At 38.0% G+C, this 144,179-nt stretch overlaps 1 protein-coding gene across 2 annotated transcripts; it reads left to right on the top strand.

The window, feature by feature from the left end:
• Window positions 1–87,548: 87,548 nt before the first annotated feature.
• Window positions 87,549–141,772, top strand: IWS1 (interacts with SUPT6H, CTD assembly factor 1). 2 transcript variants are annotated; one of them, XM_053709941.1, is made up of 15 exons: window positions 87,549–87,699; window positions 92,862–92,971; window positions 96,195–98,541; window positions 100,872–101,064; window positions 119,164–119,221; window positions 119,976–120,079; window positions 120,905–121,055; window positions 121,311–121,393; window positions 121,615–121,744; window positions 122,795–122,912; window positions 123,252–123,363; window positions 138,938–138,994; window positions 139,385–139,496; window positions 139,681–139,842; window positions 141,288–141,315. In XM_053709941.1, exons 1-14 carry the CDS (start codon window positions 87,681–87,683, stop codon window positions 139,807–139,809), a joined length of 3,723 nt encoding a protein of 1,240 aa, XP_053565916.1. In that variant the 5' UTR covers window positions 87,549–87,680; the 3' UTR covers window positions 139,810–139,842; window positions 141,288–141,315. The 2 variants fall into 2 exon arrangements, with proteins under 2 accessions (XP_053565916.1, XP_053565915.1); XM_053709940.1 differs by lacking the exon at window positions 139,681–139,842 and having other exon boundaries at window positions 141,288–141,772.
• Window positions 141,773–144,179: the final 2,407 nt, after the last annotated feature.

Genomic DNA, 144,179 nt, shown 5'->3' with positions numbered 1-144,179 from the left:
AACTTCCAGAGTCCTTAGAAGCCTTAATAAATCTCTGTATCTGTCTCGACGCCAGGTTTCGTGAACGCCAACAAGAAAAGGATAGAACACAGAGGACTGCCACTCGAACTCCTTTTCGTTTAGCTCCTCGTTTTTCTAGTCCAGTCACTCCAGCCTCTCCTACTACTGATCAGGCTGAACCCATGGAAGTAGGAAGTATAAAATTAACTGAGACTGAACGCTTAAGAAGACGGACTCTTGGCTTATGTCTGTACTGTGGCCTTAAAGGACATTTATTAAGGGATTGTCCTACTAGGCCAGTAAAAGCCAGGGCTTAACTCTAGTCCAGGGAACTGAGTTAAGCCAAAATAGTGGTCATTCCCTATACAAGAAACTCTTTGTTCCAGTAACTCTTCTAATTGGACAAAAGAAGATCTATACCCAAGCCCTAATTGATTCCGGTGCTGGAGGTGTGTTCATTGACTCTACATTTGTTTCTACTCATTCTATACCCTTACTAAAGAAGGAGTATTCCATTTCAGTCTCTACGGTCAGTGGAGATCCTTTGGGTTCTGGATACATTCAGTTTTCTACTCAACCCTTAATCCTCACCGTAGGAATACTTCATTCTGAGACAATTTGTTTCGATGTCATTCCCACTCCGCAATTTCCCATTATCTTGGGATTACCCTGGCTCCAGATTCACAATCCCATTTTTTCTTGGACTTTCGGTGAACTCACTTCCTGGGGATCTACATGCCAGACTAAATGTCTTCAAGAGATTACTAAGTTACCACTCACTATTGCTCTCACAGTTGAAACTCCGGAATCCTTACCTATGCATTACCATGACTTTGTGGATGTCTTCTCCAAAAAAGAAGCGGAACGTCTTCCTCCTCATCGCCCTTTTGATTGTCCCATTGACCTCCTTCCTGGGGCTGCCTATCCTCGAGGCAAAACATATCCACTTTCTAAACCAGAAAACATGGCTCTGGAAGAATATATAAAAGACAATCTGGCTAGAGGATTTATTCGACCCTCCTCTTCCCCTGTAGGGGCTGGTTTCTTTTTTGTGGGAAAAAAGGATGGCGGATTAAGACCCTGTATTGATTATCGTGGATTGAATCAGATTACCATCAAGAACAGTTATCCTCTGCCCCTTATTCCTGAACTTTTTACTTATCTTCAGGGAGCCACCATTTTCACCAAACTCGACCTACGTGGTGCATACAACTTGATCCGTATACGCAAAGGAGATGAGTGGAAGACTGCCTTTAACACTCGATTTGGGCATTATGAATATTTGGTCATGCCCTTTGGGCTATGCAATGCTCCGGCGGTTTTCCAGCATTTTGTAAATGAGATCTTTCGTGATTTTTTGAATATTTTTGTTATCATATACCTGGACGACATCTTAATTTTTTCTCAGAACCACCAAGATCATGTGCACCACGTCAAGAAAGTACTTCAACGTCTAAGAGAATTCCATCTGTTTGCTAAACTGGAGAAATGTTCTTTCCATCAAAAAATCATACCCTTTCTGGGTTATGTAATATCGGCATCTGGATTCGAAATGGACCCTACTAAACTTTCTGCCATTTTGGATTGGCCTAGACCTGATTCTTTGAAGGCTTTACAACGTTTCCTAGGCTTCGCCAATTATTACAGAAAGTTCATCAAGAATTTTGCTACTATTACTTCTCCTCTTACTTCTCTCACAAGAAAAGGACAAAACTGTAAAGTATGGCCGTCTGAGGCTATAGAAGCTTTTGAATCTCTCAAAGAAGCTTTTTCCTCAGCTCCTATCCTTCGTCATCCAAATCCTGAGTTTCAATTTATTCTGGAGGTGGATGCTTCCTCTGTTGCTGCTGGAGCGGTTCTGTCTCAACGAATACCAGAGACTGGAAGGATTCATCCTGTTGCTTTTTTCTCTAAAAAATTCACTCCTTCCGAATTTAACTATGACGTAGGGAATAAAGAGTTACTTGCCATCAAGATGGCATTGGATGAATGGAGACATTGGCTGGAAGGTACTTCTTTGCCATTTACTATACTTACTGATCATAAGAACCTTCTGTATCTCCAAACAGCCAAACGACTAAATTCCAGGCAAGCACGCTGGTCCTTATTCTTCTCTCGGTTTCACTATAATTTGTCTTACATACCTGGTTCAAAAAATATTAAAGCAGACGCACTTTCCAGACAATTTCAAGATACCCCAGTTCCTGAGTCTGGTACCATTCTCCAACCTCATGAAGTCATTGCCCAGTTAACAACTTCTTGGTTACAAGAATTACAGTCCGCTCAAGAGCGTCTTCCTTTGTCCTGTAAACCTCCCAATGGTTTACTCTTTGTTCCTGAACGCCTTCGTTCCAAGATTTTATTTTGGGCTCATGATAGTCCCCTTTCTGGACATCCTGGCATCAGTATTACCACTCGAAACCTCAAACAACATGTCTGGTGGCCTACACTCTCTCAAGATGTGAAGGATTACGTCTCAGTATGCACACAATGTGCCATGAACAAAACTCCACGCCAACTTCCTTCAGGATTACTCCAACCATTGCCTATACCTCACCAGCCTTGGACTCATGTATCCATGGACTTTATTACCGATCTTCCCTTGTCCACTGGGAACAATACTATCTGGGTGGTGGTCGACAGGTTCACTAAGACGGCTCATTTTGTACCCTTGCCAGGATTACCATCTGCCAAAAGACTCTCTGAACTTTTTATTCTACATATTGTAAGAATCCATGGATTTCCTCTTGATATTGTTTCAGATAGAGGGGTACAATTCGTTTCTCGATTTTGGAGGTCACTTTGTAAACATTTTGGTACTACTATATCTCTCTCTACTTCTCACCACCCACAATCGAATGGTCAGACTGAAAGAGTAAACCAGTGTCTTGAAACATATCTTAGACATTATGTGGATCATTATCATTCTAACTGGACTTCTTACCTTCCTTTGGCTGAATTGGCCCATAATGCCCGGTACAATTCCTCCCTTCAGACTTCTCCTTTTCATGCAGCTTACGGATATCAGCCTAGGACGTTCCCTTTGCATACTTCCTCCACAGTGAATCCTGCTTCTGATCTTACAGCCCGAAGATTAACTCGACATTGGCAGAAGATACATCGTATTCTTTCTGTAACTTCTAGACGTTACAAGTTCTTTTCGGATCTTCGACGGAAAAAGGCTCCCAAATATCGCCCTGGTGATAAAGTTTGGATTTCCTCTCGATTTCTTCGCCTGAAACAACCTTCTAACAAATTGGGACCACGATATGTGGGTCCTTTCCGAATACTGGGTCAGGTATGTTCCACTGCTTATCGGGTAGCTTTACCCAAGTCTCTCAAAGTCCATCCGGTATTCCATGTTTCTCTTTTAAAACCTGTGATGATTAACAGGTATTCTAAGCCTTTTTCTAAACCTCCACCGTTATTGGTGCATGGACATCCTGAGTTTGAGATCAGCCATATTCTAGATTCCAAATTGCGGGGCAAGAAATTGTATTATCTCATTCATTGGAAGGGTTATCCAGTCACGGAACGTTCTTGGGAACCTGCTCATCAAGTAAATGCTCCAATATTGGTCAAGACCTTCCACAAGACTCATCCTGATAGACCTGGTCCTGTCCCCCGGAGGGGCCCTTGAGGAGGGGGTGCTGTCATGAGCGCTTCCGTTCATCGCCGTGTCGCCGCGGCTCCCGGAACTCCTCTGTGTCTCTGACGTCATGTTGCTTAGCAACATGACGCTTTCTCTCACACCCCTCTGATGACGGTTACGCTCCTGCCCTTTAAATCTCGGCGGGAGATCTGAATCTGGGCCCGTTTGTTTGTTTCCCTGGATTGTGAGTACCATATCAGTTTTATTCTTCTGTGTACCGACTTCTGCCTGCCTGACCAAGCCTCTTGCCTAATCCCTACTTGCTGATATTTGGACATTGACTTCTGCCTGCCTGACCTTGCCTGTAGCTATTACCCTTTTGCTGTCTCTTGGATGCCGACTTCTGCTTGCCTGACCCTGTCTTTTGCCTATACCTTTTGCTGATATTTGGATGCCGACTTCTGCCTGCCTGACCTTGCTTTGGCCTTTACCTTTAAACCTATTCTTTGTTAAACAAGACCTGCTTAAAGGGACATTTTACTTTTACAAGCTGCAAAAGAGAACTTTGCCTTTCTGTTTGTTATACACCTGCTTAAAAGGGACATTTACTTTTACAAGCTGCAAAAGAGAACTTTGCCTTTCTGTTTGTTATAAACCTGCTTTAAGGGACATTATACTTTTACAAGCTGCAAAAGAGAACTTTGCCTTTCTGTTTGTTATACACCTGCTTAAAAGGGACATTTACTTTTACAAGCTGCAAAAGAGAACTTTGCCTTTCTGTTTGTTATAAACCTGCTTAAAGGGACATTATACTTTTACAAGCTGCAAAAGAGAACTTTTCCTTTGTTTTACAAGCCTGCTAAAGAGGACCTTTTTCAGAAGCTTCAAAGTAAGAGCATTTCCTTTTTGTTCTTTGTACTACTTAAAGGGACGTTTTATCCTTTGTGGCTTTCCTGCATTCTGGAACAATATTCATTTTTGTTATCTTCTAATCTGCTTCCTGAGTGGGTCACGTCCTGGATATTTCTCAGTGTGCTAGCGTGTGCTTTCAATTCACGCTAGCAGTTGGGTTACATCCCGGATTGATTCCAGAGCGGCTGACAGGACATTTTACAAAAATGGGAGGTATCAGTCTTTGATAAAGCCAAACTCATGATTGAATCTCTAGACTCTGCAGCTTGTACATTGACTCATGATACTTATTTTGATGCACTTCGATCACTTTATCCGCACGCTATTGACCGCGTGCTACAGCACCACAATCAAGGGCTAACCTCAAATTTCTACGAAGTAACGTCAGTAGCCGTGTCTGTACTCCCTGAACCACTGCTATCTATGCTTAGGTCCCTGTCTCAGTCTTTACCTCCACTTTGCCTCGAACTTTTCTCTGTGTCTAAGTGTTTCTTTTTTCCTGAAATCAATGTGTGTGACGGTGCCAAGCGGCAATTCACGAGGATGAGGAGAGGTCACCGATTCTGCGCGCCTCGAAGAACAAGGATGTCTAATAGTTAATGTGTTTAGAGCCGAGTACATTTGTGGTTACATCAGGAAGCACAACTGTTGGCCACCTGTGACAATGAAGGACACGTGCAACAAGAGCCTCACTCTCTCAAGCCTCAAAGGAAAATGGCCCAAACAAGGGACATGGAAGTACATAGATTTCTCACAAGTCTCGTTAGACTTTATTGGGCATTCCCTTCAATTTGAGCCTGACCTCAGCGATATTGTGACAGATAAGCTATCATTGAAGATAGGAGGAGGTGGACTTACGGGTACAACCGTGAGGCCTACAAGCAAAAATATGACAGGATTAACCATATGGTAGACGATCGAGGACACCAAAGACTCATTCTATCCTTACTCGATGGAGACCTTGACAACATAGAAGAGAAAGTATCAGAATTCGTTAAAGGGGACATCCCCTTTGATGACTTGGTAACTGTACTGGTACCAAAGGAAAAAGAGTTGAAGGTCAAAGGAAGGTACTTTGCAAAGCAGTCATGCCGAGTCAGGCTGTATCAAGTACTGGCAGAGCTGAACCTTAAAAAGTATATAATGCCATATATCCGTACTCATTCCATGACTACCTCAGCAACCCAACTAAGCCATGTTCTTGATAGGGTTTCCCAGCAAATTGGTTGCAAGAATGCCTTTGTAGTGAACTTGGATTTTTTTTTTTTTTTTTTTTTTTATAACAAGCTTTATTGAATGAACAAAGAGTACAGCAAAATACACATGTTTTGTGATCATCCAGTACAAATTATCAATTTTACATCAATCGTTTTATAATAACAGTTTAGTAACAATATGTCTTCCGCTTTTCTCCTCCTTTAATCAATTTGTTCATTGTGTTTATGTAACAGCTTGAAGTTATACAGTGTATTTCACACATAACCGCTTTATTAATAGCTATAATCTGCTCAGATATTAAGTCATATCCAGCATATGTGAAATAGGGAGAAGGAAGAGAAAAGAAGGATCTCAAGGTAAAGAGAGAGAAGAAGGGGGGGGGGGGGAGGAAGAGAAAAAAAAAAAAAAAAAAAAAAAAGGGGGCATTTCTAGGGAAGGGGGAGGGGAAATGGTGCGTGTGCAGTGAGATATCAATTTCAAAAGACAAGGGGGGTGCAGGGGAGGGGGAGGTGTCTCGCAGGATGACCCAGTCTGCGCAAACATAAAGGAGGGAGGAGACCGGGGGAGTGGATCAGTGTATCTCTTTGCGCAATCTATATAAAGGCCGAAGGCCAATAAGGTCGTTTCAATACTGCTTCATCAGCATTCCATGTCCCCATCCTCCCCCAACCCCCTCCAGTGGTGTGCCCACCCAGGAGACACCCTATAAGGTAGATAGAATCAATTTCCATCAAATGAGTATGTTATAAGTCCTTTCCCTCCCATATCAGCTTCATGTATTCATGTGTTTCTAATTTCCCTGTTCTGAGGTAATGGTACCTCTCCAGACCGAGCAGACCTCCCACTCCGTGCTTCCACTCACTCAGACTTGGTACATTCAATGATTTCCAATATTTTGGGATCAAGCCCTTGGCGCAGTTCAACATCAGCAGAAAAAGTTTATTTTTCGCCTCCACAACTATTTTAGGAAGGGAATGATATAACAGATAATGTGGGTTTGGGGGGAGAATGATACAGAGGAGTCTGCCTATCTCCAAAAACACATCTCTCCAAAACTCCTGTATTAGTGGACATGTCCACCAAATATGCAGAATAGATCCCTCCTCTCCGCATCCCCTCCAACAATCCCTGCTCGATTGCGGGTATATCTTGTTTAGTCTCACGGGTGTCAGATACCATCGGCTTAGAAATTTGTAATGCATTTCTTGGAGTCTCATAGAGATCGAGGCTCTTTTGGCTTTATTGAAGATCATATGCCAATCTTTGACAGTGAGCTCAGAGCCCAAATCCGCCCGCCATGCGTCCACATAGGAGGGCAGAGTCCCCTCTCCGCTCATTAGCAGCAACTTATATAAGCGGGAAATCAAGTGTCCCGGTGATTGTGCCATCGTGCAAATAGATTCAAAGGGTGTTTTGTCCCTCGTGAAGGGGGCAGCGCCTCCACGTTTGGTAACATAGTGGCGGAACTGTGCCACTCTAAACCATGAGGAGAACAGCCAGTGGTCCCATTTTTTAAGATTCTCTTGGGTCTGAATCTCTCCCCCATGAAAAGCGTTACTTATAGCTGTTTCTGTCAAGGTGTATATTTGTCTAGGGGACTGCGCCCTAAATGCCAGGCCATTATCCGGATTCTCAAAGACCGGTGTGACTGGGGAATTTGTGGATGAAAAACTTTCGTCTTGTTTGATCAATACATCCCAAATCCTGAAGACGTCCTCCAGCAAAGGATAATGACCGATCATTGGGTTCCGGTTTTGCGCCGAAACCCATGCAAGCGATCCTACATTTCCTCTCTGCAGGATTTCGCGATCTAGTTCAATCCAGGCTCTGTCAGCTCCATTGTGACACCATTGGACCAAACGTTGGATGATTATAGCCTTAAAATATACTTTCAGTAGTGGGACCCCTGCTCCTCCCCCGTCTCTGGGTAGGTACAGTGTTTTTTTCCGAACTCTCGGCCGTATCCCATTCCAAATATATGCTTCAATCTCTGATTGAATCTGATGTATGAAATGCATTGCAGCCATGAGAGGGATTGTCTGCATCACATACAGCACTCTTGGCAGAATATTCATCTTGACTACATGGATTCGGCCCATCCACGTAATGGATTTATTTTTCCATTTAGCCATGTCACTCCCCACTGCATCCCTAATGTGCTTGTAATTTATATCAACAGTGTCTTTTACCGAGGATGTCAAAGAGATTCCAAGGTATTTCAAATGGTGTTCAGCTACTTTAAGTGGACAGCGGGAACATGCCTCCCGAAAGTCCCCTTCAGGAATGGATAAGTTCAAAATCTCGGATTTGGATAGGTTGAGTGAAAAGTTTGAGACTTTCCCATAATCCACAAATTCTGATATCAGTGCAGTTAGTGAGGTTGAGGTATCTGATAGTATAACCAAGATATCATCAGCATACATAGCTAATTTGTGCTCTTTTGGACCAACTTTCAAGCCTGCGATGTTAGGGTTACTGCGTATCTTACATGCCAAGGTCTCAATCACCAGGGCAAACAACAAGGGGGAGAGTGGACACCCCTGTCTAGTTCCATTAGCGATCAGAAAAGGCCTAGAGAATACACCGTTAACTCGCACCTTAGCGCTAGGTGTAGAGTATAAAGAGAAGATCGTGCGTATCAAGCCCTCTCCAAACCCCAGTTTAGCCAAGGTATGGCGCATGAAAAGCCAGCTAACCCGGTCAAAGGCTTTTTCTGCATCCGTGGAAACTAAGGCCAACGGAGCAGAGTTATTGTGCGCATAGGATATCAGTTGGATTACTCTGAGGGTATTGTCCCGGGCCTCCCTACCCGGCACAAATCCCACTTGGTCGGTAGAGATTAGCTGAGGCAAGTGCTTGGAGAGTCGGCAAGCTATGACCTTAGCTAAGATCTTCACATCGGAATTAAGGAGTGAGATCGGCCTATAACTGCTTGGTAAATTTTCGGGTTTTCCAGGCTTATGTATTACTGAAATATACGCTTCAAGCATTGAGCTCGGTAAGTGTGACGTTTCAGATAATTGGTTGAACATCTGGAGCAAGCGAGGCGCCAATTTGGCTGAGAAAGTTTTGTAATAGCGCATACCAAACCCATCTGGCCCAGGGCTTTTACCCCCTGGGAGAAGTTTAATGGCACGCTGAATTTCTGTTAAGGTAAGCGGTGAATCGAGTTGATCCGCCTCAGTTTGGGACAGTCTTGGCATCTCCATCCCTTCCAGATACTCTAGGATCGCTCTTTCCTGATCAGCTTCAGGTTGTCGTCCCAGTTGCTCCTGGTCTGGAGGATGTATGTTATAAAGAGCTTCATAGAAGCTACCAAAGGTATTTGCTATAGCTGGACCATCGCAGTGCCTATTGCCTTCCCGATCCACCATATCGTATACGTATGTCTTCAATCTCTGTCGTGCTATTGCCCGAGCAAGAAGTTTCCCTGCCTTATTGCTCTGTTCGAAATAATATTGCCTAAGCCGAAGTGCTTTCTTCTGATGCTCTGACTGTAAGTAGCTCAGCAGATTAGACCTTTCGCGAGCTAATTCTTTTTGTTTCTCCACATTGGTGGGTTGCTCCTTATGTGCAGCTTCCGCTTGTGCCACCTTCACTAGAAGGGTGTCATAATGTGTTCTATGTTCACGACGTAGGGCCGACATATGTTTAATCAGGACCCCTCTCAAAACGCACTTGTGAGCTTCCCACACTGTAGTGTCAGCTACAGTGCCATCCGCGTTTAAGCGAAAGTATTCCTCAATTGTACTATCCATTTTCTGTCTCAGTTCCCGGTTATCTAATAAAGACTCGTCCAGCCGCCATATATAAGGAGTGACGGGCACTCCAGGCCATTCTATGGTGCATCTCACTGGGGCGTGGTCCGACCATGTGATTTGACCTATATGGCTACTGGTCGTGACGGACAATCCAGCCGAATCTGTGAAGATGTGATCGATTCTTGTGTATTTCCCATGTGGATGGGAGAAAAACGTATAATTTTTGGAAGCAGGATGTAGCGTACGCCATACATCATGGAGAACCAGTTCTCTCATAGTTTTAGCAATATGTTTTACTACCCGGCAGGAGGTGCTGGACAAGCCATCTGATGTGTCTAAGTTTGGGCAAAAGGACACATTGTAATCTCCGCCCATAAAAAGGATCCCCTTTTGGGTTTCTAGAATTTTGGTGGCCAGTTTCTTAAAAAAGATATCCTGCGCTGTATTAGGTGAGTAAAGATTGACAAAAGTAACTGGCTTGCCATGTAGGTTTCCAACTATTATCAAGTACCTGCCATCAGGGTCTCTTAAGATCTGCTCCATCTGGAAGGGAACCCCAGCTCCAAACAAGACACCCACTCCATTTTTTTTGGTGGGTCCGGAGGCAAAATATGCCACTGGGTATCTCTGATTATACCATTTAGGCTCTTTGTGTTTAGAAAAATGCGTCTCCTGGATGTACACAATATCCCCACCCATTCTATGGAGGTCTCTAGTGACAATTGATCTTTTCCCAGGGCTATTGAAGCCATTAACATTGATTGTGACAAGATCAATAGACAGGTCTCTGGGGCCCCGCATCACGCCTGCCATTGTTAAAGGAATATAATCGGGTCAGTTATGTAAGCTAATGGTCGGGGGGGAGGAGGTGGATGGGGGGAAGAGAAAAAAAAAAAAAAAAAAAAAAAAAAAAAGGGGGGGAGGAGGGGGAAGGGGGGAAAAGGTGAAGAGAAGAGTGAAAGTGGTGGAAGAGATAGGACAGTAAAGGAGGGACTGGAACTGAAGAAGCAGGAAATTCAAGGTCTGGGAGAGAGGCCAGTGGCCAGAGGTGTGAGCAGGAAGCCGGAGAGTAGACTCCTAACTCTAAAGAGAGTATAATGGGTAGAAGTAAATTAAAGAAGCAGTAGAGAGAAAACCAAAAGAAAAAGAAAGTATAGAGTCTTACTCTAATACGCAAGAGAGTATAAGTAAAACAAGGGGGGTAGTAACCCTTATACTCTCAGCAGCTGAATTCTAAAATTAGTTATATAATCTGTAGGTAAAAGCAATCAATAAAAGGTTAAACAATTTTCATTAACATTTATCTGGAAACAAAGTGATACATATTTCGTTAAACTATATTATTAATCCACCTATACATCCAAACAAGACATAGATCTGCCAAGGCAATGCAGGCATTTATCAATCCCAGGATACTATGCTAGGCCCACTAGCACATTCCCCTTGCTTCTCTGCGCTCCATTCGTATGTTATATTGCTGTTCCTACTTTACAAGCGTGTTTCTACGTGTGCTTAATGAGGTCACAGTCCAGAGTACCAGGCCCTCAATATGATTTAGTTACACTCATAATAGTAGCTCTGTATCTGCTAATGACTTAGTGTAGTTGGAGTGTTTACGTGTTGTACTCTGGGACAATGTCACTATCAGTGTCTAGTTCCCACATGCTTTATAATGCTAGTGAGGTCTGCTCTGAAAAAACTAAGGTGTTATGAATGGTACGCAGTCAGATAGAGTGCTGCTCTTCCACATAATATATTGCCTAGTAAGCCTTGTGTCTACTATTTATTACCTGAGGGGCTATCATCACGTTCCACTATGCCTCTGCAGCAGCCTGAATGTTATCCTGGGTAGCATGTGTGCCCATTTTAAACAGTAACATCCTAGTTGGGGTAAGTTAAACAGCTTTTAATACATTTTAAAACATAACTGAAATATCATGCATATTCTGTAACAGTAACATTAGCAATATCCGGTATATCGTCATCCCCATAACTGCTGATAATCAGCTAAATGTCCATATACTACCCAATGTGGCATAGATGGTCTCAGCTTGACTAGTGTATGTCTCTTCACATATGTCCATGTCTCCTCACACTAACTTGGGACATGGAGTATATTAACCAAAGTAAATGTCAACATACTTATCTTCAGAGTGGGTGGATTGTAGTCTCCAAAACAGCGGCAATCTTAAGGGCCATCAAGCAAATACTTAGCAATAGTGTACCAGCACACATTGTGCTTACTGAGTGATAGGGCCTTAAAGCGGTCGTCCGCTGGGTAGAATTCCTTCCTCCGCCAGATTGTCCCTTTGCTGGGCAGGATCTGCAGCAGGACCAGGAGGCCTGATCTGTGTGCCCATGGCCTGGTTGAAAGCAGGAAGGTCCGATGGTGTCCGGTACGTAGCTGCGATTCCATCTTTGGAAGCGATTAAGCAGGTTGGGAAACCCCACCTGTATGGGATTCTTTGCTCTCTAAGACAGGATGTAATAAAGCGCATCTCTCTCCGTTTTTGCAGAGTCACAGGGCATAGGTCTGTATATATCTGGATCTCTGCTCCCTCATATGTCAGGGATTGTCTGTTTCTGGAGTGTCGCAGTATGTCTTCCCTGTCTCTATATGAGAGGAGCTTGGCGATGATATCTCTAGGTGGTGCTCGAATGGGCGGTTTAGGCCGCAAAGCTCTGTGGGCTCTTTCTACATGTATATCCTCAGCTCCTGGGTCATTTTTAATGTGTTTAAAAAGCCTTTGTAGATATTGACTGATCTCTGCTGGAGCCACTACCTCTGGAACCCCTCTTATCCTTAGATTGTTCCGCCGACTTCTATTTTCTAGATCTTCTATCCTGTCGGTGAGATTCAGAACAATCATTTCCTGTGACTGCATGCAGCTGGTGTTATGCTGTAGGTCAGAACGTAGTGACTCTTGTGACTCCTCCACGGACGTGACCCTCCTGTCAATAGTGGCAATGTCCTTTTTCAGCTCCCCAAACATGTGTTTCATTTCCAGCATGGCCTCTTTGATATCATTTTTAGATGATAAGTGTCTAATATCGTCTTTTGTAACATAGTCACTTTGTCTAGGCTCTATGCTGTGCTGGGGGACTGAAGCTGGTATCCCTGCAGGTTCTGAAATTTCTCTGTGGGGGCCTTGGGCTGAATCACTTGAGATCAGATAGTTTTCCATGTTTGATGAGAGCAGGCTCTTATGTGGCTTAGGGCCTTTTCTACTTGACATGGCTAGCGTGTCTAGGAGTTATTGTCTACTATAGTCCATATAGATAACAGTCCTTGTGAGACTATACTGTTCTCCCAGATATGACTCTACTATGCTTTAAGCAGGCTCTGTCAGTATTGCAGCTCCGTCTAAGTAGGCCTTGCAGTTTGTGTTGTGTCACTCCTTATAATCACTAAGGTTATCCCCGGCCTCTACTGTAATATGCTGCTATGCTTGTTACACTGGGTTTTCTGCCAATTAACTTATGATGGCTCTACTTCCTTTTTACTACGTGCACCTTGTCACTGTTTGTTCTATATAGTGCCTAGCTCCTGTGTAAATTGTGGCCTTAAGGAGCGTGTGATACAGGACCGCTACTCACCCTTCCCTGCCCCCAGGGCCAGAGGTGTGATCCCGCTGCCGTCACTGGTGCCCTTTTTATTTATGACCGTTGACTCTTTGAAGTACTCAGGCGCCGCTACTGTACTTTTTCAGTGCCTCCGTTGTCTGCCGCGCTCCCGCGCTTAGGCCCCGGCCGCAATGGCTACTGCGTATGAATATGGCAGCTATATCACGGCGCTCCGTACCAGCATCAGACTCCGGGTGACTCCAGGCTTAACTACAGTTGCGTACCAGTCTGAACGCTATGGCGGCCCGCCGCTGCCCCCTGTTGCTACTGAAGGTCCTTCTTCTCACTGATGCCGCTACAGCTGCGTGTCCAGTTCAAAATGAGCACAGCCCAAGTATATAGGTACTCCTCTGTTATATGTGGTCCATTTGAGCTATTTTAGTGCCATTGATTGCTTTCCACTTAATGCTGAGAGTAACTGGGTATCGGAGCGCTCTCAGTGTGCGGCCATCTACAGTCGTGGCCAGACTCCGCCCCAGTGAACTTGGATTTTGAATCGTGGTGTAATGCATTCAGACCTGAACTCCAAGACCCATTATGTCGTGAACTAGACAACATGTTCGCCTCTGGATGCTTCTATCAGGTGGGATCCTGGATGCCTGCAGCTACTCTCTTCATCATACAAGACAGGTACAACCCTCCGAGGCAAAAACAGAATGGCCTCCCGGAGGGGACGGAGAAACATGTCTTCACGGATCCTTAACTATGGGGGAGGGAATGAGGCAGAAGTTATGGACTCTAATAACAGGCTGTTTGGAACTGTTAGTCTTAGAAGAACTTGGTATGAATGGGGACATACTTGGGCAAGGGGACAATCAAACATTAGTTGTAAAAACTCCAACTCACCTCACCAAGGATCAGGCAGTCAAAACACTTCTAGCCGCACTAAAGAGCCGCTCTCTCGACTGTGTACTCATACTCAAACCGGAAGAGTGTTGGGCAAGTGATGTTTGTACAAATACGGAAAGAGACTCTTTATGTTTGGTGTTTCTGTTCCCAATTTCCTAAAGATTTTCTCTCGCCTGACAGATAGCACAGGTTGTGTGTACCCCAATATCTTTTCCCGGCTTTCATGCCTCAGTTCTAGCTGCCTGGCTGCCTCTCAGGCGGATTACACTCCTTGGCCATCATTAATAGCGAGCTTGATCGTGTATGCTATAGAGATAGTCGTACTACTGATTCACAACTTGTTGCTGCTCTTGGTCTGATTGGCCCGCATCTGGGAGGCCTTCCATCCCCAGCGACTCAGCCTTCGGTCATGTTTAGAGGACTAGCAGATCCCCTTACGTTTCAGCTTTCGCTCCTCAGGACAGCCATAACTACAGGTGTATCTCGACAAAAGATACACCAAGTCTGCAAACTGTTTATACCATCAGACCCAAGTGCACTTGCTCTCTGCTCTCTGACCCGTCTTGTTTAAACATTAGACCTCTCAGGCGGCCAGAGGTTGTTCTAAAAAACTGGATCGAGGAGTCAATAGGAGATCTTACTGGGTCCTCCAAAGTCCTAAAGCTGATGCAAATGGATATAACCGGAAAGAGCAATGTCCTTGCTGAGGACCTCTTCTCCATGGATCCCCCTTTCCCCAGGTTGATGAGTTATATCTTTACAAAATCAAATGCCTCATATGGATTGTCGATGATGGACAAGTTTCAAAAATCAAGCATTGTGATAGCCATCAGCCAAGCCATGACAATGAGGTCTTTAACGCAAGCTTCTAGGAACTTTTATGATCAAGTGGTTAACAGCATTCTTATGCTCAACACTGAAGGAATCAATATCCTAGATTACCTAGAGGGCTGTAGTGTGATTGGGGCAGACAGACTAAGGAAAGACACCTGGGGGAAACAACTGGAGGGTGTGACAATGCCCTTCATAGCTGAACAATTCACCATGAAGCAATCAGTTAGCAATGCAGAGATCGGGAGCTCGATCCTTTTTAGCCCAGAGAACTCCCTCTCCCCTCATAGCTGGGTGGAGCGAGGGAGCAAGCCATTGTACATCGGATCAAGGACATTTGTAAAGATCAACAGGGGAGCTATTTCAGGGTTACCCGAAGGGAAGCTTGGGAAAATGGCTGAGGACATAATTGCTACCTGTGATTGGATCAAGCTGAAGGGGAAAGTTGGACACAACTTGGCTTCCCTTTTTGGTACTTAGTTAAGTGAGAAATCAGTCATCCCTCCCGACCTGCCTGTTGTGATTGGGGACACCCTAACACATAGGCTCCCTACTTCTTCAGATGACAGGGCTGGACTTGCATGATCTCTGAATACCATCTCCACGAAGGTCTCCTCTACCACAGACTACATGCTGAACTACGAAAAATCACAAGAAGACTATACACTACACTTCCAAGCGGCATTCATCCATGGGCTCAACTTAATGGCGTCAAAGTTGCACTATGGGTTTCTGGAAGAGAGAACCTATTATTCTCCTTAACACGTGAGCCTCTGTGCCCTGGCATTCCAATGGAGTCTATGCCGTTTGAGGTCATGAACAGGTCATCAGGTTGGTCAGGAGACCCAGCAATCAGTGCATCGTTCAAGTTAGGAGAAGAGGTTTTCTTATCGCTTATGCAAGAAACAAGAAAGTTGGATACAATACTGGACTCTGGTCAATCTCCTAAGCACCTGGAGCGGTTGTCTTTCAGTCACACAGCATCTCTTATCGCAACCATTGTTATTCTTGCAATTTGGCATTGTGCATCAAAGTATAGAGGAAGAGTATAGTCAATTGTAGAGTACATTCATGCAGTCATGTACGTCCAGGCATCTTCGCCAACACTCAGGTGGTTCGTCCATTTTTTGTTCTCTATGCAGGACTCTGAAGAGGTTTTTTGTTTGGCTGGGAGACTCAGGATCATAGATATGGTACCACTTCCGACCATGCCCATTCGGGATTGCTTGGCTGTCAGGACAGTCCTTGCAGGGCTAAAAACAATCAGTCCTGAAGTAACCCAATTAATGAACACATACAAGATAGATGCTATCGAGAGGGCGACAAGCGGCAGCCCTGACCTTGATTCCTTAATCGGCATGTTACGACCTCTAGCCTCAAAATCAGAGTTCCAAGAGAAACCAAAGAGACCTTTTCTTTCATCAGAAGACATGGCTGTCAAAGTCACAATCCAGTGCACGCAATACCATTTAGACATACTAGGCTACAGATAAATATATCTTAGCACATGATTAGAAAGATATGTTTTGATACTTATTTTTTCCTTCGTTGAAGGATAATGAGCAAAGGTTTTTGGAAATGAAAGAGTGAAAAAATATATAAAAAAATGTGAGATGCTAAATAGAGTTTAAGCATATTCTCTGTAGGCCTAAATGATAAATTGAAGTCTGCAAGTTTTTTTGTACAGTTCTTAGTATATTGATACTTGTTGTCCTTTGTTGAAGGACAACAATTAGGGTCTTGAAAATGAGTTGTGAGATGGTAGGATGCGTTTAGACATACTAGGTTATAGATAAATGTCTTTAGCGCATGATTAGAAAGGTATGTATCGAAACTTGTGTCCTTTGTTGAAGCATAAAGAGCAAAAAAGAAAAATGGAAAAATATGTAAAAAATATAAGCAAATTGTGAGGTGCTAAATAGAGTTTAAGCATATTAAGCTATAGATAAGGTTAGCAGGTTGTCCGGTTTTGTGAACGTTATGGTGAGTGAGTGGAAATGTAAAACCTAAATCATTGGAGTACATTGTGGCTGTTCCTTAAGGAATTATATGTGAATGGCTATGTTGTAGTACTCCAATAAGTGATATTTCTATATACATATAAGTTTGGTTTGGAGAAAGGGCAATAAAATATGTTTGTATCAATCTGGTTGATTGACCTGCCCCTTTAAGAAAATAAGAAATAGCACATATTGGCTGGCCAATTGGATACCACCATGTGCTTTATAAGGAGGAGGTCCTATGATTGAAAGGTATGAGTCGACTATACTTCATGATATTCTATGTGTGAACTACTCTCATTTTTTACTACCTGTTATCATTCGTTTGTAACAGTATGAGCAACTCTGCATTAAGTTAACAAAGCTGACACACTGCTGTGCTCCAAATGGTACATCTGTGGTAAAATTGCACAGTTTGTGATTTGCAGGTCTAGAGGTGTTATCCTGCTGATTGGATGCACCTGTGGAGAGACCAGATGCACTGAGCTCAGCGTGGTGAATGCTGTAACTTTCCTTCTGTATGGCAATTTTGGAACAGAATTGACTGCATGACATAGGATGAATGGTACATCTATGGTAAGACCTATGCTATACCCTATGCATGCACGAAAATACAATCTTTGATGTGGATTATTGCTTTTATAGCACGTTATTGGTACATCTTGGTAAGAAAGCATACAAAGTACTAAGTGTGAGGCGTGGCTCACTACCTGTGTGAATATAAAGTGGAGTGGAACTGATAGCTTGCTATATAAAGTTTGATACATCTGTGGTAAGATCACCTGTATACTCTGTATATGCTCACTATGCAATTTGCTGCCTAAGGTACATCTCTTGGTAAGAACGGGTATATAATATCCATTATGAAGATTTCTGCATTTGCAAACAAAATATCCAGTGTGAGGCGTTGTTTATTATCTGTGTGAACACATGGTGTAGCAGAATGGCCTGCTTGGTACATCTATGGTAAGATCAGATATGTATCCCACACACGCCTAAAGTTGCAATCATTTGCTTAAAGTATATCTTTTGATTCAAACGGATACATTGTATTCAGTATGAAGATTGCTTTGTCTTGCTAACAGCACGGCCTGTCCAATCAGGTGATTTTTGGAGGCTGACCCCTCCCATTTCTACATTCATCATAGGGAGGAGGTGAATGAACTTTTGTTAGCATTGCATGAACTTTAAATTTACTTGCTTGCTCATGTATATGTTTCTCTGTCTTGTTCCAAACTGTATACATTTACTCTGTGATCACAGGCTATTATAAATTGGATTTATAAGAGGATAATTTCATCTGTACTGTATCCTGCCGTTTGTTTAAGCAAGGCTATGTATGCCTATGATGCTAGATACAATTCATTTGATATTTTATTACCTGTACTTTGCTATATGCGACCGATATAGAATATACACACATATATATATATCACATATTTATGCAGCTCTGTGGTGTTACTTTACCTCTGCATGTATAAGTGATATACTAGAGCTCTACCTGTTTTGGATTTTATAGCTATCCGATACAGGAAATGGTACTAATTGTGTGATTTAATGATACAGGCTTGTATTATATTGATCTGAGATGTAGTTCTGGTTTTAATTTGTATATAGTGGTGTGGTTGCATGTTTCTGCTCTATTTTTGAGATGGCAGGGCATGTTTGGGCAAACTTCTTTTGTAAATGCTATATGAGTTTAATAAATTGTTGAATTCACCTCATATGTGTGCCGTTTTTATTCCCTTTCTTTTTTTGAGGATTATTGTATTCTCTAATATTTTTCTCTCTCCTTTTTAGTAAGATATAATTTGTTAAGAGGGAGGCACTGTGAGGTTTATAAGTGGTATATACTACTCTCTCATTTATTTTATAATATTTTACCATTGTTGGAGCATTGGCAATTGTCTACACTCCTCAAGGCATACATAGCCAAAGAGAATATCCATGTACTCGTCTGCTCGAAGACAACACCTCCTGAAGTAGTTCTTGACCTATGCCATGTCACAAAGGTGGTGTTCTATACAGAGGGAGACCCAACTATGCTTGAAATTGTGAAGAACATGGATCTGTGCGGAGCTGTCCACCAAAACCTCCTTGTCGAACTCTCCCTATCCACGTTATCTCATGCCACCTACTTCTATGATCATGCAGGCACCTCATCAGACTGTACCCACTACCTTCCTGCACGTGAAGATCATTTTGTGGAGGGACCATGCGACACACTACTCACAATGTGCCTCTATCACAGGGGGGTGCCGGTCGAGCTAGATGGACTGTCCTGTTCACAACACTCAGGGTCAGACTTGTGCCGGTCTGTGTGCCCTATCTTGGACGGGCTCTTTGATGTATTGGTTAATGACTGTACTTTTGCATTACATGTCCTTGCCAACTACCCTTTCGCTGCTAATAGGGCCCGATGAGGACAGTCTGAGTGGACGAGGGAACATTCTATGGCCCCAAAGGTTAAAACCCCTGATCGGGCAAATTCACGCTTATTTGGAACTCATTAGGAGCGCATTGGGTGCCCTTCACGATCCACACATACATATAGTGTCACCAGGGGGGACAGGGGGTTTAGGTTGTCCTTGTCTGGGCCCGGACTGAGGCTGACTGTGACCTCATTTGCATTAGACCTGGTGGTGGGGAGGAGTGACTGCAGTTGGGCTCACTTAGCAGACCTTATTTGATTAGTCATTGCGGTTAGGATCCATTACCTTTATTTAAGAAGAAAAAAAAAATGCATTTGGAAAAGTAAAATGTAAAAATGAAATGCTCTTTAAAATTCTATCTAAATTAGAAAAAAAAATTCTATAAATTGTAAATTCCCTTGAAAAAGTGTAAGAAAAATGAAACAAAGAAAAATAAATGTAAAATTTACTACCAAATAAAAGAAAAAGAAACATTAGCTAGCAGCTATCCATCAGGCATCTCTCCTGATTCAAACATTCTATACATACTGCTGCAGTATATAGTAGTCATGACATGACACATGAAAATTAGATCAAATGCTCATTATTTTAAGGTTGGCATCACAGACCAACTGAACATTTAAGGAATGGTTCTGTTTCCTATTACAGAACTGTTCTTTATGTTGTGGTGGTCTTAATTGAATGTGTGTACAATCAATTGCCCCTATGACAGTGGGCATGCCAGCAAACTTAAAAAAAATACTTTTTAATACCATTTGAGGGAAAATGAATTAAAAAAAAAAAATGCTTCAACACTGCTTTTAAAATATGGGTCAGATGCAGAGAAAAAGAAGCCTGACTGAGGCCCGCAACAATACTGCTGACTGATTGAAATGAACCAGTAGCCAGGAAATAAATGACAGCCATTAACGTAACCATGCATGGAAGAGCATGGGTCCTTCCTGTATTTGGCTCTATATCAGCTGCAACCAAATTATAAAGATTAATCAATGACTGCCTTTTTATTTCATGTCTTCCAAACCAATCCTCAATCGAAATATTCCTGGAACCCTCCTCCTTTCAGGTTCCACATCTACTTTTTGCTCTGCGACTTGTTGTGGGCGATTTCTTGGTCTAGAAACAGCCAACACGGAAAGAAAAAGGACATTTTCAATTTTAAACAAGACTGTAAGCACTAAATTACTCGCTATCTTCCACTAACTCGCAACCTACAAATTGGTGAATGTAGAAACAGTGAATGTTATATGCAACATTTTTTATAAATATGTTAAAATTGCGAATAAATACAGGCATCTATGAAATGTATATAGATTTAAAGGGACATTCAACACTCCATATAACATGAATCTATGTTAAAAAAATAAAACTCAAGATCAAGCTGCAACGTGCCCCCTTTCTCTTACTTCCTTCCTTCACCGTTGAATCGTCTTCGATAACTTCTAAATTAGTGTGCTAATATGGCTTCCTAACTCCCCCCACCGTGACGTATTGAGCTTCTTTTTTAAACGAGCAGCCAATGATATCCCATTCCTCAGACTGCATTTCAAAGCGCGTTCACGGCCCTTAGCACATGCGCGTTAACCTAGGAACCCTAAAAGCGGAACCTTAATAAGCAACTTGGTTTCCGTTCCGTTTAGATTATTAACTGTACTCTATTTCGTTAGATTAGGTAATACCCATAACCGTATAAACACCTTATTTTACAGTGTTATAAATCTTTTTTGGGAAAATCGTTATAATCTTTATTTCGTTAGCACATTAGTGATTGGTATAAATAATAGGGAGACTGTACCGAAATTTTAGTTATATAATCAATTGATCAGGCAGTCATTTTCAAGATCCACATGAATTTTGATGATTATACACACACATTTATTTATACAATTATGTTATGGCTTATTCTGAAATTACTAATAGTGACATTAATACTTTCAATTCGTTTGCATTAATTTTTTTTTTCCTTTATGCCTTATATATATCAATTTATATTCTGCAGTAGTATATACATTCATCAATACTATAAAAACCATTAATAAGCATGGTGATAATTTTATTTTAAATCCTTAAAGACTATTGTTTAATCAACATCAAATGTTGGAAAATAAAAAGATTTAAAAAATTAGAGGAGTATAAAAAATACAATTAAAAAACTAGGAGATATGTTGTTTTTACCCTGTGTTTAATAAAGTTATCTGCACTATTTATTTATAAAATTTATTTATTTATAAAATATTTTACCAGGAAGGATACATTGAGATTTCTCTCGTTTTCAAGTATGTCCTGGGATCACAAAACATTGCATTGATACAATAAGGTACAATAAAATACAAAAACAATAATAAAAATACACATTATATGCAAACATTTAACATAGAGCAGGTATGAAATATTTAATCAACCATGACAGGAGCATTCTGTTTTGAGATATGTATAGAGGGATCTCTTAAAGGATTTTAGGCTTGGGGAAGTTTTTAAAGTGTGAGGGAGGTCATTCCATAATTGTGGCGCTCTGTAGGAAAAGGAGGATCGAGCTGCTTTTTTTTTGTATTGAGGCAAGCTAAATAATGTGCTGGTACTGGATCGGAGGTTATAGGAGGTGGGAATAGCAGGGGAGAGCATTCTGCTCAGGTAGGCCGGGAGCTTCCCAGAAAGGTTCTTAAAGACAAAGCAGGAAAGATGGAGGGTGCGTCTGGATTCCAGCGACAGCCAGTTTAGTTCTTTTAGCATGTCACAATGGTGGGTCCTGTAGTTACATTGTAGCACAAAGCGGCAGAGCGAGTTATATAATGTATTTAGTTTATTAAGGTGAGTTTGCGGAGCAGGTGCATATACTAAACATGCACTAAACATCTTAAAGTCCAAATCTAGATATATATTTATATATATATATATATATATATATATATATATCATCTTTCTCACTTTTTTTTTTTTTTTTAATTTATTTATTTTATTTAATTTTATTTAATTTTTTATTGAGGTAATTTCAAACATACATCATATGAAACATGCTCTTTCAGGTATAGAAAACAAGCACAAAATCAAAACAACCATATAACATTCCAGGGGCTGCTAAACACTGTTAATCTAAAGGTATGCATCTAGAGCAAATTTAGTACAAACACAAAAGTTAGCATATAGATAATTGCGTTCAATTGTCCTATAATATATTACTGTTCCTCGTTAGTCATAGACATTGCTTTTGCAATCACCCTAGTCTTGTATGAAAGACCTTATGTAATTAGTACCTCATATTAATGCAAGGTTTGGGGAAGAGTTAACAAGATCTTCAACATGTACACACATATACAGGGAGTGCAGAATTATTAGGCAAGTTGTATTTTTGAGGATTAATTTTATTATTGAACAACAACCATGTTCTCAATGAACCCAAAAAACTCATTAATATCAAAGCTGAATATTTTTGGAAGTAGTTTTTAGTTTGTTTTTAGGGGGATATCTGTGTGTGCAGATGACTATTACTGTGCATAATTATTAGGCAACTTAACAAAAAACAAATATATACCCATTTCAATTATTTATTTTTACCAGTGAAACCAATATAACATCTCAACATTCACAAATATACATTTCTGACATTCAAAAACAAAACAAAAACAAATCAGTGACCAATATAGCCACCTTTCTTTGCAAGGACACTCAAAAGCCTGCCATCCATGGATTCTGTCAGTGTTTTGATCTGTTCACCATCAACATTGCGTGCAGCAGCAACCACAGCCTCCCAGACACTGTTCAGAGAGGTGTACTGTTTTCCCTCCTTGTAAATCTCACATTTGATGATGGACCACAGGTTCTCAATGGGGTTCAGATCAGGTGAACAAGGAGGCCATGTCATTAGATTTTCTTCTTTTATAACCTTTCTTGCCAGCCACGCTGTGAAGTACTTGGACGCGTGTGATGGAGCATTGTCCTGCATGAAAATCATGTTTTTCTTGAAGGATGCAGACTTCTTCCTGTACCACTGCTTGAAGAAGGTGTCTTCCAGAAACTGGCAGTAGGACTGGGAGTTGAGCTTGACTCCATCCTCAACCCGAAAAGGCCCCACAAGCTCATCTTTGATGATACCAGCCCAAACCAGTACTCCACCTCCACCTTGCTGGCGTCTGAGTCGGACTGGAGCTCTCTGCCCTTTACCAATCCAGCCACGGGCCCATCCATCTGGCCCATCAAGAATCACTCTCATTTCATCAGTCCATAAAACCTTAGAAAAATCAGTCTTGAGATATTTCTTGGCCCAGTCTTGATGTTTCAGCTTGTGTGTCTTGTTCAGTGGTGGTCGTCTTTCAGCCTTTCTTACCTTGGCCATGTCTCTGAGTATTGCACACCTTGTGCTTTTGGGCACTCCAGTGATGTTGCAGCTCTGAAATATGGCCAAACTGGTGGCAAGTGGCATCTTGGCAGCTGCACGCTTGACTTTTCTCAGTTCATGGGCAGTTATTTTGCGCCTTGGTTTTTCCACACGCTTCTTGCGACCCTGTTGACTATGTTGAATGAAACGCTTGATTGTTCGATGATCACGCTTCAGAAGCTTTGCAATTTTAAGAGTGCTGCATCCCTCTGCAAGATATCTCACTATTTTTTACTTTTCTGAGCCTGTCAAGTCCTTCTTTTGACCCATTTTGCCAAAGGAAAGGAAGTTGCCTAATAATTATGCACACCTGATATAGGGTGTTGATGTCATTAGACCACACCCCTTCTCATTACAGAGATGCACATCACCTAATATGCTTAATTGGTAGTAGGCTTTCGAGCCTATACAGCTTGGAGTAAGACAACATGCATAAAGAGGATGATGTGGTCAAAATACTAATTTGCCTAATAATTCTGCACTCCCTGTATGTATGGGTTTTAAGGAATCACAAGAGGGATCTGTGTCCCATGGCTTGACAAATAAACTATATAGGAGGGAATCGGGACCTGCAAGACTCACAAAGACTGATAATTCTCATATAGCTTGCCTAGGAAATATACTAAACTCAGCTGCTATCTTTTTACTCTATACAGGACTCTCTGAATCCTTTAATGTTCTCTAACACTGACATATATATCCTTTTAGGCCTATACTCAAAAGCTTTGAGTGGCTATCACAATTATGGAATAACAATAGAGAAGGCTTTGCAATTATAAAGAATAGTGAGTGTATTATCTAATATATTAAGAACAAAACTATAGCCGCTACATAGCTCAGGATAACATGGTTGTACGCTTCATGAACTGCAAACTATTATAACTAACCTATATATATAGCGGAACAAACATGAGTGTATATTAGTCAGTAACCACATATCCTGTTGAGTACAGTCTAGGGCTAAAAAATAACGAAATATAATGAGTATCACTTCTAATAAAGTAAACTATAAGGTTGGGGGAGCACGTAAGGCCTAATGACTGGCATGGGACTTCTCCAGTACAACAAGCTGGAAAATAATATCCAGAGGGAACAACAAATAATGATCATATCAACATTGCAAGAGTGAAATACAGTGCCAATTTTTTACAGCCAATGCAAAATCATATATTAAGACACAGACTAGTATGTTTTGTAGCTTCAATAAAACTGTACATTTGAACCCCAAAGTCACTGCCCTGTACTCAAATAGGCAGCTAACTATAGTTAAGTGAGTGTCCAACATGTTTTCACATATTCATGCTCCCAAACATCTCTGTCTTCACTAAGAACGTCAGTGGTTAATAGGTTACCATTATGAAGATAGGCACACAAGTCACCAAGTTCAAGAGATGATGCAGTTTCCACATGGGGCAAATGCTCTCACGGCAGTAAAAACATAAACACATATTAAACCTCATAATATATACATACAGTCTTGTAGCCTAAAACATCCAGCACACAAAGTAGAGCCATAGTTCTTCTGTCAGCATAAAGTCATCAGGCCCCTTGTTGCGTGGAGAACTATTTTTTAATCATTAGCGGAATAAGTAAAACTCCACTACGCCAAAACATGTTCCCCACTTGACTTTCAACCTATACCAGTTTTGAAGCAGGAGGGGAAAATGGGGTCAGTGTCCCACTTCGGTGTGTAGTCCCTCCTGCTGGAATACAAGTCTAGCCTCATAGGGGGCACCCCGGCAATCTCCTAGCAGGACGCTCCGTCTCGCAGACCTGGGGGCCATCAGTCTTTGCGGCTACGCCGCATTCAGCGCTCTCTCCAATAAGGGGATTCTCTGCCCCTGGCTCTCTTCGGATCCTTGACATCTCCACCTGCGCCGCACTCTAACTGCTGCAGCTGCTCCACGCGTCCGGCCTCCCTCACCGGAAGACTAGCCTTGGAAGACATCTCAGGAGTATATGGTATGGTCTGATTTGCAGAATCGTCCTCCCGCAGAACAAATATCCCAGCGGGTATGATCTCTATGCTCCCATTTTCCTGGTTTGCCAACAATGGAGCAAATAAGGTCTCAATGTCTCTGAGGAGGTTGTGGAAGTGCTCCTCTACGCTAACGTGCAGGGCCTCCAAAATCATGTCGATCCTCACTGCCATTGTAGTTAAAAATGGTCAGAGTTCCCTCTTTGTGACCATTTTATTTCAGCGATAGTATCTACGTACTTCTTAACCCAGAGATCTGGGGGGGGGGGTATATGCGGAAGCCACTGTCTCACAATTTCACCTCCACGAATTAGTGAAGGCCCAGCTAGCCGAGGTCATGCAGACTCACTTAGAAAACATAGGTCAGGTATGTCAGTATCCGATCCTTAACTCTAGCACATTAGGTAAGCTATTTCACTTCTCAGGAATTGAAATAATATTGGTTTAAAAGCCTATTTCAGTAATATATGAGCCGGAGCTTCATCAAGACACGTCCTGCCGTTCCAAGTATAGGCTCCGCCCCCCATCTTTCTCAAATTTTAATAAATGACTCGTCTACTAACAAATGTTTTGTTTTTTTTGTGTGTATGTGTGTATGTATGTCTGTTTGTGTGCTTGTCCCTGTATATATATCTAAATTAGAAATACAGATGTAAATAAAGATATTTTGTCATTATACTGGTAGACAAAAATAAAATGATGGAAATATTTGCACACCATAAACCAAATCATTGTTGTCATAGTAACTATGTCCTGCCAAGCAAATGAGTATGACAACTTTACTGCAAACCATAATAATCTATTATAAGACTGATCCATAACACAATTTGACAATGTTGGAACGTGCGTGCACAAAATATACAGTACATTTTGGATCAATAGTTTGAAAATTGATTATTATAATAAGCTATCATTTTGAAAATAGGTTTTTGAGCTATTCCAAAAATTTTTATTTTGTTGGAAAATTAATAATATATCAGATCTATATATTATTATGCATACCCCACTCAGTTACTATAAATACATAGAGATTCTATGTCAGAAGTATAAATGCACACTTTTCAAAAGGTTGAATTGAAGTACATGTATAACATTATTAATCAATTCTATATAATTTTATTATTTGTTTTTATGGTAATTATTTCACGTATCATGATGTATGACACAAAAAGTATAGTCATCACATCATATTGTTTATAATTTCTCTCTATCTATATTTTTTCATTTTCGATCTTTTTTTAAATATTTCTCTATATATCGTTGTCAATTTATCTCGCTTTCTCTCTCTTTCTCTTTATCTATCTCTCTATCACTCTCTCTCTATATATATATATTTCTCTCTCTATCTCTCTCTCTATTTCTTCATGTCTCTTTCTCTGTGTCTGTCTTTCTCTCTCTCTCTCTCTCTCTCTCTATATATATATATATATATATATATATATATATATCTTTCTTTCTCTCTGTCTCTATCTTTCAATGTCTCTGTCTCTATCTCTCTCTCTTTCTCTATCTCTCCATGTCTATCTCTCTCTCTCTGTCTCTCTCTCTCTCTCTATGGGCGCCATGTACTAAGGCGTCAATTTTTTCGCACAGACCGTATCGAAATAACCCGCCGGCATTCGCACCATGCGGATGGAACTTCGTTACATGAATGTACTAAAAACCAAGCCGTAAAATTTTGCGTCTATTGTGTGTCGAAGACAATCGGATTATTGATAACTTTGAAGCTTCGTTCGGCGCGAAAGAGCAAAGTTAAGAAGCAGTCTGCGACCTGATTGGTTTAGTTCTTTACCCACGTGACGATCTAGGTGTCATAATCGTCAGACAAGCGGCAACATCTGGCTGCTGACATGTATAAGAATGTGCATTTTCCCAGAAATCTTAGAATATTGTTTATTTACTTTTCGGTATTCACTTTGACAAGATGGCTTGCTCCAGAGATTCTGCTACTTCTATGAAGACTCGCAACCCTAACTTCTCGCATCAACAGAATGTTGTACTTGTTGATCTAGTACTCGAATATTATGGCAATATTTATGGTAGTTGAGTCAAGCAAACCCCTGGCACTCGTAAGAAGATTATTTGGGAGAAAATTAGTGACGCAGTGAGTGCTCAAGGACCCACTAAAAAAGATATCGAGTCCTGCAAAAAAAGGTTCAACGATATCAAGCGTCAAACAAAATCCAAAATTGCCAAAGAAAAGCAATATGCTCGAGGTACTGGAGGCGGACAAACTTATGTCGCAGATTTGACAGACTTTGAAAGAAAAGTTTTACAGAGGCTTGGCACGGAGGTCATTGAGGGCATAACCGATGACTGTGATAGCGATATTCGTGGTAATTATAATTTTTAAATTAATATTTATATTGTTTACTTGTCTGCTCCAAAATTGTTTCCCTTACGTTCATGTTTTATAAAATTGGATTCTGTTAACGGAATCTTGATTGTACAATTTCTGGTTTACTGTTCCTTTAAAATAGATGTATTAATTAGATTACTTCTCTCTGTATCTATTTTTTTAAAGTTCCAGTGAACCAAAAATAAAGCATTCATGATGGAGCATGAAAAACATTTTCAATTATCTAATATACTCCATTTTTTTTTTCTATTGCTTAATGTATTTTAAAAAATAAGGCCTACATGGAACAGTAAAATGAAACCCAAATGATTGATTTTGAAAGGGCATGCAATTTTAACCAGCTGTATTTTTTTATTTTCATTATCTAAATTGTTTTATTTTCTATATATTCTTTGTTGAATAACATATATTGAAATGCTCGGTAGCTGCTATTTCTTCAACAAAGGAGAACTAACAAATGAAGCAAATTAGATAATAGTAGTAAATTGTAATTATTTTTTTTATTGTATTCTCTATTGGAATCATTTGAGAAAGATGTTTTTATTGACCTTTTAATTTGTGTATATTAAAGCAAGATACAAATCCAAGGTAGAAAATGTTATAATTGGAGTACATTTAACTTTTAATTAGCATTGCAAAAATTGTACATAAACTTTTAATTTTATTGATTGTATTAATTTAAATTTGTATTTACTAACTCCTAGGTGGTTCAGTTAGAGAGTCAACCTCTGCATCTGTCCATACCCCATCTACCTCTTCATCAGAGATACCACGTCCTTCAACTTCTCAGCATTTGAACGTGAGACAGCAACAACATGGGCAATATTTACGGTCAACTACCAATACCAGCCACAGCCTATCGTCTGCAGATACTATTCCAGATGTAAGGAGCAGTACACCAGATACAGCTGTTGGAAGAAGCTCTGGTATGTATCTTTAAACCACTTATATAATATACACCTTCAAAATTTTTGGTTATAAATTAGATATTAATGTTTAATTTTCATTTTTACAGCAGATGCTGGACGTCTCTTCAGAGCCATGGTGACCGAATCAGCACCACTTTTCGATGGTAAGTTATTTTTTTAAAGTAAATATAGGATGACAAGACAAATAATTTTGGTACAAACTAAATGTAACTTTTTAAACTTTGATAGTTATTCAAACTGTAATACTGTGAGATTGATGTATTTTATATGCAAACAGTTCTACCATGTAAAATCACAATTATTGATTAGTAAGGAAGGCATTTAATCTTATTGTTAGATTCCAACATGACAGTATAACATGACACTATAAATTTCTCTTGTATAGTCACCCCTATAACCATTAATGTTGGAATAAATTTCGATCTGCATCTTTTTTTTTAGAAATTAATGCTAATTTTTTTTTTTTTTTTTTAGATATCGCTGAGGAGGATGATTCATCAAGAGAGGTGATTCTGAATCTTGTTCCAGTTCAAGCACCAGAGGGTAGATCGCCAGAAAGTGGAAGCCTGACTCCTGACCTAACACAGATGGCACAAGATCAGGATTTGGATATACATGAGCCTGTAATAAACCCCCGTAGTGATGAGGAAAATACAAATTCACCACCTGATCATGGAGTACAAGAACAGGGAATTGAACCATTGGAACAACCACAAGCTATTGTCCAAGAGCAGGCACCTTTGGAAGATGCAGGTCTGAACGAGATGTTAAATCTTGCCAGAGGATATAGAGCAGACAGTAGACAGGTTCAGGAAATTTTGTCTGGACATTTAGAAAGATTCGACACTTATAACCAGCAACGGTTGGAACTGGACCGTGAAATCTTTAACTGGCAAAGAGAAATGGACAGGGAAAGGAACCTACATATAAACAGGGCCTTGACAATAGCTGAAAAAAACATGCGAATGGCTCAAAATACTATGCAAACTTTGTTAGAATTGATTAGAGATAGACATCAGAGCCAAGAGTCGCCAGATACAAAAAGACCACGGTTTAATTAGTGCATAGTTATGGACAATTTTAAAGTTATTATTATTTTTTTGTTGACAAATAATATATTGTTATTGTTATTTGTACATAGTTTTATTAAAGTTTATCCTGTTTTTATTTAATTTTCTTTTTTATTTTTGAAATTTAGTTAAAATCAGTTAAAGGTGGGGAGCGGAGTTAGCCATTGAAGAAGCAGGACACGTTCCGAGGAAGCTCCTGGCATTATTCATTTTAGAATAATTATTATCCTTAAAAACTATCATCAACCTTGAATAACATCAATCTCAAAAGGAATCACAGTAACAGCGGATTCGCACTGTTTACAAGAAACAACCACGAGAGCTCAACCCTATCCAAAATGGCGGCGATCCTACATTTCTTGCAGCAGCTAGAAGTTAAACTAGACTCCCATTTCCTTCAGCTAAAGGAAGAACTAGTTATAGAAAGGAATAGAACAGGGGAGGAATGCGGACTGTACACTAAACAGACTCAGTTTCAAGACAATTTGTCTCCTACCTCCTCCTCCCTCCCACCGCAAGGCATTAAGTCCGGCGTTGGCTTCACCCACTCAAACATGGTAGCTACCCAACCTACTAACCTAGAAAGCACTGTCTGGTCTGAAAGGGACACGCCTGGCCCTGCATCGATTCTGGACTCCAACTTTGGTCGTAGCGAACATCCCACAGTGCAGGAAGACATACTTGACTTTTTCAATTGCGGAAACTATGAGGGGCCCTTCACCATCTTGTCAAGCTGGCCATTAGTAAAGGGGCTAGGACCGCTAATGAGTATCGCTCTGACAGCTAATACCTACATGGCGCAGAACGCACCCACTTCATCGAGGACAGCAGTGGCTGATTTCAACTCTCCCGTATCTTTTACAGTGGCGGCACAGTCACCTATCTCTCCAGTCCTAGGAACAGGCAGGGAGATTTTGATCACTGCACTAACTGCAGGGGAGCTGTACGAGGGATCTTTCAGTCTAATGCGGTCTCGATCTCATTTGAGCCTCCGGTCAGTTGCACGTTCTGTCAGACGCTTCACAGCTTCCAGGAGACCGGCACAGCTACTGAGTATAAAGGGGAGAGTCCCTGGAACTATCCGGATCGTAGCATGCTGTAAGCTAGGCATCGGGTAAACTCTCTGCATCTACCCATTCCTCTCAACATGACTGAGACTCAATTCTCTTTTTTTTTTTTTTTGCAGGTTATTCAATATAGTTTCTAACAGTTAGATATACTTGTTACTTAACTCTCAGGTATATATTTCATGGCCTATTTTGTCACCATATGATGTTATAAATTTTATAAGGCAAGTCTTAAATACTAGTTTGCAGCAATCTGGACAGTATACACAGTTCTGAACACTAAGTTACTTTATTAAGCGGCATGTTGCTGATTTTGTTTATGAGATGCGTCTCCTTTGCTCAGACTGCAAGCTCACAACATCCTTCCTGTTTACATAATTATGCAACCAGTAGTTATTATTTTAATGCCTATATATATATATATATATGATGTTTCTACAGTTGATTAACGGTTTAATGAGGTTCAAGGTACGTTTCAGCTGCAATGGTCTATTATTGTGTGTTGTTGTTATGCTAATTTACTCAAGTTCTCATTTACTTTATTTAACTATATCGGGCTACATTACAGAATACTTTTCTTTATAATATTGTTCTGATAGACATCCCTTTAGTAATCTATAACTTCTATAACGCTATTTCAGGTGATTCTTGTAGGGAACACTCCAGTAGAGTCTACTCACATGATTATTCATGCTCTGCTTTTCAGGAGACTGAAATCACTGAATAATATGTTCACTTTAGTAAGCTTGGTCTATATGGCAGTATCTCATTTATGGTGAATATTTAATTATTGCATGACACCCACCATTGTGCTTTGCTGTACTGTCAGCGGCTGAGACAGTATGGCATTTATAGAGTTTCATACCTTACAGCTAGTACTGCGTTAGAAAAAGAGATGCGCCATTTGAAACCTAAGAGTGATCCCCTATAGTTATAGACGAACAGGCGTTAACCACTTTTATTTTATCACTATCTTATATTGTTATATACATACATTGTTATGTAATTGACCTGCGCTATTTGACAATTCTACTTTTTGCAAGAGACATACTGTATATGGAAGAAACATATACTCCTTTCCACCTATATAGCTGTTTACTTAATGTCTGTACTGATTCTTTTTTGCCTTTTTTTTTTTTTTTTTAAATGGCTTTGTCTGTCCTTATTAGTTAACATCCCACTGGCTAAGTTAGATTTATACCAAGACTTGTGATGATAAGTTGTAATATATTTACGTATGTGACGCAAAAAGCTAAACACCTACGCTAATTCCTAACTTATAGCTTTAATAGTAATCGAGATTAGCCTATTAAACATAAAGCAACTCGTACTTCTTCACTGTTAGGTGAGGGCTCATTTCTATTGGAAGTTGCTGACTAGATGTCTCTCTGTCCTTTGGTGTTTGACGTTTTAATTACAATGTATATTCCTTACCTACAGCCGATTAGAACATGAATAGTAGTCGCATGCCAGTACAAAGGCAAAACATGTTACAAACTACTCTAACTGCTGCTATATATTTAATGCTTAGTTTGACTCATTGGAGAGTTACACTTTTGAGGGTTACACAGCCTCCTAATTACAGGTTCTCTTTTCTAAGATGGCTTCCTAGCTTCAAAGTGACTTGCTTTCAGACATGTGTATTTTTCTCAGGAAGTTACCCTTATTTCTGTATCTACCTTAGTTAAGATTTACGCACAATGTGTATAGAGAATAAGTTTATACTGTAGTATGCATTAAAGCTCTGAGCTCTCTGTATATTCCCATATTTGATATGCTACCTAGCTCCGCCCTCCCCCCCCCATTATAATCTTTACTGTTGAGTATTGTATTTTGAATTTATAATAGCCCAGTCCCCCTCCTTATTGTCTCATTGAGCAGCTCTTGTCTGCTGATATCCCCCCCCCCCCCATATCCAAACCTATAGGCCCAAGAGTGGCCACTCCAAAAGCCAACTTCCTCATTATTGTTTATTTCAGTCTTCAAAGGTCCAAAAGTGACCCCTAATGTCAAAGAGGAACTAACCGTGGATATAAAATATCAGAAAATGAGAAATCATTTTGGTAACTTTAGAGTCTAACTTTTATTAATGTCTTGTCAATTCTTATGTCTGGGTCCTTATCCTATATTTATATAGATTGTTTTATGATACCAAGACCCCACTGCTGGTCGTCATAATTTGTTCTTGACTAAATGTCTTTCTTTATTATATCTAAAGTTACTTGGAAATTGTGTTTATACAAACAAATTGTTATCCCTGCGTGGATATTGATAGTATACATGTTTGTATCTACTTTTCTCAATAAAAAATCTTTATTTGAAAAAAATCAGTTAAAGGTTTAAAATGTATTGTACACACAGACAAATCTAAGTGAAACAATTACATCCAAAATATTAACAAATTTGAATCAAAAAGGCATTATAAAAAAGATATGAGAGTGCTCACGGCCAATACAGTATTGTTTTGGGTTTTAAATAAACTTTTTAACATGCCACTAAAATATGACAATTTTAGTGGCATCAAATTAAAAAAAAAATCAAAACCTTTTTTTATTTAAAATGCAATCATAAGTATTGTAGAGATTCTGCACCTGTGTATTTAAATTCTTTATAGTATCCATTATTTGTTTAATATCCAGACAGAGGATTGAACTTGTGAGACAACTGGTACCCTTGAATCTAGAGAAGGGACAACAAATTGAAAATAAATTAAGGATTATGAGAACATTTTTAAAATAAAAACAGATTATTAATAAGCAGGTAACAAAATTGTATTACCATTTAGGTTAGAGGCGGTATTTTCCATAGATGTACTTGTCTGTGTAGATTTAGAAACCATAGATATGTCCCAGTCGTTATCAATTTCAGAAATATTGGTTGAGTTTTTCTCACTACTTGCATCTGAAATATATATTTAGAAATCGAGTTATATATTTTGGTATTGATTTGACTATAAGCTATAATATAGTAAATCAAAAAATAAATAAACAATTACCTAGTTGGATTGAGGGTGAAGTTAATGACATCCTTTCAGGAGCATTATTTGCTTCATTGTCACTATCTATGAAAGATTAATAAGGAATTCTATATAAAAAATTGTAAGTAGAAAAATGCTAATAATACAAAATATAAGAAAAATACCTTCTGTAGAAGATATTTGTATTATTCTTGTGAACTTTGTTTTCTTCTTTTTCATCACTGTTTTATTGGTTTCTGTAAATAACACAAGCTAATCATGATTACATTTATCAGTTGTATAACTATAGATATGTAAACCATGGTTCTATTGTACCTTGAGGTGTATGAACGACAGTTAGGCGCCTGACACCTCCTTTCTGTGGGAACAATTGTTTGTCAAGCAAAGACAGTGGCAAGGGTGGGGATCTAGCCTCACTTCTAGGTGTCAAATTTAGAATAAGCCTTACATAACGTGGAGGAGGAGGAGCACCACAAATATTTTCTTTCTTCTTATCTGAAATAGAAAAGTTGTACATATGTTTGTTTAAAGTTTCTTAGTTTTAAAAAGTGTTATATAATAAAGTTTTCAATTTTCGTGTGTTATGTTTATAGTGTTTAAATTTGTTTAAAATTGGAATGGACATGAAAGTGATATGGTACACTTATTTGTTCTTTCATGTCTCATATTGATGATGACCTTTGCATAGAATGTATAATTTAAAAGAATAACAAAATTATATACCAGTAAGAAACAGTATGGACATCAAAGTGATCACTAAGGTACACTGAAACCTAATTATAATTTCAGTTCTCATATTGATGATGAACTTTGCATAGAATTTTTAATTTAAAAGAATAACAATATTATATACCAGTAAGAAACAGTATGTAAATGAAAGTGATCACTATGGTACACTGAAACCTAATTATAATTTCAGTTCTCATATTGTTGATGAACTTTGCATAAAATTTATAATTTAAAAGAATAACAATTTTATAAACTTACATGTCCTTAAAAGGCTCCTAATAGATTGGTAATATAGTGGTTCTCGACGTTTAACATCACTGTATCGTCTCAAACATTGACGCCTGGTCCTTTTAATTTTTGATACACGATACATTCTGCGTATCATTTCATAAATAGTTTTGTCCCTTTCATCTTGAATGACCCCCCGGACACCCCCTAAGCGTTTTGGAAAATATCTATCCATTACATACACTAGAATTATCATTTCCCCAGATGTGAAAGGTGCAATTCTCTTCATCCTCACTGGTCCCATAGCAACTTTCTAGATGGGTGTGTCAAATCCCAAAATGTTCTCAATATCGCGTTATTCACTGTCTCTATGCAACATTATTGAATATTTGCTAAATTGTTAGAATTCTTTGGATACAATTATTAAAAAGTTGCATTATTTATTGGCATTCTCAAGTATTGATAAATGTAAATGAAGTTTTATGTATATATTTTAGTGTGTAATATAGTTATCAATAGTGTAGTGTAGGTTTTTTTTGTTATGTAGGACAGTCATATAATTATAGATCTTTATGATTATTTGGTTTATATAGTTATTGTGCAATATGTTGGTTTTAAATAAAAATTAAAGTTTTATTAAAAAACAATATCCAATGTGACCGTTTATTATAATTTCTTAACTTATAAAAATAAAAACAAATTAAAAATCACACAAGTATATGATGAAAAAACAAAGATTTTATTCAGAAAAAGAAAATTTAGTTTTTAATTCAAACGACCAAAAAATAGGAGTCCTGTGATTACAATCTTTTGATGAAATCAATCCTTAACATAGTTCTCTGCGACATAATTTTTGGCATTAATGGCCTGTCTTGTTGGTGCATCATTACAGATGACCTCAGGGAAGTTCTCAAATGATATTTCTTCTTCATTATCAATTTCAATTCCTCTTCTTATTGCAATGTTATGGAGAATGCAGCATACAAGAATAATTTTTGCAACCTTCTCGGTCAAGACAACGAAAGCACATTTTTAACAATCCAAATGCTCTCTCGATGATTCCTCGGGTGGATCTGTGTGCCTCGTTGAATTTCACCTCACATCTTCTTCGAGGACTGTTATAGGGTGTGAATAACCATTCTCTACTGAAATAACCAGCGTCCCCTATGAAGAAAAAAAAAGGATTAACATTTCTAAGATGATAAAGACGATAATTTCACTGAGAATTAACTATGTTTTTTAGTTAAATCTATCATCACAATCCATGACATAAACTACATTTGACAATTATAATAATACTGTAACATAACATCCAAAAAATATAATTACCTAACAGCCATCCTTCAGGCATCTCTCCCTCCTCAAACTTCCGATATAACCCAGACTGACGCAAGATATATACGAATCATGGCAGGATCCAGGGAAGTTGGAACGGACACTGATTATTTTCATGTTATGGTCACACACCATCTGAACATTGAGGGAATGGTACTGTTTTCTGTTCCGGAAAACTTCCTCACGTTCTCGGGATGGTTTGACTGCAACAAGGGTGCAATCGATGGCTCCAAGTACATTGGGCATTCCGGCCATTCTATAAAAATTAGACTTCACAGATTGTCACTCTTCTGGAGTCGATGGAAGGCACACATACCTTGGAAAGACGACCATCAATGCATCAATAACTTTGGTTAGGTGCCTCGAAAAAGCAGACTGGCTGATGCCAATTATAACGCTAGACACAGCTTGGAATGAACCGGTGGCAAAAAAGTGTAAGGCTGCCAACAGTTTTAATAGTCCGAGTATGGCTTGTGAACGCGCTGTAATAGGTTCCAGGTATTCTGCTATTTCATTGTAAAGTTCCATAATAGCTTCTCTGTCCAAACGGAATCTCTGGATAATCTCTTGATCAGAAATGCTTTCCAAACCCATACGTGGAAGGAAAACTCTAGGGACTCTGATTCTTCTACCTCTCCTTCTTTGCAATCCATTGTTGTCAACCGTTGCCTGTATAGCCCTTCTTCCTCGTAATTGAATTAATCGGAAAAGAAACATGTGTAAAAGTGTCTCCATCTTCATTCAGTGATCCAAAAACCAATAATGATACAATAGTAGTCTAGTCCTTTCATTAAGTACTTCTACCTGGCGTCCGGGTAATACCCCCTATAGTTTTCTATTGCATTCGCTACCTAAATGGTCGCAAAGCAAATCACGCGAAGTTACAGTGAAAGTTGGAGCGGACGGATTAGTTGTAACATTCATAATTTCCGATTACAGCAAATTTACGTGCGATCGAACATGTAGTAAGTTGAAAAAGGCTTCGGAACAATCAGTTGCATAAAATTACGATCGCTGATGAAAATAGTGGTTTTTCGACCCGATTGCAGATTGGTACATACGAGAAGCAGATCGTGAGCGAATTTTGACACGGAAATACAGACGGACGGTCACTTCGAAGCTTAGTACATGGCGCCCTATTTCTCCATGTCTCTCTCTCTGTGTCTGTCTTTCTCTCTCTCTATCTCTTTCTTTCTCTATGTCTCTCTCTCTCTATCTTTCAATGTCTCTGTCTCTCTATCTCTCTCTCTCTCTCTTTCTCTCCATGTCTGTCTCTCTCTCTATATTTCTCCATGTCTCTCTCTCTGTGTCTGTCTTTCTATCTATCTCTTTCTTTCTCTCTGTCTCTCTCTATCTATCTTTCAATGTATCTGTCTCTCTCTGTCTCTATCTCTCTCTCTTTCTCTATCTCTCCATGTCTGTCTCTCTCTCTAAAAATCTATATATATATGTGTATATATATATATATATATTAATTTATATACATATATTTATATATATATAAATATATATACATATTTATTTATATATCACCTTCTCTCTCTTTCTCTCTCTCTCTCTCTCTCTCTCTCTCTCTCTCTCTCTCTATATATATATATATATATATTTATATATATATATATTTATAGACACATATATATATATATATATATATAAATATATATACATCTCTCTATCTCTCTTTATCTATATATAGATATATATATAGATATATATATATATATACACATATTTTTATAGATATATATAAACACATATAAACATAGTTATATATATATATATATATATATATATATATATATGTCTCTATATAACTATATATATATATATACAAAATAGAAATGGCTGCAGCACACCAAGTCAAGTTTATACCATTTTTATTACAAACAGTGAAATACAGGCAACGTTTCGGGCTTCTGCCCTTTCTCAAGCTTGAGAAAGATTCAATGTTGTCTTACAGCGCTGAAAGTGTGGACCTATAGCTCCTGTCTGTGATGGGTCCCCAGATACCCACTTGTGGAAAGATATGTCAAATGGTGGTTAGAAAGGAGCGCCAAATAATGGCGAGGTCTGATAAAATTTAAGTGTAAAATATGGTGTTTCGTCTAAAAAATGTATAGCACTATGGCTCAGCTACAATTATGGTGGTTGTGCTGTATAGGTGTATCGGTTTTAAGATCTAGATTTAAAATCTATAAGTGGCACAGTTAGTACAAAAAGTATTTAACCCCTTAGTGACCAGAGCACTTTTCCATTTTCTGTCCGTTTGGGACCAAGGCTATTTTTACATTTTTGCGGTGTTTGTGTTTAGCTGTAATTTTCTTCTTACTCATTTACTGTACCCACACATATTATATACCGTTTTTCTCGCCATTAAATGGACTTTCTAAAGATACCATTATTTTCATCATATCTTATAATTTACTATAAAAAAAATTATAAAATATGAGGAAAAATGGAAAAAAACACACTTTTTCTAACTTTGACCCCCAAAATCTGTTACATATCTAAAACCACCAAAAAACACCCATGCTAAATAGTTTCTAAATTTTGTCCTGAGTTTAGAAATACCCAATGTTTACATGTTCTTTGCTTTTTTTGCAAGTTATAGGGCCATAAATACAAGTAGCACTTTGCTATTTCCAAACCATTTTTTTCCAAAATTAGCGCTAGTTACATTAGAACACTGATATCTTTCAGGAATCCCTGAATATCCCTTGACATGTATATATTTTTTTTTGTAGACATCCCAAAGTATTGATCTAGGCCAATTTTGGTATATTTCATACCACCATTTCACCGCCAAATGCGATCAAATACAAAAAATTGTTCACTTTTTCACAAATTTTTTCACAAACTTTAGGTTTCTCACTGAAATCATTTACAAACAGCTTGTGCAATTATGGCATAAATGGTTGTAAATTCTTCTCTGGGATCCCCTTTGTTCAGAAATAGCACACATATATGGCTTTGGCGTTGCTTTTTGGTAATTAGAAGGCCGCTAAATGCCACTGCGCACCACAAGTTTATCATGCCCAGCAGTTAAGGGGTTAATTAGGGAGCTTTTAGGGAGCTTGTAGGGTTAATTTTAGCTTTAGTGTAGTGTAGTAGACAACCCCAAGTATTGATCTAGGCACATTTTGGTATATTTCATGCCACCATTTCACCGCCAAATGCGATCAAATTAAAAAAAACGTTAAATTTTTCACAATTTTAGGTTTCTCACTGAAATCATTTACAAACAGCTTGTGCAATTATGGCACAAATGGTTGTAAATGCTTGTCTGGGATCCCCTTTGTTCAGAAATAGCAGACATATATGACTTTGGCGTTGCTTTCTGGTAATTAGAAGGCCACTAAATCCTGTTGCGCCTCACACGTGTATTATGGCTAGCAGTGAAAGGGTTAATTAGGGAGTTTGTAGTGAGCTTGCAGGGTTAATTTTAGCTTTAGTGTAGAGATCAGCCTCCCATCTGACACATCCCACCCCCTGATCCCTCCCAAACAGCTCCCTTCCCTCCCCCACCCCACAATTGTCCCCGCCATCTTAAGTACTGGCAGAAAGTCTGCCAGTACTAAAATAAAAGGAAATTTTTTTTAGCATATTTACATATGCTACTGTGTAGGATCCCCCCCTTAGCCCCCAACCTCCCTGATCCCCCCCAAAACCGCTCTCTAACCCTCCCCTCTGCCTTATTGGGGGCCATATTGGGTACTGGCAGCTGTCTGCCAGTACCCAGTTTACAATAAAAAATGCTTTTTTTTTGGGTTTTTTCTGTAGTGTAGCTTCCCCCCCCCCCAACCCCCCACAGACAAACCCCCACCACCTTGCTGATTGTTTAAAATTTTATTTTGTTATATATTTTTTATTTCCCATTTTCTGCAGTGTAGCGGTTCCCACCCGCTCCCTCCCCGTGCACGCGCCCGCCCCCACCCTCCCGTGCGCGCCCCCCAGCCACCCCCGCCCACGATCCCGCCCCCCTTCACATCCACATGGCCATCGATGGCCGCCACCCGCCTCCCGGTCCGGCTCCCACCCACCAACGCAGGTAGCCACCGATCTCCGGTGCAGAGAGGGCCACAGAGTGGCTCTCTCTGCACCGGATGACTTAAAAAGGTTATTGCAGGATGCCTCCATATCGAGGCATCACTGCAATAACCGGAAAGCAGCTGGAAGCGAGCAGGATCGCTTCCAGCTGCTTTCCACACTGAGGACGTGCAGGGTACGTTCTCAGGCATTAACTGCCTTTTTTCTGAGGACGTACCCTGCACGTCCTCAGTCGTTAAGGGGTTAATACATATTAAGCATTTAAAACAAAGGTGTTGTTTAAAAACAAATATACTTTAGCAGAACGGCAAAAAATGATGTATAAAAACACATAAACATATATAAAAAACACTCGTGTTTGGCTTATTAGCTGTATGTATAATGTCTCATGAAGATCGTCTCATATGTAATTGTATTAACATACATCAGGAAGTAATAATAATAAACAGATAAAGTCCAGTGATGCCCTCTAAAAGTTAAAAGATATACAAAAAAGGTTATTCCATGTGTATCCAAAAAAATAATAATAGTGATAAACTGTCCGATTTAGGTGTTGTCCAAAATCGTGATATAAATAAATAATATAAGTCCAACAAATTCAAAAGGTTCTCTGTGAAAAACTTTTCAAAAAACATTTCAAAAAAACATTTAGTGAAGGTAGATAATCTAAAAGTTCAAAAAGTTCTATCCAAAATGGTGACAAAAAATAAATCTGTGAAATTCAATCCAGAATAGTGATGAAAATAAGTCCATAAAAATGATAAATATCCAAAAGGTAAAAAACCAAAAAGTAAAATAATTAGTATGTGCACAAACTAGTGAGAGTGATCCCTTAAAGGGTCTTGTGTGGAGGGGTTATACTTCCATGTAAAAAAAATTGTAGAAAATTGTAGAAAAAGCATGGAGATAAACAATAAAATGATGAATAAAAATAAAATTAGAATAAAAATAATCCTGGGAAGTCTTCAAAACCTGTAAAGAAAGGATAATAACAATAGTATAATACTGTATTATAATTCAATAATCAAGGAATAAATAGCTCACCATAACTCTGTCAACGCGTTTCGGCCCACAAGAGAGGCCTTTATCAAGACTATAGTATGGTGTGGGTGAGCTGGAGACTTTATACCTCTCTCTAACCAATCATATTGCACTGAAATTGCGCCAAAATTTCGCGCCAAAAATGTGATACCGGAAGTATTGAGCCGGAAGTGCTCCTCTGTACATCGAAATGGTTCAAATTCATATTTGTGTTACTTGGATAAGGCTTTTGTTGGAACATTATCTTTGATGTTTTTGATATGCTTTTACATACTTTGTGCCATAATAGTTTTCTTTATAGTTAACAGTTATGATTTACCGGTGGTTTCTGAACCGGAAGTTGCAACGAAATGTGAACATCCGGTGAGGCTATGCCGGATGTTGTGCTTTACCGGTTATGGGTAAACCGGAAGTGGTATTTACCCAATTATAATTAGATCCAGAGGGGTAAAAAAATATAATTGTCTAGTAGAGAGAGACAGTTTTTGCGATTTTGGTATGAAGTATGTTACAGTTTACGGGTTGTTTTTGTACCGGAAGTGGCAAATATAGGTAAAATGATGTAAACATCCGGTGAGGTTATTCCGGATGTGACACTTTGCCGGTCATGGTTAAACCGGAAGTGGTGTCTATCCTGGCATAATTAGATCCAAAGGGACAAAAAATTACAATAATAATTGTCTAGTGGACAGAGCCAGTGTGGAGATCCTGGTACAGAGTATGTATATTGGAAAATATATATACATAAGATATATATATATAAAATACATTATATAATATATAAAAATCTTTAAAGGATTTCTAAAATTTTTTCGTGTGGATTAAAAATCAAAATATATATATATAAAAACTAGAAAAATTTTTTTTCAATGGTTTCTTTGATTGGTTAGAGTGTCTAATATAGGTAGAAAGAGTATATTCGTATCTATCTGTATTCTCTTTGTGTCATATACAATATTGGATACTGGAAGCTTTTATTTTCCATTTTCTATCTAAATGTGCCTGGTTTGACAGTTAATTAGCTGTAGGCGCAATCTAATAGAATTGTATTGGAATCAGATGCGGATATGGAGGAAACTCGTCTTTATCTGAGTGTTTAAATATAATTATGAGATGGATGGATACTTGTATCGATCTAGTTGAATGGTTGTCTTTTGGTAGATTGTGAATTGTGATTTGTTGTGAGGGATACTCTTAATTTCAGTGTCTGCATGTTGATGGAATAGGGACATGTCAGCTCACTACACATTTTAAATTGTGTCTTTATCCTTATGAAGGGTCAGGCTTTGATTATTTTCCAACTTACTATGTCAGATATTTTCCAAATAGAGAGGCTGCTATATCAAGTGTCAAATCTAATCTTGTTGACTGCTACTATATCTCATATACTATTGGTATATTAGGGGGTCGTGTCTTGTTAATGTTGTTGGCATCTGTATGGTCTCTCAGTTTAGATAGTGAGGTGTTTAAAAGTCAGATTCATGTGTGTTTCAGACTTAACAGATGTGAGAGGTCCTCCTTGTTGTTCATACCCTTCGGGTAGAGGCAATCCAGCTCAAAGATCCATCTGGATTCCGCGATCAGGAGCTTCTTTTCATAGTTGCCTCCCCTCCAATTAGGCTTTACTATGTGGATGCCGTAGAAGTTTAAGTCCTTGATGTTTCCTTTGTGTTTCATAGAAAAATGTCTATACAGTGCGGTGTCTGTGCTACCATGTTCAATCTGTAGCAAATGTTCCCGTATTCTGTCTTTTAAGCATCTTGAGGTCTGTCCGACGTATTGGAGTCCACAGTTGCATTGTATTATGTAAATTACCCCCTTACTGCTGCATCTAATCAGATCCTTTATTTCATGTTTGATGCTGGAGTTATGCGGCGAAAAGTTTTTGATTTTCAAGCCTCTCTTACACGCCTTGCAGCTCGGGCATGGGAAAAAACCTTTTATGGGTTTCCCTGATAGATCTTTCATCTGAGTTGTTGTTGGGCGTGGGATGCTAGGAGATAGAATGTTCTTAAGGTTATCTGATTTTCTATAGATAAATTTCGGCCTGTCGATGAGTGTTTCGCCAATTGTGTCGTCATCCTTCAGTAGATGCCAGTGTTTTTCTATTATTTTCTCGATGGTTTTCCTATTCTCGCTGTACTGCGTGATAAAGGCAACATCTATAGAGTTGGTGTTCATGTCTCTCCCAATTTTCTTATCTTTGTACTTGAGAAGTTCCTTACGATCCTTTTGCCTGACCTCTTCTATGTCTTTGTGGAGTTTTTCCTCTTCATATCCTCTCTCCAGGAAGCGTTTTTTCAGTTCTTCCGCCTGGGTTTCCCATAGATTGGGGTCCGAACAGTTCTTTTTCAATCTTAGTAGCTGTCCCTTGGGTATATTCTCCTTCCATTTGGAATGATGGCAACTTTCCCTGTGGACATAGTTGTTACAGTCCACAGGTTTAAAATATGTTGAAGTCTGAAGTTTCCCATTTTCGATGATTATTCTTAGATCGAGGAATGTGATTTCCTTGTCGCTGATCTCATAGGTGAATTTCAGGTTGTTGGTGTTGTTGTTCATAACCCTTATAGTGTGTTCTAAATCTTCTTTAGAGCCTTTCCATATCAGGAGGATGTCGTCAATATATCTGTGGTAGGAGACTAGGTCCGCGCCGGCTGGGCAGGACTCCCAAAATATGTGTTCCCATTTGCCCATGTAGAGGTTCGCATAGCTCGGCGCGAACCTAGTCCCCATGGCAGCTGTCTATAAAATTTCCCATCGTGGTAGAAATAGTTGTGTGTTAGTATATAGCTGATCCCTTCTAGGATGAATGTCTTCTGCAATGCCGGCACTGTGTGGTCCTTCTCAAGAAAGTACTCTACAGCTTCTCGACCTCCTTTGTGTGGTATGCAAGTATATAGGGAGGTGACGTCACAGGTGGCGAGTAAGTAGTTCTCTTTCCATTCTGTGTTCTCCAGAATATTCAGAATCTGTGTTGAGTCTCTCACATACGATGGTAGTTGTGTCACATATTTCTGTAACTTCTTATCTAAATATTCAGACAGATTGCTGGTTAGAGACCCTATGCCGGATATGATGGGTCTTCCCGGAGGGTTGTGGAGAGTCTTGTGGATTTTCGGGAGGTAGTAGAAGACGGGAGTGATGGGATGCTCCACGCTTATGTATCTGAATTCTTTGTGGTTCAGTATTTTGTTGTTGTGTGCCTCTCCTAGAATCCTGTCCAGTTCCTTCTTGAAACCACCTGCGGGGTTATTCCTCATAATTTCGTAGGTCTCGGTGTCCGACAGAATTCGTCTGCATTCTGTGTAGTAGTCTTCTTTATCCAGGACTACTATGCCGCCCCCCTTATCGGCGGGTTTGATCACTAAGTTTCTGTTCTTTTCCAGTGCTCTGATAGTTAGCATCTGGTTCTTAGACAAATTATGTTTGTGTTTCAATAGTTGGTTCTGACTGATTTTCTTCAAGTCGTTACACACCATCGTCTCAAAGGTTTCGATGGCGTTGCCCTTGCTGGATGTAGGGTAAAAAGATGAATTGGGCTTTAAGTCAGTGTGTTGGTATAGATCTGTAAGTCTATTGTCATATTCGAGAGGTGACTTCATAAAATGCCGTTTCAGTGTTAGCTTTCTTGTGAACTGTTTAATGTTGACAAATGTGTCAAATTTGTTGAGGCCCTTGGATGGGGCAAAGGAGAGGCCATACCTTAAAATAGAGTTTTCTTTGTCCGTTAGAGTAATAGAGCTGAGGTTATATATTCCCTTGGTATTAACTTCATTCTCTGGACTGTTTTTATGTTCTCTCTCAGTTTTGCCATTTATTCTCCTTCCGCCCCTCTTTCCTCTGTGCTTATTCTTTTTTCCATAGGGTGTTGGAATTCGTCTGTGTTGGAATTTTTCCTCTTTAGGGAGGTTCTTTCTAGTTCTTTGGTTGTCAATTGGTGATTCACTAAAAAATGACTGGAATTGGAGGCTGCTGGAAGGTCATTGGAGTTGGCGCTAGAGATTATGTTAGTGGATGTAGGATTTGGCTGTCTTTGGTCGATTTGTCTGTTTACCCGGTTTTCTTTGTTGTCATTGGGTCTCGACCTGTTGGTGTTGGGTGTATTTCTATACCCTTGATGTTCCATTCGGAGGTTGTGTTCCATCCTATTGTGATAGGAATTGTGGGAATAGTCGGTGTAGTTAGGCTGAAATTGATGGTCGTTGAATCTGTTCGGTGTGTGCATTTGCTCCTCATACCCAAAGTTACGTTGTCTCCTATAATTTTGTTGATCATAGTCCCTTCTGTGGTATGGTCTATCATAGTTTCTCCATCTTGGATATTGGTTTCTTCTATATGTGAATTTCTCATTGAAATTCCATCCTGGTGAGTTGAGACCTTCCTTAAAATGGTGTTGTCTCTGGGAGTGATGGTAATCCGATTCTTTATTGAGAAAGAGATCCTCTTTTCGGTTATTCCTATGATTCATTACTCCATTTGGACGATAGTGGTGTCCCCATTGACCCTCATTGCCATATGCTTGGTTGCGTCTTTCCGGGTAACCACCATTTGTCAAGCTTGAGAAAGGGCAGAAGCCCGAAACGTCGCCTGTATTTCACTGCTTGTAATAAAAATGGTATAAACTTGACTTGGTGTGCTGCAGCCATTTCTATTTTGTATTCTAATACCTGTCAAGGTGAGACAGAGGCTGCTTGCACCCTTAGCTGAAGGTGAATTGGTGCTGGACTTTACCTTGTTTATCTATATATATATATATATATGTTGCTCAATGTGCATAGAGTGATATGGCTGCACCTCACTGTCGAGGCCCACAATAGTCATCAACGTACTTCTGGGGTTTTGCTGTTTCTCTTGTTCAGAGAGGGATTGCCTGGTATTTCATGGCTGGACTGTACTGTGAAGTCAGGATCAGACTGATATGCTACCGGAAAGTTGTTCTCTGTGAAAGGGAAATGTTGAGCAAAAAGAGGCTGCTTCTTTGGTACTAACTACCCATTCCCCTGTTTTACATAAATAACATAGTTATAACAATACACAATTTAAATTTGTGACTAGCTTTTATCTAAGCATCAGCAGACTGCCCCCTTATTTCAGCTCTTTTAACATACTTGTATTTTAGCCAATCAGTGATCAATCATCTGTCACTTCACATGCTTTAGCTTAATGTTATGTATATTAAACACAATAACTAATGCCATCCAGTGTTCAAAAATAATTCTGAGTAGAGGCAGTCTTCAAGGTCTAAGAAATTAGCATCACAATCTCCTAGTTTTAGATTTAATATTAAAATTTCCAATGTAACTAAGAAAAATTTATGATCAAAGTAAATCTAATCTAATCTAAAATCTAAACAGATCCGAGGAGACCAATAGCCCAAGAAAATATAGTTCAGGTTACAAATGCTACTGTAGAAAGCGAGGAAACCCAATCACAAAACAATAGGCTTGGTAATACTGATTGGTGTAGGTGCGGTAATTGTCAGCCGATGCCAACTGTGGTTGAAAGCTTGTGTTGCCACGAAATTCAAAGAATTTTGATTAATCGGTCACCGGAATCTCCATGCATTGCTTTGAAACAGTATGTGACCGTTGAACTTTCAAACCGTGAGATTTTAAAAGAATTCTATGCTTATGGTGTTAGATTTTGTAATGGTGGAAGCAATAGACAGTTAGAAATGAGAGAAAGGTATTAATTTTTTTTTGTTTTTCACACGGACTGATATTATTTTAATGTTTAATAGTACTGATTTAATATTAACAATCTTTAATATTTTTTTAATAGTGACTATCGTAGAGTGGCTTATAGGCGATTTGTAAATATGGTCCACGGATACCTGGGACCAAGAGTAAGAACAGCTATTCCTTCGTGTGTTGTTAAAACAATAAGACAACATTTTCCGGAACCGGACAATCTTTATATAGGTTTTCGATATGCAGATGAGGAGGGTCCAGCATCAGAAATAATTTGGGAATGAATAAAGAGTCTATACACATGTTTAGTATTTCAAAATTGTATTCAATTATTAATATATAAATATATATATATAATATATATATATATAGTTATTTATTATCAAACCATAAAATATTTTTCAATTGAAATATAATGTTTTCCATTGTTCATCCATGTTATAAATAAACGTATTCTTGTTCATTAATGTCTTTTTTGTAATTATATTTAGTAAACAATTCTAATGTAAACAAAATACAATTAAATATTTCTCTAACAAACATTGATAACTTTTAATAAACATATTTTAAATATTTTAAAACTAAGCGTATATAAGGATTTCAGTTTAACTTGTTTTTAGAAAACGTGATCTTTTATTTTCCAATAACGATTCTTTGCTTGGTGTGGCTTGCTAGCGATGTTATCAGGCAAAGAATCATTTTTGGATTCCCATGTGTTGTCCAAGTCACCATTATATAAGTAAAGTACATCGACTAACATTGGAAATATGTGATCCATGTTCATGGATTCATAAATTGGCTTCATCTGCCATTCCTTTTTACTTTTAGTAAAAACTGATTTGAACTTCAAATCACCTAAGCGACCACTTGTTTGAGTTTCTCTCCTTATGCGTTCTTGGATTCTTGTAGTGTTGTTGTTATGTGCCAGTGCAGCAAGTTTGGTCCTAGCTTCCATTGCATCCATAGAGAAATGCACTCTTTTTAGCCAATATTTTAATACAAGGCCGTGAAACACTTCTATTGATCCAGTATGACAGAATTGAGATAGACTTTTGAAATCCTTATCCATCCTTGGATCACATATTATTTGTTGCAAATTTTCAAAAGCCTTGCTTTTTGGATCTAACCATGCTCTTTCACGTTCAGCATCTTCATTCAATTCTTCATGTCCACAAACATTAATAGAACTTCCATCATTCCAAGAGTGTATATTAGATATGTGATACAATGAGGATTGCCAAATTTTTCGCATTATATCAGCATTGCCATTACACTTTAAGCTGGAGGTCCAAAGGTGATTAATTAAAGAAGGGATCCATGTTGCAATCGACTTACAATTTTTTTTTCGGCTTAAGGAAATTAATTTCTTACGAATACTCTTGCCGTAGTGCCAAATGTCAAATTGATGTTTTATTAAGGGGTATTGCTCTCTAAAAAATTTTTGTATGCTTACATGCCTGTCAGTTGCAATTTGTAGTACCATTAACTGTTGTATTGCAATGTTGTTCATAGCTCTACGAAAGGCCTTGGACTCCATCGCTACTGATGAAGATGCCTCTGTGACTTGTACTATGTTAAAATCTATTATTTTTTTTGACTCGTCTTCAATCATCGTATAAGTACAATACTTTGCACAATATCCAGGGCTATCACATTGCCCATCACCACACAATGTGATAGCCCTGTCCCTAATGTTGTTGATGTTTTTTTCCCTGTCTTGAACCCAATGTAGTCCAAAAGTAGCCCTTGGCTATTCGAAATTTTTTCTTAGGCACTTTATTGGACTCTTACTTATAGAATTCACTTTCAGACAGTCATTTATTACCTAGATGATTTACTACTTATTAAAATTGCTACTCAGGCCCCTGCTGATCTCTAGAAGCTTTTGTTCGTTTTTTTCTGATCTCAATGTTCCGGTAGCAGCCAATAAAGTTGAGGGACCGGCTACAATATTCACTTTTCTAGGTATTAGGTTAGATTCCCAGTCTATGCAGGCTAGTTTGCCATCTGATAAATTAGTCAGGAATAAAGTTCATATTCATGAGTTTATGGTCTCTCAAGTTTGTACCAGGAAACAGCTTCAATTACTGCTTGGTATGCTGAATTTTGCTATGAGAAATACTCCTCAAAGCAGGTCTTTCATTTCTAGGATCTTGGCTCTTTTGCCTTCAGCTTTTGACTCTGATTCCTGTGTCAAACTTGATACTGCCGAATATCTGATTTACATATTTGGGACAAGTTCTTCCTGTGTTGGAATAGCATATCCATGTTCATTCCGGCAGTTTCGGAATCTTCTCCTCATGTAGTCACGGATGCTGCAGCTTGATATGCTGCTATTTTTGGCACTCATTAGCTGGTAGGGCCTTGGCCAGATGATATTCTGTTAATATCCAGGTTTTCTCAGACTTCCTTGCTTTTGAAATCTATCCCACAGTTGCTGCTGCTCAGGTTTGGAGTCATCAATGGACAGGTCACAGCATAGTTTACAGATAATCAGGCCACCTCTGACATTATTTATAAGGGTAGGTCCAGTTCCTTGCTTATAATGTATTTTCTATGTATGCTCATTTGGTTGTCCCTTTAGTACAATTTTCACATTCACTGTAAATTCATTAATGGTGTTGATAACATTTGTCATCTAATACTATGAAGACATATAATACTGCTTGAAATACATGCAAGTTGTTCCAGTCTTCATATCCTAATTGAGACTACAGTAATATTCAATATATATTGGCTTTGATGGCCTACTGCCACTCACAGTTAAATCTCTCTCATAATACAGTTAAATTGTTTTTGGCAGGTATTCAACATTTCTTAGCTTTGTTGTACCCGGATAGACCCTCTTTATTCTATCAAAGCTATTTTAAAAGGTATTCAGAAGTGTAGCACCCCTGTTATGGCTGTTAGGCTTCCAATTAATGGAGATATTTTTCGTGACCTGTCTGGTCCTGTTGTTCAAATACCCTTTTGGTCTGTTACCCAGCCTGTCACTTAAAGTTGCCATTTATTTGGCCTTTTATGGTTTCTTAAGACCAGGTGAATTCACGTATACTGGTAACAAGTTCTGTACGCTCCACATTAAACAGAAAGACGTCCTGGCCATTATTGTTTGCATCTGGATGCATGTAAGACGTATCAAACAGGGGCCAGTGTTGATGTTAAATATTTCAAGAATAACTCATAGTGTCCAGTAGCTGTTTTGGACCAGCTCATGTGTCAGCTGTCAGATAGGCCCAGTGATGGCCTACTCTTACCTTTTCCTTATGCTCCCCATACATATACACAGTTTGTTAAACATTGCCCCATTCTTTTAGTGAATTTAGGTCTTAATCCTATATCTTTTTCTGGCCATTTCTTAGGAGCGGCATCTGCAGCATTTCGACATGGGGTTCTTGCTCATGTCATTAAGAAAATATGGAGGTAAAATTAATCTTGTTTTTCTACATTTATTCCTGCTCCACATGTTGAAATATCTCAAGTCTTTTCTTTTTCGGCTGAATAATTTTTTTTCTAAACCTACTTTTTCTTTTTGCCCCCTTTTAGTCACACAGACCATGTGATCACAGCACACCTCATGTCACTTTCTCTTCTCCTTATTATTGTTCCTTGTTACATTACAGTAGGGCTCTGAGTACAAGTAGGAAGGCTAGATATTAGCTAGCCTGAATTTATAGTAAAAGTAAAGGTTGTTGGATTTGCTTGAGTGAGATTGGGGGTGTGTGCTGCCCGGTTACGGCAGTCAGGGAGTTTTTAGCTCTCCGTAGTAGTATTGATGGTAGTCCACTATTGGTTCATGAAGATGGTTCTTCTCTATCTCGTTATCAGTTTGAATCAGTGATGAAAAAAGCTTTAGAAGCGATTGGTGTGGATAGCAAGGATTTTGGTTGCCATTCTTTTAGAATTGGGGCTGCAACAGAAGCAAGCATTTCGGGTTTGAATGTTGGTGCGGTGAAAAAGATTGGGAGGTGGAGATCTGATTGTTTTAGTTTATATGTTAGGCCAGATTTAGTTTGATAGTTGTATAGTTTTTTAGATAGTCTTTTGTTTTAGCAGGTCCCCTTCACTGTTGGATCGTGGGACACTCTTATATTTATTGGGCAAGAAAAATGGCATCAGCCAAAGACTCAGGAATTCAACTTAGCTGTTCTGCTGATGAAGTTTTAATTAAATGGTTTGGTATTAGGGGCATGAAATGGGATTAGTTATTAGGTCAGGTTATCAGTTGGGCTAGGCTTTTTCATCCCCCTGACATTTTAATTGTTCATGCGGGGGGTAACGATCTTGGATTTATGGCTCAAAAGTGTCTGATTGATATTATAAAAAGGGATATCATTAGGTTAAGAGAATTATTTCCTAACATCATGATAGTTTGGTCCGACATTAAATGCAGGCTGTGTTGGACATCAGCTTGGGATTTAAAAAGGTTGGATTCTTCTAGAAAAAAGGTCAATCGGACTATCACTAGTCTTGTTGCAAAAATGGGGGGTTTTGGTATTAGACATGTGGAATTTGAAGGAGAATCCGGGAGATGCTTCTTTTTAAAAGATGGTGTGCACCTTAATGAAATTGGACTACACCTTTTTAATTTTAATATGAGTGAAGGGGTGAAAAATGCCTTAGCCCTGTGGGTTGGTGCTCGAAAGGGTTTCGAGCAGTGGCGGGGTGCTAGTCGCAAAGTTTAAATAATTATTCTGGGTACCTCCTCATGTATGGGGAGAGGTTATGGATGTGGGCGTGCCTGGCGGAGCGCCAGTGGAAGGCACATTATGTTAATTAGGGCAAGCACCTTTAAGTGTTATTGTTGTTTTTAATAAAGTTTTAATTCAATCAATTTAAATAATAAATGCGGTCTGCAGCCTTTTTCCCCCATGTTTTGTGTCTGTGTCTTTTATTTATTATAAATATTGCCTAGAAGTGTGGTCAATCGGGCCCTGGATGAATGCCTATGTGAGAAGTGGCCAATGACCTCACTCTAGGCATAGGGGCGTGGTTCCGTGAGCCGTTGCTGACTCGTTGGTTTGCAGAGCAGGAGTGAAGACCTGTGAAGAAAGCGCCCTCCCTCCCCTTTTGGTAAGTGGTTGTCGCAGCTGTTGCGGGATGCTAGCCGCAAAGTTTAAATAATTATTCTGGGTACCTCCTCATGTATGGGGAGAGGTTATGGATGTGTGCGAGCCTGGCGGAGCGCCACTGGAAGGCACGTTATGTTAATTAGGGCAAGCACCTTTAAGTGTTATTGTTGTTTTTAATAAAGTTTTAATTCAATCAATTTAAATAATAAATGCGGGCTGCGGCCCTTTTCCCCCATGTTTTGTCTGTGTCTTTTATTTATTATAAATATTGCCTAGATGTGTGGTCAAGAGGTTTAGTGACTACCTAATATATATATATATTGTGTTATTTTTCAAACTCTTTACTTTGTGTTGTGTGCACATTCCTTAATTTACCTGGATGTATAATGTTTGCCTTATTCAGAGAGTTTATAAAATGTACTTCTTGATTTGGTATTTTATAGGAGTATAATTCAGTTTAGAGTAGTGATAACCAATTTTCTTTATAAATTAGTATATCAATCAGTACTGACACACATCTAATACATAATTATTACATACATAAGTTATTTAATTTCTAGACAGAATTGTGTATTCAAGAACAGGCAGAATTGCAGTCTCTTGTTTTTTTTTATATTACACAAGTAATGCTTCTGTCATTAGTGTTCACTGCATCTATTTGTTAGACTCAATCTACTTGTCCTATGGACTTAAGTGGTAGCCCAACCTACTTGTCCCTCTTGAAAATCTAGTTGTCCTGACGTACACAATAATTTCAACAAAATAGTATTTTATGTACTTTATTGACAACAGCCTAGAGACAGGAACAATATTACATTTTTTTTGTTAAGAACAAATAAAAGATTTACAGACAAAAAGAGCAGTCATACATCAACATTATACATTGTCATTATAACAACAAACATCGCTCAAAAGGCCTCTTTTTTATATATATAAATAGAATAAAGGAAAAAAATGAATTAAAGGAAACCTCAGAACCTGTGCTTATTAACGATGCATAGTAAAATATCAAGATGCAGAGAAAAGTACCATTTGTGTAACCAAGATACATATCCTTAAAAATTACATAACCAAAAATGTATATATACTGTATACATGGTGAGCCTCTCTCTTGCAGGATAAATCTAAGTTCAATGGAGGCAATATAAAAGCTTGTCTATAGAGAGATGGTACCAGTAATAAGTATAAACTGTGGACATGATGTGCCTCTCTCTTGTAAGATAAATGTAAGTTCAACAGAGGCAAGAATAACAAAAAAATGGTCAGAAACTAAATGTGTATATTATACAGGCGCTACTCTTAAAGGGACAGTTCACTGTAAAATAGTTTTTCCCTGAAAGTGTTCCCAATAACTTGTTATACAAGCTTCAGCATATAAAATGTATGAGAAATTGCTAATTTATGCGTCTATTTGCAAATTAAATATCTGGATTTACTATTTGAAACCACAGCCCATCGAAATAGGCTAAGCTTGCAGAGCGATCAGCTCTCATTATCTCTTAACTCAAATGTTTCCCTTTCTTATCTCTGTCTCTATACAATATTTAGAAAGAACAATTGAACTTTTAGTATAGGTAGGGATACTTCAGGATAAATCAGATATTTCAAAAGCCGATATAAAGGCTAATGAGCTATTTGTAAACAATTTAATACAAGCAAGCAAGTAAATGTATCATTGGGAACAAATTAAAGGAGATACAAGTTTTTAGGAAAATTGTCCCTTTAAGTAAGAAAACATGAGAGGGCTTTAAAATTATATAAGCATTCTACTGGGGTAAACTAATGTTAATTTAGGGTTTGGCTTTTAAATACTTCTCATTTTGATAATATAGCAGAGTTAAAGGAACAGTAAATACAGTAGATTTGCATAATCCAAAATTGCATTATAATAAAGACAATGCAATAGCACTTGCAAAGTGTAAATATAAAGACTGTGCACATTTTGTTAAAGGGACATAAAACAAGTTGGGATAGAGACAATATATACCAGTAATATGTACTTTAATTACTTTACCTGCAAATTTAAATTTCTTAATTGTAAAGCTCTAACTCACCGCACACGTTTCCTTCTATAGCTGTATCTATATCTACCTTTGCTTTTGGTAGAATGCAGACTTTAAAGGGACACTCAGGTTAAATTAAATTTTCATGATTCAGATAAAGTATGTAATTTTAAACAACTTTCCAATTTACTTCCATTAAAAAAAAATGTGCACAGTCTTTTATATTTACAATTTTTGAGTTACCAGATCCTACTGAGCATGTGCAAGAATTTACAGACTTTACGTATATGCATTTGTGATTGGCTGATTGCTATCACATGGTACAAGGGGAGTGGAAATATACATAACTTTGAAATTTGTTATAAAAAAATCTACTACTCATTTGAAGTTCAAACTAAGTGCTATTGCATTGTCTTGTTATCTTGCATTTGTTGGTTATGCAAATCTAATGTGTTGACTGGTCCTTTAACACTAGAAGCAAATAAGCAGCTGTGAAATTGAATGCCTGTGTTTCTGATGCTATACACTGATAAGGTGGGGGGGGGATCAGACTACTCCAGACTGCATGGCTATGTAACTAATTTTGCTTATTTTTTAAATTGATTTTGAAATACTTGCCAGCAATTTTTAAACATTCTTTTTACTTGATTAACTCTTTTAGGATATGCACAGATCTCAATATGTTTTATGGTACTTTAATGGAAAAAATTGGAAATGTTTTAAAATTACATGCTCTATCTGAATCATGAAAGTTTAATTTTGACTGTTGAGTGCCCCTTTAATGTTCTTTACCAAAACTGTCACTTTAATCCTCTTTAACTTATTGTATATAACTAGACACAGTGCTTAGCAGGAATCAATATTGTAATATTTATACCCAGTCTTGTAAATTAAACATATGAATAACTGAGCGCAATGAAGCTTTAAACTTGTCTGCGCCAGTTAGCCAGATGATTTGTGTAACTTCAAATAGGCATTAAGCCATGAAATGCATACAACTGATATATCCAGTTACACCTTTGTAAGGAGGAAAGTCAGGCCAAAAATTGCTAGTTGTCAAAAGAAAAGGGAGATTTGGCGCTGCTTTAACACAGGGCCACCATACTGGTCTATCTCGAGAATGCACTTGTGTGGCATATGTGGAAAAGCCTTTCTATCAAAAAATGTCCACATTTCTAAAATTTTAATGATTATTTATTAAATTCTTGAAACTTCTTAATTTTGGCTTCAAGAAAAGCAAGTTGGGTGCCTATATTAGATACCGTTTAGTTGACTGTGCCAAGCCAGTCTGCGTCGCATTATGGGTGGGATGAGAGTCCTCTTTAAATATATTTCATTTCAAACCATTATCAGCAGGTTGTGGCTGTAACTCTGGATTTAATTGATAATCATTTCTCTTAGCAATCCACTCTTTGTTACAAGTTCCTTCTATGTCTAACATTGTTGTTATACTGCTAGCCCCCTCCCTTCAGTGACTACACATTCCTTTAGTGGTGACAAGACTGATGTCTTTCATACTGCAAATTGCTGTGGGGCTGCATATGCATGCACATTTCCCTCCCATCACCTGGAAGATGTAGGTCAATAAATAAAGGCAGCACCACAATGTTAACATATCAATAATTTAAAGTTATGATCAAAAAGATAATAGTAGTGCAAGTAATACGTTTACACTGGACAGATCTTCAAAGATCTTACAATAAATAAAAATAAATAAATAGAATTTTAAATGATAAATTAAATCATCTCAGAGTACGAATCATTAGGGCTGTTATGCCCACTCACATGCTTTGTTCCAGCAGATGTAAGACAATAATGAATAGCTCTTCTTGAGTCATAATCCTCAAATTCAGGACCCTCTATTTTGACAAGCATTAAGTCATGCAGTATGTCCTGTTTAAACCTTGTTCTTAGTGGGTTTTTGACATTGTTAATGGCTGAAAACACTCTTTCTGTCTCAGCTGTTGTGATACTGATCACGAACATTTACCCCTACAATTTTTAATATATTACTCAGGTTAACTTACTTTGTTGATAATATTGTGTAGTATGCAGACAACACCGTTATGTTATTTTTAAAAATTTTCATGTGTGTTTTAAGTCCGCAAAACTCTTGGAGAATAGCCAGCTTTTCTTCAGCAGAGAAAAGAATATCAAAATAATTTAACATTTCCTCAAGCTCAGCTGTTATATATGAATATAGTTCCTTAAGAAAAAGAGAGTAAAAGACCCTCTGACTGGATACACTAATAGCACTCAAGAGTCCTTAGGAAATAGTGTAACGTGTAATAATAGTGTAACGTGTAATAATAGTGTTTCCTCTCTAATAAAAAAACATCTCATTTAAAACTTAACCTTTATTAAAGGGTACAAAAATATAAAACCTGGGACACAATAAAAACACACTCTGTATAACCTAGAAGTAACAAGTAGCGTCTCAGATACAATTAGGCCACCTGAAAGAGGGAATCAGAGTTCCCAATGTAAGCAAGGAAGCACCAGAGGTGACTATAATAGAGTAGTGGTATAAGTAACAGCACAATTGAGCTGGTTTATAAACACCAGTTGATTCTAGAGTTTACTACGTATGGGTATCTAGATAAAATGGTTAGTATACAGCTCTATTGCAGGAATAACTCCATAGGCAAAGCACTGGAAAAAGACAATATAATAGACAATATAATACACAGTGTTATCATTTGCAAGTTAATGCCCTGCAACAGTTACAGAAATTGTAGTCAGGGACTAGTGAAAATTAGAAACTGTTTACCAGATAAGAAATGTTTCTTAAATGTTGAGTCGTATATAAACTATGTAACAATTCTTGCTATAATAGTGCTAAAAATATAAATATATATGGAGTAAACGGTTGTCATGATTCTGTGGTACCCTGGGAATGCACTGGTAGATTATCACTAAGTGTGACTAAGTAAATAGTTACAGCGTTTTTCTTATCAATCTACCCATGTAGGGCACTATTTCAATAACAAGCTCAGAAGATACAGTTTAATTCAGAGTATATTATCAGTTTTCTTGAGCCCTGCAGTTAATAGGGCATATGTTTCTGATGTGCTTACAAAGGCAGATTAACCAAGTACATTTAAACTTTATTAAACGTAGTTGCAGCAAAATCGCTGTTTAGCTATTAATAGTTACTCCTCATGAAACACTAAAGCAGATCGCTTGAGTTTAAGGTGGATTATATAATATTGTGAGAGATAACTATTTTCGCTATTAAGTTGCTAATAGTGTTCTTTTTATCGATCTACTGTACCCACGTAGGGCACTATTATAATAACAAGCTCAGAAAATGCAATTTAATGCAGAGTATATTGTTTAATTTCCTGCAGTGAATAGAGTGTATGGTTCTTATGTGCTAACAAAGGCAGTTTAACCAAGTGCATTTGAACTTATAGTGCTGTGTTACTGCATGATCGCTGTTGCCTTTCATAAAGCACTATAGCAAATTCCTTGCATGTAAGTTGGATTAAACAATATTGTAAGAGATAAACTCCCAAGGGAGTTACTGTTGTCTTTCTATCATCTCAAACCAGTCTGCCCATTCTTTTCTGATCTCTGACATCAACAAGGCATTTTCGTCCACACAACTGCCGCTCACTGGATATTTTCTCTTTTTCATTCCATTGTATGTAAACCTTAGAGATGGTTGTGTGTGAAAATCCCAGCAGATCACCAGTTTTTGAAATACTCAAACCAGCCCGTCTGGCACCAACAACCATGCCACGTTCAAAGTCACTTAAATCCCTTTTCTTCTCCATTCTGATGCTCGGTTTGAACTTCAGCAAGTCGTCTTCACCACGTCTAAATGCATTAAGTTGCTGCCCATGTAATTGGCTGATTAGCAATTTGTGTTACAAAGCAATTGAACAGGTGTACCTAATAAAGTGGCTGGTGAGTGTAATTATGAATATATACAGGATTTTATATTATTTTCCATATTGTATTAGATTTTATTAAACATTATGTTTTTATTGAGCAGGGAACCGTAAAGGGAATGTCTACTTGAAAATTGAAAATTGTTATTATTTAAAAAGATAGATAATCCTTTTATTACCCATTCCCCAGTTTTGCATAACTAACACAGTTATATTAATACACTTTTTACCTCTGTGATTACCTTGTATCTAAGCCTCTGCAGATTGGCCCTTTATTTCAGTTCTTTTGACAGACTTGCATTTTAGCCAATCAGTGCTCTCTCATAAATTAGTCCACGTGAGTGAGCGCAATGTTATCTATATGGCACACATGAACTAGCACTATTTGACTGTGAAGAACAGTCAAAATGCATTAAGATAAGAGGTGGCCTTCAACGGCTTAGAAATCAGTTTATGAGCCTACCTAGGTTTAGCTTTCAACAAAGAATTCCAAAAAAACAAAGTAAATGTAATGATTAAAGTAAATTGGAAAGGTTTTAAAATTGCATGCCCTAACTGAATCATGAAAGTGTAATTTTGACTTGACTGTACCTTTAATTACAGTACAGTATCAGTATATAGCAGGGTTATAATACAATTTAATAATTATTTTTTAAAATAGCCCCCCATTTAAAATGTATATACAAAAAAATTAAAATCAATATAAATTCCTAAATTCTTTATATTAGTTAAAGTTATAAACACATTGAAATATATTTATAGAAACCAGATTCTGAATCAGATAATACACACTTAAACTGTTATATTCTATACAAAGATCATAAAAATATACCTTTACAATTTACCTTATTCACAATAACCACATTAAAATACTACAATAAAATACCAGAATCTTCTGTTTACCAATAATTCTAGTTCAGTGCCCAATATGGATTACCAACTTGCTATACTTAATTAATAACTACCAAGGATTTAATCACAATAACCAGTTTATGTACAGCTCTGAAAGAGTTCACTATAATGACTGACTTACAAATCTGGAGTGCAAAACCCTGTCTAGCAAATAAATTATTTAGCGCTGAATAGGACTAGTTAAAACTACACAGGACTATGAACATAAGCTTAAAATACTAATTATGCTCTTTTAAAATTACCCGCTGCAGTCTAACTATAGCCTTAGAATGCCCTTGAATTAAATATTATATATATATACATATATATATATATATTTATTTATTTATCAATCTTGTATACTTTACCCAAATAAACAAATTAATGTTTCAGTTTTCTCTGATAAATCCAATTTCATCTCATAAATTAAAAGAGGTAATTTTGCAAGATGGATAAAAGCTAGGCCCAGACTTGCTTTATGGAGACTGGATTTCAAGGCAACAGTTTGTCAGTCAAAATTCAGCAGCAAAGCCAACCTTTTTTTTCTCTTGCATGGGGTTATATCACCTGATATATCCCACCCCTTTTTATTGTAATAATTGGTGAAATTGGGATGATAGGCCCTTCTATGCTTGTCCCTGATCCGCCCTTAATGGAGCTGACCATTGATTGGTTGTTTGGATTTGCATGTTTTAAACAGTCAATTCATTTGGCTGTCATATCAGTTTTAATCCACTAGGGGGTAGCAGATAACCAGAAATGCAGTTTCATTTTTAATACTGCTAACAGTAAATTATATCATTTAATGGTATACTTAATATACTCCCTATGTATTGTATTAATACACTTATCTGGTTAGCATATATATCCAATTTAATATTATTGAAAATGTACAATTTGAGATTAAACACTAGTATATTATCAATTCTATGTTAAAATAGAAAATATTTACATAGACTTCCAATACATTCTACTTATAATATTTTGAGTGATGTATTCAAAGTTTTATAAATATTTAGTGCATAACCATATGATATGACTTAGGTCACCCCATGCAGACAATCCCGTATCAGCATTTATTAGCCCCATCTGGATCCCCATTTTGTCCCTTAGATGTCTGGAAGATAGAAAAACAAAAATATGTTATATATTTTAAAATGGGATTATTACAATTGTTATTTAATCTATTACAAATCTGAAATGCATTTCTCAGATCCATGGGCTTATACATTTTTACACAGTATTGAAAATTATACAAAAAATTAATTTCAGTTACAATACAATATGTGTTTATACTTAGCTCAGTACAGATGTGTATCTAACACAGCAGGGGTAACCAACTCTTGCTATTCTCCATTTGAGACGTATGTCTGAGCTTAGTGTATTCAAACACAGCAGGGGTAATCAACTTTTGTGTATATTTAAGCCTCAAAGGGATTTTTCAACAAACAAACCATGTCTGTTTATCTCCACATGATAACCTCTTATTTCAGACAGGAAATCAAACTTGAAACACAGCCATATAGTGAACATCCCTTTGAAATAAATTGCATTTACTAATTGAATCCAAACAAAATGTTTTCCCCTTTGTCCTCACTTGTCTTGCCCAGCCAAAATCATTTTCAAATCAATCAGAGAGAACTGTAATTTATAGTAAATAAAACTGATACAATCAGTTTCATATATAATGAACCCTGTGGTATTATGTGTATATATATATATATATTATTTAATAACACAGATATCCTGACATAAATCCGGCTTCCAATTTTCAATGGATGTAGGACACATGTATTAGAATTGGCTTAAAATCAGTGGTACTTGGTGAGTGTACTGACAGTTTGCATCATAGACAGTCTTCTATGAAGAGAGTCCGTTATTTTTTAGCCCTTATGTTCATTAGCTAGGCATCTTTAAACGACAATATGTCTAATGTATTTGAAGATATGATAATTCATTCTCCCTCTATGACTTGTAGTTGGGATCTAGGATGGCATTCTCGCAACTCATTAATATGGACCCATTTATCCATAAAAGTATAGTTTTTAGGGATCCTAATTAGATATTTTGTCAGTATTGACAAAAGGACCCTTCCATGATGGAAGAAATTTCCTCTCCTTAACCTGATCTCTTCCAAAATTATAAAGATAAACTTTATAATTAATTTCATATTCCTTTTTGGATGTTTTGAGATCATAATAGGTTTTAGTGGCAGTTGCAGCCTTCTTTAAGTTCCTTTGAGCAAATGCAAAGGCATATTGAAGGTGCTTCCTTAAGATCTTCACATATCGAGGTGTATTGGCGGCATTTATCAAGTTCTGGTCTGATATACGGTATGTTGAGGTAGAACCATTCTTCTACCAGTCATCAATTCAAAAGGTGACATCTTAGTATCTAGAGTTGCTCTTCATGCCATTAGGACTAGAGGTAATTTTACATACCAGTCTTTACCCGTTTCATTTACAAACTTTTTGATGATTTTCACAATGGACTGGTTGTAACGCTCTACACCACCACTTGAGGCAGCTCTGTATGCAATATGGAGCTTTCTTTTAACCCCTAATATTTTCCACATTTTGGTCATCACTTCGCTAGTGAAATGGGTTCCCTGATCGGATTTGATTCTCTGCGATAAGCCAAATCTGGAAAACACGTGGTTGATGAGCAATGCTGCGCATGTTTCAGCACTATTGTTAGGTGCACTGATGCATTCTACCCATTTAGTGAACAGGCATGTCACTGTCAACATGTATTTGTTACCTCTTGATGACCTTGTTACTGGACCAATAAAATCAATTTGTATATCTGACCATGGCATTACCATCCCCTTTTCTGCAATGGCGCTCTATGCGTTGGAACAGTGGGTTGGAACTGTGGACAGATTAAACAACCTTGACAGGTTTGAACATCCTTCAACATATGCGGCCAAAAGGCGTAGTCGCGTAATATTTCATACATTAATTTGGCACCACGATGAACAGATGCGGCATCTTGAAGCATTAGACCTCTGAACCTTGTAGGTACCACCCATTGCTGGATGCCAATTGTGGAGGTTCTAATTAACAAACTATCCTGTAACTTGAATTGTGATCTGGACTTCATTGAGATTCAAAGATCTTCCTTGCTAATACCGTCCTCTTTTGAGATGGGGTTGCTTTCAGGATCTTCTATGTGTTTATAGAAGATGCCTACAATGAGGTCTTCCTTTTGACTAGTAATCAGATCGTAACTAGTAGAATCCTGACTCCATTATGCCAGGTTAGGATCACTCTGTTGTTTGGCCTGGTTTCTGGTAATGGCTTCTACCTGAATTGCACCCATTAAAGGGACAGTCTAGTCCAAAAAAAAACTTTCATGATTCAGATAGGGCATGTAATTTTAAACAATTTTCCAATATACTTTTATCACCAATTTTTCTTTGTTCTCTTGGTATTCTTAGTTGAAAGCTTAACCTAGGAGGTTCATATGCTAATTTCTTAGATCTTGAAGGCGCCTCTTAAGAATGCATTTTAACAGGTTTTTCACCACTAGAGGATGTTAGTTCATGTTCTTCATAGAGATAACACTGCTCGTGCACGTGAAGTTACCTGGGAGCCATCACTGATTGGCTAAACTGCAAGTCTGTCAAAAGAACTGAAATAGAGGGGCAGTCTGCAGAGGCTTAGATACAAGATAATCACAGAGGTAAGAAATATATAAATATAACTGTGTTGGTTATGCAAAACTAGAGAATGGGTAAACAAGGGATTATCTATCTTTTAAAACAATAACAATTCTGGTGTAGACTGTCCCTTTAAGTGGTCGAAATTAAGGAGTTCTCCAGTTATGGCTACTTGTTTGGCTAATGAATCCGCAAGATCATTGCCTTCCTTATCAGGACATAGAACCCTGGAATAACCCTTGGTCTTTTTCCAGTGTATGGTTAAATCATTGGACACCACTAGATTATCAATCTCGCAGAATAACTTGCCATGTTTGACTGGTTTGTTGTTACTTTTCTGCATGCCATTTCCTTTCCAAGTTGGCAGGTATTCAACAAAACTGTCACGCACATAATTTGAGTCAGTAATGATCACAAATTCATGAATATCTTGTTCAATAGCCATTTCAATGGTTTTCAGAACAGCAGTAAGTTCTGCTACTTGACTGGATCTTGGTCCAATGTTGAAACCTACAGAAATATTTGGGAATCCATTTGCCCAGGTTATACCAATGCCGGCGACTAATCTGCGCTTATTATCAATAGTGGCATGGTAAGAACAACCATCAACATACACCCAAGGTAATGTTTGACCATGGTCCTTGTATATTTTATACAGGGTAAGCAATTGTTCCTCTAGGAAATCATCTTCTAATAACTCTTTCCCATGATCCTTAGCAGTATAGTCGTCGGGCTCTGCAAGCCCCTGTGCAACTGGATTCTTTTTATTCTGCTTGTAGCGAATTTCTAAAGGCCAGCCTTGTAAGGAAAGAGTCCAAGCTGTTAAGCGGCTATAAGACAAATTTCCATCTCTTATTCTACAATAATTTTCTCACCCTGTATATAGCTGCAGAAATTTTGTAGAGCCCATACAGTAGATAAGAGGGCTTTTTCGCAATCAATGAATTTTATTTCCACTGGGGATAGAGTTTTGCTCGCATAAGCAATGACTTTGCTTAAATTATCATGCTTTTGGTATAAAACAGCACTCATGCTTATATCTGTGTAACCTGTCTCTAAGTAGAAAGGTTTTCCCCCTTCAGGGTACGCTAAGCAAGTTTTCTCCTTGATGGCTGTCTCACGCCAGTGCCATTTCACATCCTTCTTTACAAGAAGTAGCAGTAGTTTAGCTAAATCTCCCAGGAGTGATCTTAATTCCTTTAAGTTAGCTTACACCTTTTTCTTCTGAGGATTTAGCCCTTCAGAAGTAATGTCATGTCCCAAGAAGTTCACACGAGAGCGGTACCATTGAGCTTTTTGTAGGGATAATTTGACACCTGTCCTTTTAAGTTGGCTGAGGACGTGTTTAAGCTCTGTGATGTGTTTTTCAAAGTCTGTGCTTTTGATTAAAACATCATCAACATATGATAAGGTCCCCCGTTCCAGTGCATCAGTCATAGCCTTATGCATGAATACAGCAAATTCATGTCCTGAATTTGTGTGTCCAAACGGGAGTCTTTCGAATGCATACTGGACCTTTTGGAACGAGAATGCAAGCTTATACTGGTCCTCTTCATGTACCTTTATGGTCCAATATCCCTGTGCACAATCAATGGCAGTGAATATTTTAGATCCCTGCATCTGTGCACTTACTTGTTTAGATGTCTTAAGTCAGCACACAAACGCCATTGTCCATTGGGCTTAAGAACACCTAGAATAGGATTGTTATAAGAGCTATGCACCTGTCTGATAACTCTTTCTTCCAAGTTCCTTATGATTTCTTCAAGAGAATCATATGAGGCTAAAGGAAGTCTGTATTGTTTAAGAAAGACAGGTGGTGCATTGGATTCTGTTTGGATTCTTGCAATGTGCAAGTCTGTAGTCCCACAGTCATAAGATTCTTTAGCAAAAATATCCTTGTACTCCATCAGCAGTTCTCATAGCTGTCAGCATTCATCATCCCTGGAACAGCGATTAGCTAAAGATATTTGCTGTTCGACTATTTGCTGAAATCCTGGAAAGATTTCAGGCTATCCTATTTCATAGGGTTCTTCCAATCTAGAGGTGAGATCCCCTTGATTATAATTTACATTGCCCCCATGACTCTGGGTATTGGGGTATTCTTGATCTTTGATCAGCTGATCAAATACTAGAGAGGCTTCTTCAATTTTACAGATGCCTTCCTCTGAGCTTAAGGGATAAATAGACTGAAGTGTAAATAATCCCTTTGGCATAGATGCAAAGGATTGTTCTATTAATTGTTTTTCAGTTAAGTATCCTTCAGGTATTAGTCCAATTACATTATTCTGGAATCCCAAAGAAGAACCCAGATTTTGCATTCTATGGGAGAGGCATATTAGTGTTTCAGAAGCTTTTAATTTCTGACCTCTTTTTATCTGTAAGGATAAGAGGAATTTATCAGCCCCAGCAGGGATTACAACATCGTTAGACACAGCATATGGCATTTGCTGGTTCGATTTTAGGGCGGCATTTTCATCCTGAAATACTTCAGGGTCCCCCTTTAACCTGCTCCAGAGGCAAAGGGTAATTAAATATATTTGTATGGAATATCTATGTAAGAGATCATTTTTAAGATTGGATATCAGAGCGCCAAACAACGTAGGCAGGGTCTATGGGCAGATAGTCAAATACCAAAGGTAACAATGGGTTGAAATAATATGATTTAATACATAAGATAAAAAAGTTGGTACATTTAAAATTATACAACAATTAGTCATGGATCCATGTTACACTTTAAAATATATATTGAAACAATAGGAACAATTTAAAAATGCTTGTAGAACAATAAATAACAAAAAAAAAAAAATCAACAAATAATGTCTATCGCTTAAAACTTAAATTCTAATCTGTGAATGCTAGGAGCGCTTATGCACACTCTATTTATAAAAACAATGGGTTACAATGCACAGGTGGATAGATTCCAGGTTGCTTGAAACCGGTGGATGTGAAATGTAAGTGGCTCCAAATTGGGGTTTTGCCTATGTGTTTCGGTTTCGGTCTCCACTGACCTTTCTCAAGACTGGTGATGAGTCTTGAGAAAGGTCAGTGGAGACCGAAACCGGTTGACTGGTAAGGAGTATTTTAATTGTGATCACATTAAGAAGCCATCTGCACTATTGTTTGCCTTTCCTTTTTTGGCAGGTAAGGGACAACATTGCAAGTTGGAATTATTTGTTAACTACTGCCCAAGAAGATTTCTACATAATCAGCAGTTGGGATCCATATTGAGACAGACTATAGCAAGATTCTTATTATCCAATTTGAATATTTATTTGAACTTTTAAGCATTTTATGTTATATCATCCGTTTTTTAACCCACTGTTGTTATATGGTCTCTTTTAATTAACATCTTGAGGCTCTTTGAGCAAGTCCCTTATATCTAGCTCAGCAACTCTGAGCCCTTTAGATTTGTATTTTAGGGTATCAATTTAGAGCCTGTGTTCAATTTTAATCCAATCACAAAGTTTTGCCACTATTCAGTGTTTATAACAGATATTTGTTCACATCACATCACAATTTGCAAGCAGAAACACATTTGAACACACGTTAAAGTTGTGCTGTTGTTTTTTTGTTTTTTTTTGGTTCTATTTATGCTTTATGTTTGCATTAGTTGATTTGTCAAAAATTCACTTGTATATCGTTTTATTTTGAATTCATTGTTTATTTTGAAAATAAGGTTCAGACACCCCTGCAATATTTTTCTCACATTTTTTCACTTGTTAGGATTTACACCCTTTTTGGATAAACACATAGGCACAACCTCAGGTCTTATATTTTGAATTCAGGTTCTAGACATTCCTGTAACATTTTTTGGCCACCTGTTAGGAGTTACACAATTTTGGATAAACACATAGGCAAAACCCCAATTTGGAGCCACTTACATTTCACATCCACCGGTTTCAAGCAACCTGGAATCTATCCACCTGTGCATTGTAACCCATTGTTTTTATAAATAGAGTGTGCATAAGCGCTCCTAGCATTCACATATTAGAATTTAAGTTTTAAGCGATAGACATTATTTGTTAGATTTTTTTTTTTTTTTTTTTGTTATTTATTGTTCTACAAGCATTTTTAAATTGTTCCTATTGTTTCAATATATATTTTAAAGTTTAACATGGATCCATGACAAATTGTTGTATAATTTTAAATGTACCAACTTTTTTATCTTATGTATTAAATCATATTATTTCAACCCATTGTTACCTTTGTTATTTGACTATCTGCCCATAGACCCTGCCTACGTTGTTTGGCGCTCTGATATCCAATCTTAAAATTGAATCCACCCTTGGCAACTAGGTGCCAATTTATTAGAGCTGGAGGTCTGTTGCGTTATAGTTGGCGCTTAGTTATCACCTTTCCACATATGTAAGAGATCATTGCCAATGTATATTTGATTATGGGGAGTATTTAAAACTAAAAGCAGGTGCTTTGCTGATTTATTACCTATAGAGATAGATAATGAACATTTATCTCTGACATAGCTTTCAGACTTGTCATCCAGGCCATGGAGTGTGGCCTCCCCCTTTAAGGATTTTATGATCCCCCTTGTAGAGAGATATGGTTAATACATCGCCGTCTAAGGAAATATTTGCTATCTTTCCAGGCAAAATTTTAAAAATATTACCATCAGAGAAGGAGTCTGATCATCTATTTGTAGGGTAGTGATTTCAGGTATGGAGTCATTCCTGAAATGAATCTCCACAGCATCTGGCTTCTCTACCACCACGAGACAGTTATGTTGGGTGCGAGATATACCGGACTGCTCATAATTAATAGACCTTACTTTTGACCAAATTACATTATTTATGCAATCAATTATGGTGCTTAATCGCTTCAGGAGATCACTACCAATAAATAAACGATCAGTTGGCAGATCCACTATAATGACAGGGTGCCTTACAACCCTGTCCCCCAGCCTTAGTTTTAACCATGCCGTACCGTAGACTCTGAGAGTGTCACCCCCAACACCTATTAGTGAACCATCAAATTCTTTTATTTTAGGGTTGTGGGGTGTTAGCTCATTTAGCTGTGTGTAGTACCTGTGGGATAAAATAGTTGCCTGAGATCCAGTATCAATTAATCCCATGATAGGGTTGGAGACTCAATCCAGGAGCTCAGCTAATACATAATATCTCCCTGCAGTTTCTACCATTTCACACATAAAATTGGCATGATTACACATATGTGGGCTTCGCCACGAGTTACCTGAAACCGCCATGTTACCTGATGCAGAAGAACTCTCATTCTTCCTGGTCCCCTCCTCTATAATAGGGCTGGCCGGGTTTCTGTGTACTGCATCTGTGGAAATAGGGTTAAGAGAATACTGCAAAGGAAGAGATTTGTTAGAGCTTCCAGGCTGAGGTTGCTCATCATCACAGCTAAATCGTCCGTTTCCGGTCTGTAGGGAGAGAACATGATTAGTACCATTATTGACATTTATCATTTTATTTGGTATATCTCTCCCTTCTCTTTCAGGTAATACTGCAGTATTTATAACTGTGCCTGTGGCCCACTGCTAAAAAAGAATTATTAGGGTGCTGAGCCGTCAAAGCTTGGCTCATATTAGTAAATAGTGTACATAATTGATTTATTTGCATACTGAGTTGGCCCACTTGAACGGACAAGCCTTTTACCCATGGACCGATTTTTTGATGTCCCAGGGTACTGATTCCTGGATCCTTGGGATCCCTCAGAATCATAGCTATTATTTCTATTTTGACGTGGTTGTCTTTGGGGTTCAACTTGTTCAATGTTAGTGTCTTGGGGAGCACTATTTACTTGGGGTGTCTGGTTACCATGAGAGTATTTTCCCCTTTTTCACCATGTGGGATTTCATCTCTTTGAGGATAACTATTTGTTTGGGTATGCCCCCCCCCCATTTTGAGTATATTCTTTCTGCACCTCAGCCCGTGATGGGGGAGGGGTAAAGTTAAAACTTCGTGAGGAAGGCCTGTTTTCACGGACCACTTCTGCATAAGTTTTCTTGTTAGACTCCAAATGGAGGGGGCTAGGTGACACCCTAGTTTCTGCCACAATTTTGGGGCTGTGGTTCCCTTTTAACCCCCTGTTCAGCGGACTGCTGAATAGAGTATAACTTTGTACTCTCTTTGATCATTTAGTCCAATGAACAGTGCTCATCAAAATCTCTAGCTAAGTTAAGTTTGTTGTGTGCGGGCAATGCTCCTAAAATAAATTCACAAACTCTGAGCTTTCAAATATGGGGTAATCTTCGGCCACACTGTACACACTTTTTAGTACAGAAAAAATTTAATTGTGCTTTGTTTCGCGCCACATTTCAAACCGAATACAGCTATTTTGCAGTGGTTTTAGTGTGATATTACCCAAATTCTTTTCTGCACTGATTTTTTTGTTTCACTACAGGAATGAACATTCATATCCTTTAGTGAAGCAAAGAATTTGTGATGTTTACCTTCAAATACCCAGGGCAGAAATTAAATTTTTGACTGCTCACTAGTAACATTCATTATGGATAAAGCATTTTCATAAGTCACTAAGTGGTCAATTATAGAATTTGTTCCCTTGTTGGAAAACTTAGGTACTGCAACACTTAAAAATGTAATTATTTTAGGGGTGTCATATATCTTATTATATATATCTTGGGCTTTACTAGGGACCTTATTTTTGGGACTGGAGCATTCCTTATCTGCCCATTTACTATGGGGAGAACCCTTACTCATATTAGCATTATGGGGGCTATTTGGGTAGCAAGCTCCACCCTCTGACTCACTATAATCACTGTCCTCCCCCTCTTCTGAGGTCTAGCAGTTCCCTGAATTTATAACATGAGGTGAGTGTCTATTTGGGAAGTGTATTTCTGACCCAATAGGGGTCCTTTGTTTAATTTCTTCCCTAAATTTCTGCAGTTTATTTCTGATCAATTCTGTAAAGGATTTAAAATTATCTGCATTATCCTCATTGCTAATAGAGTGGTTTTCATTATGACAATATGGCCTTTTTAAACCACTTAACTCTCTTTGGCTTTGTGCGAGTTGTTTATTTAAATCTTGTATTTGACCTAATAATTTTTGGTTATGCTTATCTAAGGCGGTTATGTCTTGTTTAAATGTAACAATTTAATTTTTGGCTATATTTAAATTCTCTTCGCATCTGCATGATGAGCGAATATTATCTTCTAGCCCCAGTATTTGCAATTCCTTTTCTATAAAGAGGAGGGACATTTTGTCAATAATGCATATTAGAAGGGGCCAAGATTTTAGTATTAACTCATCTCGCTTGTTAGAAATTTTGCATTTATTAATTTTGAATAATTCTTGGAACAATTCACTTTTTTCATTCCACTTTCCATCATCAATAGCCTTAATTGCAAGTATATCCATATAATCATTTAAATCACCCGCAATATTACACATCTTTTTAATGTGGCCTATAACGTCTTAATAACGTCTTATCTTAAGGATATCGCCCGGAGTGAGGGGTAATTTTGGGGAACATATTTCAACACTATGTATAGATTAATTTGATTCACTTTTAGTAACAGACATTATTATATTGGCTTAGTATTTGGTTAAAAATAAACGCTAATAAAAATTTTACCAACGAGAAAAAAAATAATAATCTTAAAATGTAAAAAATATTTTTTTTCCGAGATAATAATAATAATTTCTATTTACTACAAAATATATTATATCAATGTGATAAATGTAATAATATCTACAGTAGCGCCTCCAAATAATATGTCAGTATATAGCAGGGTTTTAATACAATTTATTTACTAATTATCCTTTAAAATAACCCCCCAATTAAAACGTATATACAAAACAATAAAAATTAATATAAATGCCTAAATTCTTTATATCAGTTAAAGTTATAAACACATTGAATTATATTTATAGAAACCAGATTATGAATCAGATGATACCCACTTAAACTGTTACAATATTCTATACAAAGATCATAAAAATATACCTTTACAATTTACCTTATTTACAATAACCGCATTAAAATACTACAATACAATACCAGAATCTTCTGTTTACCAATAACTCTAGTTCAGTGCCCAATATGGATTACCAACTTACTATGCTTAATTAATAAATACCAGGGATTTAATCACAATAACCAGTTTATGTACAGTTCTGAAAGAGTTCACTATAATGACTGACATAAATCTGGAGTGCAAAACCCTGTCTAGCAAATAAATTATTTAGCGCTGAATAGGACTAGTTAAAACTACACAGGACTATGAACATAAGCTTAAAATACTAATTATGCTCTTTTAAAATTACCCGCTGCAGTCTAACTATAGCCTTAGAATGTTATATACCTCGTCTAGCTCTGTGCATATTGTGTAGCTGGTACCTGTGAGGTTGGTACTTATGCTGATTCAGATGGATTACACCTAATATACAGTACATAATACTAGTCTAATACACAGCACATCCCACCGAACTTCCGAATTTACAAATCAAATCCGAACCGAATATATCCAAATTTATTAAAATCCGAATGAATCTGAAACTAATACATTTCGAATGTATCCGAATCGATCCGAAAATGAAATTCGAAAAAATCCAAATCGTTCCGAAACAAATTTTTCTGCCGCGCACAAGTCTATAGAGAACCACTAATTCCAAAACTTCAAAAATATCCACTCCTAAAATGGAAAACCTAACAATGGTGCAACATTACACATAACTAATTTTGCTACCACCCAAACTTTGACTATCTACTTGCACCACCTCTACAATACTTATACCCATATGACAAAGAAATACTTTTCCTCTTCAGTGTTTCCCATTTTCCCAAAATTGTTTAACACTACCGTTATCCTGCTTATGGTAATCTCTGATAGCATACACTAAGATATGAATCACCCTACTTCAATTATATATTATGAATCTAAAACATAGTTTTCATTTATTACTTAACCATACAAAATGTTCCTGTACACACTTGTACAAGTTATTCTATTGCTATACCATACACATGTATTCAAAGCATTATAAAGTATCCTTTTTTTAAGAACAAAAAAATGGGGGTGCGGAGTTGGCTGCCTAAGTGAATGGCCAAATAGTAGTGTGAGCTCCGCATTTCCTGTTTGTTAGCTGAGCTTTATCGCATTCCTACGGGTGTTATTTGTAATAAAACAGGGCACTTCAATCTACCCTACCACTAATGGATCAAAATGCCATGCAGACCGATCAGACAGTCTTTCTATCGCAAACGCTGCAAGCTACTGGATGGCACTGACATGCTTCAACTTGTGGCGCAGCAGTGACAACATGACACCGATGTACTACATCAGATAAAATTATACCCATACTCAGACCTACTACATTCTATCCAGATGGCTTATAACCTCTTCGAGTGCACATACAATGGGGCTCTGCTTAAGTGAGGAGTATAACAAATACAGAACTACCTAATACCCCGGGCACTCCCTCCACATTCAGCAGGCTTGAACCTTGTGTCAAAACATCAATACAGGTACTTCTCTAACTTCTGTTGGTCTTCTGAATGATCACAGAGCTTACACTAAATAGACACAGGAAAACAAAATAAAAGGGACTTTCCATTTCTGCACTCTCAGCAGTAATCATTCTAAAAAAAATTCAATGAGCAATGACAATTATAAGGTATCTTTATTTTAATGCAAGAACACACTTTGACTCCATGTATTTGCTTGTTTAATATCTTGTGTCATTGGCATTTCCTATTTACATATGTCACCATAGCCTGGATAAGCTCTATGATGAAATATCCATATGTAACATAGAAACATAGATATTGATGGCAGATAAGAGCCATAGGCCCAGTAAATCTGTCCGATATTACCTAAAAGTATAAACTTATCTAGTTCGTAGGATAGCCTTATGCTTGTCCCAAGCATTTTTAAAGTCTGCCACAGTATTTATCATGTAGCTTTTATTACATAACTTTCTCCAGGTCTCAGGTGGATTTTTTCAATACAAGCCATCTTGCATAACTAGTAGCTAACCTCATGCGTACTTGAAGCTTCTTATTTCCTACATTAAGCCACCAATCAGCAAGTGCTACCCAAACAAAAAAAGCTTACATTCCTGCTTTTTCAAAAAAAGATACAAAGAGAAAGAAGAAAAATTGATAATCGGAGTAAATTAGAAAGTTGCTTAAAATTGCATGCTCTACCTGAATCATGAATGAAAAAATGGTTTTCATACTCCTTTAAGTATGTTGACGATGGTAATGATCTACCAACGTCAATGCTAGACGAGATTTTTACCATTATCCCGAAACCGAGGAAATCGCATACATACATCCAACTTCCGCCCAATATCGCCCAATATCGCTTCTAAATGTAGATCTAAAAATATTTGCGAAGGTTTTGGTAAAAAGACAACTCTTTGCTCCCTATCATTGATCCAGATCGGGTGGGCTTTGTACCCCGGAGGGAGGCTTGTGACAACACAATCAAAGTACTTTAGTTGATTCAATATGCACTATGTCGACTGATGCAGAGAAGGCCTTTGACAGGCTGGACTCGAAATTTCTTAAACTAACCCTTTATTTGGCATCGCTGATAAATTCATAAACAGAATCTTCTCACTATACAACTCTCCTTCCGCTAAAATAAAGGTGAATGGAGACCTTTCACAATCATTCCCCATTATAAATGGTACCAGACAAGGGTGTCCGCTATCACCACTTCTATTCGTACTCTCAATGAAAATACTAGCCACACAAATGTGCTCCCAACAAACCATAGAGGAATTACCAGTTGACAATTCACAATATAAATTAGCCCTATTCGCAGATGACTTACTAGTGATTCTCACCACCCCTTGACAATTTATGTCCGTGGTGCAACTCCTCCTTCAATTACGCCATTAATGCTGGGAAATCTGAACTTTGGCCCTTAAATCTCTCCTCTCTTGAACTCACCAATTGTTCTAGGGAATTCCCTTACCATCTTAAAGGGACAGTCTGTAATATCACACAGTCTGCTCCAGATTTTTTTGGTTTAAAAGGATAGATAATACCTTTATTACCCATTCCCTAGTTTTGTGTAACCAACATGGTTAAATTAATACAGTATATACTTTTTACCTCTGTGATTACCTTGTATCTAACCCTTTGCAGACTTCCCTCTTATTTCAGTTCTTTTGACATACTTGCATTTTAGTCAATCAGTGCCCTCTCATAAGTAACCCCATGGACGTGAGCACAATATTATCTATATTGCACACATGAACTAAGGCCCTCTAGCTGTGAAAACTGTCAAATGCATTAAGATAAGAGGTGGCCTTCAAGGGCTTAGAAATTAGCTTATAAACCACCTAGGTTTAGCTTTCAACTAAGAATACCAAGAGAACAAATCAAATTTGATGATTGAAGTAAATTGGAAAGCTGTTTAGAATAGCATGCTCTATCTGAATCATGAAAGTTTAATTTCGACTAATATTTACTCTCTTGTAACTTTACTTTCTTGTATCACCTTGAAGATTTTTAAATGTTATCACCTGGAGCATTTTCCATACTCAGAATGTTAACCAAATATTCAATATTATATTTTCCTTGTCTTCAATCTACTTAATTCAGATTGTATGTATATGCTTATTATTTCAATAAAGAAAAATTTATATTTAAAAAAAACACAAAAGTTATAAAAATGGACCATAATTTGCTATTGTATACCCTAAAACACTTTTTATTAACTTCAACAGCAAGTTTGTATTGGGTATCTTCACTCTCCTCCCCCTTAACTGTTTTATAGCTGACTTCAGTGTTGCTTGTATCTTTTGTTGAGTGGCAAATTTATCATATACACTTATAATTTTCAGACTTAAAATTTAACAAGTTGACAAAACAAATGGTAATGGTATTTTTTTTACCAATTTCATCCTAAACTTTATTTAGGTCTGTTTACAAATCCTTAATTTTACTTAAAGTCAAAACTATACCTAAATTGATTGCATGAAATTCCAAACTCCTCTCCATTTTTACCATGAACTTTGCTCAGTTCTCTTGCCATTGTGTGTCAAAGAGTAATCCCAGGTGAGCTCAGAAGTGTACACGTGCCCCAAGCCATCTGGCAACAGTGTTTGCAACATATCTATTTTATGTTGCCTTCCTGTTTTCTATAAGTACTGTGTGTTAAGTGTCGCTACTTACTGGAATCTTTCCATTACCTTTCTTTAAATAGGAGATCGGTTAGAGACATGTAACTGCCTCAGGGAGGAGTAAAGGTAATTTAAACTGAAAATCCCTACCCAACTGCAGTCTTTGAAAAAGCATTGTAGATGCCACAAAAAGCATGAGCTGTGTCTCTCAAGAGATTGTTTTCCACTTGTAATCTGTTATGTTTTAAATGTTGCAAAACATTTATTTTAAATTCTAAGTAGACGTTCCTCCAAATTTTGCTTAGCCATATGGTTGCAATTTGTGGCACTATTTTGCTTACTCAACTTACATTGACGGCAACTCTTAGTATCATTTTTTTGTGCTAAATGTAGTTTTCTTGTATATATCCAGGGGTCAAGTCCTACAAAAAAGTGTGGAAACTCACCAAGACCTCCATCCTCCCTCACAATTAATATTGTTTCATATATAAATATATATATATATATATAAATATAGGCATCAAACAGTTAGTACTCCAGGTATCCAATGCAAATGCAAATTGCCCAGGGTGCTCGTTAGGTAGTCATATAAGCAGCAAAGATTGAACGGCACTCACTGGGTCTTAATGTAGCATATTTTAATAATATATAACGTTTCGGGGTCTCCCCCTTTCTCAAATAAACAAAAACACCAATAGTGAACAAACTTACCCCTCCTTATATACAAACATGGAACAGTGTGTGAGCTCGGAGCTGCCAACAGTGTCCGGAAGTGACTCCTCCCCCTGTGTGGTTGCGTTACGTAACTTCCGTAGCCATGGCAACCAGAGGCAAGGAATTATTCAGAGAAAAAACTGAACTTAATGAAAACAGAGATCTTAGAAAACAGGGATCCTTTGATCCCCAGAGCAACAATGCCTCAATCAAAACCTTCAATCGTTTGATGACACAAAAATCAACTGAGGTAACATCTTACAATATACCCTACAGAAACAATCTGTCTAAAGGTGAAAGTGCAGCACTAAAATCCATACAAGAAGACAACAGTATTGTTTTACGTGAAGCCGATAAAGGGGGTGCTGTGGTTCTACTTAATTATAGAGACTATAGAGAGGAGGTGATGCGCCAACTTGGAGATCTGACTACATACAAAAGATTACAAGGGGACCCAATGTTACAATTCAAGAGACAGGTGGATAAATTAACCAGTGACCTACTTACAAGCAATTGTATTGATGAAAAACTATGGGAATACATGGTAACGGATTTTCCTAGAACACCTTTACTGTACATGCTTCCCAAGGTACATAAAAGCCTGGAGAAACCACCTGGACGACCCATAGTCTCTGCTATTAATTCAGTTCTACAACCCATAGCAACCTATCTGGATAATATCTTGCAACCTTTGGTACGCAACACGGCATCATTCCTTCTAGACTCTACTAGCATGATACATCTCCTACTCCAACAACCAGAGGTAGATGAAGACCTTATATTGGTTACCCTGGACATCACATCTTTATATAGTGATCCCCCATGATGAAGGGATAATGGCGGTGATAAACCATCTACAGGAACATCCATACATAGGACCAAATATTGATGCCTTGACTGAGCTTCTTAAAGTCTGCCTGGAATTAAATTATTTCCGTTTCGAAAGAGACTTTTACCTCCAAATTGCAGGAACAGCCATGGGGTCCAACGTGGCCCCATGTTATGCAAATTTATTTATGGCAGAGTTGGAAACAAAGAAAACAAACCTCTTTAAGGACGCAAGAATAACCTTATTTCGTAGATACATAGATGATCTGTTTTTTCCATGGCACGGATCAGAGGTGGACTTGCTAAATTGGACCGAGGAACTGAATAAGGTCTACCCTACTGTCAAATTCAAACTAACATACAACAAAAACACAGTGGACTTCTTGGATCTACGGATCTACAAGCATGAAGGAAAAATCTGTACAACACTTTATTCTAAAAGTACAGATAAGAACTCGGTACTCCATGCGACTAGCTGCCACCCACCGAGCCTAAAGAAAGCACTGCCAATATCACAGTTCAAAAGAACTATAAGAAATAATACAGATCCACAACTCAGAACCAAACAATTGATGCAAATGGAAGAAAAATTTAGACTGAGGGGCTATCAAAAAGGTCTATTAAAAGAATGCAAAGACAAAGTTTCTCATCTGACACAACAAGAGGCCCTAAAACCAAAAGAATACACCAGAGAAGATGAAAAAATTACCTTTACTACCACATACCACATTCACATTGGGCAAAAATGACTTTATACAAGAACTAAGAATGAATTGGTCATTACTAACATCAGATAAAGATCTACCATTCCAGACTATGGATCCTCCAAGAGTGGGATATCGGAAAGCACATTCCCTAAGAGACAAACTGATAAAAACAGATCCCAGGAGTTGCTATACAAAAGATACCTGGCTGCGGAATAAACCAGGTTGCTTTAGATGTTTAGGCTGCACTACCTGTAACGGTTTGACAACAGGCAGCACATTTAACCATCCTTATAGAACAAAGAAATTCCCTATTAAATTCAGAGTAACTTGCACTACCAAATATATCATCTATCTTTTGCATTGCATTTGTGGCCTCTTCTACGTCGGGAAGACGGTAGATGATCTCAGAACCAGAATGGCCAATCACCGGTCTGCAATTAAAAAAGCCATAGAAGCTAGAGATTCGGACTAGCCTGTTGCAAGACACTTTGCCATCAAAGATTTGAAATATATCATAATTGACCATATACCACCACTGACACGGGGAGGAGATAGAGCCAAATTATTGCTCCAACGGGAATCAAGATGGATCCATACCTTGGGCACGATGACCCCTCAAGGACTGAATATTAATTTGGATTGGCACTGTTTCTTGTGAACCACCATGAATCTATTTATGCCACTGTGGAGCCCTGTGATGTATGTCTTAGGACAACTGTGCTTCTCTCCTTTGAACAGGAATTTCTCCTTGGGTTAATTTCTTCTTGTATCAATTTTTTCTTGGATAATTTTTTCTTGGGTCATTTTTCATTGGACTAATTCTTTTAATTTTTTCTTGGATTAATCTTTCTTGGATTAATTTTTTCCTGGATTTTTTCTTGGATCAATTTTTCTTGGATCTATTTTTTGGATACATTTTTTTAGATTATTTTTTTTAGATTAATTTTCTGGGATTAATTTTTTTCCTAATTTTTTCCAGATTTTTCTTGGATTAATTTTTGGATCATAATTGTTGGATCAAAATTTTGTCTTGGATTAATAACTACTTACAAGATCTGTCCATGATCTACTTTTGTATGATTAATACAATTTTTGGTAAATTCCTTTTTCTGTTATTATTTGCCGTAGTTCCAGCATTTCTTGATAAAAGGTCTTAGAATAGATAATCCAATTTTTCCTAATTTAGCAGATGCACTCAATACTTTTTACAAACTAGCATATTAGTATGATCTTTAACCAATATGATCTATAAGTTTTTGAATGAATTTTCCTATTTTACATATATTTCCGATAATGTGAATGTGCCCTTATCTACTAATATTGCTATCTGCTATTAGCTGTTTTTGTTTTATTAGCCTTTAATACTGGTTATGAGCAATATCCCGTGTATTAGGTGCAAGTTATGCCTTTTTGATAATTTACTGAGTGAGCCTTTGCAAAATGGTCTGATTATTGTACTTACACTTGCGGTATACACTGCACTATATTTCTTATAGCATTTAAGTCAGTTTCAGAGTCTGCATAAATGTACTGTATCATGTACCCTGTTGCTATGCCACAATGTTTTTATTCACTTGAGGACGCTGCTGAACACGCGTCTGGTTGCCATGGGTACGGAAGTTACATAGCGCAACCACAAAGGGGGAGGAGTCACTTCCGGACACTGTTGGCAGCGCCGCGCTCACTCACTGTTCCATGTTTTTATATGAGGAGGGGTAAGTTTGTTCACTATTGGTGTTTTTGTTTATTTGAGAAAGGAGGAGACCCCGAAACGTTATATGTTATTAAAATATGCTACATTAAGACCCATTGAGTGCCGTTCAATCTTTGCTGCTTATATATATATATATACACACACTGTATTTATATGTATATAATGTATAGTCTTTGGTTAATGAAAGCAAATTAAATCCAATGAAGCGTTGAATGGTAGCACAGAGTCTCACCCACTTAAGGTGCAATAGTTCTATTTCTGCTGAGGGGAGCTAAATAACCCCAGAGCAAGCCACACAGAAATGTAAGCACCATGTAATAAAAGATAATAAAGATAATATTCATAACAGGGGTGATAACACAGCAGGACTGCTGACATTTAGTGTATTGTAGGAAGTGTTACTGTCCATTACTAGAGGATCTCACTATCCCTCTAACCAGACTGTGGTCCAGCTCCTCCCACCAACAGCAGCAGTGTTTATTGAAGTGTTTCTGTTCTCTGTCCAGAGGGAACTTAGTTCCTCCTGCAAAAATAGTGCAGGAACTCCGTTCCCATGCGTTCCCGCCCGACTTGACCCCTGTATATATCTATATACAAATACCACTGTCTGGCTCCGAAATATTCCTACTGGTTTCTAAATTTTCAACAGATTTGTCTACCACTGTAACAGTCTAAAATAAAAGAGAATGCATAGAGTCTACTTGTTTTTATTTTAGTTTTATTTTCATTTTTAATTTCCAGGCATTCCTCTGGAAATGATACTAGTATATGCAGAACATACTGGACTCATTTTATTTTGAGACAAAGTATTTTACTTTATAAACACTAATCTTTATTTTTTTTATTTAGCTGTGTTAAGTAAACCGAGTATCTATTACTTTTTTTCAGAAAGAATACGATAATGCTAAAAAGCAGCACAAAACTTTTTTTTTAAGTATGTCTCCAAATAATTTTATTTCATGCAATGAAAACTTTTGCATTTTAATTATACCCAGGTGTGGTTTTCTATTTGGGCTGTAATGAATCATGTAAAATTATGTATTTTTCTTAAATACATCGTCTCACAATAACACTACATTTGGTTCTAGAAACCACATGTATTACTAACGCTTGTGCTTATAAAATTATGACATTAAATGTTTACATTGGGTAAACTGCAAGGCCAAGACATTTGTACTAGGACCTATCTGATCATAGGGTGTCTTTTGTCATCCTTCTGATGCTGATTTCCTGTTGTGTTAAGACCAACAATTCATCACTCACTAGTTTCAAAATTGCTATCAGTCCCCATTGAAATCCATCCTGGATTAATCTAGGAGAGACACTAAATTTCCATTAATACCACTCATCTGATGACATCAATCAGTCCTTCGACTGGCTTTGAAATATACCGTTAATCCACATGGCTCATAAAAACACCATATGCTCCTACATATCTGATCATACCAATAATCACCAACTCCTTTCTTCATTACTCCCCAATTTATTTATATGACGTTTCTCACATTGCAATTATATTCAGTTTATTTCCAAATCTCACCAGCTCTATAAAAGCACGTTCAGCAATGCATAATTATTAATTTCTCTGTTTTCTTCTCAGCAACCCTACATTTTCTCTCAACTATTCCTAATGTAATCCCTTTTGTATGTAAGCACACATATGCAGCATACATCTACAGAATTAATGGACAAAAAGGCTATATTTCAGTACAGAAACTTTAACTCAACTTGTAGCTTTTATATTTATAGCTTCAAAATTATTGTCTACAATCATATGCCTATTGTCATAATGCTGCAACATATGTTGGCATTTTATAAATAGACCACTTGATCCACACTAATGGATTTAAGCCAATATAAACCTTGAGGATTTTTTCCTATTTCCATTCAAGATGAATTCAATGTATTTCTAATAATACATATAACTGATTTAAAAGCAGACTACTCAAGCAAACTATGAGACTTGAGAGTTTCCTCATTACTGCATAGGCTATAAAATGTTTCAAAACGCTGGTTAAGTTTCTTAGACTGAAACTAACACCCATTCCTCCCACCAAAACCTATTCAGATTTTATATAGCTCAATAATTTATTTAGTGGCACACTTAATAAAAATGTAAAAAAGCTATTTTTAGCTATACTTTAAATGTAAAAATATCTGTTATCAAAAACTTGATAACTGCATGAAGATACAATATTATATCAAGCCAATATGATCAGAAATATAGAAATGAGAAGATCCGCTCTTATAAAAAGGTACTTTATTAACAAATCCATTTAGATAAAAGGCATCAATAGGAAGGATCACTCAAAAACAGGGATGCGTGAAAGAACAGTCTAACGTGTTTCAGCTTTCCCTGCCGTAATCATAGACAATATGATCAGAGACCAGTTTTTTTTTTCTATAGCATATCATTTACTCCCAAGCCCAGCTATGGGCATTAAAAATGGTAAAGGGACATAATACCCATAGACATAATAAACATGAACATCTCTATCTAAAAAAGGGAACAAAGCAAATTTGATGATAAAAGTAAATTAGTAAGTTGCTTAAAATGACATGCCCTTTCTGAATCATGAAAGTTTCATTTGGACTTTACTATCCCTTTATAACGGAGAAGGGAAATAGCATCACTGTGCCTTGCAAGTCACGGGACTGAAGAAATTTTGAGGTAAACGATCTTCCTTTTTAACATGTGATGTGCAGGTGATATTTCCTAGCCAGCTTTTTACAACTATGCTGCATTACTTTCAAGTGCTTCACATTTGGGTATCATGTTTAAGAAGTCAGTCTAGATCACTTTCTTATTTTTGTAATAGGTTTTTCAATGGTCAATAAATATGCATTCTGTCTCAATGCTACCTTTAAATACAACACTTCTTCATAGCACTCATATGGTTATAGCTAATATTTATACATGGGTTATCATTTGAGAATGTTTTAAACACACAATTGTGATAAAACATGTACTGATACACAGATTAAATTATCTTTACAATTAGGATCCTATCAGGAATTTCCTACCCTACATCATTACTTGTGTTTCAAGTCCCCCAAAGGCTCCTTTATTTCCAGGAACCCAAAGGTTTTTTTATAGTCTGCCACACAGATATCTTCATCATGGTCATTATTCAAAGAGTGGAACACACTTTTGTTCAGCATTTCTTTTAAGAAAAATATATTTTTTAAATAAAAATATATCGGGAGTGTGGCAAGCTCTGAAGCTGAACGGTCGCATGCTAGCATAGCTCTGGCTATATATTACCTTTAACCATATATTTGACCGTTCAGCTCAATTCACAGAAATAGTGTGACTAAAGACCCAAGGAACAAGAATAAGAAACCCAAAGATTAGGAGACATATGCAGGTAGAGAGATTCCACATATTTTGTGGTGCTCTGTACCGGGACTTCCGAGGAGCGGCCATCTTCCACCTCATGTAAAGGCCTAACAGCAGATAAGCCAGCAACCACAAACTTTCCTATGCAAGGAGCTGATGGGCTTGTAAGGAGTCTGGAGATATGATAGCCATAAAATGGAATTTTTGAACCCCACCTCACTAGATACACTAGACTGCCTACTGTATAACCATCTTTCGAGGTGAGCATGGTGGTGGCGTGGGAAGGAACTAAGAGTGTAGAAATACAGTACAATATACTCACAGCTCCAGAATGCGCCCTAGCCCTAAAGGATGGACCGATGGAATGGGAGACATTTGAAACAAAATAACCACAGCCTGAGTGGGACTTAGTTGCTGTGTGGGAATCGGATCACAATCCAGACCAGTGGAGATGGGCGATTACAGGCGACACAATCGCATCTGACAAGCAACATGGGCATTCCAGGACAACTGAGGTGAGCTCTGATATTATGATATTATAAGCTCTCCCACATCCACGTATCCTTTTACTGACTCACAACCAACTTACACGGAATGTGCGAACTTTCTGGATTAACGGAGCTATAAGCCTCAGCACTTGATCCACAGATCGCTGTGGTGAAGTCTTGGGGGAAAATGAAGGAGCCTATGGTGATTCAGAAAACAGCCCTAGTTCCACCCTACCGCGGGAGAGACCCACAGAGTCCTTTTATTATCTTGCTGACCTGCACTTCTTTTCTGAGAGTTGGGGTGGGCTAACATCTCTTGTGCCGCATGGCTAACCTACTCAACATCCTGGATACTGTCCCTCAGCGGTGTGCAATATTGTTGAATATTCCTTACTATGGCTTATAATCAATGGCCTTTATTTCATAGCAGGCACTAGAATATATGAAAGCTACTAACTTGATGTATTTGACTACCTTAACATATATCCACCCCTGCTAAAGAGCTGACGATCTAGAGATCTGATGTCTATAAACTTCCATCAATTAGCAGAATAGTTAGTTATAAACAGTTAATAGATAGTTAATGTAATAGTTTTTATAATTCTTTAAATTTTCTGCTGCTAAAGTAAATAATACTTATGCCACAATTGTAGGAATTAAGCACCCAAAGTCGAGGGAGATTAATACATATATAGTTCATTGTAACCTATTGCTGAGGTCATGTATATACAACCATGTCAGGAGACTACACTGATCCATTTTGAGACAAAGCTTACTTTCATGTGACTTATTTCCATTATGGGACTTTTGAGACCACAGATTGACCTTTCTAGTTCTCATATGTATACTCTGAACCATAACTGTCCTCAAATATGTGAGCCTTGCAGTCAGGCTTTAAGGCCTATCATGTGGTTAATTCTACACCCTTGGTCGTTACATTATATATATTTGACCATAGTCCCTTACTACATATGCTACTACAGTACTCTTTAATGTATTATAGCAGCAGGCTAGAGAGTTTCTTGGAAGCTTCTGTATACTGGAATATGCTCATATAGGTCACTCCAAATGTTTATTGTAAAGGTTGGTCCTGTTTATTGTTACTAAAGTTAGCTGTACAAGTTTTAGTTTTTTAGTCCAATGCTTTAAATAAATCTGGGAATACTAACACTATCTGGGAGGGTAATATGATTACTAATTATTAGCTGTACAGTAAAGTCCATATGTTTCATAACGGTGCCTATATTACAAAACTGCAAACTTTCCTAATGTCTATGCTAGCCTCCCCTAAAATTCCATGTACCCTCTTTTCTCGTATGAGAATAATGACACTGCAGACCTGGTAAAATTTGTAATATTATTATAATAAGATAGGTTTATCTCTGTTGAAATGTGTATAGTTCTCAGTTCTGTTTACCTTGGAGTCTTACCTTACAAATGTAGGTCCTTAGCTCCAGATATAACGCATATAGCCTACAGTACATAACAGTCTTTTGGCATATTATTATCAGATGCTAGTACCAAACTACAAGTGTACTTTACCCTAATGAGGATATCTATAGATACAGGAGTCCTTATGCTATACCACCTAATATTTTGTTATCCCATTTATGTAACTCAAAGCTGGTCCTGCTGTTAGCGGCCGAGACAGCAGGACGAGCCTTATAATGTAAGGTTAATTACTCACTTGTGCATGGTGTTCAACACTTATGACCCTAGTATCAAACAATTTGAGACCCACATTCTAGATTCCTAGGTATATACCTCTATATTGATACTAGGGCAATACATACGATTTGAGTTACACTAGTAAGATATTATCTCCTCCATGGCTATTCTTGACCAATGTACCAAAATGTAGTTTGCTATCTTCTTATATTCAAAATGCATACAAAATCCAGCAGTAAAAGCTGTTAAGTCCATTCTTGATGAACAAGTAACGTAGATTAGACCCAACCCTGCATATTTTTATATTAATCTTAGAGCTGTTTACTTGACATTTAGCTCTAAAAATATAATTGTCCACCTGGACCGTAAGCCTCATTTCCATACATCCACCACAGTCCTAAATTTAAGTTGATATGAGTCACTAGTTAGTTTTTTTATATATAGTTTTCTATATGCGAGCATCTGGGCATACGAAGAGGGATGTAGCATATTAGATATAAGATCTTCGTACAAGTTATATTTTAGTCAATATGTGATTCATATAGACTCCTATTTCCTTTATGTTTGTTATTATCTTGAGCCTAGAAAGTATATATCTCCACTCCTTATTTCTACCGTATTAGCTAGCTATAAAACTAGGATAGTCCTAACTATCAGTTGACCCCACAATGTAAATTGTAACTTAAGGCATTGAATCACACGAGTCACAAGTCTTTTCCATTACTGATGGCTCCCCTCCCCCCCATGGTTTAACTGTTAAGCTGAGTTACACAGATTCCATATTCATCCCCCTAAATTCTTTATATGCATGCTTAACCATATAAGTTTTTGATATACCCTCCCTTATTTTCTAAACTAAAATGAGGCACCAATTCCATTATTAAACAGAGATATTACAGAAGCAACCAACTATATCTTGTTTCTAAGGGACTAAATAACCTATAACACATATGTCCAACCTAAGTATCATATAACGTTAGTCCCAATATAGTATTAAAATTCTGCTTCTATTATTTTGAATTTCCCCTTTTTCCATTAATATAGAAACTACTATCCCCCCGATAGTTTTGCTCCAAATTTCCTTGGTCCAAGACTGGCCATCAATTCAATGGGGAAATAGCTAACCATAAATGTAAAAGAGGTTGAAAACTGACAATATAGGTTACTTATTCATATCTAAATGTACTTAAACCTAAGAAAGTGTAATCTTTTTTCTTTCCTATAAGAAACATGTATTGTTGATCTTTTTTACCATTGTGACACTTAAGCTTCAAAAACTGTACCATGACCCCATTGTAACCTTGCTTATGTTTATATTTATTTTTTTATATTTTATATAGCCTCAATAAAAATATAAATAAATATATATCAATACTACAGTGTAAACAAAGGCAAAAAAAAACACCTCAAGTATTAACTAGTAAGGTAAATAATCCTCAAAAATACTTGGTTTAACCTAGATGATAACTATCAGCTGTTGCCAATAGCTGTATACATCATTCCACTGGAAAGGAGATTAATAAAACTACTGTGTTTTAACTGTCAGGGGATAAAAAAAAAAGTTGATTATGAGATTTTTTTAGAATACCAGTAAACAAATATGCAATTCTATTATCCTACCTATGAGGAGTCCCCCGTCCCATTTTTAAATTGCTGAAATCTGCTGATATATTTTATATAAGGATACAAATATTCATGTGTGCAGTCACATCAGTGTTCTCCCCAGATCCTTTTTAATGGGCATACCACCTGGCTGATTTTACAGACTACCCGATCAAAATTGGGGCCATTAAGCTAATATTAAAATGTTTCAATGTTTATTGCACAAATCATCATTAAATGAAAGTATGTTAAATTATGCAATTAAAGGATCACAAAACTTTGAATTTGTATCCGTAATTACATTATCAGATTTAATTTAGGAAGGTTTATATATCATAACTAACCTACTTATACACAAAAACAAAGTTTATAAATCTAATATAATTATATTTTATTTTTCTATTCTGACGAACCTGAAGCCAAACCCCCTATTATGGGCTGTCCACTAACAAAACTATTCTCAAATCAAAATTTGTTTTTGCGCATATCATTAGAAGCCGATGTAGTCATCATGGGCACGCCCACTTCGTTACTGACATGCCGATGTCGTCGTCATGCGCACACGCACTTCATTACTGACATTCGCGCATGCGCATATTATACCGGTGATACCAGAAGATTCAGAGCTTCTGTTGTTTAGACGTATTCGATGACGAGGTCATACAATCGCGCATGCGCGTTGCGGCGTAATTCCGACATTTTGATAACTCAGGTTATCATGGATGATTGGCGCATATAAACGAAGATTCGAGCGGTGGGTTTGGAATTCAATAAATTCTTAGAGCAGAATATCTCGATAACGGTAAAAGTATGAAACACAATTGATACATATTGATTTAGCGATTCAAGATAACTTTATAGCAACATTTAGTGTCCCTTTAATTTGTGCTTTGGATAGCAAAAATTTTATATTATTAAAGTGAAGGTAAAGTCAAACGCTTTAGTACAAACAATTACAGATATGAAGGAAAATAAATATAAGTTTCATTCATTCACTGCCCCCATCCAGCTACGTTATACTGCCACCAGGCTAGCAAAATTTTCTGTGGTAAATATGCATGTACAAATATTCACTTATAAGCTTTAAAAAAATGCTCCTCTTCAGCTAAACATTTAGCTAAATTTATGCGTGCAAATATATTTTATCCATTATTATTGCATCATAGTTTTCTACTAAAATTTAGCATCTATTTTTCTACGTAAATATATTTGCTAATACGAATTACATTACAAAGGTAACTGCAGTAGTCATATTGCCGTGATGTGATCTACTGAATATAGATCTATTAAAACTAGTATGGGGGGGCCGCACAGCTTCCAAATGAAAAAAAGGCCTCTATGCAACAATGCAGTCATAACGTACCACCTCGTAGTTTAAATTTTGTTTGTAAGCCTAGAAACATAAATAGATCTAATCATCTTTAAACTGATAAACCAAATAACAACATACTATACTTTTAAAAAAAAATGGTAAACGTTAGCTAAACCTGCATTCGGGAACCCAAAGGGGGGAAAAGGTATCTCAAAATTGTTTTTGTATTAAGCCCTATTATATTTGTTTTCTTATAAACACTATAAATGCCTGAATATGAGTAACTGTGAATATATTTATATTTAAAAAAAAGTATGGCATTATCCCAAAACAGTCTGACTCTGCACGCACTTCTATTCCAATCTCATTACAATTGTACTCGAAACGCCCCTACAGTTTATTCTATCACGTGATCGCTTTCTCGCCCACGCGTTAACTCTGCCCCTTCCCCTACACGTCATCTTCCACTTCCTACTATCTCTGAAATCACGTGATCATGATCACGTGGGCATCTTGAGTCCGCCTATTCGCAAATTCTTTCATTCTATTGCGCTTGCGTGACTTGTTCCTTGCGGCCTAGTAGTTTTTATATGAGACATCTGTAAGCATTTGGATTTGAGCATACGGTTATCACTTACGGAAACGTAAAATAAAAACAAAGCCATGGAGATGGACTACTCAGGTGTGTAATAGCAATATAATAGAGTCGTTGTGGCAAATAGGAAGCGATCATTTAGAGTAAGAGGCATCCATATTGGGTTTTTTTAATCACTGTAGTGTTTACTGATGCCAAGCAAAGAATGTTCTGTTCTCTACTGAAATCACAATAGTTCGTGTGTGTGATTTATCATTCAGTGTTGTAATGTATTTATAACATTTATTGTTGGTTTTTCTTGTCAGTATGATTTATCTTGTCATTTTAGTAAAATAGTACACTTGGCTTATTGATAGTATAGGGACAGTCTACTTGAACATTTTTGTTTAAAAAAAATATATAATACCTTTTTATTACCCATTCCCCAATATTCCATAACCAACAGTTATATTAATTTACTTTTAACTTTGTGACTACCGTGTTTCTAAGCCTCTGCTGGCTTCCCTCTTATTTCAGTTATTTTGACAGACTTGCATTTTAGCCAATCAGTGCCGACTCATAAATAACTCCAAGGGAGTGAACACAATGTTATCTATATGAGACACATGAACTAGCGCTGTCTAGCTGTGAAAAACTGTCAACATACACTGAGATCAGAGGTGGCCTTCAAGGGCTTAAAAAATAGCATATGAGCCTGCCTAGGTTTAGTTATCAACAAAGAATACCAAGAGAACAAAGCAAATCTGATGATAAAAGTAAATTGGAAAGTTGTTTAAAATTGCATGCCCTATCTGAAACTTGAAAGTTTAATTTTGACTTGACTGTTCCTTTTAAACATTTTTTTCTAAAACCACAACTACCCTTTAAACATGCATGTTATATTATCAAGGACAGAGTTACATGTCAATTTGTCAAAAAGAAAATGTTTTACCCTTATTTTATGGGTGTTAAACTCTGCATTCCATCTCCCCGTAAAATATTTCAACAAGGTAAATGACAGGGCACTGAAAAGTGCTTGTTCCGCTGCCTTTAAAGAGGCTGGAGTGTCTCCATCATTCTTAAAGTGAAGGTCAATGTCGATGAATTAGTGCCAGGTTCTTAATAATCCTATTAAAAACAAGGGCACTTTAATTTAATTTATCAAAATTGATATTTCACTAGTTTTCTTCAAAAACTTACCTTTTAATCCTGATGGCCTCTGCAGCGCTTCCTCCGCCCGTCACAAGCCCTCTTCGCGGGTCCAAAATGACGAATCCAGCTTCCTCCAATTGTGGCGTTGCCTCAGGTCATGATTCCCCCGGGGGGGGGGGGGGGGGCGTGATTGGAGGAAGCAGGATTCGTCATTTCTGACGTATGAAGAGGCTTCCGACAGCTGGGGGAATCGCTGGAGCGGCTGTCAGGATTAAAAGGTACATTTTTGAAGAAAACAAGTGAAATGTCAATTTTGATCCCCTTGTTTTTAATAGGATTATTAAAAACCTGGCACTAATTCAACGAAATTGACCTTCACTTTAAAGGGACAGGAAACCCCAACATTTTCTTTTATGATTTAGATAGAACATACAATTTTAATAAACTTTCCATTTTACTCCTATTATCAAATTTGCTTCATTATCTTGTTATCCTTTGCTGAAGGAACATCTTTGCACTAGATGCAGCTAGCTGAACACATCTAGTTAGCCAATCACAAGAGCCAAATGTGTGTAGGCACCAATCGGCAGCTAGTTCTCACTAGTGTAGGATATGTGTGTATTGTTTTTCAACAAGGGATACCAAGAGAACAGAGCAGATTTGAAAATAGAAGTGAATTTAAAGGGACACTGAACCCAATTTTTTTCTTTCATAATTCAGATTGATCATGCAATTTTAAGCAACTTTCTAATTTACTCCTATTATCAATTTTTCTTTGTTCTCTTTATTTATTTGAAAAGCAATAATGTAAGTTTAGAAGCTGGCCCATTTTTTGTTCACAACTTGGGTTGTCCTTGCTGATTGGACAGCACCAATAAACAAGTGCTGTCCAAAGCTGAACCAAAAATTGGCTGGCTTCTTAACTTAGATGCCTTCTTTTTCAAATAAAGATAGCAAGAGAACTAAGAAAAAATGATAATAGGAGTATATTAGAAAGTTGCTTAAAATTGCATGCTATATCTGAATTATGAAAGAAAAAATTTGGGTTTAGTATCCCTTTAAGTGTCTTAAATTTACATGTTGTATCTGAATCATACAAGTTGAATTTTGAGTTTCCTATCCCTTTAAGGGCCAGAGCATGCACTTTTAAGACTAGTGACACTTTTTTCCTCTGTGTTTTAACCCCCACAAAGGTGCTAAACACGCAGGGTCAGATTTATCTAAAGTTCCGACTACAGGCTCGTATGAGCAAACTTGCAGCCGAGAGGTAAGAAGAAGCAGTTATCAGACCGCTGCTTTGTAACCCTCTTCCCCAACTGCTATTTGGCATATTTCAATTCACCCCCAGAATTTTCCAACCATGGAGATTGAGCAGGTGGAGGCATTGCACACTAGCCATGTGCAGTGATAAATTCTGGGATACTATGCCGGGCAAAGATGTACGCTCCTGTCTGCCGGTCTTGATAAATCTGGCCCATAGTAGTACTGCTCGCGACCCGCAGTGCAATGCTCTTCCTGAATAGAAACTGCCACATAGCAGTGCTAGGCACACAACCCAGCTGTGTAATTAGCAGAGCACTGCTGTCCCAGAGTGGTACTTCTACTATGTATTAAATACATAGAGATGCAGGGTGGCTAGTCTTAAAATGCATGCTCTAACAAATTAGAGCATGTATTTTTTTGTCTGTATTGGCCGTTTAAAGAGTCGTGAAAGTTAAAATTAAACTTTGAGCATGTCATTTTAAGAAACTCTTAATTATCAAACTTATTCTGTTCTCTTGGTATTATTTGTTAAAAACGTATGTATATATGTGCTGCTGCAGGCTTGAACTAACCTGAACCTAGCTGGTGATTGGTGGGTACGCATGTCTCTTGTCATTGGTTTGCCAGATGTGTTCAGCTTGTTAAAGTTGTGCTTTGCTGATCTAAAGCAGATTTTAACTACTTGTTTAATCCATTTGCCGGGTTAAACACACAGCATTTTCTTTTTGCACTTCTATGTCCCTTCAAGTATGGTTACATTTGCCTAGCAAAACAAGTATTGGCGCACATCCAAACACTTAAGTCCACATATTTATATATGCTGCAAAAAATATTTTTCCTTGCTAAATATACTTAAAATTGTTAAATTAAAATTGGGATCATTGTCACACAATATTAACATATATTTATGCTGCAAAAAATTTTTTGCCTGTTAAATTTGCTTTTACATTTTTAAATAAAGTTGGGATCTTAGTCACACAATATGGCCATATTCTGCTAAGCCAGTCACCACTTACAAGGTGTCCCAAAATAGACTGGTCCTAACACTAATCAGTTTAGCTTTGCTGGGCTGAGTCATTCGATTCTAATATTCAAATATATATATATATATATATATATATATATATATATATATACATACATACATACATACATACCACATTCACATTGTCTGGAACACACCTGGGCAGGGTGGTGAGCTTTAACCAAAGGTATTTGGTCAGCTCCCTATTTAAGAAATACAACAACAAGGGGGTTTGGTTAAGCACTCCAAAAAACATTTGCGTAAGCCACAGTGTTTTTTGTTAGCTCAAACCACAAGCTTATTTATATCTGAGCCTAAGTGGGAACAGCAAATGAGAACATAAACAGGGTTTTCAAGGGGTGTATCCCATAACTGCTCTTTTTTGCAAAGTACCATTGTAATCCATGTAACTAAATGAGTGTACATGGTTTTAAAACCTTTCATTTCTGTGTTATATGCTAAGAGTTTGAGGTCCTTTTTAACCTTGTTATTTTTCATTATATATAGATAGGTGACAGTTAGAACTACACTGCCATTCTATGCCATAGTTCCCTGGTTTTATTATCTGCATACAGTAATGCAGTACCAGTACTTTATTTTGTTTTCTTTGCAAATTGCATTTTTATGAAGATCTACACTCATTAGTTCATTTGTTTTGTAAATTAAAGGTTTTAGTTGTGCTTAAAGGGACAGTGCACTGTAAAAACATTTTTATTAATGCATTTTCAATTACTTTTTATACCAGCAGCAGAGTATAGAATGTATGAGAAATTGCATTTTCAGGTTTATTTGTGTATATGAAGTAGATGGTTTTGTGCTTTTAAACCACAGCCTATTACAGTGGTTTGAGTTTCAGTTAAAGGGACAGTCTACACCAGAATTTTTATTGTTTAAAAAGATAGATAATCCCTTTATTACCCATTCCCTAGTTTTGCATAACTAACACAGTTATATAAATTCACTTTTTACCTCTGTGATTACCCTGTATCTAAGCCTCTGCAAACTGCCCCCTTATTTCAGTTCTTTTGACAGACATCCATTTTAGCCTATCGGAGCTGGCTTACTGGAATTCCACGTGCATGAGCATAGTGTTATCTATATGACACACATGAACTAACACTCTCTAGTGGCAACAAACTGTCAAAATGCCCTGAGAGAAGAGGCGGCCTTCAAGGGCTTTGAAATTAGCATATGAACCTCATAGGTTTAGCTTTCAACTAAGAATACCAAGAGATCAAAGTAAAATTGGTGATAAAAGTAAATTGGAAAATTGTTTAAAATTACATTCTCTATCTGAATCATGAAAGTTTATTTTGGACTAGACTGTCCCTTTAATATCATATCCCATTATGTTATCACTTTGTGTACACACACTCGTTTCCTTATCTTATATTTATCTGGAAAACCAAAGCTCAATACTTAGAGCGAAAAATGGAAAATTATCGTTTTATTACTTAACTATCCTACACCCCACTGGCAGTGTAATTTCTTTTGCTAGTTGTGTTTACTCAGGCTATTCAATAGCTGAGACTCCAGTATACAAACTTTTACTATAGGTGGGGATACCACAGGTTAAATCAGCTTTTTCAAATGCCAAAATAGGGGTAAAGGAGCTACTTGTAAATAATTTAATACACTCCAGTAGGTAAAATGGATCATTGAGAACAATTTTTAAGGGGGAGAACATTTTTGGGTGAACTGTCCCTTTAACAGTGCATTGACTTACTGCACTCAGTCTATTTTATTTGAACCCCCTTTCCCCCCCCCCCCCCACACACACACACATAATTCATGATCCCATTATAAGTTCTTGTTTTATTTATTTTATCAGATGATGGTGGTGCAACTCCAGTACAAGATGAGCGGGACTCTGGATCTGATGATGAAGGAAATGCGTTGCAGCATGGATTGGTGAAAGGAAGCCCAGGACACCGATATAAGGTATTTATATATGTTTAAAGGGACTGTGAAGTCACGATTCAGATAGAACATGCCCTTTTAAACAACTTTCTATTTACTTATCTAATTTGCTTCATTATTTTAGTTTCCTTTATTGAAAAAGGATAACTAGGTAGGCTCAGAAGCAGCTAAGCACTACTGGGTGCTAGCTGCTGATTGGTGGCTGCATATATATGCCGGTTGTCACTGGCTAACCTGACGTGTTCAGCTAACTCCCAGTAGTGCATTGATGCTCCTTCAACAAGGGATACCACGAGAATGGCACAAACTTGATAGAAGTACTTTAAAAAGCTGTTTAAAATTGTATCCTCTCTCTTCTGAATCATTAAAGGGACACTGAACCCAATTTTTTTTATTTCATTATTCAGATAGAGCATGACATTTTTAAGCAACTTTCTAATTTTCTCCTATTATCAGTTTTTCTTTGTTCTCTTGCTATCTTTATTTTAAAAGCATGAATATAAATCTTAGCAGTCAGCCCATTTTAGGTTCAGCACCATGGATAACGCTTATTGGAGGCTTACATTTACCCACCAATAAGCAAGCATAACCCAGGTTCTCAACCAAAAATGGGCCGGCTCCTATGCATCACATTCCTGCTTTTTAAATAAAGAAAGCAAGAGAACGAATAAAAATTGATAATAGGAGTAAATTAGAAAGTTGCTTAAAATTGCATGTTCTATATGAATCATGAAAGAAAAAAATTGGGTTTATTGTCCCTTTTAAATAAACCATTTTGTTGTTCATGTCCCTTTAAAGAGATTAAGACAAACAATATATGCCTGTGATTTATTTATTTTTACTTTTAAAATTTACGAATTTTTAATGCCACCTTCAGTCGGTGTTAGTCTGCTTGGAGAACTGGTTATATAGAAGATCATTGCTGGGTTCCTGCAATAGCTTGCTGCCTAAGCACCTAGCAAAGGCATGTTCGCTATGTGTGGTATTCTCCCTTTACACAATAAAAAGCCTATCCTCCTTTTTGTTCCCTTCTTGTAGTTGTAGCCAATATAACAATAAAAATAATGTAGGTAAAGTATTTAGTGTAAATAAGGTCCAATTACATGCTTATAACATACTTTATTAAATGGTATCCTTTGTTGAAAAGCATACCTAGGTAGCCTCAGGAGATGTGAGATGGCTGCTGATTGGTGGCTGCACATATACGCCTCTTATGATTGGCTTACCAATGTGTTCAGCTAGCTCCCAGTAGTGAATTGCTGCTCCTTCAAGAAAAGAAACTTGATAATAGAAGTAAATTGGCAAGTCATTTACACACAGCATATGCTGTATCTAAATCATTAAAAAAGCATTTTGCATTGCATGTCCCTTTTTAAAGACAGTAGTCTTTGTTGTAAGTTTTTGTTTTTATACTTCAGAGGCTTATCACTATCTAGCAACAGGGCTATGGGAGTCTTCATCAGCCAGTGAGCAGTTTGTCTCTAGGGACAGACATACACAAATGTATTTTTTTGTAAAAAAAAAATAAATGTTATGCTTGTGAGGTGTTTCACTGTTCACTGTAAAACAGTGGGCAATCTGCTTATCCAACAGTGAGCAATCAGTCCTTAAAGGGACACTAAACCCACATTTTTTCTTTAATGATTCGGATAGAGCATGCAATTTTAAGCAACTTTCTAATTTACATCTGTTATCAATTTTTCTTCGTTCTCTTGATATCTTTATTTGAAAAAGAAGGCATCTAAGCTAAGGAGCCAGCAAATTTGTGGTTCAGAACCATGGACAGCATTTGTTTATTGGTGCTGTCCAATCAGCAAGGACAACCCAGGTTGTTCACCAAAAATGGGCCGGCATCTAAACTTAAATTCTTGCTGTTCAAATAAACATACCAAGTGAATGAAGAAAATTTGATAATAGGAGTACATTAGAAAGTTGCTTAAAATTGCATGCTGTATCTGAATCACAAAAGAAAAAAAATGGGTACAGTGTCCCTTTAAAGGGATAGGAAAGTCAAAATGAAACTTCCAAGATTGAGATAGAGCATGCAATTTTAAGACACTTTTAAATTCACTTCAATTTTCATTTGTGCTTTGTTCTCTTTGTATCCCTTGTTGAAAAATAATACGCACACACCCCACACTAGTGGCAGCTAGCTGCTGATTGGTGCCTGCACACATTTGTCTCTTGTGATTGGCTAACTAGATGTGTTCAGCTAGCTTACATTAGAGCAATGCTGTTCTTTCAGCACAGGATGACTAGATAATTAAGCAAATTTGGAAGTTGGAAAGTTATTTTAAAATTGTATGTTCTATTCAAATCATAAATTAAAATGTTGGTGTTTCCTGTCCCTTTAAGATACAGTTGCATTTCCTGTTAGCTTTAAAATACAATATGAAAAGGGTATTTCATGTGTAAAGGGGCATTAAACACATTCTGGCTTTGTGTAAATAGTTGTTCTTGTGCTGCAAATTGCCTAACCCAGCTATTTGACTTGCAGCATTTTGAAGACTTAAGTTACAGAGTGAGCTAATTTCAATCTCACTGGAGAAAACAAAAAGCAAAACTTGTTACACAACAGCAAAAGGAGTTCATAAATGGTACTATTTCATAAGCATGAAATACTTTGAGTTTTTTTTTGTCCCATTAGTTATAAAAAATAACTTTGCAATTGCAAGATTTTTTTAGTATCTTGCAATAAATTATATCTATAAAGTGTAATTATATTTTTAATACATTAACACCACTAGTGGCATTCACACAATGCAAAAATAACAGAACAAAATGGTGTTCTGCCATGGGAGGCCTGAGGTGCGCGGCAACTGCTGCAGACAATTAAAGGAACTTTCAGCATGAAGTATTTTATACTTCATGACTGAAAGTCCCCTTTATTTGTAGCACTGGTAAATCCTAGCGTTTCATAAACGGTAGGATTTACCATCACTTTAACACAGGAACAGGAGGAGGAGGGACTTTGACTGCACAGTAACTAATTTTCTTGTTGGAATTGTTCAATCATGATTCTTCTAGATTCTGTTTGATTTTTTTTTTGTATGTGTTTTGTTTCTATTTTTAAAATCATAATATCTGTTAATTGTAAAAATGCCTTTTGAAAACACAATTTTGTAAGAAGTTATTATTAATGTGGTAATTCAATATTTTTTACTCACAAAGTTGGGATTCATTTTTCATATTTGGTTACTAATAATTCTAAAACTATGATTTTGTATTGTTTGTTTTTGTTCAGAATGGAGCAAACAGTGGATCTGATGTGCCTAATGATTCAGATGATGAACACAGAGCTCACAACTCTAGTGATGTGGAGAATGATAGATTTAATCATAATGCTAGTGAATCTGAGACGGAAGAAACTCATCCAGTTGCTTCTGATTCAGAAGATGAACCCATCAAAAAAGGAAGTGATTCTGAAGATGATATCCCCCGAAAACAGGCAGCAAGTGACTCTGAAGATGATGTTCAAGCTAGGCAATCAGCTAGTGACTCTGATGAAGATGTACCTAGAAAGCAGCAAGTTAATAACTCAGAAGATGAGTCTATTAAACATGCAGCCAGCGACTCAGAAGATGAAGCACCAACCAAGCATGCAGCCAGCGACTCAGAAGATGAAGCGCCAGCCAAGCGTGCAGCCAGCGACTCAGAAGATGAAGCGCCAGCCAAGCGTGCAGCCAGCGACTCAGAAGATGAAGCACCGACCAAGCACGCAGCCAGCGACTCAGAAGATGAAGCACCGACCAAGCACGCAGCCAGCGACTCAGAAGATGAAGCACCGACGAAGCACGCAGCCAGCGACTCAGAAGATGAAGCTCCGACCAAGCACGCAGCCAGCGACTCAGAAGATGAAGCGCCGGCCAATCACGCAGCCAGCGACTCAGAAGATGAAGCGCCAGCCAAGCGAGTAGCTAGCGACTCAGAAGATGAAGCGCCAGCCAAGGGAGTAGCTAGCGACTCAGAAGATGAAGCGCCAGCCAAGCGAGTAGCTAGCGACTCAGAAGATGAAGCGCCAGCCAAGCGAGTAGCCAGTGACTCAGAAGATGAAGCGCCAGCCAGGCGAGTAGCTAGCGACTCAGAAGATGAAGCGCCAGCCAAGCGAGTAGCCAGCGACTCAGAAGATGAAGCGCCAGCCAGGCGAGTAGCCAGCGACTCAGAAGATGAAGCGCCAGCCAGGCGAGTAGCCAGCGACTCAGAAGATGAAGCGCCAGCCAAGCAAGTAGCCAGCGACTCAGAAGATGAAGCACCAGCCAAGCAAATAGCCAGCGACTCAGAAGATGAAGCCCCAGCTAAGCGTGTATCCAGCGACTCAGAAGATGAAGCGCCAGCTAAGCCAGTAGCCAGCGACTCAGAAGATGAAGCACCAGCAAAGCCAGTAGCCAGCGACTCAGAAGATGAAGCGCCAGCCAAGCAAGCGGCCAGCGACTCAGAGGATGAAGCGCCAGCAAAAAATAAGACCGACTCTGAAGAGGAAACTCCTGCCAATCGATCAGTAGCTGACTCGGATGATGACACACCCACTAAACGTGTGGTTAGTGATTCTGAAGATGAGACTCCTAAGCGCAGAGCTCCAAAAAAACATGCAGCTAGTGACTCTGAGGATGAAGTTCCTCCAGAGAAGGAAGCTTCCAAAAAACCTGGAATAAGTGACTCTGAAGATAAGGCTCCTCCAAAGAAGAGAGCTCAAAAAAAACGTAGAGGCTCTGAAGATGATAAAGGTCCTTCCAAGAAAGGAGCTTCCAAAAAACGTGTGGTAAGTGACTCTGACTCCGAAGAAGAGACTCGACCAAAGAGGAAGCCTAGAAAAAAACGTGCAGCCAGTGACACTGATAACAAAGCTCCTCCAAAGAGAAAAGCTTCAAAAAAACATGGTGCAAGTGACTCTGAAGATGAGGCTCCTCAACGAGCAATGTCCAAAAAAACAGTAGCAAGTGAGTCTGAAGATGAGGCTCCTCAACGAGCAAAGTCCAAAAAAACAGTAGCAAGTGAGTCTGAAGATGAGGCTCCTCAACGAGCAAAGTCCAAAAAAACAGTAGCAAGTGAGTCTGAAGATGAAGCTCCTCAACAAGCAAAGTCCAAAAAAACAGTAGCAAGTGAGTCTGAAGATGAGGCTCCTCAACGAGCAAAGTCCAAAAAAACAGTAGCAAGTGAGTCTGAAGATGAGGCTCCTCAACGAGCAAAGTCCAAAAAAACAGTAGCAAGTGAGTCTGAAGATGAAGCTCCTCAACAAGCAAAGTCCAAAAAAACAGTAGCAAGTGACTCTGAAGATGAAGCTCCATCTAAACCTGTGGCCAGTGACTCCGAGGATGAAACACCAGCAAATGACGCAGCAAATAACTCTGAGGATGAATTTCCCAGAATGACTAGAAAACTTGTGTCTTCTGATGAAAGTGATGATGAAGACAAGAGAAAATCTAATATGAAGAAAAGAAAGAAACCTTCACGACACAGTTCAGATAGTGAAGATAGTGGGCATGAAGACAGCAAAAAACAGAAAGCTTCAGAAAGTGATGGAGAGAAAGTGGTAAAGAGGAAAGCAACTATCTTGTCTGATAGTGAAGAAGAGGATGCAGCCGACAAACCAGGTATTGCTCATTTAAAGAGATACCGAAACCCACCATTTTTCTTTTGTGATTCAGAGAAGCATGTCATTTTAAACCACTTTCTAATTTACTTCTTTTAGCAATTTTCTTTGTTCTTTTGGCATCTTTTGCTGAAAAGCAGGGGTGTAAGCCCAGGAGCTTGCCCATTTCTGGAGCACTATATGGTAGCAGTTTTTCACGATTGTTATCCATTTGCAAGAGCACAAGATGGCAGAACTATTTCCTGCTATGTAGTGCTCCACATGCCTACCTAGATATATCTTCAACACAAAATATCATGGGAACAAAGCAAATTTGATAACAGAATAAAAATGGAACCTTTTTTTTTATTTAAATTGTACGTTGTCTGAATCACTATAGAAAATGTTTGGGTTTCATATCCTTTTAAGTAATATACTATAGCACTTTTGCTAAAAATGTAGGTAATTGTGTAGCAGGGCTGCTAGAATGTTATAATAATGCCAAGATACATGCTCATAAGATCATCTGTGTAAGGGACATTAAAGATTTTAAAATTTATAAAAGTTGTTTTTTCCTTTTTGAAAATGTCTGTCTGTTTCTGTGCTGTTACCTTTTTTTATGTTTGTTTTTATACTTCAGAGGTATGTAACGACCTTTCAACAGGGCTATGGGAGTCTTCATCAGCCAGTGAGAAGTTTGCTCTAGGGATAGACATGCACTGTCTGTCAGTTTTAAAGGGACGTTAAACACCAAATAAATGCTAACTGTGTTCTGCACTTTCACTTCTAACAGGAACTGAAAAGTTCACAATTTCAGAATGGAATTACAGGAAAATGGGACAAAATAAATAGTGAACGTATAGTGCCGAGTTTGAGAGAGATAGTGAGCAAAAAAGAAAATGTTTGTATTATATGCTTGTGAGCTGTGTCACTGTCCACCAATAAATCAGTTTGAGACCTGCCTATTCACCAGTGACCAATCAATCCTTAAAAGTACATGAAACCCCAACATTTTCTTTCATGCTTCGGATAAAGCTCACCATTTTAAACAACTTTCTAATTTACTTTTATTATCTAATTTGCTTAGTTCTCTTGGCATTCTTTGTTGAAAAGCATACTTAGGTAGGCGCTGGAGCTGTGAGCCAACTGCTGATTTGTGGCTGGCTGCACATATATTTATATTTGTATCCACCAATTAGCAAGTGCTACCCAGCTACTGAACCAAAAATGGACCAGTCCCTAAACTTTACATTCCTGCTTTTCAAATAAAGATAGCAAGAGAACGAAGAAAAATTGACAATTTGAAAGTTGCTTAAAAGTGCTTGCTCTATCTGAATTGTGAAAGGAAAAAAATGTTGGTTTCATAGCCCTTTAAGAAACACAAATGCACTACTGAGAGCTAACTGAACCGCCAATCACAAGAGACAATTGTGTGCAGGCACCAATCACCAGCTAGCTCCTACTAATGCAAGAGATGTACGTATTCTTTTTCAACGATAAATACGAAGATAACAAAGTAAATTTCAATATAGAAGTTAATTTAAAGTGAAGGTCAATTCTGATGAATCGGTGCCCGATTTTCAATAATCCTATTTAAGACAAGGGCACTTTAATTAATCAAAATCGACATTTCACTCGTTATATTCAAATACTTACTACAGCCTCTGCAGCGCTTCCTCCGCCCGTCGCAAGCCCTCTTCGTGGGTCCAAAATGAAGAATCCGGCATCCTCCAATCACAGCGTTGCCTCAGGCCAAGATTCCCCGGGGTAGAAACAGTGATTGGAGAAAGCCGGATTCGTCATTTCTGACGTATGAAGAAGCTTCCGACTGCCAGGGAAATCGCTGGAGCAGCTGTAAAGATTAAAAGGTAAGTATTTGAAGAAAACGAGGGAAATGTCAATTTTGATTAATTAAAGTGCCCTTGTTTTTAATAGGATTATTAAAAAACGGGCACCAATTCATCAGAATTGACCTTCACTTTAAGTGTCTTAAAATAGCGTGCACTATCTGAATCATGCAAGTTTAATTTTGACTTTCCTATCCCTTTAAGCAATTTATCCACAAAGTTTAGACTTGAGTTCATGTTTTTTAAATCAAGGAAAGAAGACGTGCTTTAAGCATTTTTTTATATTTTTATTTAAATAACAATCAGAATTATAACTCTTCTACTTAATATTTTTATTTTATTATTTATAAGGAGTGTCCATAATTGCAGCAATTACAACACATCTGGTAACTGACACATTAATGTACTGATTGATGTTTGACCTTGCTTAATAAAAATCCTTTTACCTGACTGGTGACTAAGTGATATTTTTCTAACCTATCTCATCTTGACCTTGTTCACCCAGTCACCAAAAAGAGTCGAATCCGCTCAGGTGGGGAAGAGTCTGATAGTGAAGCAGAATCTATAAAACTCCAGCAGAAGAGGAAATCTATGTCTTCTGACAGTGAAGAGGAAGAAGGGTCAAAGGAAAAGGAAGAATCGAAGGAAAGTGGGGACAAAATTTTTGCAAGTGACAGTGACTCTGGAAATGAGGAAGAGTAAGTAAGAATTTGCAGTCTGTCTCGTTCTGTGACCAATCAGAAATCAAATGTTTATTAGTTCCTGCACTAACCTAAGCAATTCACTTTCAGCTTTAATTGTGTCCTAATCAAGTTTCTTCAGTTCCTGCTTTTATTCTATGCAGCGGATTAGCACCTTTTCTATTAATTAGTGAAATGTGGAAAAATGTAGAAAGTGGTAAAACTGCAGAGGCCTTTTTTAGTAAATTTTTGCAGTTTTGTACCGTGTTACAAACTGGGATTTTAAACCTAAATTATTTCTTTTATGATAATGTACCCACAGTGCTGAACCTAAAATGGGTCAGATCCTAAGCTTTACATTCCTGCTTTTTAAATAAAGATAGCAAAAGAACGAAGAAACATTACCTAGGTATCTCTTCAGCACAGAATACCATGGGAATTAAGCAAATGTGATAATAGAAGTATATTGGAAACTTTTTTTAAATGGGATTCTCTGTCTGTTTTAAAGGGACATGGTTGCATGACCCAGATATTTTGATAACAGGAGTTATCTCCACCCCCAATCTCTCTATAACTGTTGACAACTCCATCAATACCCCTACCCCACATGCCCAATGTCTTGGAGTCACACTTGACTCAGATCTTTCTTACACTCCTCACATTCAGTCCTTGGCTAAATCCTGCCGCTTCTACCTTTTTAAAAACACCTCTAAAATTAGACATGTCCTTACACAAGACACAACTAAGATAATTTTTTTTTTTTTTTTTTACTTTTTATTGAGGTTAAAGGCAAAGTACATCGTAATTTAAGCATGTCAAATCATATATAGAAACAATTAGAGGGAATCACAACATTCATTTCGTTGAGAATACAAAATCGTGTCTAGAGCCTCGCCATAAAAAATAGAAAAAGAAAAATAACTCCAGACATATAAAAACTATACTTAACCTCATATTTTCTAGTTTTTTTTTTCCTAACTGTAAATATGCTAAACATATGTATAAGCTTATTATGTAGCGTGGAAAATACGCTATACCTGAATTAGTGAAATAAAAGGACATCGTATCTCTTATCCTGCTACAGGTATTATATGATCATTCCTGTTACATTAATGAAGTAATGTTTTGTTCTATTTTGTTGCGTATAAAGAAAAGAGGACTTGTCGTTACATGCAGTCTAGGTATATATATATATATATATATATATATATATATATATATATATATATATATATATATATATATACCTGTATACATTTGAAGAAGGGGGAAGAGAGAAGGAAAAAAAAAAAAAAAAACAATCATAATATAATATCCTACCCCTCTCCTTCTCCCAACCTCCTACCAGATATCCAGTAGAACTATTTCCGAGTTTCTAAATGGGAAGATCAGTTGATCTATTTCGTTAGGAGGAAATATTTTAATAAATTTTGACCACTTGTTAAAAAAAAGTGTTATTTCTTGATCTGAGTTTAAATCTGTTACTAACTGCTCGATTACGTATTGTTTTTTGAGATAATTTTTGACTTCCGAGATTGTTGGGGGGGAAATTATTTTTCCATTTTTTAAGAATTAAGTTTCTAGCCGCTAATATGGCTAAATTAATTATCTTGAGTTCTTTTAAGGGTAGCTTCTCCTGCATTAGAAAAAGTATAATGTTTAAGGAAAATATAAAGGGAGATACCTTAAGTGTTCTTAGTAGCCAATGTTGCAGTTTCAACCAAAATTGCTGTATTTTGGGACATGCCCATATCATGTGGATTAAATTTGCGGCTAAGTAATTGCATTTTGGGCAGCTGTTAAATTTTTTGTTATGCCATCTAAATCCTTTTTCTGGAGTATAATATGTATGATATATCAATTTAATGTGTGATTCTCTCCACGTTTCTGCTAATGTTGTACTAAATAATATTGATAGGCAGCGTGGTATTTGCAGGCTCTGAATCGTGTTATCTAAGGTAAGGGAGGTCCATTTCTGAGCTATATGTTCAAGATTAGCCTCCCCCTTATCTGATGTCAGGAGTGAGTACCATGTAGATATGGAGAGATGGCCTGCCTTGACCACAATTGGCCAGTTATCTAATGTTTTCCATGTCCATTTCCACAAAAAATTTCTTACTAACTGTTGAGTATAGTGTCTGGCTTGCAGATATGCAAAAAAGTCCTTATTATTTAACTCAAATTCTTGTTTTAGTTCCTCAAAGGATTTGATATTTTTTGCTGCTACATTGATAAATTGTGATACCAGATAGAGACCCTTACTACGCCAGTTCCTAAAAATGGGGGATTGTATACCTTCCTGAAATTCCGGGTTTCCTAAAAAAAAATTGAAATTTAGGAATCGATATATCCAATTCAACCCGTTTGCCAATTTTTTTCCAAGCTTGAATTATTATATATATGGATTTAAATAACTTTACCTGCTTAGGAATTACGTTGTAAGGTAGATGTATCAGTGCTATAGGTAAAAAAGGGTGGATCATATTATGTTCTAGCTTATTATCTGTAAAGTGATCCATCTCTGTAATCCATCCCACTGCGATTCGGGCAAGAAAAACTAAATTATATGCTTGTAAATCTGGAAATGCCAAACCTGCATATTGTTTGTGGAGTGATAATTTGGAAAGAGATATTCTTGGTTTTTTAGATTGCCATAAAAAATGTCTAGCTGCCATGTTAAATTTTTTGATATCGCATGATCTCAAGAGAATGGGCAGATTTTGTAATAGAGCATTTTCGGCAGAAGTACCATCTTAAAAAGTGCGACACGTCCTGATATGGACAGGGGCAAGTTTTGCCAGTTCCTCATGTGTGTAATGATCTGAAGAAGCATTGGGGTAATGTTTAAGGAATACCATTCCCTAGGATCTACAGAAATCTTGATCCCGAGATATCTAAATGAATCTGTCACTGTTTTAAAAGGGGTTTCTGTTAAGGAATGTTCTGTTTTCCTTAACCAAAGTAATTCGGATTTAAGTTTATTGACCTTATACCCAGAGACTTTACCAAATGCCTCAATTATTTTGATGAGCTTTGGGATATTTGAGGAAGTATTTGAAATATATAGTAAAAGATCATCTGCGTACAATGCCAATTTCGTTACATTCCCTTGGATTTTTATACCCTCAAGTTGTTGCCTTATTTTAATGGCTAGCGGTTCGATTGCTATATTAAAAAGCAGAGGTGATTGGGGGCACCCCTGCCGGGTGCCTCTGTTTAATTTAATTATATCTGATTTTAATGCCATTGACAATTAACCTAGTGGATGAATGGAGGCATAATTTATTGGTTAGACTTAAGAAATTCCCCTTGAACCCAAATTGTTGCATGGAATCTAGTAGGTAGTTATGGTTAACACTATCAAATGCTTTTTCGGCATCAATGGCCAGCACTGCTGCATCAGGGTAATCTTTTAATGCACTACTATCAGTGTTTTTGAAATAATCAATGGTCAAAAGTAATTGTCTGATTTTTGCTGCTGAACTACGGTTAGAAAGAAACCCTGCTTGATCCTTATGTATAATTTCAGCTAGCCCTTCTTGGAGTCTTTTTGCTAGGATGGAGGTGAATAATTTATAGTCGGTATTTAAGAGGGCGATTGGTCTATACGATTCTTTTTTATTTTTATCTTTACCTGGTTTAAGAATGAGTATTGTCTGTGACGCCACAAAATTAGGGGGAATCTGAGTGTTCTCCTTATAAAAATTGTTAAATAATTTTGTTAAGTGTGGGAGAAAAGTTGATGCTAAATTTTTATAGATTTCATTTGGGAGGAAATCTGAGCCTGGAGCTTTATCTAGTTTTAAAGCGTGTATAGCTTGATTTACTTCTGATTCCAAAATAGGGGAGTTAATTTTGAGATTAAATTCTGGGCTAATCTTTAATAGAGTCATACCTTCCCAAAAATTTTCCTGATATTCTATCCCCATATTGGAAGAGGAATAAATTGCTTTATAGTATTTATAGAAAGACTCAGAGATTTCTTCGGGATGAGTAGTTAATTTCTCATAGGCTAATATGGATTCAATTACCGTTGAGCTTTTAGAGTTTTTTATTAATTTTGCTAGTAGCTTACCCAACTTGTTACCAAATTTATATAGCTGTGCTCTGTATTTTAATTCTGATTGTGTTGTATGCGAGATTAGAAACGTGTCACGTTCCTTCTTTGTTTCAATGTATCTTTTCCAATTATCATTTGTGGAGGAATTTAAATATCTATTGTATGCATTTGTTACCGCTGCTGTAATTTCCCTCTCTTTTAACTTAATCTTCTTTTTAAATCTAGCAGTGTAAGCAATTATCTCCCCTCTTAATATTGCTTTTGCGGCTTCCCATACTATCGAGAAATTATCAATTGAGTCTGTGTTAAAGTGAATGTAAAGTGCGCATCCTGACTAACGTTACCCTTAATGTCTATGAAAAATAAATAGTAGTTTCATTCATCGTATTTCAATTTTTTGGTTATATAGCTTTTATTTTTATTTTTTACCTTGTCTCTAGTTATTTGGATCCTCCACCCGGCACGCGCGCCTACTTATTCTCAGTTTGATTGATGTCCTAATAACCAATCAAGTCTCTAACCACAGGGGGACCCACCCCCTTACACTGACGTAACTACTCCTTTCTGCGCCTGCGTTCTTATGTTCACTGACGTTTTACTTTTACAAGCGTGCACATTTCGCGCATGCGCAGTAGTTTTATTTTACGGAGCCCTGTCATTTCTGAATTACTGTACCGCTCGGTAAGTAAATCAGTAACAGGGCTCCGTATTCTATAATGTCAGCTTATTTTGCAAACCGATATTGCTTAAATTCATATTTCTTCACATCATACCTTAAAAGTTTAGTTTCAAGATACACTTACAATCAATGTGTATTTTATTTTTAAATGGTGTTATAACGGGCTGGGGTAGCAGATCGTTTCCTTCACTTCTCAACGATAGTATTCATTGAATGTATTGATTCAATGAATACTATGGTTGATTGACAGCATTTCACGCATGCGCAATTGGAAATGAAAATGGGAGCGCGCATTGACGAGATGTAAACAGCGGGTGGGACCGCTGTATACGTGAGATGGCTCAAAACAAGGAAGTGAACTGTGGGAGGAGCAGGTACAGTGAATCGTCGATATTTCGAGTAAGAAATAAACAACATATTACAAATTTTTGGAAAAATGTATAGTGGCGGTTAGGTTAATATCATGATTGCCTACAGGAATATGTGTTCAAAACAAGGAAAATTGACAATCACTTTAAATTGAAAATACTCCTCTAGCTTAGATTTAAGTCAGTTTCTAAAATTCAAGTTCTTTATTTAAATATTTTGGATATACAAAACCTCTTGCTTGTGCTTGATTATTTATACTTAGAGTATCTAACTGTATAGGGGCATGATCGGAGATACAGATTTCGGATACTGAGGCTTTCACTCCAGATTTATATAAACTATCATTTATTAAAAATAGGTCAATCCTAGATAATGATTTGAAGGCTTTAGAGTAACAAGTATATCCTCTAGTATCCAGATTCTGTGATCTCCAAATGTCTCTGAGTGCAAGATTAGAAAAAATAGACTTAAATATTTTAGTTTCTAGATTATCTTTTTTTTGTTTTTTTGTAATGTGTGCCTCGTCTTAACCTATCCAGTGGATATTGAGGTGCCATATTGAAATCACCTGCCAAGATTAGATGTCCTTCTGTCACCTGCAAAATTTTGGTTTGAAGAATGTCCCAAAAATTAGTATCAATTACATTTGGTGCGTATACATTACAAATGGTGTATATCATATTAGCAATTTTTAATTTAAGGATTATATATATCTACTTTCTGGATCTTTAATAGATAGCATTACCTCATATTTTAACTCTTTCCCTAGCAAAATGGCCACCCCATTATTTCTCTTTACAGATGGGGTAAAGAATACTTCTGCTACCCATGAAGATTTTAACTTAAAGGGACAGTACACTGTAAAATTGTTTTTCCATAAATGTATTTTCAATGACTTGTTATACCAACTGCAGAGTATAAAATATTTGAGAAATTGCATTTTCGGGTTTATTTGTGTATCTGAAGTAGCTGGTTTTGTGCTTTGAAACCACAGCCTATTACAATGGGTTGAGCTTCAGGTAATATCAGATCTCATTATGTTATCACTTTTATGTACACAGACTTGCTTCCTTATCTTATATTTGTCTGGAACACCAAAGCTCAATACATAGAGAGAACAATGGAAAATTATCATTTTATTACTTAACTATCATACCCCCACTCAGGGTGTAATCTCTTCTGCTGGCTGTGTTTACTTAGGCTTGTCAATAGCATATACGCCAGTATCAAAACTTTCAGTATAGGTTGGGAAACCACAAGCTAAATTAGCTATTTCAAATGCTGAAATATGAGTAAAGGAGCTACTTACCAATTTAATACACTCTAGCAGGTAAAAAAGGATCATTGGGAATAATTTAAAGGGGAGAAAGTTTTTTGGTGAACTGTCCCTTTAATAGACTCTACAGTGTTTAAATGAGTTTCTTGTAGGAGGGCGATTGTTGTGTTAAATTTTTTAAGGTGTGTCAATATTGTTTTGCGTTTTATAGGGAAAGTTATGCCTCCTACGTTCCAGGAGGTGAACCTAATAGAGTTTTTCATGTTATTTTGATTAATTTATAAAAAGAAAAAAAGAAGAAATGGGGGTGGGAGGAGTGGGGGGGAGAAAAAACAAAAAACAAAAAAAAAACCATAATTAAAAAAATAATTTATAATAGTCTGCTTCCCTAGTTTAAAAGTTTGGAAATCCCTATAGCTTATTGTTTTGCCAGCCATTTTTGTTAGTTCAGCAAGGCCATTAAGTTGTCATGTTAACTTGTTATTATTTAATTCCATGCTCCGCAAGTTTCCTCTCTGCTTCTGAGGCTGAATCAAAGAGGAAAGTGCGGCCCCCAAGCAACAATTTAAGCTTGGCTGGATATATGACGGTGGCCTTCCATCCTGCATTAATCATTTTCCCACACACTGGGGAGAGTTCCCTTCGTTTTCTGGACGTTTCAGCAGAGAAATCCTGGAAGAGCAAGACCTTAACATCGTTATGAAATATTGGTTGATTTTTACGATAAAATTGTAAATACAATTCTTTATCTTGATAATTAAGAAATCTTGCAATGATTGGTCTTGGTCTAACAGGATCCCCCATGCTGTCTCCTAGTCTCCCCAGTCTGTGTACTCTCAATAATAATTGGTGCTTGAGGTGAGGGAATCTTTAATAATTGTGGTAAAGTGTGTGTCATTAACTTCCTGAGATCTTCGGGTTGGTTGGATTCTGGGATTCCAATAATTCTTAAATTGTTTCGTCTAGATCTGTTTTCCAATTCATCTAGTTTATTTTGAATTTTAATTAAATCATTTTGAGTACTCTCTAGCTTTGGTAAGGCTATATTTGTCACATCCTCCAGGTCTGAAATCCTCTGTTCAGCTTCTTGGAGTCTATTAGAGAATTGCCTTACTTCCGTTGTTAAGGTTATTATATCTTGCTTAATTTCTGATTTTAATGATTCAAATTTAGGTGTAATTGCCTCTAAAATACTAGAAACTAGAAGTTGTGTTTCTTGAGCTGTTTTAGGGCTTTGAGTGGTTGTACTATTACTTTCAGAATGACTTTCTGCTAAAGTTTCAGTGGAATTTTTTATTTCTACGTTCCCTGTGTTTGGTTGCCATATCTGGTTTGATTTTGTTTGTGACAGAAGGTGAAGTGATGAATTTATCCATGTACGTAGTGATAAGGGAAAAAAAAAAAAAAAAAAAGAGTGAGTTATTTAATTCAATTGTGAGGATGGAAGAGAGTGTTTAGGGTGATAGTGATAGACCAAGAGAGGAATGAGGGAGAGAAGAAAAAGAGAAAAAAAAAAGGAAAAAAAACAGGGGAAAAAAATTTTATGCACTAAAAACTGTGATTTTATTTTCTTATGTGCTTAGGACCAGAGTATGGCTCTTAATAAGTTTCAATTAAGGATAATCTCTAATTGTTCTGATATCGGGTGTATGCTTTGTCAGGGAGTTCCACTATGTTAAGTTTGACTCATTAACCTCAAACTCCTTCGCGGTGTACAGAGATAAGCAGTACCTTTTATCTAGATACTAATATTTAAATATAGAACAACTTCTAATTCAACCAACTCTTCTAACCTGATTAGATATGTCAGTTAAACTTCTAATTTTCAGTGATTCCTACTAGGAACATTCAAACAATAACAACTCTTAAGTTTAGGTCTTTCCTGCATTAGAATATTCCCTTAATGGTCTCAGTGATTAATATATAGAAATACAGTTAAGTTTGTGAGTTTATAGACATGAACTATTTAACATTTAACAACATTTAGATAGTCCATGCTGATTCAATCAATTCAATTTTAACCTCTGATCTAAATTTTCAAGATCTAAGATTCTAACAACTTTCTAGAGATAGTTAATACATTTCCAATTAAAAAGTCCTCTTAGTTACTTAATGGTGGCAAGTAACAGGTAATGCTATGAATACACAATAATTATCGTTACTTTAAACAGAACAAACAAAACAAAATAGTTCTCTAACTAGACTGATTTAGACAGGTTCTTTCCCGTTAGTTAACTATGAGGGGTGTCAGTCCAAGGATCCCCTTTTATGTGTCTCTGCAATTATTAACCCCTATCTGGTGGCTAAGGTTAGCTCCAACAATGTCCAGCACTCACCCCACCAGCGACTCTGTTCCGGTAGGATGCCTCTGCAGCCCCTCTGTTTCCTGGATTAACACAGACTGCCACGGGCTGACAATAACATTTATGTCTTTAACTTCTGCCTTTTATCGAGCGGTGCAGGGTGAGATTGTGCTGGTATATTTATCTGTGTGGGGGCGTTAGATCCAGGCCCGCTCCAATTGCCCGGAGTCTCCGATACCTTCACTTTGTAGTTTCTTGAGGATTTGGCCCCTTGGAGACTCTGTTGCGCTGCAACGTTGCCTCCCCCTCGCAGCACCGGTGGGGGGGAGGAGATGTAGAGACAGCCGTGGATACTGATCCTCCGTCAATCCGCTCCTGCTGCCGGTCCCACACTATTCACCTCCAAGCACTTGTCTCAGTCAAGGGGTCCTCCGGTTACTTTCAGGATACTTGTTCCCTGCTAGAGATCCGGTGAGATTGTTTATTTAGACCAGTTAGTTCTCTGACCTTATCTCAGTGTACTTAATAACGGGTGTATGCTTGTATGATTTCACAGCTGACTTCCTTTCCACATATTTATTCATGCGGTTTTTAGAGATGAGCTTTATCTGCTTTCAGGTTTTGTTAAGCATATATTGTATTTATCGGCTTGCAGGTCCTCTTGGTGTTTGGCTATCTACCCCCCTCACGCTGCATCGGAGGGAGGGGGGACTGCCGACGTTGTTATATCTTTCTCTCAGATGTTTGTACAGGTTGCTCTTTGTACAGAGCCGATCCTGGAGATTTTAAAGCGCTGTGTGGTTCCTCCGGGCTTAAGAAAGACCAAGCCGGCTGCAAAGTCTTTTTCCTCTGTCAGTAAGGAATCCAGCGCGAGAACTCCGCCAATGGATTAACTGCAGGGGATAGAAGCGTGCACACCTTGCACACCTTGCGCACCTGAACCTGAGTGCAAGCTCCTCCTCCGGAACCACCCACAACTAAGATTTTAATCCACTCTCTCATCCTTTCCCGCCTCGATTACTGCAACTCTGTCCTCTCTGGTCTCCCCAGCTGCCGCCTAGCTCCTTTACAATCCATAATGAATGCCTCTGCCAGACTCATCTTCCTTACACGTTGCTCTTCTGCTACCCCTCTCTGCCAATCCCTTCACTGGCTTTCTCTTGCCTCCAGGATTAAACACAAGATTCTCACTCTGACATACAAAGCCCTCAACTGCACTGCTCCACCCTATATCTCAGACCTTGTCTCCAGATACTCTCCCTCCCGTCTTTCGCTCTGCTCATGACCACCTACTCTCCTCCTCTCTTGTTACCTCCTCACACTCCCGCTTACAGGACTTCTCCAGACTGGCCCCCATCTTGTGGAACTCTCTACCTTGCTCCACAAGACTCTCCCCTAGTTTTGAAAACTTCAAGCACTCCCCAAAGACTCTAATGTTCAGGGATGCATACAACCTACACTAACCTTTCTTTATACAGTTTCCTCCCCTTGAACCCACTTAGCATGTAAGCCTAAGAGCCATGCTGTTTGTAGATCACCTTCTTTAGAGCTGACTACAACAGTGCGACTCTTGGCAGGGCCCTCTACCCGTCTGATCCCTATAAATGTTTCCTTGTATTCCACCTATGTTTATAGCGCTGCAAGATCTGTTGGCGCTTTACAAATAACCAATAAAAATAATTAGAAACTTTTTACAACAAATTGTATGTTCTGACTTAATTCTAATATTTGTTTTATTTCACTAAAACAATAACATTTATTTTTAGTGCTTGTCCCTCCCTCCTCACACTTAGGTCCTTTTGCAGATCTATTCCACTCCAAACAGTCTTTTTATTCATTGAGCTTCTTGAAATTTAGTATGGGTTAATTCTGGGTACATCGATTTGCATTGGAGCAATGGCATTAATGGGACAGTAAAGTCAAAATTTTAAACTTTCATGATTCAGAAATAATATGCAATTTTCCAATTCACTTATCTAATTTGCTTCATTCTCTTGGTATCCATTATTGAAAAGCATACATAGGTAGGCCCAGAATCAATACACTACTGTGAGCCTGATGCTCGTCACTGTCTCACCCAATGTATTTAGCTAGGCCCCATAGATTTTTTTTTTTTTTTTCCTTTTTTAAAAAGCATTTTATTAAAGAAAAATCCTTTTTAAATTAAATTAAAAATCTGATATCTTAATTTCTCCAACATAGGTGTGTCTGGTCCACGGCGTCATCCTTACTTGTGGGATATTATCCTCCCCAACAGGAAATGGCAAAGAGCCCAGCAAAGCTGGTCACATGATCCCTCCTAGGCTCCGCCTTCCCCAGTCATTCTCTTTGCCGTTGCACAGGCAACATCTCCACGGAGATGGTTAAGAGTTTTTTGGTGTTAAATGTAGTTTTTATTCTTCAATCAAGAGTTTGTTATTTTAAAATAGTGCTGGTATGTACTATTTACTCTGAAACAGAAAAAAGGATGAAGATTTCTGTTTGTAAGAGGAAGATGATTTTAGCAACCGTTACTAAAATCGATGGCTGTTTCCACACAGGACTGTTGAGATGAAATAACTTCAGTTGGGGGAAACAGTGTGCAGACTTTGCTGCTTGAAGTATGACACATTTCTAACAAGACTTGGTAATGCTGGAAGCTGTCATTTTCCCTATGGGATCCGGTAAGCCATTTTTATTAATAAGAATAAAGGGCTTCACAAGGGCTTTAAAGACTGGTAGACATTTTTCTGGGCTAAAACGATTAATTTATAAGCATTTTTAATAGTTTATAGCTTTGAGGAGTTATTTTATTCTTGGGAATTATGTTAAAAAAACGGCAGGCACTGTATTGGACACCTTTTTCACTGGGGGCCTTCTCTAATCATAGGCAGAGCCTCATTTTCGCGCCACTAATGCGCAGTTGTTTTTGGGAAGCAAGGCATCCAGATGCATGTGTGAGGAGCTCAGATACACAGAAAAAGCTTACTGAATGCGTCATTTGGTATCGTATTCCCCTCTGGGCTTGGTTGGGTCTCAGCAAAGCAGATACCAGGGACTGTATAGGGGTTAAATATAAAAACGGCTCCGGTTCCGTTATTTTAAGAGTTAAAGCTTTCAAATTTGGTGTGCAATACTTTTAAGGCTTTAAGACACTGTGGTGAAATTTTGGTGAATTTTGAACGATTCCTTAATACTTTTTCACATATTCAGTAATAAAGTGTGTTCAGTTTAAAATTTAAAGTGACAGTAACGGTTTTATTTTAAAACGTTTTTTGTACTTTGTTATCAAGTTTATGCCTGTTTAACATGTCTGAACTATCAGACTATGTTCTGTATGTGAGGAAGCCAAGGTTCCTTCTCATTTAAATAGATGTGATGTATGTGACAAACAATTTAGAGAAAATGATGCCCAAGATGATTCCTCAAGTGAGGGGAGTAAGCATGGTACTGCATCATCCCCTCCTTCGTCTACGCCAGTCTTGCCCACACAGGAGGCCCCTAGTACATCTAGTGCGCCAATACTCCTTACTATGCAACAATTAACGGCTGTAATGGATAATTCTATCAAAAACATTTTAGCCAAAATGCCCACTTATCAGCGAAAGCGTGACTGCTCTGTTTTAGAAAATACTGAAGAGCATGAGGACGCTGATGATAATGGTTCTGACATGCCCCTACACCAGTCTGAAGGGGCCAGGGAGGTTTTGTCTGAGGGAGAAATTTCAGATTCAGGGAAAATTTCTCAACAAGCTGAACCTGATGTTATTACATTCAAATTTAAATTGGAACATCTCCGCGCTCTGCTTAAGGAGGTGTTGTCTACTCTGGATGATTGTGACAATTTGGTCATTCCAGAGAAATTATGTAAGATGGACAAGTTCCTAGAGGTCCCGGTGCCCCCCGAAGCTTTTCCTATACCCAAGCGGGTGGCGGACATTGTAAACAAAGAATGGGAAAGGCCCGGCATACCTTTTGTCCCTCCCCCTATATTTAAGAAATTGTTTCCTATGGTCGACCCCAGAAAGGACTTATGGCAGACAGTCCCCAAGGTCGAGGGGGCGGTTTCTACTCTAAACAAACGCACTACTATCCCTATAGAAGATAGTTGTGCTTTCAAAGATCCTATGGATAAAAAATTAGAGGGTTTGCTTAAAAAGATGTTTGTTCAGCAAGGTTACCTTCTACAACCAATTTCATGCATTGTTCCTGTCACTACAGCAGCGTGTTTCTGGTTCGATGAACTAGAAAAGTCGCTCGATAAAGAATCTTCTTATGAGGAGATTATGGACAGAGTTCACGCTCTTAAATTGGCTAACTCTTTTACTTTAGACGCCACTTTGCAATTAGCTAGATTAGCGGCGAAAAATTCAGGGTTTGCTATTGTGGCGCGCAGAGCGCTTTGGCTAAAGTCTTGGTCAGCGGATGCGTCCTCCAAGAACAAATTGCTTAACATACCTTTCAAGGGGAAAACGCTGTTTGGCCCTGACTTGAAAGAGATTATTTCAGATATCACTGGGGGAAAGGGCCACGCCCTTCCTCAGGATAGGTCTTTTAAGGCTAAAAATAAACCAAATTTTCGTCCCTTTCGCAGAAACAGACCAGCCTCAAGTTCTACATCCTCTAAGCAAGAGGGTAATACTTCTCAAACCAAGCCAGCCTGGAGGCCAATGCAAGGCTGGAACAAAGGTAAGCAGGCCAAGAAACCTGCCACTGCTACCAAGACAGCATGAGATGTTGGCCCCCGATCCGGGACCGGATCTGGTGGGGGGCAGACTTTCTCTCTTCGCTCAGGCTTGGGCAAGAGATGTTCTGGATCCTTGGGCGCTAGAAATAGTCTCCCAAGGTTATCTTCTGGAATTCAAGGAGCTACCCCCAAGGGGAAGGTTCCACAGGTCTCAATTGTCTTCAGACCACATAAAAAGACAGGCATTCTTACATTGTGTAGAAGACCTGTTAAAAATGGGAGTGATTCATCCTGTTCCATTAGGAGAACAAGGGATGGGATTCTACTCCAATCTGTTCATAGTTCCCAAAAAAGAGGGAACATTCAGACCAATCTTAGATCTCAAAATCCTAAACAAATTTCTCAGGGTTCCATCGTTCAAAATGGAAACCATTCGGACAATTCTTCCTACCATCCAGGAAGGTCAATTCATGACCACGGTGGATTTAAAGGATGCGTATCTACATATTCCTATCCACAAGGAACATCATCGGTTCCTAAGGTTCGCCTTTCTGGACAAGCATTACCAGTTTGTGGCACTTCCATTCGGATTAGCCACTGCTCCAAGAATTTTCACAAAGGTACTAGGGTCCCTTCTAGCGGTGCTAAGACCAAGGGGCATTGCAGTAGTACCTTACTTGGACGACATACTGATTCAAGCGTCGTCTCTGCCACAAGCAAAGGCTCATACGGACATTGTCCTGGCCTTTCTCAGATCTCACGGGTGGAAAGTGAACGTAGAAAAAAGTTCTCTATCCCCGTCAACAAGAGTTCCCTTCTTGGGAACAATAATAGACTCCTTAGAAATGAGGATTTTTCTGACAGAGGCCAGAAAATCAAAACTTCTAAGCTCTTGTCAAGTACTTCATTCTGTTCTTCTTCCTTCCATAGCGCAGTGCATGGAAGTAATAGGTTTGATGGTCGCGGCAATGGACATAGTTCCTTTTGCGCGAATTCATCTAAGACCATTACAACTGTGCATGCTCAGTCAGTGGAATGGGGATTATACAGACTTGTCTCCGACGATACAAGTAGATCAGAGGACCAGAGATTCACTCCGTTGGTGGCTGACCCTGGACAACCTGTCACAAGGGATGCGCTTCCGCAGACCAGAGTGGGTCATTGTCACGACCGACGCCAGTCTGGTGGGCTGGGGCGCGGTCTGGGAACCCCTGAAAGCTCAGGGTCTTTGGTCTCGGGAAGAATCTCTTCTCCCGATAAATATTCTGGAACTGAGAGCGATATTCAATGCTCTCAAGGCTTGGCCTCAGCTAGCAAAGGCCAAATTCATAAGGTTTCAATCAGACAACATGACGACTGTTGCGTATATCAACCATCAGGGGGGAACAAGGAGTTCCCTGGCGATGGAAGAAGTGACCAAAATAATTCAATGGGCGGAGACTCACTCCTGCCACATGTCTGCAATCCACATCCCAGGAGTGGAAAATTGGGAAGCGGATTTTGAGTCGTCAGACATTTCATCCGGGGGAGTGGGAACTCCATCCGGTAATCTTTGCCCAAATAATTCAATTGTGGGGCATTCCAGACATGGATCTGATGGCGTCTCGTCAGAACTTCAAGGTTCCTTGCTACGGGTCCAGATCCAGGGATCCCAAGGCGACTCTAGTGGATGCACTAGTAGCACCTTGGACCTTCAACCTAGCTTATGTGTTCCCACCGTTTCCTCTCATTCCCAGGCTGGTAGCCAGGATCAAACAGGAGAGGGTATCGGTGATCTTGATAGCTGCTGCGTGGCCACGCAGGACTTGGTATGCAGATCTGGTGAATATGTCATCGGCTCCACCATGGAAGCTACCTTTGAGACAGGACCTTCTTGTTCAAGGTCCGTTCGAACATCCGAATCTGGCCTCACTCCAACTGACTGCTTGGAGATTGAACGCTTGATTTTATCAAAGCGAGGGTTCTCAGATTCTGTCATTAATACTCTTGTTCAGGCTAGAAAGCCTGTAACTAGAAGAATCTACCATAAAATATGGAAAAAATATATCTGTTGGTGTGAATCTAAAGGATTCCCATGGAACAAGATAAAAATTCCTAAGATTCTATCCTTTCTTCAAGAAGGTTTGGAGAAAGGATTATCTGCAAGTTCTTTGAAGGGACAGATTTCTGCTTTATCTGTTTTACTTCACAAAAAGCTGGCGGCTGTGCCAGATGTTCAAGCTTTTGTTCAGGCTCTGGTTAGAATCAAGCCTGTTTACAAACCTTTGACTCCTCCTTGGAGTCTCAATTTAGTTCTTTCAGTTCTTCAGGGGGTTCCGTTTGAACCCCTACATTCCGTTGATATCAAGTTATTATCTTGGAAAGTTTTGTTTTTGGTTGCAATTTCTTCTGCTAGAAGAGTTTCAGAGTTATCTGCTCTGCAGTGTTCTCCTCCTTATCTGGTGTTCCATGCAGATAAGGTGGTTTTGCGTACTAAACCTGGTTTTCTTCCGAAAGTTGTTTCTAACAAAAATATTAACCAGGAGATAGTCGTGCCTTCTTTGTGTCCGAATCCAGTTTCAAAGAAGGAACGTTTGTTACACAATTTGGATGTAGTTTGTGCTCTAAAATTCTATTTAGAGGCTACAAAGGATTTCAGACAAACTTCTTCCTTGTTTGTTGTTTATTCTGGTAAAAGGAGAGGTCAAAAAGCAACTTCTACCTCTCTCTCTTTTTGGCTTAAAAGCATCATCCGATTGGCTTATGAGACTGCCGGACGGCAGCCTCCTGAAAGAATCACAGCTCACTCCACTAGGGCCGTGGCTTCCACATGGGCCTTCAAGAACGAGGCTTCTGTTGAGCAGATATGTAAGGCAGCGACTTGGTCTTCACTGCACACTTTTGCCAAATTTTACAAATTTGATACTTTTGCTTCTTCTGAGGCTATTTTTGGGAGAAAGGTTTTGCAAGCTGTGGTGCCTTCCATCTAGGTGACCTGATTTGCTCCCTCCCATCATCCGTGTCCTAAAGCTTTGGTATTGGTTCCCACAAGTAAGGATGACGCCGTGGACCGGACACACCTATGTTGGAGAAAACAGAATTTATGCTTACCTGATAAATTACTTTCTCCAACGGTGTGTCCGGTCCACGGCCCGCCCTGGTTTTTTAATCAGGTCTGATGAATTATTTTCTCTAACTACAGTCACCACGGTATCATATGATTTCTCCTATGCATATTCCTCCTTTACGTCGGTCGAATGACTGGGGAAGGCGGAGCCTAGGAGGGATCATGTGACCAGCTTTGCTGGGCTCTTTGCCATTTCCTGTTGGGGAGGAGAATATCCCACATGTAAGGATGACGCAGTGGACCGGACACACCGTTGGAGAAAGTAATTTATCAGGTAAGCATAAATTCTGTTTTTTTTTTACAAAAATTTTTTTCAAACCCTTTTACGGCACTGGTCGTTAAGCCCTTAAGGACCAGCGTTGTACCCTGTACGACGCTGTTGTCCTGGGCCTCTCTCTACTCTCGCTACTTTTAGAATAGTGGGGGAGTGCAGAGATAGACTTTCAGAGGTACAGATGCAGACTGTGTCCCCCTCGGCATCAGGCAGCGGTGTTGCCGATCATTGGTGACGTGGGAGGATTAGGAGAGAGGTAGGTGGGTGGGCGGCCCATCGCTGGAGGGGGCGGGAACAGGTGGAACCGCTACACTACAACAAAACTAAATGCCGTGAGCGGTTGGTTTGGGGAAGAGGGGAGGAGGGAGAAGGGAATCCTAGAGTGGAGGGTAGGAGGGTAGGGAAACTATCTTAGAGGGGGAGGGGGGTACATGAGGGAGGGGGATGGAGTTTGGCAGTTACACAACAGAAATAAGTGGGGGGGTTTTGTTACAATAAATAATAGAAAACTGGGTACTGGCAGACAGCTGTCAAATACCTTAGCTGGCAGAAATAAGAAGGGGGAGGGTTAGAGAGCATTTTTGGGAAGGATCAGGGAGGTGGGAAGGTAAGAGGGTAATCCTACACTAAGGAAAATAATATTTAAAAAAAAAAAGCGTAAAACTGCATACTGGCAGACTGTCTGCCAGTACTTAAGATTGGGGTGACGAGGGAGGGAAGAGAGCTGTTTGAGAGGGATCGGGGTGGGAAGTGTCGGGTGGGAGGGCAATCTCTACACTAAAGCTAAAATTAACCTTACAAGCTACAAGTGTGGTGCGCAGCAGAAATTAGTGACCTTCTAATTACCAAAAAGCAATGGCAAAGCCATATGTCTGAGCAAAGGGGATCCCAGAGAAGCTTTTACAACCATTTGTGCCATGATTGCACAAACTGTTTGTAAATCATTTCAGTGAGAGACCTAAAGTTTGTGAAAAAGTTAAGTTTTCTTTATTTGATCGCATTTGGCAGTGAAATGGTGGTATGAAATATACCAAATTGGGCCTAGATCAATTCTTTGGGTTGTCTACTAAAAAATATTATATATATATATATATATATATATATATATATATATATATATATATATATATATATATATAAATAATGCCCAGTCCTTAAGGGGTTAAATGTTCATTTTTATCCACCCTACACATAACTAAATATTTTATATTCAAATTTCTGTGTTTACTTTCCCTTTTAAACCACACTGTTTAAACAGTAATTTAGCAGTATCCATAATTGTTCTATATAGATCACCTGAAGCATTAGTAACGCAAATAATGTATCCTATAATTTTTGGCAGTGTCTTGTAGCTATGAGGTGTTTTTTTTGTTTTTTCTTGCAGAACTTTAATTGCAGATATTTTTGGGGAGTCGGGAGATGAGGAAGAGGAGGAGTTTACGGTAATAACTTTTGATGTCTACTTTTAATATTGATCATGCTGGCGATAAATTCTGGCTTTTTTTTTTTTTCATTTTCATATTTGGCATTTGAATTATAGTGGTTAATTTGCAGTGATGTCGCCTATAAAATTTTGACAATAGCTTCAGGAAAGAAGCAATGGTTATTTTCTCAATTTTATTGAACTTTGTTAAAGGGACAGTCAACTAAAAAATGTTGTTGTTTAAAAAGATAGATAATCCCTTTATTACCCATTCCCCAGTTTAGCATAGCCAACAGTTATATTAATATACTTTTTACCTCTGATTACCTTGTATCTAAGCCTCTTTTGACAGCCCCCTGATCACATTTTATCTATTGACTTGCATTTTAGCTTTGTTGTGCATAACCCATGGGTGTGAGCACAATTTTATCTATATGGCCCACATGAACTACCAGTCTCCTGTTGTGAAAAGCAAATAAAAAAACGTGATAAAAGGCTATCTTTATTGGCTTAGAAACAGGCAGACATTTAGTGGTTTAAATGTTATAAAGTATATTAATATATCAATATTGGTTGTGCAAAGCTGGGGAATGGGTAGTAAAGGCGTTATCTATCTTTTTAAACAATTACAATTTTAGTGTTGTCCCTTTAATATTCTGGTAACTAATGTACACTGTCAGCCCTAATTTTGGATTACTCTGGTGGCAAATATGGAAAGCCTTCATAGTTTAAAGTATTCTTCCTTATTTTCTTTTCTTATTTTTTTCTTTTAGGGTTTTAATCAAGAAGACTTGGAGGGTGAGAAGGCAGTAGCTAACAAGCAAGCAGCAGCTGTTGAGGATTCTGGCTCTGATGATGATGTGAGATCTAGCAAAGTGTAAGCTGCATCTCTTTTATATTTGGAAAGTTGGTATAAAGGATGTCTATTTGTGCAGAGGACCCTTTTGTCAAAAAAGTGGTTACTCTTTCTATGTTCTTTAATAGAAAACAATATGTACATTAAACAAGATCACAAAGTTTGGGGTAGCCCCTTTCCACAATACATAAAGGATTTATTCAAAATATTTCCAATGAGCCAGCACAGATTGGCTAAAATGCAAGTTTGTCAAAAGTACTAAAATAAGGGGGCAGTCTGCAGAGGCTTAGATGCAAGGTATTCACAGAGGTAAAAAGTGTATTGATATAACAGTGTTTATTAAAAAAAATGGGGAATGGGAAATAAAGGGATTATCTAACAATAAAAAGTCTGGAGTAGACTGTCCCTTTTAAGATTTAAGTCAACATTTCAAATGTTTGATATTGGTATATAGGGTGTGTGTGTCAGGGAGTAAAATGTGTGGAAGCTCGGATAATGTGGTCCAACTAAGATATTTGTTTCTTCCACTTGACATTTTTGGATGTTTTTAGCTATTTGGGAGATTTGCTTCGAGGTACTAATGGATTTTGTTAGGTGGGGATATAAGTGTTATAGCTGGATGGGAGGTTTAATCCTACAACTTTTTATATAGATGTGTTGAAGTAAATTTTATATATATTTTTTAATTTTTTAGCTTAAATTGATTGTTTTTAAAAAATTTTATTTATAATATAAAACCTGACTTCATATTTTGCCAATTTAATAATTTAAAGGTCATAAAAGCATAGTGTGCAATTTTTAATTATTATTTCACCCCCCCATAACTAAACTTCCTTTCTGCATCAGCAATGATTTTAGATCAGATTTTGATCTGATGATGGAGAGAAAGAAAAGTATGAGTGGAAAACGAAGGCGAAACAGAGATGGTGGCACTTTTATTAGTGACGCTGATGATGTGGTGAGCGCCATGATCTTGAAAATGACTGAGGCGGCAGAGGTAAGTGGATGCTGTGTATTTCCTATTGTAAAGGGCAGCTTACTTAGGACTGTGTCATTTATGTGAAAATCCCTCATCCAATTGAGTGTCAAATAGATTTCTCCGTAGTAAGATTACTTTTGTTATTTTCAAAACGTTTACTAAACAGTTGCCCTTTTCACTAAAAAGAATATACAGTTCTGTCAATTTCATTACCGATTAACACTTATTTAGAAAAAATGTTTAACTTTCATCTTTACTCTCTTTATCTTTTAGGAAGACCGTAATCTCAACTCTACCAAGAAACCTGCATTAAAGAAGTTAACTCTCCTCCCCACTGTGGTGATGCACCTTAAAAAGTAAGTACTCCAAATTGACTTATTATTTTCTACATTTACTTTATTCTATATTTAGGCAGTTTTGGTGCACATGAATGTCTTTAGACTACTACACTAATATGTCCTTGTAATCACTATATGGGAGATACAGGGAAAGCTAATTTCACCAGCAGTTTTCAGGGGTTTTTTTGTTTTGGTTTTTTCTTTTAATGATTTCAATATGTTGGATTTTCTCTCAACAGGCAGGACCTAAAAGAGACCTTTATTGATAGCGGGGTTATGTCTGCAATTAAAGAATGGCTTACACCTCTCCCTGATAGAAGCCTACCAGCCTTAAAAATTAGAGAAGAGCTGCTTAAAATACTTCAAGAGGTGAGGTCATGTGACGACAAAGATACCTTTTAAAGGGAGTGTTCCTTTTGTGTCTGACAGAGCATGCAATTTAAAAAAAAGTTTCCACTTAATTTCTTTATCAAATGTTCTTCATTTTTTTTAATATACATTGTTGAAGTGATAGATAGGTAGGTAGTGGGCGGATGTCTGGAGCACTCCATGGCAGGAAAAGTGCCGCCATCTAGTTCTTGTTCAAATGTATAATATTCTTTCAAAACTGTGATCTAGTGCTGCAGACACGTACATGCTCCTGAGCTTACTTCACTGCTTTTAATAAAGAATACCAATAGAAAATTTGATAATATAATTAAATTATGTTTTTGTTTTTTTGCATGCTCTATCTGAATCATTAAATTAAAAAAAAATGTAGCTTTCATGTCCCTTTTAAGGGCCATTCATAGTTGAAAAATGTTACACACATAGTAGAAATACTGCTCAGGACCCACATAGTACTGAGAGAAAACTGTCACAGAGCCAATCAGCAGTAGTAATCACATGACCCAGTTGTGTAACTAGCGATGCTGGCTCACTGGCAGTTTCCTCTCCAGACCAGCAGTGATTTGCAGGTCCCAAGAGGGACTCTTTGTGGAGGTTAAACACATAGAGGAGCAGGTTTGCCAAATGACATGATCTAACAAATTAGTGTGTACTTTTTTGACTATAATGGTCCTTACACTACTTTTCAATGTTAGAGATGTTAAACACTAAATACATTATAAAAGCATAGATGTCCCCCCCGCCCTTTAGTCATGGGTGCTGCCAGGTTGAAATCTATCTCTCACTACATTCCAGTGCTGATGTCTTTGCACATGTGCAGCAATTCTCCTTCAGATCCCTGTAGTGTTACCCAAGTTCCATAATGGAAGCACCCATGATAATAGGGAGGTTCATAAAATGTGTTTAGTGTCCCTTTTTTAAAGCATCATCTCTGTATCTGCACATCTTCTAATATGCTGTTTAGTAGTTGTGTGTGTTAAGTTTAATGCAACTTATTTTGTTTGTATTTAAAGTCATTTAATTAAATTTTAGCTGCCAAGTGTGAGTCAGGAAACTCTGAAGCACAGTGGTATTGGTAGAGCAGTTATGTACCTCTACAAGCATCCTAAGGAGTCAAGACCGAACAAGGACATAGCTGGCAAGCTGATCAGTATGTATTACTCACATACTTGACATTTAAATCCTTTACATTAATAGCATTGTATCCCGTCTGCATGTGTTTTTATAAATACACTACTGTGCATGTAGGGCTTGTTACTAGAAGCATTTTTTGCTAATGGAAGTATATTGCAAAAAATATTCCATTTAAATTTGAAATGCACAGTTCAATTTTGACCTTTTCTATCCCTTTAAATAGTTTAAAGAGTGACTTAGTTTAAACAATATCTGTACCAAATAATGGATAAAGTCTTTGCAACTGTATTATTTTCAAAACTTCAGGAGAGTGTGGAAAAGCCTGTCTTTTTTTTTTTTTTCTTTTTTTCTATAGATGAGTGGTCACGACCTATCTTCGGCTTAAGTTCCAACTATAAGGGAATGACAAGGGAGGAGAGAGAACAGAGAGATATTGAGCAGATGCCTCAGCGTAGAAAGATGAGCAGGTAAAATAGTTTTGCTGCTTGTATTTAAAAATACATCTTTCTTTCTAATGACACGATGAGTCCACGGATCATCTAATTACTAATGGGATATATCACTCCTGCCCAGCAGGAGGCAGCAAAGAGCACCACAGCAAAGCTGTTAAATATCACCTCCCTTCCCTCCCACCCCAGTCATTTTCTTTGCCTATGTTAGAGCAAGGAAGGGGTAAAGTTAGGTGTTAGTAAAAGATTCTTCAATCAAGATTTTATTATTTTTGAAGTGGTGCAAGATTGTGCTGCTTCGTTCTAGGGTGTAGCTGTAGTCCATATCAGTCTCTTCAGTAGAGCAGTGGTGGCTTTAGAGCAATGGGAACTTGTGGGACATAATTCTCACTGCGCCTCCCATGTAGTGCTGCCCTACTACTGAATGCTTGAGTAAGATTACTCAGTCTTTTTTCTCTTTTTCCACAGGTCCATGGGAGGGAGAGGACCTCTCAAACCTAGTGAGCTGCCTTGTTGCCTGGAGAAAAATTGGGCATTTATTTATTAATTTATTGGGACAGAGTTTCCTCTATAGGTTTGGGGGAACAATTCCATAAGGCAGTTTAATTATAGCAGGCACTCATACTTGTGTGATTTCACTTCTCCCGGCGGTTTGCTTGTAAGAGATCTTTACCGACCGGGAGATTATTTAAGGCTCATTCTCTGTGCGGTGTTCTCTGCTCCCGCCGGTTTGCCTGTAAGACCTTTTTTACCGACCGGGAGATTATTGTTTAAGACGCCCACGATGGGTGGGACTGGCTGAGGCGGCAACTACTGTTGCACGCCTTTTTTACGTTGCGCTTCCGGATTGGAACTGTGCCTACGCAGTAGCTAGTGTTCAGACACAGAAACGATCACTAGAAGCTTCAGCCTGCTCCGGACTGTTGTTTTTACTGTGAGACGAGTCCGGATTGTTATACTAAAAAAGGGGAATTCCTCCGGTGCAGCAGGGCAGGTATGTCATCTGTAGAACTTTTGTATCATTATCTGTTTGCCTTGCTGCAAAAGTAAAAAACGTAATGTTTTAAAATTTAAAGAGACAGTAACGTTTTTCTCTGTTTACATTTTATTAAAGAATTTCAGTTTTTTATTTGATAATTTGATCCATTGTGAGTCAGAATGGACCAAGAGGCCCTGCAAAATGTCATTTGTTCATTATGTTTTGATGCCAATGTGGAACCACCAATCCCTCTGTTCCTCATGTATTGAGAGAACTTTAAATTACAAAGAGAGACTTTTTTCTGAGCCAACATTTTCTAAGGCGGATGCTGTTCAGGAGTCTAATGATAATGTTCAGTATATGCCGCAGCTTTCTCCTCAAGCGTCCCAACTTTTACCGCCCACACATGCAGTGCCCTGCGCTTCCTTTTCAACTCCTGGAGTTACGCTGCAAGACATCGCTTCTCTCATGTCCTCTGCAGTTTCTGATGCGTTGTGGGCTTTTCCCATGTTGCAGGGAAAGCGCAAGAGGAAAAATAAACATTCAGTAACCGAGGTTACTGACGCAGTTGTTGCTATTTCGAATGCCCCCTCACAGAAGCCTGAGGAGGAGGATACTTCGGTAGCATCTGAGGGTGAAATCTCAGATTCTGACAGTGTAATTCCTCCTGCTGATACTGAAGTTGTATCGTTCAGGTTTAAGCTAGAACACCTCCGTCTGTTACTCAAGGAGGTTTTAGCTACATTGGACGACAGCGACACCATGGTCGTAGTTAATCCTAAGAAATCCAGTAAGCTAAACAAATATTTTGATGTACCTTCCTTGGTGGAGATTTTTCCTGTACTAGATCGAGCTACTGAGATCATTGCTAAGGAATGGGAGAGACCGGGTATCCCTTTTTCTTTATTACCTATATTTAAAAAGATGTTTCCCATAGCGGACTCTATCAAGGAGTCTTGGCAAACAGTACCCAAGCTGGAAGGGGCAATTTCCACTCTGGCCAATAAAACTACCATCCCCATAAAGGATAGTTGTGCCTTTAAGGATCCTATGGACAAAAAATTAGAGGGGTTGCTCAAGAAGATGTATGTACACCAGGGTTTACAATGGCAACCTGCAGTGTGCATTGCTACCGTCACTAGTGCAGCGGCATATTGGTTTGATGCGTTGTCTGATGCTATTAGGACAGACACTCCCCTTGATGAGATCCAGGATAGGATAAAAGCCCTTAAGTTGGCTAATTCATTTATTACTGATGATTCCCTACAGGTTATCAAACTGGGAGCAAAGATTTCAGGTTTTGCTGTACTAGCCCGCAGAGCTTTATGCTTAAAACCTTGGTCTGCGGATGTGTCATCTAAGTCTAAACTTTTAGCGATTCCTTACAAGGGAAAGACCTTGTTTGGACCGGGTTTGACGGAAATAATCTCTGATATTACGGGAGGAAAGGGTAATTTTCTCCCTCAGGGTAAGAGAAACAAACAAAAAGGAACGTTAGAGTAATTTTCGTTCCTTTCGAAATTTCAAGGGAAATTCTTCAGCTTCCTCTTCTAAGCAGGAGCAGTCCAAACCTTCCTGGAGACCCAATCAGTCTTTGAACAAGGGAAAACAATCCAAAAAGCCTACTATGGAATTAAAATCAGCATGAAGGGACTTCCCCCGATCCGCTACCGGATCTCGTGGGGGGGCAGGCTTTCCTTCTTCACTCAGGCTTGGGTTCGAGATGTTCAGGATCCCTGGGTAGTGGACATAGTGTCCAAGGGATACAAACTAGAGTTCAAGAATTTTCCTCCCAGGGGCAGGTTTCTGCTTTCAATATTATCTGTAGACCAGCCAAAAAGAGAGGTGTTCTTACACTGTATACGGGACCTCTCCGACCTGGGAGTGATAGTTCCTGTTCCAATGCAGGAACAGGGTCTGGGGTTTTATTCCAATCTGTTCATAGTTCCCAAAAAGGAGGGAACCTTCAGACCAATTTTAGATCTCAAGAGTCCAAACAAATTCCTCAGAGTACCATCCTTCAAGATGGAAACTATTCGTTCCATTCTTCCTTTGGTCCAAGAGGGTCAGTTTATGACAACGGTGGATTTAAAGAACACATACCTGCATCTTCCCATTCACAGGGATCATCACAAGTTTCTAAGGTTTGCATTTCTAGACAAACACTTCCAATTCGTGGCTCTTCCTTTTGGCCTTGCCACAGCTCCCAGAATTTTCTCACAGGTCTGGGATCCCTGTTGGCAGTGCTCCGATTACAGGGCATTGCAGTGGCGCCCTATCTGGACGACATCCTGGTCCAGGCGCCATCCTTTCAACAAGCAAGATCCCACACGGAAATGTTATCTTTCCTGCGATCTCACGGATGGAAGGTAAATTTGGAAAAGAGCTCCTTAGTTCCAAATACAAGGGTAACTTTCTTGGGAACCATAATAGATTCCCTATCAATGAAAATCTTTTTGACAGATGCCAGGAAATCAAAGATTTTTGATTCTTGTCTAGCGCTTCAGTCCTCTCCTCGGCCACCAGTGGCTCAGTGCATGGAGGTAATTGGTCTGATGGTAGCAGCTATGGACATCATACCGTTCGCCCGGTTCCACCTCAGACCTCTGCAGTTAAACATGCTCAGTCAATGGAACAGAGATTATACGGATCTGTCTCCGCGAATACAGCTGGAAGGAGACAAGAGATTCTCTTCTTTGGTGGTTGTCTCTGGATCATCTCTCCCAGGGAACCTGCTTTCGCAGACCTTCTTGGGTGATTGTAACAACAGACACCAGCCTTCTGGGATGGGGAGCAATCTGGGGCTCTAAAGGCTCAGGGACCTTGGACTCAGTCTGAGTCTGTTCTGCCCATAAACATTCTGGAGCTGAGAGCAATGCTCTTCTGGCCTGGCCCCAGTTGGCCTCGGCCCAGTTCATCAGGTTTCAGTCGGACAACATAACTTCAGTGGCTTACATCAACCATCAGGGAGGAACGCGGAGTTCCTTAGCCATGTCAGAGGTAGCCAAGATAATTCAGTGGGCGGAGACACACAATTGCTGTCTGTCGGCGATCCACATCCCAGGGGCGGACAACTGGGAGGCGGACTTCCTGAGCAGGCATACCTTTCACCCGGGGGAGTGGGAACTCCATCTGGAAGTGTTTTCCATCCTGATTCTCAAATGGGGTCAGCCGAAATTGGATCTCATTGCATCTCGGCAGAATGCCAAGCTTCTGAGCTTATGGGTCAAGGGACCCTCGGGCTGTACTGATAGACGCTTAAAGCAAACAAATTGAATACAGCACCCACTATTCACAAAAGCACGGAGAAGGCTTACCAAGCCTATATATATCCAAGTAAAAGAGTAGTCTCCATCTGTGATGAAAAGTTGACCTTTATTTTACATACAAGAACCAGTGAAGCAACGTTTCGGGCTAACAATAAGCCCTTTCTCAAGCCTGACATTTAGTGACTAAAACGGTGTTTAAATAGCCATAATGGCGCCTAGTGATTGCATTAATTGCATTAGTATCGCCATCTAGTGGTAAAAAATACAAATTGCCTATATACAAAAACCTATCTAACAATTTGTTGCAATTTATGTGCTACAGAATTAACAATGTATATACTAGAAAATACAATGCCTAGCAATTCCATATAAATGATTAAGATGTGACATCATAAGACTTCAAACATAATATAAATTTAACAAAAAAATATTTTATATTCTACAAAAATGTGTGCCATTCATAAATATTCATTATGTTACAAATTTAATCTACAAAGATTCCATCCATAAAAACACAATCAATACATTTATTAAAAATTAGTATGTGTAAGAAAATCCTAAATGAAAATTCCCACATACACTAATATGTCAAAATAATAAAACAACTTATTGAACATTCAGAATATTAATGGGTTAATTTCCAATGCATACATAATGCCAATGCATTAATAGATGTCAAAATGATATATAACCCATAGAGAAATAAATAAAAGAACACAAGAAGCAAAAACAAACTTAAACACATAGGTAAAGTAGATCAAAGGAGCCCTATATAAATTGTCAAATTCCAAGTTTTTAACTTTAAATCTTAAATTTTAAAAGTTGTCCAATTGCATTCTCTATGTTAAATTTAATTTAACATGGAATGAACAATCTATTAATTTTTTGGACACGTATCTATAAAGGTGAACATGGCTTGAAGGCTGATATTTATTCTAAACCTACAGATAAAAATAACACTTTGTTATTTAACACCTTCTACCTTTAAAGCTATACCGAAAAGTCAATTGATGCGAGTAGACCGTATTATCTGATTCTGATTTAAAAATGACACGATTGGAACAAATGGCAGAGAAATTTATACGGAGGGGTTATCCTGTTGATCTTGTATAGAAGGAGAAACAAAACATTATTTCAAGATCTGAAAGTCCTATGCCTAACACAGTAAAGGGAGAAAGAAACACAAAAAAGATAGCTTTATTTTACAAAAATGCCACCTAGATATTAAAGCATTCTCTGAGTTACCTATGCCACCTTACAAAAGAAGTCCTAAAATAAAAGATCAGTTAGTAAGAGCAGATGTTGGTAGTAGCAAATGTACTCGGAGAACTATTACTGGGAAGCGACGTACAGGATGTTTCCCTTGTCTTTCGTGTATCAATTGCAATTCAATGATTAAGGGAGATAGAGGTTTTTTTTTTATCCCTACACGGGTAAATACATAATTAAGGAATATTTGACTTGTAGATCAGAGTTTATTATTTATGCCATTAAGTGTCCATGTTCTTTACTATACATTGGACAATCGACCAGAGAGGCAAGAGAGAGGATCTCTGAACACAAGTCAAATATCAGGTGTGGTAAGGATGCTCCGGTTTCTTCACATTTTTTGCAGGCTGGGCATAATATTAGCCAGCTTCGTTTTCAAATCATTGAGCAAATTCGTATGCCTAGAAGAGGTGGAGATAGGGAGGCTCTTTTAAATAAAAGAGAGGCCTTTTGGATTAACAAATTAAATACTCTGTGGCCTAAAGGACTTAATAGAGAATGCAAATAGACAACTTTTAAAATTTAAGATTTAAATTTAAAAACTTGGAATTTGACCATTTATATAGGGCTCCTTTGATCTACTTTACCTATGTGTTTTTGCTTCTTGTGTTCTTTTTTTTTATTCCTCTATGGGTTATATATAATTTTTGACATCTATTAATGCATTAGCATTATGTATGCATTGGAAATTAACCCATTAATATTCTGAATGTTCAATAAGTTGTTTTATTATTTTGACATATTAGTGTATGTGGGAATTTTCTTTTAGGATTTTCTTACACATACTAATTTTTAATAAATGTATTGATTGTGTTTTTATGGATGGAATCTTTGTAGATGAAATTTGTAACATAATGAATATTTATGAATGGCACAAATTTTTGTAGAATATAAAATATTTTTTTGTTAAATTTGTATTTATATTATGTTTGAAGTCTTATGATGTCACATCTTAATCATTTATATGGAATTGCTAGGTACTGTGTTTTCTAGTATATACATTGTTAATTCTGTAGCACATAAATTGCAACAAATTGTTATATAGGTTTTTGTATTTTTTACCACTAGATGGCGATACTAATGCAATTAACGCAATCACTTGGCGCCATTATGGCTATTTAAACACTGTTTTAGTCACTAAATGTCAGGCTTGAGAAAGGGCTTATTGTTAGCCCGAAACGTTGCTTCACTGGTTCTTGTATGTAAAATAAAGGTCAACTTTTAATCACAGCTGGAGACTACTCTTTTACTTGTACTGATAGACGCCCTGGCGGTACCTTGGACCTTCAGTTTTGCATACCTATTTCTCCATTCGCTCTTCTACCTCGGGTCATTGTTCGAATCAAGCAGGAGAGGGCGTCAGTGATCCTCATTGCACTGGTGTGGCCTCGCAGAATTTGGTATGCAGACCTGGTGGACATGTCATCTCTTCCACCTTGGAGACTTCGTTGAGGAAGGACCTTCTACTTCAAGGGCTCTTCCTTCATCCAAATCTAGTTTCTCTGAAGCTGACTGCTTGGAGATTGAATGCTTAATTTTATCCAAGCAGGGATTTTCAGAATCGGTCATAGAGACCATGATCCAGGCTCGTAAACCTGTGACTAGAAAGATTTACCACAAGATATGGTGTAAATATCTATATTTGTGTGAATCCAAGGGCTACTCTTGGAATAGAGTTAGGATTCCTAGAATTCTGTCCTTTCTTCAAGAAGGTTTGGAGAAGGGATTATCTGCAAGTTCCCTAAGGGGTCAAATATCTGCCTTGTCTATTTTGTTACATAAACGTCTGGCGGACGTACCAGACGTGCAATCGTTTTCAGGCCTTGGTCAGGATCAGGCCTGTGTTCAAACTAGTTACTCCTCCCTGGAGTCTTAATTTAGTTCTTCAGGTTCTTCAAGGGGCTCCGTTTGAGCCTATGCATTCCTTAGATATTAAGTTGTTATCTTGGAAAGTTTTGTTTCTTGTTGCTATTTCATTTGCTCGTAGAGTGTCAGAGCTCTCGACATTACAGTATGAGTCTCTTTACCTTATTTTTCATTCAGATAAGGTCGTTTTACTTACAAAGTTAGGGTTTCTACCTAAAGTAGTTTCTGACCAGAACATTAATCAGAAGATTGTTGTTCCTTCCTTGTGCAGAAGGAAAGGCCACTAAAAACTTACTTACAGGTGACTAAGGATTTTCGTCAGTCTTTTGCTTTGTTTGTGGTTTTCTCGGGAAAACGTAAGGGACAGAAAGCTACGGCTACTTCTCTTTCTTTATGGCTGAAGAGTATCGTACGTTTTGCCTATCAAACTGCTGGACAGCAGCCTCCAGAGAGAGTTACGGCTCATTCCACGAGGGCTGTTTCTTCCTTATGGGCATTCAAAAATGAAGCTTCTGTGGAACAGATTTGCAAGGCTGCAACTTGGTCCTCTCTTCACACGTTTTCGAAATTCTATAAATTTGACACTTTTGCCTCGGCTGAGGCTGCTTTTGGGAGAAAGGTTCTTCAAGCAGTGGTGCCTTCCGTTTAGGTTCCCTGTCTTATCCCTCCCTTATCATCTGTGTAATCTAGCTTGGGTATTGAATCCCATTAGTAATTAGATGATCCGTGGACTCATCGTGTCATTAGAAATAAAACAAAATTTATGCTTACCTGATAAATTTCTTTCTTTCTTGACACAATGAATCTACGGCCCGCCCTGTTCTTTTAGACAGGGTGTTGGTATGTTATAAACGTCAGACACCTCTGCACCTTGTTGCTTCCTTTATCTCCTTTACTTCAGTCGAATGACTGGGGTAGGAGGGAAGGGAGGTGATATTTAACAGCTTTGCTGGGGTGCTCTTTGCCGCCTCCTGCTGGGCAGGAGTGATTAATCCCATTAGTAACTAGATGATCCGTGGACTCATCGTGTCAAGAAAGAAAGAAATTTATCAGGTAAGCATAAATTTAGTTTTTGCCCTTTGGCGCATACAAGTTTTTGAAATTTCTATGATCTTTTTCACTAAACTTCTTTTCTTTCATGTAATTAGCAAGAGTCCATGAGCTAGTGACGTATGGGATATACATTCCTACCAGGAGGGGCAAAGTTTCCCAAACCTCAAAATGCCTATAAATACACCCCTCACCACACCCACAATTCAGTTTTACAAACTTTGCCTCCGATGGAGGTGGTGAAGTAAGTTTGTGCTAGATTCTACGTTGATATGCGCTCCGCAGCAAGTTGGAGCCCGGTTTTCCTCTCAGCGTGCAGTGAATGTCAGAGGGATGTGAGAAGAGTATTGCCTATTAGAATGCAGTGATCTCCTTCTACGGGGTCTATTTCATAGGTTCTCTGTTATCGGTCGTAGAGATTCATCTCTTACCTCCCTTTTCAGATCGACGATATACTCTTATATATACCATTACCTCTGCTGATTCTCGTTTCAGTACTGGTTTGGCTATCTGCTATATGTAGATGAGTGTCCTGGGGTAAGTAAGTCTTATTTTCTGTGACACTCCAAGCTATGGTTGGGCACTTTGTTTATAAAGTTCTAAATATATGTATTCAAACATTTATTTGCCTTGACTCAGAATGTTCAACTTTCCTTATTTTCAGACAGTCAGTTTCATATTTGGGATAATGCATTTTTTGATTTATTCATTTTTTCTTACCTTCAAAAATTTGACTCTTCCCGGTGGGCTATTAGGCTCGCGGGGGCTGAAAATGCCTCTTTTTATTACGTCATTTTTGGCGCGGACTTTTTTGGCGCAAAATTCTATTTCCGTTTCCGGCGTCATACGTGTCGCCGGAAGTTACGTCATTTTTTGACGTTATTTCGCGCCAAAAAATGTCGGCGTTCCGGATATGGCGTCATTTTGGCGCCAAAAGCATTTAGGCGCCAAATAATATGGGCGTCGCTTTAGTCTCCTCAATTATTTAAGTCTCATTTTTTATTGCTTCTGGTTGCTAGAGGCTTGTTCTTGGCATTTTTTCCCATTCCTGAAACTGTCATTTAAGGAATTTGATCAATTTTGCTTTATATATGTTGTTTTTTCTCTTACATATTGCAAGATGTCTCACGTTGCATCTGAGTCAGAAGATACTACAGGAAAATCGCTGTCAAGTACTGAATCTACCAAAGCTAAGTGCATCTGCTGTAAACTTTTGGTAGCCATTTCTCCAGCTGTTGTTTGTATTGATTGTCATGACAAACTTGTTAAAGCAGATAATATTTCCTTTAGTAAAGTACCATTGCCTGTTGCAGTTCCTTCAACATCTAAGGTGCAGAATGTTCCTGATAATATAAGAGATTTTGTTTCTGAATCCATAAAGAAGGCTATGTCTGTTATTTCTCCTTCTAGTAAACGTAAAAAATCTTTTAAAACTTCTCTCCCTACAGATGAATTTTTAAATGAACATCATCATTCTGATGACTCCTCTGGTTCAGAGGATTCTGTCTCTGAGGTTGATGCTGATAAATCTTCATATTTATTTAAAATGGAATTTATTTGTTCTTTACTTAAAGAAGTACTAATTGCTTTAGAAATAGAGGATTCTGGTCCTCCTGATACTAATTCTAAACGTTTGGATAAGGTATTTAAAGCTCCTGTGGTTATTCCAGAAGTTTTTCCTGTTCCTAATGCTATTTCTGCAGTAATTTCCAAAGAATGGGATAAATTAGGTAATTCATTTACTCCTTCTAAACGTTTTAAAGGGACAGTATACTGTAAAATAGTTTTTCCCTTAATGTGTTTACAATTGCTTTTTTTACTAACTGCAGAGTAAAAAATGTATGCAAATTAGTTTTTTAAGGTTTATTTGTGTATATTAAAGCTCTGATTTTATGTTTTGAAGCCACAGCCTAATAAAATAGGTTGAGCTTGTAGGTATAATCCGATCTCATTACTGTATCACATTGTGCAAATATACCTGCTTATTTATCTTATATCTGTCCTTTAAACTATCACCAGTACTTTGAGAGAACAATGGAAAATCAACATTGTATTACCTTATCTCTGCTATATCGCACTGGGAGTGTAATTTCTTCTGCTGGCTGTGTTTACAAAGCTTATCTCTAGCTGGTACGCGCGGCCACAAACTTTCAGAATAGGTGGGGATGCCACATGCTAAATTAACAATTTCAAATGCCAATATAAGGGTAAAGAAGCTACTTGTAAACAATTTAATACACTCCAGCAGGTAAAGTGGATCATTGGGAACAAATTAAAGGGGAGAAAAATTTTGAGTAAACTGTCCCTTTAAGCATTTATATCCTGTGCCGTCTGACAGATTGGAATTTTGGGACAAAATCCCTAAAGTTGATGGGGCTATTTCTACCCTTGCTAAACGTACTACTATTCCTACGTCAGATGGTACTTCGTTTAAGGATCCTCTAGATAGGAAAATTGAGTCCTTTCTAAGAAAAGCTTATCTGTGTTCAGGTAATCTTCTTAGACCTGCTATATCTTTGGCTGATGTTGCTGCAGCTTCAACTTTTTGGTTGGAAACTTTAGCGCAACAAGTAACACATCGTGATTCTCATGATATTATTATTCTTCTACAGCATGCTAATAATTTTATCTGTGATGCCATTTTTGATATTATCAGAGTTGATGTCAGGTTTATGTCTCTAGCTATTTTAGCTAGAAGAGCTTTATGGCTTAAAACTTGGAATGCTGATATGGCTTCTAAATCAACTTTACTTTCTATTTCTTTCCAGGGTAACAAATTATTTGGTTCTCAGTTGGATTCCATCATTTCAACTGTTACTGGTGGGAAAGGAACTTTTTTACCACAGGATAAAAAATCTAAAGGTAAAAGTAGGGCTAATAATCGTTTTCGTTTCAACAAAGAACAAAAGCCTGATCCTTCATCCTCAGGAGCAGTTTCAGTTTGGAAACCATCTCCAGTCTGGAATAAATCCAAGCCAGCTAGAAAGGCAAAGCCTGCTTCTAAGTCCACATGAAGGTGCGGCCCTCATTCCAGCTCAGCTGGTAGGGGGCAGGTTACGTTTTTTCAAAGAAATTTGGATCAATTCTGTTCACAATCTTTGGATTCAGAACATTGTTTCGGAAGGGTACAGGATTGGTTTCAAGATGAGACCTCCTGCAAAGAGATTTTTTCTTTCCCGTGTCCCAGTAAATCCAGTAAAAGCTCAAGCATTTCTGAAATGTGTTTCAGATCTAGAGTTGACTGGAGTAATTATGCCAGTTCCAGTTCTGGAACAGGGGATGGGGTTTTATTCAAATCTCTTCATTGTACCAAAGAAGGAGAACTCCTTCAGACCAGTTCTGGATCTAAAAATATTGAATCGTTATGTACGAATACCAACGTTCAAAATGGTAACTGTAAGGACTATCTTGCCTTTTGTTCAGCAAGGGAATTATATGTCCACAATAGATTTACAGGATGCATATCTGCATATTCCGATTCATCCAGATCATTATCAGTTCCTGAGATTCTCTTTTCTGGACAAGCATTACCAGTTTGTGGCTCTGCCGTTTGGCCTAGCGACAGCTCCAAGAATTTTTTCAAAGGTTCTCGGTGCCCTTCTGTCTGTAATCAGAGAACAGGGTATTGTGGTATTTCCTTATTTGGACGATATCTTGGTACTTGCTCAGTCTTTACATTTAGCAGAATCTCATACGAATCGACTTGTGGTGTTTCTTCAAGATCATGGTTGGAGGATCAATTTACCAAAAAGTTCTTTGATTCCTCAGACAAGGGTAACCTTTCTGGGTTTCCAGATGGATTCAGTGTCCATGACTCTGTCTTTAACAGACAAGAGACGTCTAAAATTGATTGCAGCTTGTCGAAACCTTCAGTCACAATCATTCCCTTCGGTAGCCTTATGCATGGAAATTCTAGGTCTTATGACTGCTGCATCGGACGCGATCCCCTTTGCTCGTTTTCACATGCGACCTCTTCAGCTCTGTATGCTGAAGCAATGGTGCAAGGATTACACGAAGATATCTCAAACAATATCTTTAAAACCGATTGTTCGACACTCTCTAACATGGTGGACAGATCACCATCGTTTAATTCAGGGGGCTTCTTTTGTGCTTCCGACCTGGACTGTAATTTCAACAGATGCAAGTCTCTAGGGTTGGGGAGCTGTGTGGGGATCTCTGACAGCACAAGGAGTTTGGGAATCTCAGGAGGTGAGATTTCCGATCAATATTTTGGAACTCCGTGCAATTTTCAGAGCTCTTCAGTTTTGGCCTCTTCTGAAGAGAGAATCGTTCATTTGTTTTCAGACAGACAATGTCACAACTGTGGCATACATCAATCATCAAGGAGGGACTCACAGTCCTCTGGCTATGAAAGAAGTATCTCGAATTTTGGTTTGGGCGGAATCCAGCTCCTGTCTAATCTCTGCGGTTCATATCCCAGGTATAGACAATTGGGAAGCGGATTATCTCAGTCGCCAAACGTTGCATCCGGGCGAATGGTCTCTTCACCCAGAGGTATTTCTTCAGATTGTTCAAATGTGGGAACTTCCAGAAATAGATCTGATGGCGTCCCATCTAAACAAGAAACTTCCCAGGTATCTGTCCAGATCCCGGGATCCTCAGGCGGAGGCAGTGGATGCATTATCACTTCCTTGGAAGTATCATCCTGCCTATATCTTTCCGCCTCTAGTTCTTCTTCCAAGAGTAATCTCCAAGATTCTGAAGGAATGCTCGTTTGTTCTGCTGGTAGCTCCGGCATGGCCTCACAGGTTTTGGTATGCGGATCTTGTCCGGATGGCCTCCTGCCAACCGTGGACTCTTCCGTTAAGACCAGACCTTCTGTCAAAAGGTCCCTTTTTCCATCAGGATCTGAAATCCTTAAATTTAAAGGTATGGAGATTGAACGCTTGATTCTTGGTCAAAGAGGTTTCTCTGACTCTGTCATTACTACTATGTTACAGGCTCGTAAATCTGTATCTCGAGAGATATATTATAGAGTCTGGAAGACTTATATTTCTTGGTGTCTTTCTCATCATTTTTCTTGGCATTCTTTTAGAATACCGAGAATTTTACAGTTTCTTCAGGATGGTTTAGATAAGGGTTTGTCCGCAAGTTCTTTGAAAGGACAAATCTCTGCTCTTTCAGTTCTTTTTCATAGAAAGATTGCTATTCTTCCTGATATTCATTGTTTTGTACAAGCTTTGGTACGTATAAAACCTGTCATTAAGTCAATTTCTCCTCCTTGGAGTTTGAATTTGGTTCTGGGAGCTCTTCAAGCTTCTTCGTTTGAACCTATGCATTCATTGGACATTAAATTACTTTCTTGGAAAGTTTTGTTCCTTTTGGCCATCTCTTCTGCTAGAAGAGTTTCTGAATTATCTGCTCTTTCTTGTGAGTCTCCTTTTCTGATTTTTCATCAGGATAAGGCGGTGTTGCGAACTTCTTTTGAATTTTTACCTAAAGTTGTGAATTCCAACAACATTAGTAGGGAAATTGTGGTTCCTTCATTATGTCCTAATCCTAAGAATTCTAAGGAGAAATCGTTGCATTCTTTGGATGTTGTTAGAGCTTTGAAATATTATGTTGAAGCTACGAAATCTTTCCGTAAGACTTCTAGTCTATTTGTTATCTTTTCCGGTTCTAGAAAAGGCCAGAAAGCTTCTGCCATTTCTTTGGCATCTTGGTTGAAATCTTTAATTCATCTTGCCTATGTTGAGTCGGGTAAAACTCCGCCTCATAGGATTACAGCTCATTCTACTAGGTCAGTTTCTACTTCCTGGGCGTTTAAGAATGAAGCTTCGGTTGACCAGATCTGCAAAGCAGCAACTTGGTCCTCTTTGCATACTTTTACTAAATTCTACCATTTTGATGTATTTTCTTCTTCTGAAGCAGTTTTTGGTAGAAAAGTACTTCAGGCAGCGGTTTCAGTTTGAATCTTCTGCTTATGTTTTTCGTTAAACTTTATTTTGGGTGTGGATTATTTTCAGCAGGAATTGGCTGTCTTTATTTTATCCCTCCCTCTCTAGTGACTCTTGTGTGGAAAGATCCACATCTTGGGTAGTCATTATCCCATACGTCACTAGCTCATGGACTCTTGCTAATTACATGAAAGAAAACATAATTTATGTAAGAACTTACCTGATAAATTCATTTCTTTCATATTAGCAAGAGTCCATGAGGCCCGCCCTTTTTTTGTGGTGGTTATGATTTTGTATAAAGCACAATTATTCCAATTCCTTATTTTATATGCTTTCGCACTTTTTTATCACCCCACTTCTTGGCTATTCGTTAAACTGAATTGTGGGTGTGGTGAGGGGTGTATTTATAGGCATTTTGAGGTTTGGGAAACTTTGCCCCTCCTGGTAGGAATGTATATCCCATACGTCACTAGCTCATGGACTCTTGCTAATATGAAAGAAATGAATTTATCAGGTAAGTTCTTACATAAATTGTTTTTTTTTTTTTTTTACCCTTTCATGACTGGGTTAATTTGTCTACATCGGAACAACTTTCCGATGTAAACAAATTGAAATCACGTTATGTATGTGATCGCAAGATTTTAATGATGGTATTGGGTCCGGGGGGCATCCCTGTGACGCTAGGCACATTCTCCAGACCCCGATCCCATTCACAAAGTGCTGTTGGCTTCAGGACAGCCAAACGGCTAGGACGTTCCATGCCGTCCGAACGGCGCTAAAGCCCAGCACAGTTAGGACTGCATGGAACGTCTTAACGTAGGAAACGGGTTAAACCGACAGATTTTTAAATCATTTAGTTTATTTTGTTTACTATAGATATGGTGTTTTTAAATTTTAAACTGCATTCCACAAAATCGTGCATTTCACCTAGTCTATACTGTGAGCTGTTTTGAGGATAGGAAGGATGTTTCATTATAGTAGATGGACTTTTAAAATCTTTGTGTAATTATGTTTTAGTTTACAAGTTTGGTGGATGTTAATAGTTATGGCTAAAGAAAGGAATGGAGCCTAATGCAAGGTTTGAGTCCAGATTACAGTGGTGGCTCTTAAGGTTTAGTTGTAAAGTTTACCGTCTGCTGTAATATGCCACAAACTTCTGTGCAAAAAGCAAATATGCTGAATATATTTCTTAGTTTCCACTTGTTACGATTTTTTATATATTATTTTCTCTTAACATGTAGTTCCGGTGGACAGACACCAAGAAGGGACTTGGAAAAAGTGTTGACAGGAGAAGAAAAGTAAGTTATTAATTTTTATTTTGTTCTTTCTTCTCCGCAAAAATTATTCTAAAGGTATCTTTTCACTTTCACAATGTTTTTTTTTTCCTTAATGTTTTTGCCTCTATCCCATACTTTATATGTATGAGAACTTAAATACAATTTTTAACATTCTCTACTGAACATCTGGGGGAAAAAACTGTTCCAAAATGATGTATTTTTGTTTATCATTATTTTAACAGGGCGTTTGAACATAAGCTTTTTCTTAGCATTAATTTCTTTGTATTTTGTGTAATGGGTGTGGGTTGGCACTTGCTTTTGTATGACAATAAGTTGTTTAAATCTAATTCCTACATTGTGTTAAAATAAGACAATGGATAATCCTCTAAACTGTTAACAACATTTCTTTAGAGCTTTGCGACCAGGTGACCCAGGATTCTGTGCTCGTGCTAGAGTTCCTCTGCCTTCCAACAAAGATTATGTAGTCCGTCCCAAGTGGAATGTGGAAATGGAAAACTCTCGGGTAAGTGATGAGTATTGGTTCTGTTTTGTTTTTTGGGTGGGGGTAGTCTGTCTTTAAACCACAGTTAGGGAGCTGCTCCCTATCTTTAATACTTTTTTTCAATTTTTCTTTCCTTACCCTGTTATGGCCTTTCTTTTCATCCTGTCTTTTACTTTTTCCATAAAAATTGGTGGCATCCTTTTAGTTTGGAGGTGTTCGAAAAGGTATTACTCGCCTAGAAAAGCATAAAAGACGCTTTGCTGAAAAGAAAAGGATTACTAAATCCACACATGCTGTCAAATTCAGCATTGAGGGAAACAGGATGCCTCTTTGATACTGGTGCTGAGTCTTACAGTCCGCGTGAGAGGTATTGCTTCCTAGAGGCACTGCTGGTGTGTGGAGAATCTTTTGTGCTGTGCATGCACAGATATACTTCTCAGATTAAAAACGGTCGCTACTAACATAAAACATACTATATGGCATGTATCAGAGAAGAATGCATGTCCTGTATATCTTGCTTACACCATAGAGAATACTCTAGATATAGATACTGTTACATAAAGCAATAGAATCGGAATCATGCCAGACAGAAAAGCCATCCTTCCGTTTTAACATCTGTCATGGTTTTAAAGCTTTACTTTTGAATATTAATTCTTATAGCATGTGGTTGCATCAAGGATTTGGTTTGTACTGGATTTTTATGACCGGTGGGCTTTATGAAGCGGATGGCTTGGAAGTTGGAGGATTTTAACAAGGGAGAAAAACAAGAGGAGCAAAACTATACCTGTGTTCATAAGTATTTATGTCTTCTGTATGCAGTTCCCTAAACATGAATTTATTAGGATACTATAATGCTGTATGGGCTGTAATAACAGGCATGTTTTGTGTTTTTTGAAGGTGACATTTGTCAAATGGAACTGCATTTTAATATTTTTAACCTGATTATTTTAATGTTGCGGTGTAACTATGGAATAATTTAACATTACCTCTGTATACCTTCAGCTTGTGTACAAATTGCCTTTTAGTATGCTCTGCTTGTGTTCATTTGTAATTTAAAGGGACAGTAAGCATATTTATTTTTTGTATGTTAAAAGCTTAATTATGCATAGTAAAATAGCTGCAGTATACTCTACTTTGCTCTCCATGTATTTTAACTGCAAATTTGTAGATTTTCTAATTCTCAGAGCTGGAAATGCACTCTTCAGAGTTCTTAAAGCTAAGCCTGCTACATAGCATATACAAATGGCTTTAGCAGGTAACCATTACAAAGCAAAGCACTTTATTCTTTTACAGTGAACATGGCTAGCCTTGTCAGTTGCTGACTCAATTCAACAAATATATATCCAATACTTTTTCTCCTTTATTGGAACAGCATACAAATAACAATTGTTAGTTCTATGCTGTACCAATAAATGAGAAACCGTTTTGGTTATATTGAGGTGCTGCTGCCTTTTCTCAAATTGCTGACATTGATGGGTCGCACTCCTGCAGCTTGCGCTCACTCTGGGATTTGTGGATGCTGGGCACTTATTACTTTTTAGTAGCAGACTCAAGCCTTGATTGTCTCATCCAATAAAGCAAGTCGTGGGTAGAGTTTGGTTTTATAAAAACCTTGCATCAAGTATGAAGTTTTATAACTGTTAACAGTTTGCTTAAATGTTGTTCTATAGAAAAATAAGAAATGTCTTGTTTACTGTCTCTTTATTTAAGGCTAATGCCAAAGCCCAGCCACCGGAGCTGTGGAGCATACAAAATAAAGCAACATAACCCATGTGTATTTCTCTGATATGTACAATTGTTTTTTATTTGCAGTATCCAGGAAGCTCCAAAAAGGGGGTGAGCCGAATAGACAAACAGATGAGGAAATTCACAGACTTGAAAAAGAGGAACAACTTTGGTCATGCTGTGAAAATCAGTGTTGAAGGAAACAAGATGCCATTGTGACACCTGCTGCTAATTATACTTGAAAGGCTTCTGATTGTGCCGAGTAGTGATGGATTCTTAGGTTCTTATAGAACTGTTTCTTGTTCTTACAGTTGTCACTGAATCGGACTCTCTTGAGCCTTTTGCAATATTTTAACTTTTATTATTTTTATTATTATTTTTTTTCCCCACCAATCTTTTTTTTATGTAAATTTGTTCAGTATCCTACAGGAGAAGCCCCCTCCTGTTTCCCTGCCCATGTCTCTTAAAGAACTGTGACTGCTATTTTTGGGCTGTATTTAATTGTTTGTACAGATACATTTTCTTCATACCTCAGTGTCTGGCCTTCAGACAATAAAACTCTTGTTTTTCTATGACTGTTGCAAGAATGCTTGTAGAAGATAGGTGCAACAATGATAAAATTCTAGGAGCCAGTGGCTCCTGGGTTTGTCAAGCTCTGGGTTAAATGAACACCACTTTTTTAAATGAATTGTTCATGCATTGCTGAATGTGTTGCGATATTCCACCTCCCTGATGTGCATTTCACATTGCATATGATAGATACAAATAATTGCAGAGCTATACTTTTATCCAGAAGAAAGGCTTCATACAGGTGTAGTGCTACCTAGGCTTGATCCAACACCAGATCTTAGAATATTCAATAAGACAGACAGTAAATATATAAACCGCTTAATTATACATAGTAAAATAACTGCAGTAACTTTCATTATTTATTTCTCTTGTTAAGTGTATCCAGTCCACGGATCATCCATTACTTATGGGATATTCTCCTTCCCAACAGGAAGTTGCAAGAGGATCACCCACAGCAGAGCTGCTATATAGCTCCTCCCCTAACTGTCATATCCAGTCATTCTCTTGCAATCCTCAACCAAGATGGAGGTCGTAAGAGGAGTGTGGTGTTTTATACTTAGTTTATTCTTCAATCAAAAGTTTGTTATTTTTAAATGGTGCCGGAGTGTACTGTTTATCTCAGGCAGTATTTAGAAGAAGAATCTGCCTGCGTTTTCTATGATCTTAGCAGAAGTAACTAAGATTCATGGCTGTTCTCACATATTCTGAGGAGTGAGGTAACTTCAGAGAGGGAATGGCGTGCAGGTTTTCCTGCAATAAGGTATGTGCAGTTAATATTTTTCTAGGGATGGAATTTGCTTGAAAATGCTGCTGATACCGAACTAATGTAAGTAAAGCCTTAAATGCAGTTATAGCGACTGGTATCAGGCTTATTAATAGAGATGCATACTCTTATAAAAATGTAATATAAAACGTTTGCTGGCATGTTTAATCGTTTTTATATGTATTTGGTGATAAAACTTATTGGGGCCTAGTTTTTTTCCACATGGCTGGCTTGAATTTGGCCTAGAAACAGTTTCCTTAGGCTTTCCACTGTTGTAATATGAGTGGGAGGGGCCTATTTTGCCGTTTTTTTGCACAGCAAAAATTACAGACACAGACATCCAGCTTCTTCCTGCATGATCCAGGACATCTCTGGAGGGCTCAAAAGGCTTCAAAGTAGAGCTGTGGCAGTTGTTGTGACTGTTTGAAAAAAAAAAAAAAAACGTTTTTGTCTTTTATTATTTTTTGGGTATTAAGGGGTTAATCATCCATTTGCAAGTGGGTGCAATGCTCTGCTAACTTGTTACATACACTGTAAACATTTCGTTAGTGTAACTGCCTTTTTTCACTGTTATTTCAAATTTTTACAAAATTTGTGTTTCTTAAAGGTGCAGTAACGTTTTTTATATTGCTTGTAAACTTGTCAGAGGTATTATCCAGGTTGCCTGAATTAAGAGGCAAGCGCGATTGCTCTGGGGTTAGGAGAAATACAGAGCGCGCAGATGCTGTAAGGGCCATGTCTGATACTGCGTCACAATATGCAGATCATGAGGACGGAGAGCTTCAGTCTGTGGGTGACATCTCTGATTCGGGGAATCCTGATTCAGAGATTTCTAATTTTAAATTTATGCTTGAGAACCTCTGTGTGTTGCTTGGGGAGGTATTAGCTGCTCTGAATGACTGTAACACAGTTGCAGTACCAGAGAAATTGTGTAGGCTGGATAAATACTATGCGGTACCGGTGTGTACTGATGTTTTTCCTATACCTAAAAGGCTTACAGAAATTATTAGCAAGGAGTGGGATAGACCGGGTGTGCCTTTTTCCCCACCTCCTATATTTAGAAAAATGTTTCCAATAGACGCCACTACACGGGACTTATGGCAGACGGTCCCTAAGGTGGAGGGAGCAGTTTCTACTTTAGCAAAGCGTACTACTATCCCGGTTGAGGACAGTTGTGCTTTTTCAGATCCAATGGATAAAAAATTGGAGGGTTACCTTAAGAAAATGTTTATTCAACAAGGTTTTATTTTACAGCCCCTTGCATGCATTGCGCCGGTCACGGCCGCGGCGGCATTCTGGTTTGAGGCCCTGGAAGAGGCCATCCATACAGCTCCATTGACTGAAATTGACAAGCTTAGAACACTTAAGCTAGCTAACTCATTTGTTTCTGATGCCATTGTTCATTTGACTAAACTAACGGCTAAGAATTCCGGATTCGCCATCCAAGCGCGTAGGGCGCTATGGCTTAAATCCTGGTCAGCTGACGTGACTTCGAAGTCTAAATTACTCAACATTCCTTTCAAGGGGCAGACCTTATTCGGGCCTGGTTTGAAGGAAATTATTGCTGACATTACTGGAGGTAAGGGTCACACCCTTCCTCAGGACAGGGCCAAAGCAAAGGCCAAACAGTCTAATTTTCGTGCCTT

Source organism: Bombina bombina, chromosome 4 (assembly GCF_027579735.1).
Source record: "Bombina bombina isolate aBomBom1 chromosome 4, aBomBom1.pri, whole genome shotgun sequence".
Classification (NCBI taxonomy): Eukaryota; Metazoa; Chordata; class Amphibia; order Anura; family Bombinatoridae; genus Bombina; species Bombina bombina.
The sequence above is the reverse complement of the archived record's forward strand: the minus strand, read 5'-3'. Positions and strand labels throughout refer to the sequence as shown.

Excerpts from the sequence above, each read along its gene's own strand:
- IWS1 (XM_053709940.1), top strand. Across the intron at positions 92,972-96,194 it reads GCCCAGGACACCGATATAAG|AATGGAGCAAACAGTGGATC; the intron begins GTATTTATATAT and ends GTTTTTGTTCAG. Across the intron at positions 121,056-121,310 it reads AAATGACTGAGGCGGCAGAG|GAAGACCGTAATCTCAACTC; the intron begins GTAAGTGGATGC and ends TTTATCTTTTAG.